Raw genomic sequence first — 116,793 nt, forward strand, 5'->3', positions numbered from 1 at the left:
CTCCTCCTCCTCCTCCTCCTCCTCCTCCTCCTCCCTTTGCTGTCCTTAAACCTTCATTCCCAATTTCCACCTCTCAGCTAGCCAGGATTACAGACTTAGTCACAATGCCCAGAATATTTCCCTTTAATCAAATGGAAAATGTTACAAATCTTCCCATTTGCCTTTCAATTTATACTTAGATAATCTTTCATTAATAATTTCCCAAAATATGGCATTCAGGTTTTTCTTACCAAAAAAATTCCTAATAACAACACTTGAAAAGCAGCTAGTCTCTACTTGAGTAATTTAAAGGTACACAATATAAAGTATAAGACTATCATAAACAACCTAGTCCTTTTGGCTTTACTACTTTAAGAATTTAATCCTATAGTAATGTGAGATATCTCATCTTCCAAATATAATTAAATCTGGGGCCTTTGAATTTCAGAAAAGCCAAAGAGGAAGCATTAAAACTGGAAGAGGAAGAGCGGAAAATAATGGAAACGATAAACAAGAAAGCAAAAGGCAAGCACACATTTATGTGACTGATAATGTGTCGTTTTGTCTTCTATTGTTAGTTTCAGCATAGGCAGTATGTCAATTGAATTCTAAATAGTGCAATATGCTTCTCATTTGGCCAATAATTCCAGAACCTGTGGTTCTGAAGTATTTCTAGTGCCCCCTTCACTCTCAAAATCTTCCAGTTTTGATAATAAAGTATATGGTCACTGGAGTAACAGATTCATAGTAACAAAAACAACTTCTATTCTAAATAAGAAGAAGGCTATACTAAATAAGAAGAGTACACAGAGATATACATGTGTACTCTCTAAGAGGGACACACAGAGGAATCAGATAGGCAGCATGTCTTCCAGTAGTTGCATTTGTCATGATGACACATTGGAATTCTTCTATTAGAAAAATCTCACAAGAGTTGACAAAATAGCTGAATTCTTGCTATACACAATTGTCTTTACACGTAAGCTTCCATCTTTGTTACAGGAGAACTTCCTTTTAAGATGGGAACCCTTACTCATGTTTGTAATTCTAGCTACTCAGGAGGTCAACATCTGAGAATAATAATTCAAAGTCAGCCCAAGCAGAAAAGTCTGTGAGACTCTTATCTACTGTTAACCAGTAAAAAGCCAGAAATGGAGATTTGGCTCAAGTGGTAGAGACCCAGCCTTGAGTGAATAAAAGCAAAGAGGTATCACTTATGGCTGAGTTCAGGCCCCAGTACAAGCATAAACAATAAAAACAATAAGCTAAAAAAAAAGATTAGAGCTATTGAAATTGGATCCATTGGTAATATTCGGAGGTCTGTGAACTTCACAGGGAAAATAATTCTCATAATATTTTCACTAAACTTTTATTGAAGTTTAGTATTTTCTTCAACTGTTAATACATGCAACAAACCAAAATAACACTAGCAATACCTTGATTTGTCGTTAATAAAAGTAGTTTCATATCACATTATAGTTTTATATCTTATGTATGCTTGTTGCTGTTGTAAAATGATAGTACTTAATAATACATTAGTACACTAATACATTAGTAAAGATGTACAGATTTCCTGTAGCACAAAATTTTTTTATATCTTTGATGGTACAGTGGCTTGAACTTAGGACCTTGAGCTTGCTTAGCTTACTTGTTCAATTGATGCTCTACCACTTGAGCAATACCTATACCTATATGGTTTTTGCTGGTTATTTGGGATATGAAATCTTGAGAACTTTTCTGGCTTCTAATCACGATCCTCCTGATATCTGCCTCCTGAGTAACTAGATTTCAGGGATGACTATCCATGTCCAGAGTATTTTCTATGTTCGTAAGCATATTTTGTGAGTTTCATGAATATATAACAGACACTTGAGGAAATGAGTTTTTTGATGCCCCTGTCATCTTTCTTCCGGGAAGGCTTCCATGTAGATTAATGGCAATCAACAACTACATAAAAATTTGAATTGTGCTTTCTAAATTTACAGTTAACATGTTGATCAGCAAACTATGTTATTTATTATTTATAATTAACTGCAATAAAATCTATAACTATATGCATTCAACCCTAGTGCCAAGAATAGTGCCATATTGCCAAATGGGTAACTTTCCATTTTCTAGTCTGGATATCTGTTTGAATAGATACCGAACCCAGGGGGTGGCTCACGCCAGAAATCCTAGCTACTTAGGAGACGGATCTGAGGATCATGGTTTGAAGCCAGCCTGGGCAGAAATCTGTGAAGCTCTTATCTCCCATTAACCAGCAATAAGCCAGATGTGTCACTTTGGGTTCAGTACCTATCACCACTCAACAAGTATTTGCTTACTTAAACTCGAGTTTTTAGGAAGTATTCTAATTGTTCCTAGAAGCTGACGAGACTGAAATTGAGAATGAAGAAGAGCTTGAAGGTAAGGATCCTGAAGACCGTGATGAGCCCGAGCCATCTGAAATATCCGATGAAACCAGAGGGTCATTGTTCCCAGAGCAGGCTGATTCTCTTGGGCGCCAGGAAAGAAAACGTCCATCAGGTTAGAGTTTACTAAAAGCCTTTAGCTTGTTTGTTTTGTTTGTACTTTTGATCTAATCAAACTTAAGCCTGAGAGAAAAATTTTCTCTGGGGCATTTAAGTCCTCTACAGAGTTATCCTCTTAAATAACAGCTATTCACATGGAAACTATTTTTTTTTCATAAACTCCCTCCTGATAGACATTTTGGAAAGAGGCACAGCCCGTCAATACTTCTGCACGACACTGGTATGATCCTTCAAAGTCAGCGAGAGAGGACCCTGTCTATATGGCGGCAGAATCATTGGTCATTCTGTTGAGATGGTGCAACAGTTTCTCCAGTTTTTGTCTATTCCAGCTTGCTTCAGAGCCCTTCCAGGATCACTTATAAGTTTTTTACTAGATAATTATTGTTTATCAACCCTATTAACCTTCCTCTCTTTGACAGCTTTCAACAATTTGTACTTTTTCTCTATATTCTTTGAAAACATATTCTCTATACCATTGTTTTATTTTCTGCTCTTATTGCCTCTTCCTCTCATTGTTGCATATTTTCATTATACAATTGCATTTCACATTTCCTTCATTTTCTTGTTTAATCTATTCCTATATTTCTCCCTTCATGTTATATCAGTCTATCTTCATGTCCCAAGAGCTCCTATGTCAGAGACTCTGTCATCCTCTCACATTTTTTGAGTACTTCAGGCATGTGCCTTGTAAATTTTTTCTCTGCTCTAGGTACGAAATCATTTTCACAAGCAAACTCTTCATCTGAATCTTTGAATCAATACTCTCCTTGCTTTTATCTTAACTGTTCATAAAATACCCTAGCAATTATCAGCAGAAAGAATGGGTAGAGTATTTATAAGAATCTCTCTGCCCTCCTTATCTTCCCTGACTCCAACCCCCATCACAGACATGTGAATTCTTTACTTAAACTCCTCTTCCTTATATCTGGCACTTTGCAGATATAAACCTGATATGTATGATATAGATTAATGTGCAATAACTTAGTTCTAATTGTAATATTTAACCAATATTCAGCTTGTATGGCTCTTCTCAACCATTACCTCATCCATTACAATTTCTGATTCAGCCAGGAAAGCTATGGCAGTTTAGAATGATCTGGATTTTCTCAGTGCTCTTCACTATTTCACAGTCACCATGCTTTAATTAGTAGAGCAATTTTAATTAAACATGCCACCCATAGGCCAGTCTTGGACTAGATGGATGGATAGATGAATGATAGATGAATGGACAGACAGACACTCTTCTTCATGCACACTGAATCAGTATGTGAAGTATGACTTAGAGCATCCAGGAAAATTATTTACAATCTGTACCTTTGGCAGTGAAACCAGTTGTGATTCTCCTTTGTTTTCTCTGTGCTGACTACCATAGCTGGGACTTGGCAGTATTATTGAGCCTCATCACTGTATGGCCTTTTGATTTATTTTCATGGTTGTTTAAATGAGAAATGAAAAAGATTATCAGATGCCACAAATCTAATGCTGTATTACCAGAAGTTTGGAAAATATTTAAGAACAGTTGTCAAGCAGAATTACATTGCTATGTGTGAATTATTATTCTTGTCAATGCCTTTTTATATATTTCAGAATATTTATTATTTTCTACCTCATACTCTCATGTACTTTATGCTATCTTTTACCTAACAAGAGAAGCATTTTCATTAAACATATCATGCACAATTTAAACTTAAACTGTTTTTAATTTTTCCTTGTGCCAAAACTTTCCTAAAGAAATAACATTTTAAAATGTAAATGCTAACTATCTGATTGTTTTCTTAAGTCACTGAGCCTAGAGTGGTTACTCCAGCTCGAACAGAAACTTCAAAAGGATCTACAGAGGGCACAGAAACAGGTAGACTATGCAATGATAGCAACTAGTTCCTAAACATGTTTTCATGTTTCTTACAAATCTCTGGTTCTCTATTTCAGGCAAAGTTTCTGCTTCCTATTTCTTTTTTTCTTTTTATGTTGCATGCTAGCTGGTATTTATATATCTTATTCCACTTAAAGTATATATCACCAGATGCTGATGGCTCACATCTATAATCTTGGCTGAGATCTGGGGCTAGTAATTCAAAGCCAGTCTAAGCAGAAAAGACTATGAAATTCTTATCTCCAGTTGACCAGCAAAATAACTGGAAGTGGAAGTTTGGTTCAAGTGGTAGAGAAACAGCATTGGGGGAAAAAAATAAACAAGAACTCAAGGCCCTCAGTTCAAGCACCAACGCTGGCACAAAAATGAATGAATGTATTAGAATGACTAGCATCTAGCTAGTCCATAGCTTTTGAGTTTCATCCAATTTTATTCATTCATTTATTCATTCATTCATGATACTGAAAATTGGACTCAGGGCCTCATGCTTATGAGGCAGGGACTCTGCCACTGGAGCCAGGTACTCAGCTTTTTTGTTTTACTTATTTTCAGATAGAATCTCTTGCTCATTGCCTTGATCCTCCTGAGATCAGCCTCCCTAGTAGCTGGGATTACAAGAGTGAATAGCTGCTCTTTGCTACAGTCTTGGGTTTTTGCCCAGCCAGACTTGGGCTGAAATCCTCTTGCTTCTACCTTCTGTGTAGCTGGGTCACCAGGCCCAGCTATATGTTTTATTTTATACATGTTATTTTATAACATGTGGGGTTTGAGGCCTGGCTCAGTTGTTAAGAGAGTCGGCCAATTACCAAAAGTGTCAGATAATCAAGTTTGAGTGTCTCAGACTAAAAACAAACAAACAAAAACAATAACTCGAATTAACTCACAATTTAAGTTTCAGTAATAGGTAATAATAATTCATCCCAAAGGAACAAAGCATAGTTAAAATGTGAACTTGTAAGCATATACTGTTACTTAAAATACTGTTTATTTCTTCCAAATGTTTCTAAAATATTATAAAGTATAAATCACTTTGGCAGTACAGCGAATGATAGGATATTTAAAGCCTCTTTGTTTGTTCTTTTATCATTTACTCCAGATGCTGTACTGCCTGAGTTTCCAGAAGATTCTTATCCTGATGTCCCAGAAATGGAGCCATTTAAAGAAAAAATAAATACTTTCGCAGCCGCCTTGAAACTGCTGGAACCAATATTAAATGAATCTTCAATTCCATCTTTAACCATGGAGATTGCCAACAAAACACCAGAAGAGGTGTTTCAAAAAGTACTTGATACCATGGAAAGTAAGGCTGTTAACATTGACAATCAAGAGAAGGTGCTAGTTTTAAAACATCTTGAAACTTTAAAACCCTTTTATTTTGATGTTATTATTGGGACCTCTAACTTTCCTTTAGTTCTGTACCACATGAGCCATACCTTCACTTGTGGCTTTTTTCTGGTTAGTTATCCATAAGACTATTTCAGATTTGTCTGCCCAGACTGGCTTCAAACTGTGGTCCTGTAACTAGAATTATAGGTAGGCCTAAACCACTGGTGCCCCACTAAAGCCTTTCTTGAGTATTCATGACATAAAGTTTCAGTATATCCAAGGAAAGTGGGTAAGATATTTTACAATTGCCATGATACGTGACATATGATACATGCCATGATAATTGCCTGATCCGTGGGATACATAAGGCCCTGGTCATCCTGGCCAGTTTGGATATTTTTGTTGTTGTTGTTGGATGTGTGTGTGTGTGTGCGCGCGCGCGCACGCACATGTGTGTGTGCACACGTGCACGCGTGCCAGTCCTGGGGCTTGAACTCAGGGCCTAGGCGCTGTCCTTGAGCTATGTTGCTCAAGTCTAGTGCTCTATCACTTGAGCCACAGCTCCACTTCCAACTTTTTGGAAGTTCACTAGAGATAAGAGTCTCATGGGCTTGCCTAGCATGCATGAAACTCTGGGTTCCATTCTTCAGTACCACATAAACAGAAAAAGCTGGAAGTGGCACTGTGGCTCAAGTGATAAAGTACTAGTCTTGAGCAAATGAAGCTTTGGGACAGTGCCCAGGCCCTGAGTTCAAGCCCTAAGACTGAGAAAGAAAGAAAGAAAGAAAGAAAGAAAGAGAGAGAGAGAGAGAGAGAGAGAGAGGGAGGGAGGGAGGGAGGGAGGGAGGGGAGGGAGGAAGGAAGGAAGGAAGGAAGGAAGGAAGGAAGGAAGGAAGGAAGGAAGGAAGGAAGGAAGGGAAATTTAATGTTTGGGCTGGGAAGGTGGCTCAATAGTAGAGTGCTTGCCTTGCATGCATGAGGCCCTCAGCACCCCATAAGCAGAAAAAGCCAGAAGTGGTGCTCTGGCTCAAGTGGTAGGGTGCTATCCTTGAGCTAAAGAGCTGAAGGACAGCACCCAAGCCCAGAGTTCAAGGCCAATGACCGACAAAAAAAAAAAAAAAGAATCTCATGGACTTTCCTGCCTGGGCTAGCTTTGAACTGTGGTTCCCAGATCTCAGCCTCCAGAATGGCTAGAATTATTGGGATAAGTCACCAGTACCTGGCACAAACTGAGCTGAGAGACTAATAATAGGGAGTAATTTCCCTAACCCTTTGGCTATATCACAATGTTTTAGTTTTAAAATGTTTTCTTCAGTGACTTCATTTTCATTCACAGAAACTTTCCGATATGCTGCATTGGAGTTAACTATGGAAGACTATGAGGAAGAAACAGAAGACTTTCAGGCAGAGGGAGAAGATGAGGAGTTAGAAGAAGAGGAGGAAGAAGAAGAAGAGGCATGGTTGTTTTATTTCCACCCATTCTCACTTGGCAAGTCATGAAAGATAAACATCCATCCCTTTGGAACCCAAGTGAACTAACAGGGACCCTCTACCTAACAAAAGCAATATTTTCACGCCTGCTCCCCAGTTCACTTTACTATCAAAATGCCAGGGCTACTAACATGAAAAAAAAAACACATGAAAGTATGAAAGGGAAACCTTTTTAAATGTTTGCCATATTGTTAGCATTACACACTACTTGTTATTGTAACCCAACGTAAGCCCAAATTTATAAGTGTGTATGTACATGTGTATGTGTGTAAAGCAACAAATGCTAGACAACATGAGTCAGATAACAGCTTTCAGTCTATTGCTAAGGAATAGACTGGCTAAATGATGTCAGTTCAGTTCTGCTTATGTTCAGATTCTCTTCACCAGCCTGCCTCTGCAGTGTCTCTCTGCCCCACTTTGGCCTGCAGTAGAATAGTTCCTTATGTGTATCTGCAGATAGTTCTCAAGCAGTCTATAATAATTAAAACATAGCTTATATATGGCCTTCACTAATAGTACAGGGAAGACTCCCATTGTTCACTGGACATTGGGTAGAATGGGGAACAAATGCTGTTTGAATTACACCTAACATAAAAACAAGAGCCAAAAAGATTAAATTGCTTACAAGTAACAAGAAGAAAGCTCAAGAATATTTATGGGAAGAAAAGATTACATGGCCTGCAGGAAAATATGATTTACAATGACTCATTGTGTTAATCAATTGAAACAAATCCATAGTTAATATATTAGAATTAACTATCAAAGTCATTAAAGAAATTATTTTAACTGTACTTTATAAATTCAAAATGCTAAACAGATACTGAAGATAAAAAATATTCAACTTGAGCTTTTGGAAAGTACAAAATATGGAATGAAATATATAATAAATGGAATGATGATAGTTTAGCTGTTGCAGAAAATTAGTGAACTTAGAACTGAAGGTGAGGCTTAAGTGGTACAGCACCAGCCATAAGCAAATAAAGCCAAACTAGAGTCTAAGGTTCAGACTTCAAAACCAGTGCCAGCATGGGAGGAGGTGAGGAAGATAAAGAAAATTAGTCAACTTAACTAGCTAAAATGAAAGAAGAAAGGAAAAAAAATCCTGAAAAATTAAAAAAAAAACCATGAGCAATACAGAGAAAATTTCCATACAGCCTAGTTGAATTCTTTTTTCTTTTTTTTTTTGGTCTGTCATGGGGCTTGAACTCTGGGCCAGGGCACTGTCCCTGAGCTCTTCAGCTCAAGGCAAGCACTCTACCACTTGAGCCACAGCACCACTTCTGGTTTTCTGGTGGTTTATTGGAGATAAGAGTCTCACGGACTTTCCTACCTGGGCTGGCTTTGAACTGTAATCCTCAGATCTCAACCTCCTGAGTGGCTAGGATTACAGGCATGAGCCACCAGCACCTGGCTTTTGAATTCTTAATAAGTGTTATGCATCAATATAAAATCCATGGGTCCACATAGAAAAACCAGTGGGATCTGCAACAAAAGCTACTAACAAGAGACTTTAGCAAAATTACGATATTTCTATCAATGCTCAGACATCCATCTTGTATCTATAAGTAAGCAATGAATAATAAAAATTTAGTTTTTAAATGCTTTCAAATAGGATCAAGAATATGTAATTCTAAGGGATAAATTGCACAAAAGATATCCAATTTTGATGTACCTTTTAAACATCAAAAGCTCAGAAAAATTGAAGAAGGCCTAAACCCATGGAAAGATATAAATACCTGAGTTCAGAGGTTCAATATTGTTAAACTATCAATTTCCCCAAGCATTATCTATAGGGTACATAGAATCAAAATGTGAAATATCATGATTAAAAACCTGTATACTTTTTATTAAAAAGTATGAATTCATTATGTGGAAATACAAAGTACTTAAAATAACAAAATCATTTTAAAAGAAAAATTAAGAGAATGAATACCATGTTATTTCAAGATTTACTAGTTATAAAACTACAGATATCAAGACAGGATTACTTGGCATAAAACAGACAAAATAGAGGAATAGAACACAAAATTGAATGATTCCTAACCAAAGTACAGAGGCAATTCAGGGAGCAAAGAACAGAAATTTTAACAAATAATGCTATAGCAGTTGGACTTCCCTTTATGAAATAGTAAAATTTGAACCAAATCCTCCCATAAGAGCTAAGTGAGGTGGCTTGAGGCTAAAATCCCAGTTACTCTAGGAGGAAGAGAGATCCTTAGTTTGAAGCCAGCCAGCTCAGGCAAAAAAAAGTTATCAAGACCTCATCTCACCCAACCAACAAGCCAGATGTGGCAATGCACACCTTGTTATCCAGCTACAAGAAGCATACAGCCCCAAGTGAAAACATGAGACCCTATCTAGAAAGTAAACTAAAGCAAAGAGGGCTAGAGGTATAGCTCAAGTGACAGAGTACCTGCCTTCAAGTAAAGGCCCTGCCCTCAAACCCCAGTACTGCCACAAAAAGAAAAAAGAAAATTGACAGAGAAAAGCTTCATGTTACAACAGAAGTTGAAAGTTAGAATCAGCAGATAAAATATACAATACCTAGTTAGGTTTGAATTACTGAAAAATTAGCAATTTTATATATACTAAAAATGTTTTATCTGAAATGCAATAACCAAAGCAGCTTGATTTTATTTTTAGTCAGTTAATCTGACAACTGTACTTTTAAGTTAAAGCTTGAAAAAAATGTGTTCAACTGAAGAACTCCAGGCAAAACACAACAAAATAAACAAACAAAAGTAGAAGGGAGAAGATGAAAGACAAAAACTAATGAAATAGGAAAACATAATAAAAAACAGTAGACCAGAAATGAAAGTTGGTTTACTGATGAGCAATAAAAGAGACAAATGTGTGGTGAGTTGAATTAGGTAAAATGAGAAAGCAATAAATAAAACAAAAATGACTTATCAGACATTTGTAAGGACCATTTTGAGATACAAGGACTTTATACTAATACGTTTGAAAGTTAAAAAAGTATTTTTATCCTCCTAAAGATCAAATTAGGAAGAAAGATAAATACTATTTTTATGCCTAAATGTATGTCTGTTTGCCACATATATTGGGAGCGTTACTTAGAAGATGGAGTATGTAAGGATATTCTCTAAACTGACTAATATTTCTAGAATGAAGAAAAAGTTAAAGAGAAGAAGAGGCACTTGGGAGACACAAGACACTTCTGTCCAGTGGCTCTCAAAGAAAACTTCATCCTACAGCCAGGCAGCACAGATGAAGCAGTCAAGTATCGCGATAAGATCTACTACTTCTCCACTGTGGAGGCTAAGGAAAAGTTTTTGGAGCATCCTTATGAGTATGTGGCTCATGGCCAACCGTTAAAGGTAAACACAGTATTCCTATCCCAGTAATTGCTCCCAAGGTCTTTTGAAAGGGCTTATTACTGCCTCCCCCCATCTCCAATCTCATAGAATAAGGTAATGAGAAGACTGAAGTTCAAAGAATGTGCAATGTAACAGACTGTTTGGATTTCTACAGTTATGCCTATGTCAAACCAGCACTTAACATCCGTCTTTTTATCTGAAGTGAAAAGACAGCTGAATGGACTGGTTACTAAATGAACAATCTAGTCACCTTAGAAAGGGAAGTGGGAATTCTGGAACCCAGGGATTGGTGGGTTTTCAAACATTAATGAGTTGCTATCATCTGTAAAATTGTGATTGCTTGGTAGAAACTCCCTTTGACTGGTTCACTCTCAGAGGCCTATCTGTAGAGTAAGCTTATTTTTGACTCGTTGAGGCCTGTTTCCAGAATAAGCCAATCTTGACTGGTTGTTTTTCTGGAGTAAGGGCTGACACTGATTGGTTGAACTGCAAAAATGTTCCCTGGTCAGTTTGTGGAATAGTTAGTGTTATCAGTTCTACCAAATAATCTGGGTTTTTTTCCTTTCATTATGAGAACACTTAATACTATTTGATCTATCACCATTGGAACAGTTTTCTATCTACTAAAAAGCATTAAAGCCAGATACAAAAGGCAAATACTTACGATTTATTCCATTTGTATGCTGCATCTGGAATAGGCAAATTCTTAGAGAAAAGGGAGAGGGAAGGGAGTAGGAGTTAGCTATTTAATGGATACAGGAAATTTCCAGGTTGGGGTCATGAAAAATTCTGAAGATGGATAATGGGATAGGTACACAACACCAGGATTTTATTTAATGCCACTGAACTGTGCACTTAAAATGCTTTAAGTAGTACCTTTTATTTTTAGTATATTTAACCCAAATTAAAAAAAAACTCATGTGGCAATTACTTTTTTCATTTGTGAAAATGAGGCACACACACAGAGCACTGACTTTAGAGAAGAGAATTAATCTTTATGTCTTTCTTTCCCATTTTCTTCTATAGGATTCCATATTCTTCTTAGTGTACATATAATGCTTTACGATTTTTCTTACTTCTATCACAGAAAAGACATACATATTCCTACATTAATCTCCTAGTGCTGAGTTGCTTTGGCATACCATTTTAGTATGTTTCACTGTTAGACATTTTTTCACAGTATGTTTAATAAAACTATTTTGCCACAGTGGATTTAAATCATAGTCAAGTAATCTTTGGAGCAATCATTTGTTGTTTTCATGAATTCTTTTCTTACTCTAACTCCCTGAAGTGGGATAGCTGGATAAAGATGTATAAATTACAGTTTGTTGAATTGTTATTTTTATAATACCTTGCTTTCTTGAACTGAGAATATAGAATACAATTTAAAGTCTTCTAGGTAATTTTTGTGAGCCTCAATTCTGTAATGTCCACAGAACCTAAGGAAGTGTGTGGCTTTCTTTAAGAATTCCCAACCTTGTGGCATTAGAAGTCATTTGAGCACTGTGGCCACTTACCTTTTGGCTGCTCTGGGTGGTTGTTTCCTCTTAGATTTGCTGCTTGCCATCTATTGCCTCATTTTACACAAATCCAGGTGGAGACAACCCTGAAATCCAGAAGTGATTCCACAGTGTCCCTCTATATGCCAGTCATTCCCATTTCCCAGAGGCCAAATGTATGACTGAGGTGTTAATTTAGCAATTTTATCATGTGGGACTTAAAACATGATCCAAAAGTGCAGTGTGAGGATACAGCTACATAATTTCATAGCATCCTGTTTTCATGATTCTGTTTTTCATTATTTTCTCAAATGATGGATGTTAAATACTGTCAGGGGCTCCATTGTTGAATGAATAATGGAATCAAGCCCAGGGGAAACATTTACACTAAGATAATGAAGGACAATGTCCCATAGAGCAATACAGAAATACTTATCATAAGGGTAAAGAAATTTGCATAGCAAAATAAATAGCTTTTTATTTTGTGTCTTGTATTTTTTAACTGCTGTTATATACTAACACACATAATAACCAACTTTATATCAGATATGTCATTATCTGGCTTTCTATGTATATTTGACAATTTGTAGGGAATAGATTTCTAGGCTGCATATCATTTTTGTCTGAGTATTAAAGACATTGTTTTCTGTGTGCAGGCATCTAGTGCTGAGCCTGGCTGCCATTCCTTTATATCTAATCCCTCTGTTTTTAAGGTCTAGAAGTTCATAAGGTCTTCTCTTCCTTCTTAGTGTTCTTAAAATTGTCCACAATGCCTGTTTAATATAAAAAAATCACTATTTTGCACACTAGGGAATCCTCAGATTTCATGGTAATAGTAAACTTTTCGCTCTCATTTTTTAAATTTTTTTTACCCTTATAGCTCTTATTATTCTTTTTTTGGGGGTCCGGTCGTGGGGCCTGAACTCTGGGCCTGGGCCCCTCAGCTCTTCAGCTCAAGGCTAGCGCTCTACCACTTGAGCCACAGCGCCACTTCCAGCTTTTTTCTTTTTGCTTATGTGGTGCTGAGGAATCGAACCCAGGGCCTCAGGCATGCAAGGCAAGCGCTCTACCACTGAGCCACCTTCCCAGTCCTTATTATTATTATTTTATTTTAAGTAGTTGTACAAAGGAGTTACCAGCTTAAATATCAGTTTATATCTTGGTCAATGGCATCCCTTTATCATCTTTCAAATAACTTTGTTTTCTTTGTGGTCTTGCTGTCTGCTTAAACATCTATTAAAAAAATGTCTTTCCTTTACTTTGTGATAACATGGATCCTCTTTGTTTTTCTGGTCTACTTATCCCTGTATTTTTTTTTAATTTTATTTATTTTTTGCCAGTCCTGGGGATACTGTCCCTGAGCCATTCTGTGCTCAAGGCTTGCGCTCTATCACTTGAGCTACAGCACCACTTCTGGCTTTTTCTGTGTATGTGATACTGAGGAATCAAACCCAGGGCTTCATGCATGCTAGGCAAGCACTCTACCACTAAGCCACATTCCCAACCCTTCCTGTATGTCTTTGACTCTTTCCTAAACATTTCCTCCACTAGGACAAATATGATAAGGCTGTGCTCCAGCTGCTGCTGCTTGAAATCTAGTAGATCCCTTACCTCTAGGGAAAACTTGCCTGTCCAGATATCTCACCTTCTCCCCACTTCCTGTTGCTGGCACGTGCTAATTTCACAATCACTTCCCACCCCCCCCCAAATTCACAGGAGTTTCACCTGCTGCTTCACACCTAGGGTTACCCCTCTCCTTGACAACTCCAGCATACAATGGTCATCCAGGAGTCACTGGGGTCTCTGGTTTCCAGAGTCCTCATCTCTGTTGTGGAGACCACAACACGAAAAAGCAAGGCCTCCAAAGTTAGTAATAATAGGCTTTTTATTTGGTAGAGAAATCTCTTTTCATCACATTAAGAAAGTGACTCCACTTACCACTAATGTTAAAACTTTTCTTTAAAAAAACAAAAAAACAAAGCTAGTTTCATTTTATGAAGTGTTTTTCAGCATATGATGGCAAGACAGTCTTAGGATTGTTGGTACTCCCTGAGGAATGTTGCTGGTGAAATGATCTCTGGTTGTAATGAATTCTGTTATTCTGATATCCTAATGCCCTTGAACTGATAAAAAAGATCATTCCTATTAGTATTAGGGAAGGTAGTTAATAAGCCTTATGTTTTCTGAATTACTCAAAAGGTTTTTTGTGGTTGTTGTTTTATTCTCCCTCTGCCCCACCTTATGTCAGGCCCCACCAATAAGAATATGCCTCCTGGGTCCCCGAGGCTCCGGCAAAACAGTGCATGCAAGATATTTGGCCAAAAAGTTTGGCATTTTTCATATTCAATTTGATGAATTTCTTCAAGAAAAAATGCTACTCAAAACTGAAAGGAAATTCGGACCTGATTATGAGGATGATTCTGAGGAGGAACAAGTTACAAAACAAGAACTTGAAGAGCTTGCAATTCAGGCCAATGTTAAATTTGAAGAAGAAACCACTAAGAAGCGGGTAACTTCTCATCTAGAATATAAAATATTGAGTTTTGCATGGCTTTAATTTTTTAAAAAATCCTTCCCTGCCTAGATTATTGGATAACATTTATTTGAGAATATATGTCTGGTCAGGAAAATAAAGTTTTTCACTATTTTGTTTCTATGAAATAATATAATACCCTAGAGCAGATGGAGATTTCAAAATATCAATTTCTAATGCTATCTATTAAGAAACTTTGTGACAAGTGTCAGTGGCCCACACTTGTAATCCTTGCTGCTTGGGAGGCTGAGATTGGGGAGTTGTGGTTAAAGCCACACTGCCCCTTCCCCCAAAAAAATTGCATGACTCCTTTCAACTAATAGCTGGGTACAATGTCATGTGCCTGTCATGCTTAGCTGCGTGGGAGGCAAAGATTAGAGGACAGTAGTTCCAGGCTAGGCCAGGCCAGAAAGTTTTTTGAGACTTGATTTCAATAGAGAAAACATAAGTGTGATTATATATGCCTGTCTTCTCAGCAGCAACAGGTAACATAAAATAGGTAGATCACCATCCTGGCATATGCCCACATAGAAAGCATAACCCTATCTCAAAAATAACTAACCAGTAACCAGTAGTGTCTCACATCTATAAATTTATCTGAGAAGCTGGCACAGTGGCACTATGATCCTAACAACTGTGAGAAGTCCAAAGTAGGTAGATCACATTATGGACACATACCTGGAGGAGAAGCAAGAACCTATCATAGAAATAACCAGGGAAAAACATGTGGTTGGAAGCAAGCCCCGGCAGGAAGGTCCAAGACACTCTTATCTCCAATTAATCACAGAAAAATCAACAAGTAGCACAGTGACTCAAGTGATAAAGCCCTAGCCTTAAGCAAAAATGATCTCAGGGACAGCACCCAAGCCCAGAGTTCCAGCCTCAGGACCAGCCAAAAAAAAAGCAAAAGAAACTCAGGGACAACACCTAGGCTCTGAGTTCAAGCCTCCAAACCAGCAAAAGAAATGGGGCTGTTGGCTGTTGAGTTGGTACAACACCAGCCTATGAGCAAAGCAGTAGGTACCAAGTTGAGTCCTGGTATTGGAACAAAAAAATAGGGCTGGAGGTGTGGCCCAGAGGTAAGACCACCAGCTTAACAACATGAGACTCAGAGTTCAAACCCCAGTTCAAACCCCACTTCTGCCAAAAATAAATAAATAACGAGTACAAAAAAGGGAAGCAGGGCACTGGTGGCTCACACCTGTAATCCTAGCTACTCAGGAGGCTGAGATCTGAGGATCATGGTTCAAAGCCAGTTGGGACAGGAAAGTCCTTGAGACTCTTATCTCCAATTAACTACCAGAAAACCAGAAGTGGAGCTGTGGCTCAAGTGGTAGAGCCGTCACCTTGAGCTGAAAAGCTCAGGGACAGTGCCCAGGCCCGGAGTTCAAGACCCATGACTGACAAAAAAAGGGGGGGTGTTGCCCAGTGTTGAAGCACCTACAAATACAAACAGCAAGACCTTGAGTTCAAAGCCCAAAATTGCCTCTGCCAAAAAAAAAATCATTCTAAGAAAACTCTTGTTGTTGTTCCAAGGATAGTCTTTCTTCAGAGAAAGCTTACTTAATTGCTGGGCGCCGGTGGCTCACACCTGTAATCCTAACTCCTCAGGAGGCTGAGATCTGAGGATTGTGGTTCAGAGGCAGCCCAGGCAGAGAAGTCTGTGAGACTCTTATCTCCAATTAACCACTAGAAAACCAGAAGTGGCGCTGTGGCTCAAGCAGTAGAGTGCTCGCCTTGAGTTGAAGAGCACAAGGACAGCACCCAAGCCCAGAGTTCAAGCCCCATGATGGGCGAAAAGAAAGAAAGAAAGTTTACTTAGGCTAATTATCAATTCTGTTATTATGATGATGATTGTATTTCAAATGACTGCCATGATTTGGCCATCTTCTAATCAGGATCTAGGATGAAGATATAAAATTATAAGATACATGATTATTTTAAAAAAATGAGTTTTGCCTTGCAGGTATGTGAGGGAAACTGAACAAAATTTTAGTAAAACATCAAGAGTTCTAAGGCCACATGAAATTAATCATGTCATCACTGACCACTCCTCTTAGCTACAATGGATTCGATTTATAATCAAATTTAATAATGATATAAAGATAAGAGCTTTTTACAATGCTCATAAGCAGAAATCTAAAATAAAATCTCAAGAGACAAATAAGTCTCATTCTAATCATTTATATAATGCAGTCTTCTTTATCTTCTGACCTTTATCTTTAGCCTCTGGACGTAAAATTTACAGAAGAAGAAGAAGCAATCAAAGCAAGTCTGGTGGAAAATGAACCACTGCCCCCTGAAATTCTTAATATGATTCTTTCTGAGTGGTGGCTTAAAGAACCAATACGGTATCTTAATGTATATAGAATTGGAGTCATTTACTTCTTTTTAAATTTTCTCTGTGTGTATGTGTGTGTGTGTGTGCGTGCGTGCGCACGCATGTATGAGAGAGGGGAGGGGAGAAGGAGGGGGGAGGAAGGAAGGAAGGGAGGGAGGGAGGAAGGGAGAGAGAGAATGTGTCCTGGAGCTTGAACTCAGAGCCTGAATGCCATTCCTGAGTTTTTGTGCTACCACTTGACTCATATTTTTGGTGGTTTATTGGAGATAAAGAGTCTCACAGACTTTCCTGCCCAGGCTGACTTCAAACCAAGATCCTCAGGTCTGAGCACCTTAGTCACTAGGATTACAGTTGTGAGCCACCAGCACCTGGATAATTTGCTTTATTCTTAAAGGTGAAAAATATAGGCTAACATATAGTAAGACTTTTCTCTTTTACATTCATATAAAACAATGATTTTTTCAGAGCTAAATAGTAAAGGCATCTGCTGAGTTTTAGAAAAATACAGATGTCAGGATTCAACACTTACATATTTCCATATTAGTCTGTTAAAGTATGAGACAGGACTAGTACTTTTGAGTACTCCCAGATATTTCTATAGTTATAACCTTCTAAGCACATATCCGTTAATGATGTGCTGAACCTTTCCCCTTGTAACCTTTGCATAATTATAGTTGCTCATAGTGTTATCCCATTATCAAATGCCAGTACCAATGCTGATCCAACCAGACAAAACTTTATATCACCAGAGTTTAGGACTCCACCTCAACTTCCTAACCAGAATCTGTTTTCATGAGAACCCCTACTAGTTTAATACTCATTTCAGAACACAGATATTTGCAACTTATAATGTACTAGGCTGGGTGTGTATGATTCAAATTAATTTACTTAATCGCAACAATAATTCAGTGGGACCAAAACTTACCTCTTTTTGGAAATAAGAAAACTGAATCATAGATAACTTAGGTAACTGGCCAGTTCTTTGCTCCCCTTAGTTCTCTAAGCATTCTCTTTTTTTAACTCATAATTTTATTTTGTTATTTTTAAAATTTTATTATCTTCAAGTAGTTGTAGGCACTCTCTTTTATCTGGTCCCTGGCTGACATGAATAAATGTCATTTTTAGTCAAAAATTTGTGTGTGTGTGTGTGTGTGTGTGTGCGCACGCGCGTGCGTGCGTGCATGCATGCGCCAGTCCTGAGGCTTGAATTTAAAGTCTGGACAGTCCGCCCCTGGGCATTTTCATTCAAGGTTGTCACTCTACCATTTACATCTCACCTCTACTTCTAGTTTTTTTTGCTAGTTAATCAAAGAGTCTCATGGATTTTCCTGCCTGGACTGGCTTCTAACTGTGTTCCTCGGATCTCAGCCTCCTGATTAGCTAGCATTCTAAACATAAGCCATCATGCTTGGCCTATTACTCAAAAAGATTTTTTTTAATCAAGCTAAATTAGATCAACATTTGCAGGAAATGGAGGGAGGTTTACACATAGCTGCATAAATAAGTTGTCCTTCATTAACTTATCTCCTGACATAATGCTACACAGTAAAATAAGTAATGTACCAAGATACATATATATGGACTGACGAATTTAAAGTAAAAAAGTAAAATGAATATAAAATAAAACTTGTAAAAGGTAGCTGGGTCCCAGTGGCTCATGCCTGTAATTTTAGCTACTCAGAAGCTAGGATCTGAGGATCATGGTTCCAAGCAGCATGTGCAGGAAAATCTGTGAGTCTCTTATTTATAATGAACTACCAAAAAAGCTGGTATTGGAGCTGTGCCCCAAATGGTAGAGCACTGGCTTTGAACATAAAATTTGAGGGACAAAGCCCAGGCCCTGAGTTCAAGCCACAGAACTGGCACACAAAAAAATGAAAGGTTAAATAAACTAGCTGAATATTATGCAACAATTAAAATTTATTATAATGAAAATTTTATAATAGCATGCGAAATATTATCACATGTTAATTTTATTTTTTATTTTTTGTTTTTTTTTGGGGTCCGGTCATGGGGCCTGAACTCTGGGCCTTGGCACTGTCCCTCAGCTCTTCAGCTCAAGGCTAGCGCTCTACCACTTGAGCCACAGCGCCACTTCCAGCTTTTTTCTTTTTGCTTATGTGGTGCTGAGGAATCGAACCCAGGGCCTCAGGCATGCAAGGCAAGCACTCTACCACTGAGCCACCTTCCCAGCCCCACATGTTAATTTTAAAAGCAGGTGCAGAAATATTAATACTATTATAGAGAAACTGACACATTAAAAGCCAAACAGAAGGAAATAAAATGAAAGTAATCTCTGAGATATTTGCCCTTTTTGTTGTTTCCCCTCCCCTCAGTTCCAACTTATTTACAGAGATTTGTTGTTTTTATGATCAGGGGAAAAAATTAGTACATTTTGGTATGTGCCAGTGGTTCATGCCTATCATTCTAACTATACAAGCCAATACAGGCAAAAAAAAGTCCTTGAGACTCTCATCTCCAATTAAGCCACAAAATGTCAGACTGGAGGGATGACTCAGCAGAACAGCTGAGGCCCTGAGTTTAAACCCTGGCACCAGCCTGTTACATCAGTCGTGGAGAAATATGCCCAGGACTACAGTGGAGTGTACTGGCAGGAATGGGCATGTGAATGCAGACTTGTCAGCACTTACGGGTAAGTTTGAGAAGTGGGAGGGTATGGCTCCTAAAAACTACTGAGTCTAAGGAAGAGAAGTTGGGAAAGGTAAACATGAGTGCCATTTTTAACAGCACAATACATCATTCCTGGAGGGTATGCAAATAAAGAAACCAAGCTGTGCTTTCAAAATGTACTGTAAGCAAGTTTGGGTGCTGAAGTGAAGACTTGGATGTCCTGGATAGTGGCAAAGAAGTGGCAGCTGGGACACTAGGAATGAAAACTTTCATTCTAGAAGAGCCGACAGACTAAAAGCATATCTGAAGAAGACAACACACACATTATAGCCGGTATATGGAACGTTGCCTAGTCAAGAAAGGGAAGTAAACATTTTAGAATTAACATCTTTGGAGGCTGAAAAACAGATGTTACAGAAGTGCTGTCACATTAAGAAGAAAACTTACTAAATGCACAGTATAAAACAAAACAAAAACCTGTAATGCTAGCTACTTAGGAGGCTGATACCTGAGGGGAAGTGTTTGAAGAAAGCCTGGACAGACAAATCCAAGTGACTCCTGTCTCCAATTAATGAGCCAAAAGCTAGAAGTGAAGCTGTGGCTCTGGTAGTAGAGTGCTAGTCTTGAGTAAAAAAGCCAAGAGTGGGAGGCCCTGAATTCAGGTCCCAGTACCTACACCCCCAAAAAACTGATTGACTACACTTTTATAAGTATAAGCACAAAGTATTTTTATTATGTTATATTTTACTCCAATTTTATGCATTTTAGAGAAGAAATATGTATGCAACTAGAAATATTAAATATTTTAATATTAAAGATACTACAGTAAATTAAAATATTCATTACAGGTTTGCTATACACTTGGGATTTATCAAGATAATATAAACATGTAACAGTATATAATAAAGATAAATATTTATGTACTTAAGATATTATTTATTTGCTTAAAATACTAAATAAATTTCTACCTAGTTCCACGGGTTTTGTACTAGATGGCTTCCCACGGTATCTTGATGAAGTCTTGTATCTAGAGGAGCGTGGATTTTTCCCAGATGTTGCTGTTTTGATACATGTTGAAGATCAAGATATTTCTGATCGACTGCTTCCCTTCCAAATTGCAAAATGGAAAGCAAAACAACAGAAGAAAATAGGCAGGAGAAAACTCATCAAAGACATGAAGACAAAAATCAGGGTAGGTATCCAGTACAAAAGAACAGGAATGAATCTGTTTAGGATTTTTTTTAAGTCACAAGAAGATAGTTTTCTTTTCTTTCTTTCTTTTTTTTTTTTTTTTTGTCAGTCAAGGGTCTTGAATTCTGGGCATGGGCACTGTCCCTCAGCTTTTCGGCTCAAGGATAGAGCTCTACCACTTGAGCCACTTGCTACTTTCTGAGTGGTTTATTGGAGATAAGAGTCGAACTTTCCCACCTGGGCTAACTTTGAACTTTGATCCTCAGTTCTCAGCCTCTTGAGTAGCTAGGATTATAGGAGTATAGGCATGAGCCACGGGCACCCGGCTAGTTTTCTGATTTTAATAACACAGTAAGCATTCTGAAAACATGTTGCATTAAGTAGTAAGCATCTTTATCAAAAGAATTAAGAATAGGCTAAGCAATGGTAGCTCATGCCTGTATCCCTAACTACTCAGGGGACTGAGATTTGATGCTTGAGGTTCCAAGTCAGCCCAGGCAGGAAAAGCCATGGGACTCTTATCCCCAGTTAACCACTAAATAGCTAACATGGTGCTGTGGCTCAAGTGATAGAGTTCCAGCCATGAGCAAAAGCGCTAAAGGACAATAGCCAGGCCCGAGTTCAATCCCCAGGACCAGATGGCATGCACTCACTCACACCTGCACATAGAGAATTATTTGAGGCTTCTTAAATCAATATGTTAATGAGTTTCCAAGTCAAAGACAATGGGGTAAGGCCAGGTTTCTAACTGAGGCAGCATCCAGGGGAAGGGGCAGCCTAGACAGCATATACTCAGAGAACTTTAGGAGCCCACAGCAGGAAAACAGATCTGTGGAGCTTTTTCCTAGCCTGCTGTATCTATCCCTTCTTTTCACCTTCCTAACTGCACTCTGGCACAGAGGCCCCTGGGTGCTGAGTAGCAATCCTATAATAGTGATCTTCTTCTTGTCCTTCTTGTTTCATCCCTGGATTCTTCAGGCCATCCTTACAGCTACTTCCAGACTAATTTTCCTCACACTTTACTTGGTAACATTCAAAACCCATACCTATTCTTGTTCCAAAGCCTCTCTCTGACTATTTCCCAGCAAGAACAAATCTTAGTTGTTCTTCAGCCACCATACCACCCGACTGTCCATTCCCTGAGCTGGTAGTAGCTCAAATCATCCCCATACATGGAATGTGGCATTGTGAATTCAACCCTCTGAATTTGTTAACTTACCTTAAGAATAGGAAATACTGTCTGACTTGCTGATGTATTTTGGTCACAAACAAGAAAGAAGATGTATTGCAGTGCTCAGGACAGGATTGACATCTGGCAGACACCATAACTGAAAATCACTGACTGCTTCATTGAGTGAAAGGAGCAGAAGAACTCAAAATATTATGTACTAAGTATGAAGTGTTCAAAGAGACTAATTTGGAGAGTCCCCAGGAACCAGCCCAAACCCTGAAGGGAACTGTGTTTTCACATAACCCTTGCAACATGTCAAAGGACCCACTGCCTTAGATCTAGAAGCTGATAGAAAAACAGGAAGACTGTGTTGTTCACGATACTTATGACTGTCTCTAAAGTACATATGGTTTATGTGCACAAATGTAAAGTTTTTCCATCTAAAACAAATTTCTTTTTTAATTATCTATAAGTAGTTATACAAAAGGGTTCTCTCAACAAGCCAACCTATGTTGATCAATATCATTTCTTCCATAATTCTCCCCCATCTGTCCCAAATATCTGTCTTCTCACAAATCTATCCCAACTCCACTCATCCACTTATTCCATGTATATATGTATATTGAGTCTTATGACTGTATTTACTCACCATTCCTTTCTCCGATTGGTGATCATATGTTAACAGTAAAAGGTTTCCAAACATTTTCAATAAATTATCTTCCCATATATAAAATTGAGTGTTAAGCTGGGCACCAGTGGCTTACACCTATAATCCTAGCTATGCAGGAAGCTGAGATCTGAGGATCACAGTTGGAAACCAGCCCCTGCAGGAAAGTCCATGAAAATCCTATCTCCAACAAACTACTCAGAAAAAGCTGGAAGTGGCACTTGGCTTAAGTGGTAGAGCACTAGCCTTGAGCAAAAGAAGCTCAGGGACAGTGCCTAGGCCCAGAGTTCAAGCCCCAGGACTGGCAAGAATAAAATAAACATTAAAAAATCTAGTTATTAGGCAAAACAAGTGTATATTAAATTTTGAGAAAGAACTCTAAAATGTGTGAGAAGAGTGAGTGTACTAAGTGCCATTTAACCCTGTGGAGAGAGATAACTAATCAGTGGCCCAGAAAGACAAAGATACAAGTAACATAATTGCTGTTATCACATACTATCCACAATTCCCCAAATATTCACACAAATGTTATCTTCACTTCGGGGATAAAGGTACATATTAATATACAAAAGGTAATTTTATCATTTTCTATTAAAAATCGTACATTTTTCTTTAACAGGATGATATGATAGCCAAAAGAAGGGCCGAGCTTATTTCAGAGAGAGAGAAAAGAAGGAAACTGGAGGTAGGAGAAGAACCCAGTTTTCCATTTCTTGGTAATCTCCACCCCCAGTCCCAAAACTGCACCTATCTGGTCCTGACCATCTTTAATGTCCAGTAGCTGCGGAGCACCTTGCCCCTAATGGCTCAAATAGTTCCAGGACCTTTGATGTTCAGCAACTGCAGAAAATTAGCTTGCTTGCTTGTGAAACTGCCACCTGGGGGTGGTTTTTGCCTTTATAAACCCTGCCCCATTGGAAATCATGGCTGTTCTTAGTTCTGAGACACCATATTCCAGGACAGGGAAGTCACTGGCCAGCTAATAAGGACTCCTTTCTCACCTTTGACCGTGCCTCTGTGGATTTCTCAACTCTGAGGTTATCTCAGAAGTAAACAAAATGCTTTTTTTTTTTTTTTTTTTGCAAACAAGGGGCCCTAAACTCTGGGCCTGGGCGCTGTCCCTCAGCTCTTCAGCTCAAGGCTAGCGCTCTACCATTTGAGCCACAGCGCCACTTCCGGCTTTTATTCTTTTTGCTTATGTGGTGCTGAGGAATCGAACCCAGGGCCTCATGCATGCAAGGCATGCGCTTTACCAATGAGCCACCTTCCCAGCCCCAAAATGCTTTTTGTTTTCCCCAGCCTAGTGCCAAGTCTGGGGCCTGAACTCAGGGCCTGGGGGCTGTCCCTGAGCGTTTTTGTTCCTGGTTAATCCTCTCCCACTTGAACCACAGCTCTACTTCTTGCGTTGTAGTGGTTAATTGGAGAGTCACATGGACTTTCCTGCCCAGGCTGGCTTTGAACAAAGACACTCAGAGCTCAGCCTCCTGAGTAGCTAAAATAACAGCTGTGAGCTACTGGAGCACAGCTAAAACTGATTTTTTCTTTTCTTTTTTCTTTTGCTGTGGCTTGAACTCAGGGTCTTGAGCGTCTTGTTTTTTTTTTTTTTTTCTGAAAGCCAGTACTCTGTCTCTCCTCCACTTCCAGCTTTTTGCTTGTTAACTGAAGAATCTTTTAGACTTTTCTGCCTGGCGGAGCTTTAAACTACAACTATCAGATCTCAACCTCTTAAGTAGTTCAGATTACAGTCAAGAACCAGGCTCCAGTATGTTTTCTGATTTTATGAGGACAAGGTCTTACTACACAATCCAACTGAAGTTGGGAACTTGCCACGTAACACAGGCTAAACTGAAACATATGATTCTCCTGCCTCAACCTCCCCAGTTCTGGAATTACAGCGGTTTGATGCTGCTTCAGCTACTCATATGACTTGAACTTAAAAGAAAAACTTGCTGGTAGCTCATGCCTGTAATTCTAGCTACTCAGGAGACTGAGATCTGGGGACTGAGGTTCAAAGCCAGCCCAGTAGAAAAAAGTCCCTGTGAGACACTAATCTCCAATTAACCACTCAAAAACTAGAAGTGGCACTGTGGCTCGAAGTGGTAGAGCATTAGCCTTGAACAAAAGAGCTCAGGGACAGTGCCCAGGCCCTGAGTTCAAGCCCCACAACCAACAAAAGAAAAAGAAATACTTATATCTATCCAGACATCTTCATTTCTGGTATTATTGTTTATTCTTCTGGTATGATGGGAAGAATAAGACCATCTGAAGAACTAGCTCCTATATTGATAATTAGGGATAGTATTTAAAATTAGAGGCACTGGATTATAAAATTGACAATTAAAATATTGGACTAAAGGCATGGCTTAAGTGGTAGAGCACCAGTCAAACAAGCATGAGGCCCCGAGTACTAGCAAAACATAAAAATAAAAAGAGGACTGAGGGCTGGGAATGTGGCTCAGTGGTAGAGTGCTTGCCTTGCATGCATGAGGCCCTTGTTCAATTCCTTAGCACCATATAAGCAGAAAAATCTGGAATTGGCACTGTGGCTCAAGTGGTAGAGCACTAGCCTTGAGCTGAAGAGCTGAAGGACAGCCCTCAGGCCCAGAGTTCAGGCCCCACGACTGGCAAAAAAATAAAAATAAGAAAATAGAGAGATGATTAAATCAACAGATATTATGAAATACTTACTATACAGTGATTAAAAATAATGAAATTATATAGTAATATGGGAAAAAATAAAATATGTTGGTTTATGGCAAATAGTAGAAAACAAAATGACCGCTTTATATTTAAAATGCAGTTGTTAATACAACTTTTTACTCTTTGAACTACATTAAATGTTCCTGAAGACCACCAGAAATGTGTAACACTATGATAATTCTAGATATAAATACCATTTATTATCATGATGATTTGTTAGCTGTGTCATTTGGCACATATTTTGTATGTAGTGTAAAAAGGAGTAAGTATCTCCTTCTTTAGGCTGGCCTGAGAGAAGAAGAGGACATTAGTGAGGAAGATCTTGAAGAAGATGATGAGGATATTGAAAACACCCTTGAAGAGGAGTTTCCAAAAGATGAGGAAGAGATGAGTGAGGAAGATGAAGAACAAGAAGCCGATGCTATTGAGCGCCTGAAAAGTGAACTGGGAGAAAAATTTGAAACAGAAATGAACAGTCTGCAAATGATCCAAGTTATGGTTTTTCCTCATTTTTTTAAATAATTCAAAACATTCACATTTGAGGCTGAGCATCAGTGGTTTCTCACACATGTAATCCTAACTTCTCAGGAATCTCAGTATCACAGTTAGAAGCAAGCCCAGGCAGACAAATTCATGAGACTGTTATTTCTGATTAACACAAAAAGAAGTTAGATGCAGCTCAAGTGGTAGAGTGCCAGCCTTGAGCCAAAAGCCAGGAGTTCAAACCCTAGAATGTGCATGTGTGCACAAACACACACACACACACACACACACACACACACACACAGAGTAACACCTAAAACACACACATACAAATTTGATTTAATGCCTTATTTCCTTGTCACATCTCAAACAAAGTGCTTATTTCAGACCTTCCTTTTCTTTGTCAGTACCACTTAACAATTATGAAAACAAGCTTGTAAACCAAGAGAAGCACGGAGGCCCCCCCACAGGGCCAAAATCAGTTGAGCTGTCAAAACACAGCCACTTGCAGACTGAAAATGAGTTGTTTTCTATGCTGAAGTAAACACCAACAGTGCCTGTGCTGTGATTGAATGACATGAGTGTTTTGCCACTAAATACATTAGGTTTTATGGTTTCTTTCCATCAGGATGAATTTGAGAAGGTCTTGGTACCAATCATTACTGTTAATGGAGCTCGGAAAATCCACATTGTACAATATATATTAAACATGAGGCTGAAGCCACTGGTGGAGAACCGTATGAGCATTTTTGAGAAGTGTTATCCGATAACAGGACAGCTTGCTGAGAAGATGCTCACCTACACCTACAAGTACATAAGTTCCTTTGGCTACTGGGATCCTGTAAAGGTAATTTCAGCAAATGCATTTGAAAGCCAGGTCCTTTCCTCATCTCTTGTTAAAATTTTTTGTTAACATCTTAAACTAGCTATGAAAATACTTGAGGATTTGAAATAGAATAATTCAATTTCATCTTTGCTGTTGCTACGATGTAACTTGATGCAGATCCCCACACATACACACACAGCATTTGAATTTCTTCATATCCATAGCATTTACCCCTAGCCATGATTTCATCCCAGCTTAAGAACCATGATATTCACGGTACTACTGACCTCTTGTCGACTGTTTTGGTGTAGTTCTTGAGGACAATAAATACCATCATATTTCATCCCTACTCTGTTAAGTCCGGATGGCTAATGCTTTTCTATCTATCTGATGTGGTAAAAAGGGAATCAGCACCAATTCAAAGACGTGAGATAACTTTGCCCATTCCATTGTACACCCCTACCTTAGGCTACTTTTGGTGGGTATTTTTCCCTTTCATGACTGCTGCCAGTGGTGTTATGAGAGGGAATTCATTTATACAAAAATGTGGAAGAGAATCTACTGAACCACTCGACTACAGGAACCCACCTGTAGTCATCTGCTCAGGATGTCATAACAAAATACCACAGCCAGTAGTATTTAACCTATGGAGATTTATTTTCTCATGGTTCTGGAGGCTGGAGATTCAGATTAAGGTTCCTCTAGGCCGCTGTCCTGGGCTTGCAGTGAGCTCCCTTCTTAAAGTGTTCTTACAGGAACAACTCTTTTTTTTTGGGGGGGGGGGTAGGAGGGAGATACCAATCCTGGTGTGAACTCAGGGCCTGGGCACTGTCTCTGAGCTTTTGTGCTCAAAGCTAATGCTCAGTCACTTTGGGACACCATTTCTGGCTTTTTGGTAGTTAATTGGAAATGAGTCTCACACACCTTCCTACCAGGGCTGGCTTTGAACCACGATCCTCAGATCTTAGCCTCCTGAGTAGCTGGGATTACAGGTGTGAGCCACCAACAGCCAGCTCGTCCTCTTCTTATGAGGACACTAGTCCTACTAGGCTAGAGCCTTATCTTTGTCCTCTTTTAGCTTTAATTATCTCCTTAAAAGCATGAATGTGAAAAGGGAGACTGGAGGTGGGGACACTAGAAAGAAGGAGAGGAAAAGGACAGTAACAGGGTGACGAAGAAGATTGAAGTATATATGAAGACAGTGTACTGAAACTCACCAAACTCTATTTGGAAAGGGGAGCTGAAGGGAGGAATGTGAATATAATAGAAGGGTGAACATGTTCAACATACACTGTATGCATGTATGAAATTATCACAATATTGTTCATATATGCTATTCTAAAATAAAATAATTTTAAAGCCTTATCTCCAAATAACAGCCAATTGGGAAATTAGGGCTCTGAGCTAAATATTGTAGGGGAAAAATAAAGTCAATCTATAACAGCACTTTAGGAATGGATCTATGTATGAGGACAGATAAGCCTATAAATATATACAAGTGTCTTACAGTCCCTGGATGCAGCATTCACTAATCAAAATCTAAAGCTATGCTAAAGGGTGCAGAACTGTATTTGTTATAGCCAGAAGCCAGTTAGGAAATGTTACCCTGATTGCATCTGTATATGAAGTAATTCATACTTTTTACACATTAATATTTATAGTTTCCTTTATTATGTAAGAAAGGGTTTGTTTCTTATTTTACAATATCTTTCAAATCTATCGGAAAGAAATGGTGTATAAATTGAAAGCAACTTACCAATTCAATTGTATTGCAGCTAAGTGAAGGAGATACACTCAAACCAGTAGGAAATGCACTGAATCCAAGTTACCCTGTAATCCATCGGCAGTATATTTATTTTTTATCTAGTAAGGCAACTAAAGAAAAATTTATGAAGAATCCAATCAAATATATCCGGCAACCTAAACCAAAGGCCACTGTGCCTGTTAGGATTATGATTGTGGGGCCACCAAAATCTGGGAAAACCACAGGTGAGCATGTTTTTGTCTCTGTCTTTCTTGAACATGATACTATCTCCTGAAACCCAGCACCGCTTCGCCAGAAAATCGACTAGCAAAACTGAGATGGAAAAGCAGTCATCGTTAGATAGGCCAACAACTTGATGAAAAGCTTGTTAGTGATCTTTCCATTACTATAATGAAGTATCTGAGATAATGAACTTGTAGAAACTAGAGATGGCTAGGCACCTGTAATCCTAGCTACCCAGGAGGCTGAGATCTGAAGACTGTAGTTTGAAGCCAGCCTGGCCAATAAAGTCCATGAGATGTTTATCTTCAATAAACTATCCAAAAAGTCAGAAGTAGAGCTGTAGCTCAAGTAATAGAATGCTAGCCTTGAGCAAAAGAAGCTCAGGGACAGAACCCAGGCCTGAGTTCAAGCTCCAGGACTGGCAAAGAGAGACAGACAGACTGACAGATTTATTTTGGCTCAGTTTCAGAGGGGTATCAGTCCATGGGTCAGCTGGTCTAATTGCCCTTGGACATGTGGCTTGGCAGCAAATCATGTCAAGGAACTCATGGTGGAAGACAGCTCTTCACTTTATGACTGAGACACACACAAAAAGATAGAGAAAGAAAGAAAAGGAAAGAGAGAGAGAGAGAGAGACCAGATTCCACAATCCCCTTCAAAAGCATGGCCTAGTGATGTGAAACCTCCCACTGGCCCCTGCTCTTAAAGGCTCTACACCTTGCAGTAGCACCAAGAACTGGGACTAGGCCCTCAACACAGGAGCTTCTGAGCATCAATCCAGACCAGAACTGTAGCATAGAAAGAAAACAGTCAGAAACAAACCCAACTCCAAAATGTCCCAGGATCAGGTAGTTTTAGAGAAAACTTACATCAAACTTTCAAAGAATTAAAGCAAAAGGTAATTCTTCTTCTTCTTCTTCTTATTATTATTATTATTAATATTAGTTTCCATAGCAGGAGAAAACACAGATTCCTAGTTCATTCTTTATTTTCTTTTTTTTTACTAAGGGATATAGTCTTTACCATCAAAAAGGAATAAAGAATACAGATCCATTTTATTGTAATTATTAACATACATTATTTGTATAAATTATGGCTTTCGCTGTGACACTTCCATACATATCTATCATGCTTGAAGCATGTCAACTCTCCCTACCCCTCTTTCTTTCATCTTGATTCCTAGGCCCTCTATTCCATTCTAGAAGTTTTGAGAGAGCCTTGCTATTGATGGCACCAACCAGAGGCTAGAAGTAACAGATGAATATGTGAAATGAAAAAGTTGTTTTATGTTTTTCAGTTGCCAAAAGACTTGTAAGTGAGTATGGCTTAAAGCGTTTGTCAATTGGAGAAGCTATGCGTGGCATATTAAACAATTTCCCCCAAACAGAGCTGGCACTTATGTTAAATTGGCATCTTCATAAAGGAATGACAGCCCCCGATGAACTGGCTATTGAAGCCTTAGACATTTCCATGATGGAAAGCGTATGTAACACTGCGGGGTAAGTGAAAGGGGTGAAGGAGGGGGAAGAGGGAGGCACACCAGTCAAGAAGTTGTTCTTCTAAAGGATTTATTCAGGTTTAGGGATTTCACTCAGTGGAAGAGCACTTGCCTGGCAAGTGCAAGGCTCTGAGTCTGGTACTTAGTTCTGGATTAAAAGAAAAAACAATTAAAAGCTTCATTCTAATTCTTAAATTCTGAGCAAATGTTTTTTTTTTTTCCTTTGTCAGTTGTGGGACTTGAACTCTGGGCCTGGGCGCTGTCCCTCAGCTCTTTAGCTTAAGGCAAGTGCCCTACCACTTGAGCCACTTCTGGTTGTTAATTGGAGATAAGAGTCTTACAGACTTTCCTGCCCAGGCAAGCTTTGAACTGAGATCCTCAGACCTCAGCCTCCTGGGTAGCTAGGATTACAGGAGTGAGCCACTGGTGCCCGATTGTTTTACTTTTCTGTCAAGGAAAAAGTTGGCTTGAAAATTCACATGTCAGATAAGCCAATGGGCAACATCACTCCTTGCAGCAACCCTGAGTGGAATGAAAATTCCTAGGCCACAGAGGAGGGCACAGCAGTTCCATTCCCAGGAGCACTCCTCACTGCCCCTTAGGAGGTTGGAAAAACAGCCCTCACTTGCCCGGCTGGCTGCTCTCACTCTGGCCCAGATTTCTACCCAGGGAGCACTGTCCTTCTCTTTTTGCTACATTTGGATAACAGAGCTAAGTGCTCAGGCTTTCTTCATTTAACCCTCCACGGCCTTTGCTCCTCCAGCAGAGCCACTCGCCAAAAGCAGTAGGGAAAGCTTTCCCCAGGGAAGCCTCACACTGAGCCCTCAAGCCTAAATAAATGGCCTAGAATCCCCTGGTTTAATTAAGATTATGATAGCCAGGCACTGGTGACTCATGCCTGGAAGCCTAGCAACTCAAGAGGCTGGGATCTGGGAAATGCAGTTTGAAGGCAGCCTGGGAAGGAAAGTCCATAAGACTCTTATCTCCAATTAATCGCCAAAAAGTGCAACTGTGGCTCAAGTGGTAGAGCACTTGTCTTGGGCAAAAAAGCTCAGGGACAGTGACCAGGCCCTGAGCTCAAGTCCCATGACTGACCTGGAAAAAAAAGATGGACTGCTCTGGAAGATGGAAGACAATGAGAGAAAAGAAATCTGGAATTTTAATTTGTATGTTTCTTTTTGTTAGTGTTGTCATTGATGGGTACCCTGTAACTGCATATCAAATGAAGCTCTTAGAAGACAGGTCAATCATTCCCATGATCATCTTTGAAATGGATGTGCCTTCCAAGGAGATTTTCAAACGATTGATCTTGGATAAAAGGAGTGAGCAAAGGTAATATGCATGATTAAAACAATGACAAAAGGCTGAGCTTCATGTGTTAACAGCCTTTCTTATTCTTCTGTTTCTCTACTAGCTTACCTTACCCATTGCACAATAGTGCACAGATTATAGCTATCAAGAATGCAAAGTACAAAAAAAATATCATTGATATTAGGAAATATTACCAAGAACAGCATCAGAACTGGTATGTGATTGATGGATTTCACAATAAGTGGTGGGTATGGAATGAAGTCCTTAAGAACATTCAGACGGTGAATACATACATGCAGACATACATGGAAAGAATAAAAGAAGGTAAGGAAATATTTGAAAAAAGTAAAATAAAATGTGACTTTATCTGGCCCATATTACCACAATTCATTAAATTTGAATGTCTTGATTATCTTTATTAATATTTTAAATAATACTAACCAATTATCCCAATTATCATGGTGCTGTGACCTAAATGTTTGTGTACCCTCTACAGCTCATATGCTGAAACCTAAACTCCATGCAATAGTGTTAAAAAGTGGGATCTTCGGCTGGGAAGGTGACTCAGCAGTAGAATGCTTGCTCTGCAAGCCTGAGGCCCTGGGTTCGATTCCTCAGTACCACATAAGCAGAAAAAGCCAGAAGTGGCACTGTGGCTCAAATGGTAGAGTGCTAGCCTTGAGCTGAAGAGCTGAGGGACAGCGTCCAGGCCCAGAGTTCAGGCCCCAAGACTGACAAAAAAAAAAAATTGGGATCTTTCCTGTAATCCTAGCTATTCAGGAGACTGAGATTTGAGGTTTAAATGGTTTAAAGCCAGCTTAGGCAGGAAAGTTTATAAGACTCTTATCTCCATAGATAGAAAACAGACAGACAGATAATTATGTTAGTAGTTATATGTTAATAATTGTTATAATAATTATATGTTAATAATAGGAATAAATAATCTCCACATATATAATAATTACATGTCAATAATAGGAAAAGCTGCTTGCATCGACAAGTTATGTATCACACCTCAAGAGCTGGTTTCTCGCCTGGGAGAATTTGGACAGTACTGCCCTGTCAGCCTGGGAGAATCCAATGAGTTAATTGACTGCTCTGGAACTGACTCCTTGGAATTTGCTGCAGAATTCAGGGGGCACTACTATAAAATGAGTTCTAAGGAAAAACTAAATGTAAGCTTTCTTCTAACTCCAAATATTTACTAAGAAAACACCTTATTTTGCTTGAAAGTCATCAGATACCAAAGGTTGTCATACCTGGGAACACCCAGCAATTCCCAGGAGCCCCATTACTGCAATCTGACTCTGGTCAGTGAAAAACTCAGAAACAGTCCTGAGACTGCATCTCAGAGCACATATTGAAACATAGCAGAAGTGCCTGGTTAGTGATGAACCTTTGGAAGAGTCTCACACAAAGAGGGTGCTGAGCCTAAAGGGCTCAGCATACAGGAGGCATCCTGCAGGGATTCCGCTCCGAATTCAGGCTACAGAAAGAAAGTGAGAGCCAATCTGTTTCCCGTGCCTTAATTTTTTTCTATTACTAAAATTTCCTAGATACTTTATATACTTGTGCCTTAATATCTGTGGAAGATTGGTTCCAGGATTCCCCATCTTATGTAAAATGAAGTCCTGTTTGTATATGACCTGTGTATATCCTACCATATATTTTAAATCTTCTCTAGATTACTTATGACTGATACAATGTAAATATATTTAAGCACTGTTATACTGTATTACTTAGGGGAAAGGAAAGGAAACATCTATATATGTTCAGTTCAAGACCAGTTTTGTTTTCTAAATATTTTTATTCTATTTGCTTAAATCCAAAGATACAAAACCCACTGATACGGAGGGACAACTGTTTATCCCACAGATATAGAAAGCTAATGGTAGTCCAGTTTAATAAACTACAAATAAAGTTTTACTCTGATGTTGTGATGTCCATAATTGGATAATATACAATAGGCAGTAGTAAAAAAATGATTACAGATGCCTCAGCATTTTACTTTCTTCCAAAGAATTAGAATTTTTTTCATTTCTTTATTAAAGGGTCTATTTATGTTTTCCTTCTTACTTATTAGTAATCACAGAAACTTAAAACTAGAAAGAAGGGCCAGGCAGTAATGACTCACAACTGTAATCTTAGCCACTCAAGAGATCTGAGGATCTGAGGATCAAGGTTTGAAGCCAGCCTGGTCAGAAAATCTATTACACACACACACACACACACACACCAACAAAAACTAGCAGTGACCTTAAAGATAATGTATCTGCTCCACTCCCTCCTCTATATAAAATGGTAACTAATGATGCTGGAGAAGTTAACTCACCTGTCATTCAGTGAGTTAATGCAACCAGTTGATGATACAGCAGTCAAGAAGATGGGCAGCAGATAACTGTGCACTTTCCAGTGCCTGTCACACAGTAGAAGCTCAGCAAATCAGTTTTGAATGAATGAATGGGTGAAACAAGAAATTGCCTATTAGAGAATGTTACTGCAATATGGAGGGCAATTCTCAGATAATTTGAAAGTCAGAACACTGCTCCTAAAAAGAACCAGGAGAACTCCTGTGAAATTCTGATTAGCTGTTTTCAATGGTCTTGTTCTTGTGGCTCTTTTTTCACAGAAATTTTTGGAGAACCCAGAATTATATGTGCCTCCTCTAGCACCTCACCCACTCCTGTCTGATGACATGATCCCCAAAAGACTGACAGTATCGGAGCTGAAGAGTCGGTTCCCAAAGTGTGCAGAACTCCAGGGCTACTGTCCAGTGACCTATAAGGATGGACAACAAAGGCAAGTCCTTGCCCCTCACCTAAGTGCAGAGTGATAACCCCGCTTGGAAGGAGTGCCTCATGCCACAAGCCTAATGTGCTCATTACCTGGGGAAATGTTTCTTCCTTGAGCTGCATAGGCAGGAAAACAAAACCTTGTTGACATTTTGCTTACCTGTTTCTAAATGTTAATTCCAATAGGGTGTTTTGTTTTTGGCCATTCAGATATGAAGCCCTAGTACCTGGTAATAATGAGTATGCCGTAGAATATCGAGAGCATATATACATTTGTGAGAGTGAAGAAAAACTTCAGAAATTTTTGAGGTGAGATTATGAGATCCCAGATGTCTATAAAGTATTCTCTATATTCCATGTACCATGCTGGGAACTTAGGAAGGGGAGGAGAGTGATATATATATATAAGGATATATAGAGAGGGAGAGCATATATACTTACATATATGGTATATATAGTATATATGCTACATATACTATATATACTACATAACATGTAGTATATATGTAGTCTGTAGCATATAGTATGCATATAATATGTATATTTATATATAGTATGTATACATAGTCTTTACAGTATACTATATATGGTATATACAGTATACTATATATGGTATATACAGTATACTATATAGTATATAGTACATATACTGTATATATAGTAGTGTGTATATTATATATACTATATGCTATATGTGCACATATATGTATATATATATACATATATACATACATAAACACACACACATACAATGGTGAAGAAGGACTAGTGCTTGTCCCAAAGCCCAGGGCTTGGGGGTGCTATAGATTTACCTGACCACAAGAGAATGTGATGAGCTTCCAGGATGGGGAACTGCCTCCAGTTCTGGAAAAGTGCAGCAGGGAGGCATGACTGAATTGTCCAAATGAGGACTAGAGGGCTTAGAAGAAGGAAAGAGGGACAGATTCCAAACAGATTCCAAACAGAGGGATCTGCAGCCCTGAGGATTAGGGAACGGCAAGAAATTCAGCCTGGCTAAATGTGATATGAAGAAGATGAACAAACAAAGGTGAGACTGAAGGGGGTGAGCAGAGCTAGAGTGTGGAAGGCCAGTAATACCACCACACTGCTCTTGGACTTAACCATACAGGCAGGACAAATACACTGTCTGGTTTTAAGTTGGGTCAGCGGTAGAATCGAGTTTGCTGAGAAGGGTGATGAGAATGGATGAAGAGCAGGAATTCCATTTACAAGCTGATAGAGTAATCCTGTTGTCCACAGGAGAGTTTAGGGAGAGACTGAAACCCTGGGGAGGTAGAAGCAGAGGGGAGACACTCTTGATAGGGACAACAGACCTACAGACTTCTGAGCCGTCAGGCCAGACAAGGACCAAGACACCTGCCAGATGAAGGTCTTAGCAGGTGGTCTTAGCAAAAGTAGTTAAGCACACTGGGGCAGGTGTGGCGCAGTAAGCCAGACAGGAAATGAAGAGCTTTCCTTTCACCAGAGATTACAGATAGGGCCAGGAGGAAGAGTAGCTGGGGGGAAATCTTGGATGTAGAACAGAAGTGGTAGGGACCCCACCAGCAGGGGTTATAAGAAGTTATCATGGTTAAATGTTTCTTTAATCTTCCTAGATTTTAAACATTCATAACTGATTCAATTTCACTACAAAAGTACCATAAGGACCAACCAAATGTCACTGGCAGAGAGACCTTGTACAGTGGCTTAGTATTGCCACTGAGGCTTTTTGAGTTTAATTGCACATAGGGGGGAGCTGTTAGTTGCTAGAAGAGATACAAGGAGGAAGAAGTACAGGTAGAATTCTTCTTGTTTAAGGGGGAAATATGGGCATGTTCAGATATAGAGGCATGAGAGGGATCCAAAGTAGGAAATGCTGAAGATCCAAGGGAGAGAGAAAGAGAAAGTGCTATGGTAGAACCACTGGAGAGAGGGTGCCATGGGGACCCAAAGTATGATCAAGCACAGTTCCATCCACTGGTCCTATAGCTAGAAAGCAATACTCAGAGAGTTTGAATTTCAAGGAGAATAAAGAAAGATTTAGGAGGCTGGGATTGTGGTTTAGTGGTGGAGTGCTTCCTAACATACATGAGGCCCTGGGTTCAATTCCTCCATATCACATAAATAAATTTTTTTTAAAAAAAGATTTAACCAGTACGGTGGAGCATACTAGTAATCCCATCATTTGCAGAGACTGAGGCAGGAGGACAGCAAGTTTGAAGCTAGCCTGCGCTAGAGTGAGATCTTGGCTTTAAAAAAGCTATCCCCTCTCCCCCCAATAAGTCCTGTATAGTTGCTATAAAAAATAAGACAACAATTAAACTGCATGCTGGTGGCTCACACCTATAATCCTATCTACTCGGGACTGAGGCCTGAAGCTAGCTGGGATGGGAAAGTCTGCAAGTCTCTTATCTCCAATTAACCAGTAAAAGTCCAGAAAAGTGGAGTTGTGGCTCAAGTAGTAAAGAGATAGTCTTGAAAAAGCTAAGGGACAGTGCTCAGACCCCCAAGTTCAAGCCCTAGTACACACATACATACACACAGAGAAAAAGAGAGAGAGGGAGAGAGAGACAGAGAGACAGAGACAGAGAAAAAAGAGAGAGAGAGAGCAATAATAGATAAGTAGGGATTGGCGGAAGGGTGGCTATGAACTTCTAGGAGCTCCAGTCTTCCTTCTCACATATATAATTTTCTCCAATGATGAGAAACAAGTAGTGAGCTTTATTGTCTGTATATTGTCTATGTATATTCCCATTCCTATGCATGCAGAATGAGTATATATGTGAGCATTCAGCTAATAAATTTTGTGTTCTTAGGTCACCAATGAACTACTGGGATCAGAAGCTTCCACAGAAACTTCCTCCATTAAAGGAACCCATATCCCTTACTAGTCTTCCTTTGCCTGGATATCTGGAACAGGTTTAATTTGCATGATTTTCTGTAACACACATTATAAGAATATGTTGTATCTTTAAAGTAGTTTTTATTTTGATAGTGGCGAAGTTCAAGGCTGAATTTTAAGCTGTATGTCCACTCTTCACCTACTTTGTTTATGGGAAGTTGTTAAAAAAATAAAATGTGAAAAGCTCCAATTTCCATAGCTAATTCCTAAATATCTGCACTAAAGCAAAGAGACAGTAGATTGCTGCAAACTTACTTATATTTGGCTTGAATATGTAATCTGGCTCCTTTTTAAAAAAAATTTAGTGTCTATAAAATTTTTCATAATTTATTTTTTATTGTGAAAATACTGTACAGAGGGGTTACAATTACATGGGCAAGATAATGAGTACATTTCTTATCAAGCATTGTAGCCTCCTTTGTTTCCCCTTCCCATCCCTTCCCATCCTCCCCCCTTCACCCCCCACCAAAGTTGTAACGTTCGTTTTCGACATAATGACTTGTACATCTCATTGTTGCAATGGGTCCACCTGTATCCCTATTTAAACGATTTGTTTTTCCCCTTCCCCTCCACAAATTATACCGACATCAAATACAGTGAAAGCAGGGGTTATACTGTGGGGGAGGGAAAATTTTTTTCATAATTTAAAGCACGGAGCTCAGTCTTGGAGAGGTTCATTTACTGCTTAAGAGTTGAACTACAGAACCAGAACAGGTGGGTCACAAAACCCTTGTCCCACATACAGATAAGCTATCTACCCAAGTCACATCCCATTTATCTGAATCTACTTCTTTTTTAAAAAAAATAGTAAGCCTTAGGTCAAATCACAGTTACTTAGGAGGCAGAAATCAGGAAGAAGGTGGTGGTTCAAAGCCAGCTCAGGCAAAAAGTTAGACTTCAACTCAGTAAACAAGCCAGGCATGGAGGTTCATGCCTATGGTCCCAGCTGTGAGAAGATTGCGGTAAGAGAATAGAGGTCCTAGGACAGTCTATACAAAAAAAGGTGAGACCAACTGGGAGCATAAACTAGAGCAAAAAAGGCTGGAGTTATGGCTCAAGTGGTAGAACATGTGTGTAGCAAGTGCAAAGCCCTGAGTTAAGACTCCAGTAATACCAAAAGGAAAATTAAAGCTTATCAGTTGTCAACTCCCATTTTTGTTTATTTTTATTTTTTTATTCCATTTTAATTTTTTTATTTTTATAAAATAAATGCCTAAAGGATAATTTTATACTTTTATCACAAATTCTAACCACCTGTCCTTTTCTGCTTTCCTAGAAAGTTAGCTGTCAGTCTGGTTTAATATCAAAATGCCAGGTGGAGTGCATCAAGAAGGGAGTGTTCTCATAAATCCACATTTTGTCAGGACAGCTCCTTACCTTCTTCCTTGCTCTGAGCACTTGTCTGTAGTAGTCTGTGGATTCCTACTCAGGTTGCCAAAGATCCTTAGAGTTAGAGGCAGGCTGGCCAGTCCTGAGAATGGAAACCAAGAAGAGCCAAAACAACTCAAAGCCCAGCATCCCCTTTTATCTTTTTTGATGTTTTGTTATGGAAATGTCAGACATAAAAAAAGAGTTACATAACGAAGCCCAAGTGTTTATCCATCATCCAGCGGACACTGAGCCAATTTGCCTTTCATTTCTCCTATGTTTATGACCTGCTGGCTACATAGCCATCTAACTATTTTTCTAAGCAACATCCCCAACTCTGTTTGAGGTGAAGAAACCAAACTCAGATATATATATATATGATTTAAATTATTCTCTATCTTCAGGGTATCGCAACTTCTCTAATTAAAGCAATGAATGCAGCAGGATGCCTGAAGCCAAAGTTCCCTTTCTTAAGTATAAGGAGATCGGCACTACTCTATATAGCATTTCACCTCAAAGGTATGTATTTTTCATGCTCTGTTGCTCAGAACTGATTTCATACTGGTTGTGGTATATGTGATAAACTGGGTTGTTAACATGGGTTGCTGATTTGGTTGGAGTGTATGTGTGTGTGTGTGTGTGTGTGTGTGTGTGTGTGTGCGCCCATGCGTGCGCACGCGCGCGCAAGCATATTCATGCTCACAAAATACAAGTGATTCAAAAATATCCAAACCAGGGGCTGGGAAGGTGGCTCAGTGGCAGAGTGCTTGCCTTGCATTCATGAGGCCCTGGGTTCGATTCCTCAGCACCACATAAGCAGAAAAAGCTGGAAGTGGTGCTGTGGCTCAAGTGGTAGAGCACTAGCCTTGAGCTGAAGAGCTGAGGGACAGCGCGCAGGCCCAGAGTTCAGGCACCATGACTGGCAAAAAAAAAAAAATATATATATATATATCCAAACCAAGTTGCTAATGTGTTGTTGTTTGGCACTAATGGGGTATGAACTTAGGGCTTTGCATATGAGCCACACTTTAACTTCAGGTCTTCTTCAGATAGGATCTCCAGCTTTTTGCTCTAGGCCAACCTCATTATAATTCTCCTACCTCTGCCTTCTAAGTAGCTGACACTATAGGTGTGAACCAACATACTCAGCTTGTTCTTTGATTAAGGTTCTCCTTAACTTTTTGCCCAGACTAACCTGCTCCTTCCTTTCTCAACCTCTCACTAGCTGGGATTATATGTATGAGCTGTGCCTTTCTAAGTTTCTGTTTTAAAAGTATAGACTAAGGACTGGGGACATGGCAGCCCCAATTCCACAAAAATGGATGGATGGATGGATGGATGGATGGATGGATCCAGGGAATATAAAAAATAAAGTCAGCTCTCAATATTCTATGCTATGGAAAAAGATGAATACGGGCAATTTATGGTCAAATCTGCTATAGCTGGGCAGTTCAATCACACAGTCATTCTTTTTCTTTGATTTAATAACTTACTAACCTAAAAGAAACCATTCATAGTTTGGTGAAATTTGCTACAGCATTTAATCCCAAAAGTTCTGAATATATAAGAAGAAAGTATAAGAAGAAGATGGAGCAGTTTATGGAGAGATGTGAACTCATAACATACCTGGGCGCCAAGATGACCAGAAAATACAAGGAACCTCAGTTTCGAGCCATTGACTTTGATCATAAGTTACAGACCTTTCTCTCTCTAAGAAATATAGACCCAGTTAATAGCTAGTTTGCTTATATTACTACAATGTGAAGCTCAAGAACATCCAAGTGATCAAAATTGAGAGGCAGATTTGAAACATGGCCTTCAATCAAGTACATCCTCCCTCCTGGCTCAGATTCCTTAGTTGCCAGACTTCAAATAGATGCAAAGGTTTGCCAACCAGGGAAGTGCAGTAAAGATAAACTTTAAAACAATACTCATGTGTATTGTTCTTTGTCTGAACTTTGATACTTTAACAAAATAGATATTGCAATTAGAATTGCATTTAGACTACTTAAATAACTTGCTTAAAAATTTACTACTTATTTTCCCTTTTAACATTTTCAGTAGAATACTCAGCCTCTGTTAAAGAAAATTACTGATTGTTAGAAGGCTTCAAGAAATAAGATCAACATTGACATAAACAAAATGGAAATACTGGTTAGTTTTTTTTATGAATTGTTTGTAATTTTAAAAACAAAATAACATTTCCCAACAAAATAAATGATTTTGCAGTAACTAACTCGCTGTGTCCTTTCCTTTTCTAAGTATTCACAGAAGCATGTTGTCTACACTATTTTATAAATAGAAACTATCTGGAGTTTTCAAACCACAATCCTCAGACCTTAGCTTCTGGAGTAGCTAGGATTGCAGGCATTAATCTGTCACAAATGCCTGGCTGACTAAGAACTTTTTGGTCCCATTAGTTCCTCTACACTCTTTGAAGTTAAATTATCAATCTATTCAATGTCAAGTTCCATTCTTTTAACATACATAAGTAAATCTGAAAATATCACTACCCTTAAAACTATTTCTGATAGCCAGCTTTCCTTGTGTCATTTCATTCAAGATGCTTGAACTAATCTGTTAGTTTACTCTCCAAAGTATACATCTCACTTGTGGATCTGTGCAGGTTTTACTGTAATCCTGTGGCAACACAAAACAAATGGGCCAGCCAAGTCCTGGAATGTGGCAGAACTCCCCCAATTCCACTTGGTCCCCTTACAAATATGAAAAAAATCTGGAAACAATTCAGGATGAAAAGTATATGTGTGGCTTGGGATAGTTTTAATAAAAATTAGTAAAACATTCAAGAGTTGGGCTGGTAATTATACCTCCAGTTTCAAAATCATGGATGGTATAGATGACATCTTGGGAATCTGGAAGTGGAGACAAAAATACATTATATGCATGAAACATATACAATGAGAGGGAGAAAATGCTGAAATAAATAGTTGGAAGTGGGAGATTAATTTGAGTAAAGCTTGTAGATCAAAATAAGCTTAAAATTTAACCAGTGGGTACATGGAGCCACATCAGATTGTAAGCAGAGGAGTGACTCTAATCTTTTCTCCTAATTTGTACTTGGAAAGTCCTCATATACTCCAGTGTCTTGGGGCAACAACATTGAAGGCCAGGCAACTTAGAAATCCTCAACTGTCTATTGTAGACTGATGCTGAAAGTCGAAGTAGTAATAATAGTGCTCATTTTAGTCTCAGCAACCATTCCAGGTGCTCCCTAAACCCATTACATAGTTGATCTTGTTTATCCCACTACAATTCCACCAAGTTGGCATCATTTTGCAGGTGAGGAAAATGAAATCTCTCAGAACCAAATCTCTCAAAACTCTGGTCTGTTGTACCAGAACCAAATCTCTCAAAACTCTGGTCTGTTGTAGCAGAGTACTCTCTTCATCCCCTTAGACTAAGGCATTGGAAGGAGGCAGGTGTAAAAAACAGGAGGTAAAATATATCCTAGAAGATGAAGAGATTTCATTGGGTAACAATGCCTTTAAGACTTTAGCATATGTATTGATATATTAAAGAGAGAAGCAAATGTAAAAAATACATAAATACAAAAATGGTAAAGGCAAAGCATGAATACCAGAAAAAGGATAACTATAAAACATGATCAATATAACAACATGATATACAAAAAAGATAAATACACAATCATGAGTGCCACAAAAGTCGTAAATACAAAAAAAATACAAAAGACATGATAAATTTTTTAAATATTTTTTAAAAAGAGGAAGGAAGGGCTAGGAATGTGGCCTAGTGGTGGAGTGCTTGCCTAGCATACATAAAACCTTGGGTTCAATTCCTCAGTATAGAAAAACCCAGAAGTGGCACTGTGGCTCAAGTGGTAGAGCACTAGCCTTGAGAGCAGAGAGGCTCAGGGACAGTGCCCAGGCCCTGCCTTCAAGCCCCAGGACATAGAGAAAGGAGAGAGAGGAGAGACAGGAGCAGGGAAGAGAAAGAGGGGAGGGGGGGAGAGTAAGTAGAGGTGACTTCATGGATTCCCAATTCATTCAAAACCATATATATATATATATATGGAGGAAGGAGTAGCTGGGGGCCAGAGGCTCACATCTATAATCCTAGCTAATCCTAGCTACTCAGAAGACTGAGATCTGAGAAGAGTGGCTCTAAACCAAGAAAGTCTATGAGATACTTATGTCCAATTAACCGCCAAATAAAAAGGACGGAGTAGAGCTGTGGCCCAGGCCCTGAATTCAAGCCCTGGAACTGGCACACACACACACACACACACACACATACCAGGGAAGGGGGGGAAGAGAATTCCTAGGCTCACCATGATCTCGAGACCTTATGACCTTATGACCAAAGTGGGCATCTGGAAGGGAACAGAAGTGACTTGTGTATCGCCGAGGAGCTACCTAACACGACATAAAACTCCCCAAAGGCCTAACTTACATACCAGCCACACACACACCCTTCCCAGCTTCCCCGCAAAGGCCACACCCACCAGGGATCACCACGCCCACTCCCGCCTCCCCAGGCCCCGCCCCTAGCGGGGGGGGAGGGAATGCCCTCTCGGGGCACGTGGTCTCGCGTCGGCGCAGGATGCTCGGTGAGGCGCGCTTCCGGCTCAGTTTTGACTGTGGTGCCGCTGGGGGCGGAAGTTGCGGGATCGTCTGGGGCAGCGGGGCGGAGCGGGATTGGGGGCGCCGCCAGCCGGCCGGGTGGGCTGGCCGCGACCCAGGCCCACCGGGAGCCCCGAGAGGTAGGTGCGCGCGTGCCCGCGCCCGTGGGCTCGGGGCCCGCGGCCTCTCCCTCCCCGCTGTTCTCGGCGGCGCTCCGGGGACCGGAGGAAGGGGCGGAGGGCGCGAGTTGTCTCGGGTCAGGAGATCACCGCTCCCGGGGCTCCACGGACGCTGTCAGGAGCAGGCCGGGCCCTCCGGCGCAGCCCTGCAGCAAGGCCCCATGCTGCTTTCCCTCACGCTCTTCACCATTTTCCTGTGTGTTCCTACGAGTGAAATAGCCAGTAATACCCACGTTCAAGGGCCCCGTAGCCCCACTGTAGTGCGGGAAGGACTTCATAAAATGGTTAATCCTGTTCCTTAAGGAATTTCCCGAGGAGGAGACAGACTCTGGTGAGAGGTTTCCACGCATATTGGAAATTCACCCAACCAGGTTAATCTTAGACAGGAATTAGAACCCAAGGCCAAGTGTCTAAGTCAACTGCAAAGTGGGTAATGGTAAAAATTCAATTAGCTACGTGAAGTGAGTTGTCAGAATTTTGTGGCTGGGATTAACTTTGTTAGACAATACTTCCTCCTTTATTAAACATTGTTTTCTTATTTCAGATTTAAGCCTCCTTGGCTCCTGAAGAAAAAAATGGCAGAAACATCAGCAGAACCTTCTGGGCAGCTTGTTGTACACTCAGACACTCACAGTGACACTGTCCTGGCCAGTTTTGAGGATCAGAGGAAGAAAGGCTTTCTTTGTGACATTACTTTAATCGTGGAGAATGTGCATTTCCGGGCCCACAAAGCCTTACTTGCTGCCAGTAGTGAATATTTCTCAATGATGTTTGCAGAAGAGGGAGAGATTGGTCAGTCCATATATATGCTGGAAGGCATGGTTGCAGACACTTTTAGTCTCCTGCTGGAATTTATCTACACTGGTTATCTCCATGCCAGTGAGAAAAGTACAGAACAAATCCTGGCTACTGCTCAGTTCTTAAAAGTCTATGACTTGGTCAAGGCTTACGCAGACTTCCAGAATAATCATAGCGCCCCAAAGCCATCAACTTTGAACAGAGCTGGTACTCCAGTAGTTGTTATTTCTAATAAGAAAAATGACCCTCCAAAGCGGAAACGGGGAAGACCAAGAAAGGTCAGTAGTTTACAGGAGGGAAAATCAGAGCCGGCCGTAGAGGAAGAAATTCAGCTGAGAGTGAATAATTCCGTTCAAAATAGACAAAACTTTGTGGCTAAAGAAGGAGGCAGTGTTGTACTGAATGAGCAAATTGCAGCAAAAGAAAAGGAAGAATCTGAGCCTGTTTGTGAGCCAGGAAGAGTGGAGGAGGTGCCTGCTGAGAAAGATGAGAATCGTGACCCCAAGAACCAGGATGGGCAGGACAGCCAGAGTCGGTACAGCAAACGGAGGACTCGGAGATCTGTCAAACTGAAAGATTATAAACTTGTTGGGGATGAAGATGACCAGGGTTCAGCCAAGAGGATGTGTGGAAAGAGAAAGCGCCCCAGTGGTCCTGAGGCGCGATGTAAAGATTGTGGTAAAGTCTTTAAGTACAATCACTTTTTAGCAATCCACCAAAGGAGTCATACAGGTAATTATACTTTTGAAGCTTAGTGCAATACGTTTGGGAATTTGGCATAGTCATAGTAACAGCGTTTAATTATCATGCAACTTCTGTATGATGGACATTGTAATTGAGCATTTGTACATGTTATTGCATTAAATCCTCACAGTAATCCTGCAGGATAGATAATATTACCACCTCCATTGTGCAGATGAAAAGAGCTTAACTTGCCCAAATTCTGCTATTTCATGACTGCTGGGATTTAAACTCAATTAACCTGATTCCAGAACCCCCTCTTATTTAGAATTGTTGGTCAGGGTTTCATCTTGTCCACTTAGTGAGCTCAAGTCCAATTTACTCTGCTTTATAATCCATGAATATTCTCTATCTTGAACATCATATTGTTTTGCCTGACTCTCTGTGGATAACATGGATAGCAATACATAATTTCATCATTTTGGTCTCTGACCCAGTGCTGGCCTATATATCCTTTTGTGGTGATGGAAATAATCTCTGCTGTGTCCTATATAGCCATTACCTCAAAGGAATTTTGAGCACTTAACTTCTGGCTGGTGTGACTAAGTTGAATATTTATTTATTTTAACTTTAAACATAACCACATGTGGCTGATGGCTCTCTAGTTGGACAGTTCACTAGTAGCCAGATATCCTCTCCTCCCTTGAGCCTTTTCTTAGACTGAGCTTAACTTGGCTCTGCTTTGGGTCAAGTTATAGTTACCACTTATAAATCCTTTAATGTAAATTTAAGTGGTTTGTAGTTATGTCTTCTGTCATTTAGCAGCTCACTGTCCTGTGGCCCATTACACAATGGAAATCTGTATGCTGTGTTTCTCGACATACATATTAGAAGCACCTATAGAGTGTCTAAAGCTATTCCAAGTTTTTGGATTTGGCTGGAATCTTGATATTTATTTTTAAACTTTTTATTATTATAAAGGTGATGTACAGAGGTGGGGTTACAATTATATAGATCACATAAACAGAACCTTTTTTTTTGGACAATGTCACCCCATCCCTTAGTCTCTCCCAGCTGATTTTGTTGTTGGTGGTGATTGTGGGGCTTGAACTCAGGGCCTTGGCACTGTCTCTGAGCCTGTTTGTGCTTTACCACCTGAGCCACAGGGCCACTTCTAGTTTTTGAGTGGTTAATTGGAAATAAGTGTCTCATGGGGACTTTTCTCCCTGGGCTGGCTTCAAACCATGGTCCTCAGCCTCCTAAGTAGCTGGGATTATAGGCATGAGCCACAGTGCCCAGCCTTTCCCCCAGTTTTTACTTCCCATCCCCACCCACAGTTGTATCGCTTTTTCAACATAGTGTCTAGTGAGTTTATTTAAACAGATCCTCGGAGTGTTCACATTCATATAGTCCAAACCAGAATTCTGGTGCCCATCAGTCATCCTAGCACTTAGAACCGAGGCAGCATTGTGAGTTTGAGGCAACCTTGGGATATATATATATGAAAAAAAACTGGATTGAACCTGGTACTTTGAACAAAGAAGATTCTCAAGAACTATTTTTTGAACTATTTTGTCCTGTTATTTTTGTAATAGATTTGATTTTGTATTTTATTTTGTACTATATTTTTTCAAAGGCATGTACATAAAGAGTTCATTTGCTCTTCAACACTTGTTAAGGGACAAACAGCACATAGAATCTTCCCTTTTTGCAACCCCTGGATTCTGAAATTTTGCATTCACATGGGTCTATTTTCATTCATTTGATAGATACCAGATAAGCCATACAGGTTGGAAACTCCTGTCTTCAGTCCAAAAAACATTTCTTGAATTATTTTGTAGGTGATTTCCTCCCTTTTATTTTCTGTTCTCTCTTACCAGCTCCTGCTGTTGAACTGTTGAACCTTCCTGAACCAGTCTCTAACTTACTTATCTTATTACCCATCTTTCCATCACTATTTGCTATACTTGCTGTGAAATTTCTATTGATTTTTTACTTCTAGGAACTCATTTTATAAATTTTTTGGAAGGGTGGGGGTTGAGACAGTCTCAGTGCGTTGCTCTGGCTGGCTCACACTCGCTGTATAATCCAGGCTGGCCTTAAACTTCTTATGTAGTTCTGTCTCAGTCTCCAAGTGCTAGAATTACAGGTGTGTGCTAACAAGTCCAGCGGTGTTCTCTAAATTTTCTAGAATTCGAGGGCTAGGAAGGTCGCTCAGTGGTAGAGTGCTTGCCTTGCATGCATGAGGCCCTGGGTTCAATTCCTCAGCACCACATAAGCAGAAAAAGCCAGAAGTGGTACTGTGGCTCATTTGGTAGAGCACTAGCCTTGAGCCTTGAGCTGAGGAACAGTGCCCAGGCCCAGAGTTCAGGCCCCACGACCGACAAAAAACAATTCTAGAATTCGAATCTTACTTTTACTTCATAAGGTATATTCTGTGAGAATAGTACTGATAAAGTTTATTACTTTTTTTTGTGGGTCATGGGGCTTGAACTCCGCTTAGGTGCTGTCCCGGAACTCTTCAGCTCAAGGCAAGTGCTCTACCACTTGAGCCACAGTGCCACTTGCAGTTTTCTGGTGTTTAATTGGAGATAAGAGTCTCCCTGACTTTCCTGCCCTGGCTGGCTTTGAACCACAATCCTGAGATCTCAGCCTCCTGAGTAGCTAGGATTACTGGCATGGGCCACTGGCACCCAGCTAAATTTATTACTTTTTAACCTTTTCTTCAACTTGCAGTCTGTTTTCTATGCACTGTTTTTCTTTTGTTTATCTTAACACTTAATATTTCTACTACTAAAAGCATTCCTTGAATATTGGTTTGTTTGTTTCTCTGTTTCTGGTACTGGGGCTTGACCTCATAACCTCCTACTCTTATGGAGGTTGTTGGCTTATAGGTGGTGCTCTACCACTTGAGCCATGCCACCAGTTCTATCTTTTTAAGAGTCTTGAGGATCTGCCTGGGCTAGCTCTGAGCCATGATTTTCAGATTTTAACCTCCTGAGTACCTAGCATTATAGGATTGAGACACGGGTGCCCAGTGAATTCTGATGATTTTTAAAAATCATATTTAGGCTGGGAAGGTGGCTCAGTGGTAGAGCGCTTGCCTTGAATGCATGAGGCCCTGGGTTTGATTCCTCAGCACCACATAAGCAAAAAAAAAAAGCCGGAAGTGGCGCTGTGGCTCAAGTAGTAGAGCACTAGCCTTGAGCTGAAGAGCTGAGGGACAGCGCCCAGGCCCAGAGTTCAGGCCCCACGACCGGTCCCAAAAAAAAATAAAAATCATATTTAATCATGTGTAAGAATGAGTTACTAAAAGCTACACATTGCCCTTATTTGTCTTGATATCTGCCTCTACTACTAAAATGTTGGTAATATTTTTACAATTATATTTATATTATATAAGAATAATTTAAAGCTACTGGTAGCAAGTATAAAGAGAGCCTGTAAAACACTGACTTATTGGAGGTGTTGTGGTTGGACCCGTGGACATCTATGGCTCTTCTCCCTTCAAAGAATGTGTATTTCTATTCCTCTACCTGGAGGTACTAGGCTTGGCTGCCAGTTTCTGAGTAGAAAATGGGGTCTCACTTCACAGGGAGAGCTTGTAGCCCTGTGGTGGTCCCACAACGCCTAATCCAGAAACCCTCTTTTTCTTTTTTACCTTCTTCTGAGAACAATTTCCATCTTCTCTTGGGAGAGAAGCATCTCCTGGCTGTGAAATGGTTTGAGTCTGTGGTCTACCTAACTTTGAAATAGGCTGCCTTTCCCCTTCCCTCACCCCGTTTTCAGAGATTGCAGGTGCTACCAATTCTTGACCTTTTTATAGACACAGTCTTAAGAATCAGCTCATTTCTCCTCACTGCTGGCTTTGGATTCATCTGTACCATCTTCCAGACTTTCATTACTGACATTATCTGTCCTGTTCATTGGACTTTGCATGTGTGCTTTTTAGGAGAAACTCAAATATTCTGATTTTAGTTAATCATTTACTATTGTATATGTTAATAGGGTGGAAACAAATATACATATTGTTGCTTATACCATGCTTCTGGGGTTCTGATTCCAGGAGAGCGACCCTTCAAATGTAATGAGTGTGGAAAAGGCTTTGCTCAGAAGCACTCCCTGCAGGTCCACACCAGGATGCATACAGGCGAGCGGCCATACACCTGCACTGTGTGCAACAAGGCTCTGACCACCAAGCATTCACTACTGGAGCACATGAGCCTGCACTCAGGTAGCGGGGTTGTACCAGAGGGCTACCTGCCACTAGATTCCTGTTCCTTGGGGTGGACGCTTTCAGTATCTAAATGGTGTTTTCTCAGCTTGATATCATTTCCCACATGGTGTCACTGGAAGACAGTACTATGCAGAGTGCAGTCAGTGCAGTTCTGACCTCTGCACAGCACTGAGCCTTCAACTAGAAGGCTGCTACTAACTGGCTGCTGGGAGTTCAGTGCGCAAACACATTTTGCTTAATAAGAAGAGCTTAGAATAGTCTTACTATGAATTCCTCTTGGGAGCACATGACTGTCCCTTTTCTACCCAGTCTCTGCCAGTCTGTATTACTGTTCACACCTTTGCCTATTTGTGTGTCTGTAGTGGATTCCTCAAAATTTGAGGTATGTCAACAAATCACTTATATCATTTGTAGACAAGAGTCTGGGCCCACTTTGTTATTTATCTTATTCGCCTTCTAGTTCCCTACTATTTTTGGTGTGGTTTAAGTGTTTTATTTCTTTATTTGGCAGGACAGAAGTCTTTTACCTGTGATCAGTGTGGAAAATATTTCAGCCAGAAGAGACAACTAAAGAGCCATTACCGAGTTCATACAGGTAGAATAACAATAAAGGGAGAGAAAATTTGGATTGGTGAGGAAGAAATGCAAATACATTGTTTCTAAATACATTAAGTTCATGTTGTTAGAAGATAAATATCTAGGGAAAAGAGTCCCAAAAGGCAATCAAAATTAGAAGTTGTCATATTACTGTACCCTAGCATGTAGTTTAAATTTAACCTTTGTGCCATAGTTTCAGTGCCCCACAGAACTGGTATCTTTCACAAGTGCCACCTGCCCAAGAAATGAGTCAGTTGATTTACTGCTAAAGGTGCCTGGCAGTGTCCATTGCTGTTTATACATTTGTTGACCTGGTTTACCCATTATTGTTTTCTCCTTCCAACTGATAAAACAAATGAAGGGGGAGGGAGCTGGGAGCATTATTCCAGATCAGCTGGTGGGTCACACTATGCTTGGAGCATAAAGATCCTATTTATGAGGATTAGGAGGTCCCCAGCTCTCAGGAAACCTAGAGAAATGTTAATTGTTACCAAATTAATTTTTTTAATATGTTGTTGTTAAAGTACCATATTTAAAGTGATTATTTTTCAGGGAAGTGCTTTAACACAAATCACTGAAGAAATGCAGGGAGAGCATATATACACTGACACTTTTTTTATTATTGCGACAAGGCCACTCATTACCGGAATGCAACCACTGCCATCGCAAATTCATGGATGTGTCTCAGCTAAAGAAACATCTACGAACACACACAGGTAACTCATCACCTTGTCATTCTCCTGAGTACACTTGATGTTTTCAGCAGAGTGAAGAATGAGGTTCCAAAGTCTCCTCAACCTGTACTATGGAATGTTTGTTAGAAAGTTAGTGAGAGTTCTGTAAGTGCAGATTTGAAAAGCCAAGGCAGAATCAGAATACTGTCAGCATTATTCTGTGAGTACCTCCCATCTTTTTGAAGAGTGACAAAACAAACTACTTAATGAAAGCTGTCTATAAGTAAAGATTTATCTCATCCCACAGACTAGTTTGAGCCACAATCTTAATTCTGTTTAACACAGCATTGAAAGTGATCGAGGTAAGTTGAGGAACCAGACACAAATGTAGCGTAGACACTTAGAATTCCTTGTTCTTTTCCCTGTAGCCAGCACTTAAATGATAAATGCTTCTAGGAAATCTAGCTGCAGGGAGGAACAGGAGGCAGGAATAATTAGGACATGGCAGATCTTTTTGCTTAAGATCAGAAAAAGTATAACTTTTATGCACCTTTTGTTAAAAACAAGCCTGTTAAGATTTTCTAAGAAAAGCTTTTCACTCTGGGATGATTATTTAATGATTCTTGTCTATTTAAATTGTCTGTCAAAGTGTTTTATGATACTTTGGACTTAATATTTTAATGCAGGTTGAATATCTCTAGTCCAAAATCCTAAATGTCCCTACCAAACTTTGAGTGCTATTAAGAGTCCACAGTGGAAAATTCCACACCCAAACCTCATATGATAAATCATATTCAAAATACAAGCACACTAGAAATTCTTTTTTTTTTTTGCCAGTCGTGGACCTGAACTCTGGGCCTAGGCGCTGTCCCTCAGCTCTTCAGCTCAAGACGAGCGCTCTACCACTTGAGCCACAGTGCCACTTCCGGCTTTTTTTTTCTGCTTATGTGGTGCTGAGGAATCGAACCCAGGGCCTCATGCATGCAAGGCAAGCACTCTACCACTGAGCCACCTTCCCAGCCCTGCACTAGAAATTCTGTATGCAGTTACTTTCAGGTTGTGTGTATGTGGTTTATTTATGTGAATTAAATGTGTGAATTACTTCTGCATGGACATGGATCACATCCCTTAAATTCTTAAAGTATATGCAAATAATCTAAATCTGAAAATCAGAGACACTTTTGGTCCCAAGTATTTCAAACAATGGACACTCAGGCTGTACTAGTTTTTCTTAAAGTTGGGAAATTATTTCATAGAACAAAGATGGTGTGTGGTCTTTGTATAGATATTATCATTAATAAGTTTTATGAAATTTAATTCACCCATTTTGTTTTTGTTTTTCTTTCTTTAAAGTATTATTGCTCAGGTCCTAGAACAAACTAATTCTTTGGGTAAGTGGGCAAGGTCTGAGGGAGACAGCTACATTAGTTCCACCTAATTGAGAGGGTTGTAAGGCAAAGACTCTAGAAAGAAGGTAGTGCTGGCTTCCATCTCTCATTCCCCATTTGCTCTGCTCTATTCTGCCTCTGTGTCCTCACCTTTAATTGCTGCTGTCTCTTTTTCCTATAACAAACTTCCTTCTAGTTCTACTACCACTTAGGCCCTGTATCTCACTTTTTGTCCTTCCCTTTTGTCTGTGTTACCTCCTGGTCCAATAATTAGCACCTTATATTTAGCCTTCTCTAGCAACTTTGCCTGCACCTCGCACCTTATATTTAGCCTTCTCTAGCAACTTTGCCTGCACCTCACCCTGTCTATCACTGACAAGCTTATTTTATTGTACTGTTAGCATGTAGTCATTCTGCTAGAAAAACAAAGCAAAACAAACAACAACAATGAAAAAAAAACCTAGAGTCTCCATGAGTCCTGTGCATGGAATTTACAGCTCTTTCTGGCTTGGCTTATTGGTGAGCTCTGCCCCAGCCCCTCACAGTGAGTCCTTGTCCCCCATAGTCCATACCATGTATCCATTTGCAATACAAATGTTTCAGTCATACTGTTTATATGAGTGCCCTCCATGCTTCTCCAGTCTGTCTTTTCACACACTTCTGCTATCCTGTGTGCACCCTCAGTTCAATGTTTAGGCAAACAGCCCTCTATTTGCTTCCTAAATGAACTGCAACCTCTTTTGAGGCAATCATCATCTCTTTTTCTTAGCTCTAGACTTTGTTAATGGAATATCACTGTTTCCAAATTGAATACATTTAGCAGAATGGATCACTTAATTGAAGGCAGCAGAGAGCTAAGACATATGGCCCCCATTCGTGTGTTGGAAACTGAATTGCTGATGCAACACTGTGTCAAGAGGTAGACCCTCCTGAATTGAGAAATGCCATTAGCACTAAAGTAGATTCCTGACAAAAAAGATGGGTCTAGCCCCTTCCCTTCTCTCTCATTTGCTCTTTCCCACCATTTGCCAGGAGATGACACAGCGAAAAAGTCTTCTCTAGATGCAGATGCCTTACCTTGAACTTCCCATCTTCCAGACTCAGAAATTTTAAAACAAATTTATCTACTCTCAGGCAATGTTATACCAAAACAAATTAAACTGTAATATCCACATTCACCTTGGCTAGGAAAAAGTCTTTCCTGCTACCTTTCTCAAAGAGTTTTAGCTACAGGATATTATTCCTGGGTAGACTCCCATTATTTTAGCAGTTGTCCTTAATCAGAACATTTGCAAACTTTCCTAAATATAAACCAGTTGAATTGAATGATAAATTAACATTGTTATATGTATTTCCAATATGTCTAGAATCTGACCATTTCTCACTACACCACCGAGCAAACCCAGAGTACTTGGTCTTTGAATTAGAAATCTTGGTTTTTTCCATAACGCTTTCACCATCTCATATATGTTATATTTATTACCTGCTGCTCCTTTCTTATGTACAATGACTTCTAGGTTTATCTCCTCTTAGTACTTCAGGGCCTAGAATCTGGCTTGGTACAGAGCTTCAGAAATCCTTGTTGAAAGGATGAGTTTCTCAGCAGTAGACTAAGGCTCTCAAGAAACAATGTTACTGCTCAGATTGTGTCTTGACAACAAGTGTCAATTCAGTGGTAAATCAGCTAAAGTGAGAGTAGTTCCCAGCTCAGACTTAGAAAGCAAAGAACTAGCTCTTAACCTTTGGGGTAAAGACTATGAACTTTTGGAATTCATGATATGAAGATTCAGATTCATTCAAGTTGTCACATACCGCTGTCATCTCTGCTTGGATGGAGCTTGGCATTGCGTACTTATCCCTTGCTGTTACCTAGCTAAGCAGGATTTTGCTGTTTTTCTCTCTCCCTCCCTCCCCCCCCTCTTTCTACCCACCCTTCTACTCTCTCTACCCTCTCTACTTCTCTCCCCTCCCTCCCTTTCTCCTTCCCTACTTCTCTCCCTTCCTCACTCCCTCATTTCTTTATTCAGACTTCCCTTACCTTCATTAGAATCACTTAATTAGAATCACTTAATTTTGTTTCTAGATAAACATAAACATGCTGACATATGTGTAGCATACAAATTTAACACTGAATCAGCACTTAATAATGTTAATGAGCCCATCTGAGTAGTCACTTTGATTCTTGTGAGCCTTAATCTGGTCCTGAGAAATACATTCTTTCAGCAAGGATTTCTGGAGCTGTACCAGACTATAGAGGTTCTAGGCACTGAGGAGTAGATAAACCCAGAGGTTACTGTGCACAAGAAAGGAGTGGAGGCTGGGAATGTGGTTTAGTGGTAGAGTGCTTGCCTAGCATACATAAAGTCCTGGGTTCAATTCCTCAGTACCACATAAAAAAGCCAGAAGTGGAGCTATGGCTCAAGCAATAGGGTGCCAGCCTTGAGCAAAAGAAGCTCAGGGGCAGTGCCCAGGCCCTGAGTTCCAGCCCCAGGACTGGGGGCTTGAAATGAAAAATAAAGGAGTGGTAGGTAATAAATTCAACATACAGTCTATGAGATGGTGACAGCATTGTGGAAAAGCTAAGTGGGAGAAAAGGACTAGGGAATGCTAGGGCTAGAGGCGAGAAAACCTTGCTGCTCCCTTTCTGCTCCCTTGCTGCTAGTGGACAGCCTGGAAGGAGTGGCTTAAGCTGAGCTGAGATGAACTCAAGAGATTCATCTTACAGCCAGGAGTGGGTATGGAGCAGTGGGACAGTACAGGTCTGTGACCCCTTACAGTTCAAGGGCTTTGTCTTAGAACGGGAGTGCTTGTAACTTTTGCAGTGAAGTGATATAACTACCTCAGCTTACTCTGGCTGCTTAAGTGACTGAATGTTAGAAAGCAAGTGGTCTTTTAGAAGAGTGCACATAGAAGGATGTAGATGAGAAATGATCACATTTTCCGTATATGTGGAAGGCATGTGAGTAATATATAAGTCACCTTGTGCACACAAGTCCTTTCTAAAGTCAAATGGGACATCTAACCAGGCTCTAAGTCAAGTGTGTATGGAAGTCATTGTAATATCCAAGGGCAGAAAATGCAGGAATAAATACAGTTAGGTCTTTTTGTTTCCTCTGTGTAAACACTTCCACCTTGTTTCAGTGGCAAGGACAGAACCACCCTGCTTCCTGTGTCTTGGTACTCGCAGCACCGTGCAGAGGAGCAGAGCAGCTGTTTGCTTGTGGTTCAGTGGTTCTCACTGATGCAGAGCTTGCCTTTGTTCTCTTTTCTTTTTGTGAAACAATATAGTCTAGGTATTTGGGGGAAGGAGGTTGTTTTATATTTTCCTAAATGTTGAATGTGTATCTTTAAAGGTTTTCTCTTTTGTTTTTCAGGTGAGAAGCCATTTACCTGTGAAATTTGTGGCAAATCTTTTACAGCAAAGAGTTCTCTTCAGACCCACATCAGAATTCATCGGTAAAGTTTTGCAAGTACTTTCTTCATGTGGAGACTTCATTCAGCTCTGGTGTTCAATGGGGGTGACTTAGGTTACTCATGTAAAATCTTTTCTCCAAATTGTGACTCTGGAAGAATATTCTATATAGTTTATTATCTTCTCAATAATGAAATTTCTTATTAGGCAAAATCAGTAGTACTGCTTCTAACCAGTAAAAATTTGCATTGTTGATTTCATTATTGATTTTTGCTTTGGTTTGAGAACAAGCCTAAAACTTAAATCCTCCATTTAAAAAAAAACAAAAAAACATTAAATTTTATATTTTTTGACCTGGGTGTGGTTGGGCATAGTGGTAATGCTGGCATTCAAGAGGCTAAAGCAAGAAGAACAAGAGTTTGAAGCCAGACTTGGCTACATAGCAATGTAGCATATCTCAATAAAAGATAATAATACTTAATAATAGTAAAAAATAATAATGTTAATATTTTCTGAAAAAAAATTCACAAAAATCCCAAGTTGGACATAGATGTATCTAATAGCTTCACAAATAATTTAGAACTGATTAAGTTTTTGATATTGATATTAAACACATATACCTAGTTGGTCATTGCAGTCTTAAAAACTGAATGTAAGAACCAACAAAAAAAAGAACTATTTATGTAGTGTGTATGTAAATATTTGCTCTTATCCAAAATGAATACTATAGAATCAAAATTTTATCACACCCAACCCTGCCCACCCCTTTTTCAGTTTTTTTTTAAATTTTTAACCCTTTTTTAAAATTGCTAATATTAGAGACAAGTGCATTGAAGTGTGACTTCCTCCTTTAGTAGGAGAATTCATGACTTGCAACTCAGCTCAGTTTTCCTTTATTCTTCCTGCAATAAACAAAGTAATAAATATTTTTGTTTTAAAATAAAATACGTTTTCTTGTAGAGGAGAAAAGCCATACTCCTGCAGCATATGTGGCAAGTCCTTCTCTGACTCCAGTGCCAAGAGGAGACACTGCATCCTTCATACAGGCAAAAAGCCTTTCTCCTGTCCTGAGTGTAGCTTACAGTTTGCTCGCCTAGACAATTTGAAGGCTCACTTGAAAATTCACAGCAAAGAGAAACAAGCATCAGATTCTAGCAGTGTTTCTGGCAGTGGTAATGCTGAAGAGGTCAGGAATCTTCTTCAGCTACAGCCATATCAGCTCTCTGCCTCAGGAGAACAGGAGATTCAGCTTCTCGTAACTGATTCTGTGCATAACATCAATTTCATGCCTGGTCCTAGCCAGGGAATCAGCATCGTGGCTGCTGAGAGTTCCCAGAATATGACCGCTGACCAGGCTGCTAATCTCACCCTGCTCACACAGCAACCAGAGCAACTGCAGAGTTTAATTCTTTCAGCTCAGCCGGAGCAAACAGAACACATTCAGAGCCTCAGTATGATTGAAAGCCAGATGGAGCCCTCACAGACAGAACCAGTACATGTGATTACACTGTCTAAAGAAACCTTGGAGCATCTTCACGCCCACCAAGAGCAAACAGAGGAGCTCCGCCTAGCAGCAAGTGCTACAGATCCTGCACAACACCTACAGCTGACACAGGAGCCTGACCCGCTCCCCACTCACCACGTGGCCCAGCCTACACCACTTGGCCAGGAGCAGAGCTGACCTGGGAACATGTCTGACTGCTGCACTGGGTCCTTCCAAACCAGCTATACATCAGGCTCTCTCTAACAAAGATGTAATATCCAGAGATATTTATAATATACTGCTTTGGGGCAGTAAAGTATGTGTATGTGTGGTATGTGTATATGCATGTGTGTGTGCGTGTATGCACACATGAATGTACATGTGTGGTACATAAGTGTGTAGAGAGAGAAACATGTCTTGCCTCTAGGTTTGGATTTAGCATTTCAATACTAATGAATGCTTTTCATTTTTGTCTTCTGTATCTCTTAAGACTGGGATAACTTTTCTTTGAGGACATTGATTTGGACTTTTAAGTATTGAATTTTCACAGCCATAAGTTATAGTCTGTTGACCTTTTCAGGTATGTCTTTAGAACAAAGGAAGACAAATATGTTGAATTAGATACCATGGTTGATTTCAGTTTTAGGCAACCCTATTGCCTGTCCAAGACAAATTAGGGCTTACTGTCACAGACAATAACATTTAATTTGTCCTTTTAGAACTTCCACTCCCCTAAAAGAATACTTCATGGCCCTTAATCTTTGTTATATACAGGGGCTAATCAGGTCATGCTTAAAGTAGATTCAAACTCATATCAACTATATTTGTAACTCAAGATTTATTCAACAGGAAAGCCAAAAATTACTTTCATAAGTTCTGAAGTCAACTTTCCTACAAAACTTGGATTTTATATATGTGTTTTAAAGGCAGATTGTGGAGATTTTTTTAAGTCTATGTAATTTGGAAGTGTAGAGGAGAGATGGGGCTTGGGAGGAACTGATGGCCACACTGAGGTCCTGTCACTAGGGAATGGATGATGAAGGTTAGCACAGATGGTTTTTGCATGGCTGATGTTGAGCCAGGAAGATGGAAGTCACCATGATGCACTTTGTAGGAAGATGTTCCGTTTGTCGCAGTTTTGTCACTATTTGAGGATAGTCCATGGGTTTGACCTGAGGTGAGTGTACAGGAGGCAGAAGGTGTTGTAGTCCTTATATAGATGACACAAACTGCACTACCACTACATGAGGCACAGAATCCTGTGGAGGTACTAGATCTTCTGCAGCTGGTGGAGCAGCTGATTTCAATACCACATCTGCTTCCATCACAGACATATCCTCTGCCTTGATCTCAAGAGCAGGTGCTGTATGCAGCCCCAGATCTAAGGATGGAAATAGATGCATTGTTAATGGAGGGGCTGTAACAGTTGAGGTGGGACTGACCCTTCTGAGAGTCTCCAACAGAGTAGATACTGGCTGATAGACTAACCATGGCAGGACATCTTCCTACACTGGGTTTACTAGTGGTTACAGGCCAATGACCAGCCTGGGATTCTCATTCCATGGGAGCTAGTTTCCAGCCCTTCTCACATGTTCTCAGGCACCACCTACCTAAGGACTCCTCCTTTCTCTTTTTGTCTGCCTCTTTGGTCTCCAGCTCAGTGAGGAGAAGGTGTACACGGACTGCCAGTTCTGAGGAGGGCATGTTGAGCAGCACATAGGCCATCAGCTTATTCAGGTTGGACAGATTGTTGATCTGGCAGAAATCTTCAGGGTACTTGTCCAGCCACATTGCAAGCAAGGAACACATGGTGCTGTGTGCAGGTGGATAGTAAGTAGAATAAGAGCCTGCTCTCTTCTTATCAAGCACCTCCACAGCCCTTATTGGGAAGTTTCCCATGCAGAGACTGCCCATCTCACGCACAGACTTGCATGTTGGGAAGAGGGAGGAGACCCGTGTGAGAAGGCTCTATGGCTCCCCCATGGTATGGACCAGATAATATACAATTGTTTTTCCATGGGTCTTTCAGCCTACAGTCTCCTCTGCTTCCTGGGGGTCCAGAACCCCACCCACAGCTATGTTTCCAAGCCTTTAGAGGAGGCCTCAGGCCCCATCACAAGTGATGTGCTTGCTGGAGTTTCCCACCTTTCAATATATTTAACTGTAATATTCAGCCACTCTTTAAGGAGAGCCCTTCCCTTCATCTCAAATTCTACTCACTTCTTCACTTGTTCATCCTCCTCACAGTCAGGTTGGAAATAGGCATACCTACCAGAAGAGAAGAGGAAGTAATCTTCTTTTATTTATTTTTTTGCCAGACCTGGGGCTTGAACTTAGGGCCTCTGCTCTGTCTCTTAGCTTTTTTGCTCAAGGCTAGCGCCCTACCACTTGAACCACAGCGCCACTTCCGGCTTTTTCCATTTATGTGGTACTGAGGAATTAACAGAGTTTCTTGCATGCTAGGCAAGCTCTACCACTAAGCCACATTCCCAGCCTGGAAGTCATCTCTTTAATGTCCTGTTTTGCTTACCAGCTGTTTCTCTATCCAGGTAGGCTGGCTAAATCCTGGTTGGGAATAAATTTTGGAAGGTTGGGAGATTTGCCTGCATAATTCTCTGAATTTTACACTAAGGGACTTGGAATGTGCCACCCAAATAAATGTTTCATATGTTTCTGCAGTGAGAGCCCATATGATCCTTCCTTACAGCTCAGTAGACATAGGGCCCTCAGGCCACCTACTCTGTTGCCCTTTCTCTGGCTGCAGTTCAGTGGCCTCCTAGATTGGTTTGGGAACTGTGCTTACTGATGGCAAATGTGGTACCATCGGACTTCACATAAATGAGACCTTAGAAAGAATTCTGTTTCAAGGGAAGTAGAATATCCCCTACAGGAGACCCACAGTCCTGGGCACCCCACTTCAGAGGAACAAATTTGGGACAGCACTTCTTGGTCTCATCCCACTTTGGGTTCAGAAGATGCCATTGAAACAAACAGTATAGTTACTTTTGTGCTTAGCAGGAGGGTGGCAACATCCCCTGGGTTTGGAGATGAGTTACTCACCTTTGAAACAGAAGCTCCAACACTTGTCCTGTTGTTGTAAACCTTCTGTAAGTAAACAGGAAGGCAGGGACGAAGAAGGGATCCTTCTGGTAGAGAGGTATCAGGAGGCTTACCATCTTCTCTAGCATGTCTGGCTCCACAGTACTCACCCTACGGAGCCCTTCCTGGGTTGGGATGGACTCAGTTTCATCCTGAAGTGGAACAAAGAGGAAGTTCAAAGATAGAAATGGTAGCACACTTCAGATTGACTCATTGTGATTAAGTCAAGTGAAAACCTCAGAATTACCATTAACATTCACAAGAAAACCTACAAACTCAGGAGGGTCTAATGTTGGCTGGGTTGGCGCAGATAAGTTACCTGGGCTGAATATACTTGCTCTGGACTCCCATTTGTTTCATTTGGATTCCTATTGAAAAATGGCCCGAGGCGCTGGAGTCCAGGGTGAGCACTGATCCAGCGACGCCAGGCTCCAATGAGGCAGTCACACCAGGGTTTCCTGGGCATACAGCAGGAGAACATCCTTCTGTCTTCAAGTTTGCTCTCTAAGTGAGCCGGCTGCTGTTGACTCTGGAATGTTGTTGCCTGGCTACCAGGATTCCATGGGGTTTGCCCCATCCTTAAAGAAAGGGAGTCACTTCCCCAGTTCCCCTTATCCGAGCCCTTTCCTCACACAAGACCTCCCCAGTGGACTCATTGGCTACCAAGACCCCCACTATCTCATCACCATGTGTACATATTATAGTTAACACTCCTTGTCCAGTCTCACCATCCTGTCAGGCCTGGCTATAGGTAGGGTTTCAGTTAAAGGCAGACAGCCCTTTCTGTGCTCCTTGACAAGTCATTTTGAGTCTCATGGTCCCCTTGTCACCCAATCTAGTTCCTGGCCTTTATTCTAATATGTGTCTCAGTATTATTAGGTGCCTGGGTCCTTAAACACCTGTTTGATGTGTTGTTAGAAATGGCTGGGGATGTTGGGATGTTAGTAGAAATAAGGACACCAACTCCAAAGGAACTCGGCAAGGCAAAGTTTACTTCTACAGAAGGGTGCGCCATCATCTAAAAATCTACAAGCAAACAGCAGGCAGGCTGCTCCCTTTTTATCCCTAATCCAGCAGGCTTTACCTCTGCCTTGAACCTGGCTGAGGTCAGGTTCTCAATCTGTAAAAGGATGTGGTTTAATTAAGAACATGAAACTAAAAGTTAAGGAGCTTATAACAGAATATGTTAATGATAGTGCAGAAAGGAAAAGAATGTAACTAAAATGTAATCAACAAGGGCCAAGACACCTGGCCAAAGCAGGAACTTTTTAGAAAAATAATTCTTAGGTGACAGAAGCAAACTACTTTGATTGGAAAGATACTTACCTAACACAAGCCCATTGGCTGGTGTCAAGCATAGCTAATTTAAAAACTTAAAGATGGGAAAAATCAAAGGAAGTGGTTGAAAACACAATATCCTTAGATCAGACTTATAAACAGATGCAGACACATACTTTGACATGTGTCCAAAATGAATCAATACAAGTTAAAGTTGACTTTTTAGCTATATCCACATGATCATGTGATTTAATTCAATATCACATAATTGAGTTCACTTGTTTTGACATACATAATGTATATCCAAAATATGAGACGAATAGCTCTTTTTCAATTCAGTTTTATGATGTAAAAATACATTGTACACTATGTGAAGAACATTGGATGAAGAAAGTGTTTTGTGCTGACAGTTGACCATTAGCTTCATTTAGTATTTTGACATACTGGCTTCTTGTGCATATCATCAAAGACACCAACACAGAGTTTTCTAGCAAGATAAACATTTCTATCTTGAGTGACATAAATGACATTTCATCACATTTTGGTTAATTTTTATTTCTAAACAAGTAAACAGTTCTTCGGTAACAGGTTGAGAACAGATTAAAGATCATAATAACTAAGAGTTGTGAGTCCACTGTGATCTATATGAGGAGATTACATTGAAATACCTATATGAGGAGATTGGTTTCTCATGAAAGAAATCCTACAAACTAATTTGGGTATGCTGATGATAATGTACCAAGCCTTGATTACCATCAACTTTTTCTTTTAATCTCTGATTATGTTTATTTTGATCAGCAGAATGAAGTACATGTGACCAGATTTCTTCATGTCAAAATTTCTGTTTTTTACCCTTCCTTTGTATTTAATAAGTAAGTCACTCTACATGTCACATACTTAAGAAACAGTGTAGCAGTGGACTGTGCGTGTATCTCAGTGGTAGAGCAAATAATATGTGCAAGGCCATATATACATAGACCTTGCACATGCTACATATTTATGTTTTTTATTATATTCATCTCTTTACCCTTTCTTTACACAAATTATTTTTTCATAGCATACCATCTTACATTCTGTGATAAAGATTTTCAGTGGTAGTGCTCACCCTGGACTCCAGCGCCTCGGGCCATTTTTCAATAGGAATCCAAATGAAACAAATGGGAGTCCAGAGCAAGTATATTCAGCCCAGGTAACTTATCTGCGCCAACCCAGCCAACATTAGACCCTCCTGAGTTTGTAGGTTTTCTTGTGAATGTTAATGGTAATTCTGAGGTTTTCACTTGACTTAATCACATTATATGCATTAAAAAAGTAATATATTAGACCTGACTAGAACAAAGGTATGTTTTATGAACACTGTTATACTTTAACTATTATTTCACGTTCTTAATTTAGTCATTTAAACTGTTTAACTTTATTCTTTTTATTTTTTCTTACTGTGTTTAACTTTTCTTTTCTTTTTGTACCAGTCCTAGGTCTTGAACTCAGGGTCTGACCACTGTCATTAAGGCTCTTTTGCTCAAGGCTATCACTCTACTGCTTGAGCCACAGCTCGATTTCTGGCTTTTGGATAGTGTATTAGAGATAAGAGTTGCATGAATTTTCCTGCTTAGGCTGTCATCAAACCTCGATCCTCAGATCTCAGACTCCTAAGTAGCTAGGATTACAAGTGCGATCCACTGGGGTCCAATTTAACTTTTTAAAAACACAAACTTTTGACCAGCTATTCAAAAGCCTCTTCACACACTTTGTCTGAAGGAGATGCATAGTATTAAATTAATTTTACTTGTTTTTTTTCCTTAGGTAATTATTTTAAAATATGGTTGCATGGCTGTTTGGTTAGGTACAAGGACTACTCCTTAGCTTATTTAATCTATCCATGAAGCTCTATCACTGAGATACACCCCTAGGTGTGGACTAGGACTAGGCATGTGAAGAAATGATGTCAGTGATAGGACAAATATTTTTGAAGCATTTGTCTCACTGTGTTGCCCAGGCTGGTCTTGAGCTTCTGGGCTTAAGTGATCCTCCTAACCTCAACCTCTGAGTAACTGGTACTACTGGCATATGCTAAGACATCCATCCTATATGGCTGTTTGTAAGTCAGGTTTTACCCCCTTTCAACAGTGCAGTAAGAGAAATAAAACATGAGATTATACAAAAATAATAAATGTTCTAATAGCTACATTTAAAAGTGTAAAAAAGAGGAAGGTGGGTCAGTGGTAGAGTGCTTGCCTCACATGCATGAGGCCCTGGGTTCAGTTCCTTAGCACCACATAAACAGAAAAAGCCAGAAGTGGCGCTGTGGCTCAAGTGGTAGAACACTAGCCTTGAGTTGAAGAGCTCAGAGACAGTGCCCAGGCCTAGAGATCATGGCCCATGACTGACAAAAAAGAGAGAGAATGAAAAGAAAAAAAGTGCAGAAAAGATGATATTAGTAGAATATTTGCTAAATATTCAACATGTAATTAACAAAAACATACTGAGATATTTTACACCTATATTAAATCCCTAAATGTTGGTATTTTTTAAAGTTTTCCCATCTCCATTTGATTGTTTAGATTGATTGGACTGTAGTTGATCTGTACATTTTGTATGATTTACAGTTGAAAACTTAGATCTACTTATCAAGTAGCACAAACATGAATTTTTTTCAAGAACTGAAACAAGTGTTTAACTTCTTACTAAAATTGGTTGAAGTTAAAATGCAGTTCCTCTGTTGCTCTGCCCACATTGCAAGTGCACATAGCCATAATTGGTTAGTGTCTCCTTCAGTAGGCAGCACAGGCCTATCTATGTAGGGTGCCATGCAGTCCCACAGAGAGCTGTAACTAGGCTATCTGGCCAGCTGTCAAAGGGGAAACAAAAGGTGATGGCATTGCCCCTCCAGCCTCCCTTTCATCCCATCTATACGTTCTGTCCTTTGAGTGAAATCTCTTTTTCAAAGCTCAGTTGTATACCCAAAGAAAATGGACATGAAAATGCTTCCCTTAGAGTCCTTGAAAAATCATGCAGCTGGTGTTATGTTTCACCATGAATTTGGGGCAGGAGGAAACAATTCAGTCCTTAGATTTGCATTTGTAGTAAGTAAGAGAGCCATGACTATTATGCACACAAAACCCATTAAATGAAGGCTTACCTAATCTTCATAACAGTCCTGTGAGGTAAGTACTATTGTTATTACACCCACTTTATAGATGAGAACATCGAGGCCCACAGAGATTTGTGTCTTTCCCAGGGCCATAATGCAAGTGGCACAGCCAGAACTGGGACATGTGCTTTGCTGATACTACTATGCTGCTTCACCAAATGGCTAGCCCTGAAAGGTGAGCATATAAACATTTTGCATAAAGCAAGCAGATATTACAATGTCTCCTACAAAAGTGAATTAATTACCATTTTAATTGTACTCATTAGTACTCACTAGTACTGACAGACTGATCAAAATTTGCCATATGATGAGAAGTTACTACAAAGCTAAAAAATGTCTTTTCACAATTATTGAGGATATTTTATTTTTATCATTTGTGGGGCTTGAATTCAAGGCCTAGATGCTGTTCCTGAGCTCTTTTGTTCAAGGCTAGCCCTCTACCACTTTGAGCCACAGCACCACTTCCGGTGAGAGTCTAATGGATTTTCCTGCCCAGGCTGGCTTCAAACTGGGATCCTCAGATCTCAGTCTCCTGAGTACCTAGAATTACAGGTGTGAACCATGGGTTCCTGGTTAGGATATTTTAATCTTAGGACAATTTTTTTCATATTAAAGCTAAGTGTTTACCCTTTTTGTTTCCAAATTTAAGACAAATCCTCACAAAGTAAAGGAAACCCCAGAGGAATGACCCTAAAAATAAAAAATCCCTCTGGTATGCCTTGGTACATAGCATGTAGGAAGGAAGGAGTAATACAGAAATAAAGCTGGGATGCCACTGTTGTAGTTCTTTTGTTGTTTGTATTCATTCTGCCAGTCCTGGGGCTTGAACTCGGGGCCTGGGCACTGTCCCTGAGCCTTTCTGTGCTCAAGACTAGAACTCTACCTCTTTAGCCACAGCTGCACTTCTGGCTTTTGCTGTTTATATAATACTGAGGAATCAAGCCCAGGGCTTCAAGCATGCCAAGCAAGCACTCTACTGCTGAGCCACCTTCCCAGCCCCTCATTGTTGTACTTTATCTTGCTTTCAAATTCTTTACAACTAATTAAGCAGCAAAGTTAACTTTGATTAACTTGGACATAGGACATATGCCATTCTCATTTGAAATGTGCCACATTAGAACTTTCAAATTAAAGCTCATCCCATCATTTCAACATGAAATGTAGGAATTTTCACATTTAGGTAACACTAGCAAGAAATAACTTTTTATGTGAGTCTGAAAAGTGATGTTATATGCAATATGAAGTGTGGAATAAGAAAATTTGAGCACAAGTAGAACAGAGTTTTCTGCATCCTAAAGTATGTTTATTATTTTGAATTCTTACTATCTGTCATGTGACACTTTATGAATTTGTAGATGATATTCCAAAAGAAGAGCGTGGCTCTTGGTTTTAGTTCAAATTTTTATCCTGTTAGGTAAAGTGTTAAGCCAAAGCTTTCTTAGAATTAAAATCAAAATAATATTTAAAAAATCTTAGATAAGTTTTGTAGGATTAAGTGCCTTCTGGAAAAGTATTCCCTATAATTGTACTCAAAGAACAACAGAGATCGCATATCAAACTATGAGAAAGTGTTTAAATATAACCTTTTCAGCCTTCCAGGATAGAGTCCCTTACTTTGGAGTCTGTAAAATCATGTTTTGACATATGGAAAAGGAATTGAGTAAAAAGCCACATACAGAGGGATCAGCTGGGAAGGGAAAGTAGCAAAGAAGTAATGGTACAAGTTTGGGACTCACCCACATTAAGCCAAGAGAGAAAAACAGAAGTATTTATTTCTTTATTGAGCTCAGCACCTGAGTGCTGCAACTGGTGTTTTTTGTTTTTTTTCTTCTAAAAATTAGCATTCTACTACTTGAGTACAGCTCCACTTCCACCTTTTTAGTGGTTAACTGGAGATAATAATCCCATGGATTTTCCTGCCTGGGCTAGCTTCAAACCAAGTTCCTCGGGATCTCAGCCCCCTGGTAACTAGAATTACAGGTATGAATGACTAGCCCTGTGTCCCCCACACCAGGAATCCATCACCAAGTTGATTTCTCAAAATCTCTTTTGACTCTAGTCCATCCACCATCCTTACTGTACACAGTCTCTTAGCCTGAGATTTAACCTTTGTCCTTTAGCATCATAGAGAATGCCTTGCTAATGATACCTTTGCACTATTTATCAAAGCAGATATGAACATGTCCTTACTTGGCTTGAAAGTTCCTGCAATTTCCTGCCATACCTACTATAAAATCCCCAACCCCAATTTCTTCTTCCCCAATCTCACTTCCAGCCACATGGCCCTCTAGGTTATTGCCCAACACACCACACTAAGTCCTTTACTGCCAGAAGGCTCAAGGGGAAGGTGGTTTTCAGTCTTAAAGTAGTCTGTCCCCACTGTCTGACTCATCACTACCATCCATCAGAATTAGGATAGGTCTTCTCTGACTCTCTAATCTTAATCAAGCCACTTTTATAATCTTTTATATAGGATTCTTTAAGAAAAATTATAATGTGAGCCACTTATTTGATCTAACATAAACTAGCCAATGTGATTCACCACCAGTATGTTTTTAGTCTCACAGAAGTATTTAATGTGGATCACGATTCAAGACTAACTCTTTTACCTTTAATAGAGGTCATTTTTCTTCTTTTGAGGTAATTGTTTTGAGTTTTCTAGCTTGAACATTTTTTAAGGCCAGCAGCCTAATGAATAATAGGCTCAAAACTGAAATGTTCGGAGGAAGTTGAATCACTGACTGCCTGCATTTAGAGATGAGAAGATTGATATGTAACTTTTGGAAGCTTCCAGGGTCACTAGTATGAGCACAGCTGGAATCCAACCAGACTTTCTGGATTCCAGACCAACCTATTCCCCCTAGCTTTAAGCTGCAGTGTATGTCTGTAATTAACATAAAAAGCTCCAAGTCAGCATGTTTTTGTTTTCTTTTATTTTTTGTTAGCATCGCTAGATTCATTATTGTCCTATGATCTTTTTAAAAATAAAAAGTTTTACTATATATTTGTTGTTCAGAAAGCCACACAATCCTGTTTTGTTGCAACTGAAAGTCAAGCCCAATTCTGCTAAGCCTTTGTAAACAAGTGCTATTTATTAAGTTGGAGAAGCTACTTGCCATCTGCTAAAGAAAGGGAATGGGAGAGTTTTGAAAGTCTGGTGACCCACATATTGTGGACTTTATAGCATTTTTACACTGTTTTTAAATATGGGGGTGTCTAAATATAGTCAGAATTCTCCAATTACATTTGGGGTAATGAAGTGGGAAACAACCTGTAATCCTAGATATTCAGGAGGCTGAGCTCTTAGGGTTGTGGTTCGGAACCAGCTTAGGCAGGAAGTTCCATGAGACCAAAATTACTCAAAAAAACTGGAAGTGGTGCCGTGATTCAAGTGGTAGAGTGCTCAGGGACAGTGCTTAGGCCCAGAGCTCAAGCCCCAGGACTGGCAAAAAAAAAAAAAAAAAGTGGGAAATGTAAGTCTGGAGGAAGAGGCAAAGGAGTGGAAGAGAATGATGGGAAGTGTGACTCTGATCAAGAAGCACTATAGACTCATAAATGGACAGGTTAAAAAATTTTTAGGCTGGGGGTTTAGCCCAGCGGAAGGGCGCCCGCCTGGTGCGCGCAAGGCCCTGGGTTCGGTTCTCAGCCCTGGAAAAAAAAAATTTTTTTAAGCTGCCTGTAATCCTAGCTACTTAGGAGGCTAAGATCTGAGGATCGTGGTTCAAAGCCAGTCCTGGCAGGAAAGTCCACCAGATTCTTATCTCCAATTAACCACCAGAAAACTGGAAGCGATGCTCAAGTGATAGAGAGCTAGTCTTGAGCTGAAAACCTCAGGGACAGCGCCGAAGCCCAGAGTTCAAGTCCCATGACCAACAACAACAACAAAAAGAAGTTATATAAAGGTGACGTACAGAGGGTTGCAATTACAAAAGGTAAAGAATAACGTCCTTTTTGGAATGTCACTACTAAGTTAACATGTTTAAAATATATTTTAAAGCCAAAAATAGAAATTGAGCAGTTCAGGTTATTTTTATCCTCATGTTTTTAGTTGTTTCCTTTAGTAGCCACATAAACTGAACCATTTTACTACATATAAAAAATATGGGTGTGTCTGATATTTGGTAAATTCCTTTCAAAGCCAAATGATTTGTCACACTCAAGAGCTAGAATGAGCTCGGTTGGGAGACTGCCCTAGTTTTCCTAGCCAGCCTGGATGAATTGCTCGGCCTCTCCTGGCATTTCCTCCCAACTTCCCTCCTAGCCTGCTTCTCAATACCAGACCGAGTTGTTCAGGTCTTCATCTCCCAGGGTCTCTGGGCAAAATGCAAAGTGAGAAGAAAACATCAAGGAGAGGCATAGGGCCCTGCCCTTTCTGGTCCAGTTCTCAAGGAGGGTGCCCCTGCCTTTATTCCTTGGTAGCCCTGTTACTTCCTCTGAGCCAGAAACCGCTCTGATGCCAGTCCTTCCCTTACTCAAGTTGAATCAGTCACGTGTGCTGTGTAACCTGTGTGGGTCATGCTGTCTCTGTGGCCTTCAGTTTCCTTGCAGTTAAACAGGACAGTTGTAAACACGGATGTTAAGATAATATTCATAGTGTGACTTTCGACAAACTAGCGCTGATGTTTCGTTAATATTAACCAGCTGCCGTGGACAGGGCTCTGGATTGCGGTTTCCTCGTGGGCAACGTGAAGAAGGGGATCTCAGAGGACCTCAGCTTGGACCGTTTCGTGGGTCCTCGTTCTAATTGGTTCTGGAACACGGGAACATTGAGGATGAAGCCTCTTTCCCACACACCACCTCCCATCCCGCCTTTCCTTGCAATAGTCTAACCCCGGCTCCACCCCACTTCTTCCCTTCCTCGGCCTGCGCAGGGGAGGGAGCTGCACACCTGGCTCTCAGCCCCAGCCTACAAGTCCGGCCCGTGGGAAGGCGGGCCCAGTAACCCTGCAGCGGGGCACCCGGGATGGGGGAGAGGTGAGGACAGTCCGGACAGTCCGGCGCCACGCTCTCGGACCCACCAGTTTCAAGAAACTCCCGTGCGCGCTCGCTGGCAGCAGAGTTGGTACGGCGGGGTGCCGGGGGTCCCCGCCTCGCCCGCGGGTGCGCGATCAGATACGGGGTGCCCCGGCTACTCAGGCCTCCTTAGGCCGGACTCACTCGGCAGGCCCCGGGACGGACCCCGGGGCTCTCAGAGCCGCGCCCTTGGGCGTCACCCTGCAGAAAGGGGCGGGCCGGGACTGTGTCGAGCTGGGGGGGGGCGGGATAATGAGATGCTAATGAGGTTCAGATAAAGCCTCCGAGGGGCTCGGGGTCCGCGTGTCGCAGCCCCACCCCGCGGCACTCCCGGGCAGGACCGCCCGGCGCTCGCCCTTCGCACCCGCGCCGCCACTCCTTCCTCCGCCCCCGGGTCCCGGGACGCCCTTCCGGCCGCACAGCCGCGCGGTAAGTGGTGCGGCGGCGCCCGCGGTGCGCTCCCCTGCCGGCCCGGCCCGGGGTGGGAATGGGGGGCACTTCCGGGGAAAGGCAGCCGCGGGTCCCCACGCCTGCCCTGCGCAAGCCCCTCTCCGGACTGCACGGTCCCGAGTGTTGGCGTCCCCCGCTCCCGCCGCCCCCGATGCGGCTCCCCATCCCTTCAGCCCGCCGCACTCGTGGCACGTCCTTTGTTCTGGCCTTCTACCCGGGGGCTCGTCTTTGTCCCCCGTCGTGAAAGGCTCCCCCCAAACCCCAACCCAAGACTCCTACTCCCAAGACAGTAGGTTTCTGTCTGAGGTTCTGTCCACCTTCGTCCTGGCCACTCGCCGTGGGCAACTTTAGCCTTCTCCTGGGAGACTGGCAACGGAGGGCCAGCTGGGGGAGAGGGCTCAGCCCGAGGGACCCGCCCCCAATGCCTCGCCCACCCTCCCTGGGCAACCCCATCCCCCAGACCCTCTCAGTCCTTCCAGCCCCAGCGTGAGAAAGTCTCTACAACCCTCTTCTCTTCCCCCCCACCCAACTTGGTCTGGGCCAGAGGGGAGGAGAGGGGACAAAGGAACGCCTTGTCTGGCGAGATTCCTGGGAGAGGGGGCGCACCAGCGCACAAGGAATGGGGCAGTGAGGATTGGGGTGTAAGGACTCTGGGGGGGGCCAGCCCAGCTGCTCTTGTCTCCTCCTCTCTCCCCCAATGGCCCATGGAAGCAGCGACAAGATCTTAGAGGAAGTGATTTTTTTTTTTAACCACACTGAGTCAGAAATAACAGTCAGGCCTCTGTCACATAGTCAGTGGCAACATCCTCTGGTGGCTTTGGAGGAGAAACCTGCACAAGGCTGTCAAAGAGGCAAGCACCAGTACCCAGGAGGAATCTTTGCCCTTGACACAAGACACATCCCATACCCAGCGTGGGGCTGAGGCCATCAAGGGGCGTGGCACACAGAAGCTGGGGTGAGATGGGGCGGTACATATGTCTAGCAGCTGCGGTTTCCGACAGGAGCTCTCTTGCTCTCTACAGGAAAGGAAACCTTCCTGGCAGCCTGCCCTCTATACCTCTGAGAACTCCCCCAAGCGCTGCAAGAAGGCAGGCCCCCTATGCTTGGCACTCCTAATCCTAGGGTCCCTCACTCCTTGGCAATCCTTGGACAGCCAGAGACTTGGACAGCTGGAGACTGCCCTGGTTTCTTGTGCCCAGGATTCCTGAATTTTTATTTCCAAATTTGGTGATTTAATTTTTTCACTTGAGAAAGTGATAGCCGCCATCTTCAGAGCTGATTCTGGAAGAGGAGTGGACTGGGAGCAGAAAAGCCAATCAGAGGTGGGCCCAGAACTCACTGGGGCAGTAGCCGCCTCTCTCTTCCCCTTCCTCCTCCCCCCCCACTCCCAGTCTCCTCCTTATCTCTTCCCTCTTTCTCTCCCAGCAGCCACTAGGCTCTCTCTGCCCAGCTGCTTCACTTCCCAGGAGCCCTAGGGGGGCCTCCAATGGCTTCACCCACCTCTACCAACCCAGCACATGCCCACTTTGAGAGTTTCCTGCAGGCCCAGCTGTGCCAGGATGTGCTGAGCAGTTTTCAGGGACTCTGTGGGGCTCTGGGGCTGGAGCCTGGTGGGGGACTACCCCAGTACTACAAGATCAAAGCTCAACTCAACTATTGGAGTGCCAAGTCACTATGGGCCAAGTTGGACAAGAGAGCCGGCCAGCCTGTCTACGAGCAGGGCCAGGCCTGTGCCAGCACCAAGGTAGTTACAGGAGATCTTGGAAGGGCATGGGCAGTGCGGGGAGTTGGAGGAGGGAGATGGGATGTCATGCCCACTCTGTCCTGTGTGTTTACAGTGCCTGGTGGTAGGTGCTGGACCTTGTGGGCTGCGGGCAGCTGTGGAGCTGGCACTGCTGGGGGCCCGCGTAGTCCTGGTAGAAAAGCGTACCAAGTTCTCTCGCCACAACGTGCTCCACCTCTGGCCCTTCACCATCCATGACCTTCGGGCACTTGGTGCCAAGAAATTCTACGGGCGCTTCTGCACTGGCACTCTGGACCACATCAGTGAGTACCACGTGGTGGCCAGTGGCAGGGGGAGGAGGGAGCTGCTGGACAAGCCAACAGGCAGGATGAACAAGATTCACTTTAGCCAGGTGAGTTGAAGACATTGGTTGGTGCATGAATCCAGATGGAGTTGGACAGAGTGAGCACTCAGATTATCTCCAGCTCTGGCTTGGCATACACCAGCAGTAGGGGAAGCTGGCCAGTCCTGAGTCCCTGTTTCTATGTCCCCCCCTTTGCAGGCATCCGACAGCTTCAGCTGCTTCTACTGAAGGTGGCATTACTGCTGGGGGTGGAGATTCACTGGGGTGTCACTTTTACTGGCCTCCAGCCTCCTCCAAGAAAGAGTAAGTACTTCTTTGCTCTTGGGAACCTCCACCCACTAAGGAGATCTTGGCCAGGAGATAAAAGGGGTGGGTGTGGGAGTCAGCTGAGTCTAATAGTGAGGCCTGGGCAACCCTCTCAGCTGCATGGAAATGGGAATAGCAAAATAGGAACATTGAAAATAGAAGTAGCCAGGCACTTGTGGCTCATGCCTGTAATCCTAGCTACTCTGGAGGCTGAGATCCGAGGATCAAGGTTCAAAGCCAGCCCAGGCAGGAAAGTCCATGAGACTCTTATCTCCAATAAACCACTAGAATACCAGAAGTGGTGCTGTGGCTCAAGCTGTAGAGCACTCACTTTGAACGCCCATGCCCAGAGTTCAAGCCCCACGACCCACCCCCCCCCCCAAAAAAAAAAGAAAGAAAGAAAAGGAAATAGGAGAATTGTGTTCCTTATCTTCCTTTTTGGCTCCTAGGAAGGTATGATTGAGTACTTTACACATTACTTGTTTTCTTTAGCTTGACTGGAGTGTAGAACCCCACTGACTGCTATACTGTGTGCTTCTCATACTCTCTGCCCCAGGGAGTGGCTGGCGTGCCCAGCTGCAGCCCAGTCCTCCAGCCCAACTGGCCAACTATGAATTTGATGTCCTCATCTCGGCTGCAGGAGGGAAATTTGTCCCTGAAGGTGAATGATCACTTCCCTCCCCCACCCCTGAAAAAAAAAAAAAGCTCCTCCTGGACCTTTCTAGAAAATTATACTCCTGGTCCTCCTGCCATACCCATCTGTTCCTACCACTAGGTTTCACAGTTCGAGAAATGCGTGGCAAACTGGCCATTGGCATCACGGCCAACTTTGTGAATGGGCGTACTGTGGAAGAGACACAGGTACCTGAGATCAGCGGTGTGGCTCGGATCTACAACCAGAAATTCTTTCAGAGCCTGCTCAAAGCCACAGGTCAGGCACCAGTCTCCCTCTGGAACCTGTCCTTAGTTCAAGAAATTCCACACTTGTCCTCTTGTCTCCTGACAGCAAAGGAGAAAGACTGTCCCCTCCAGTGATTAAGCAGTCACAGTCCCACTTGGCAGGAAAATTACTGGAATCTCATATAAAATGTCTGGGCGTTTGCTTTGTGCTCCATAAAAGATGACTTAAGTTGAAAACAGAAGTGAACTTCAAGAGCATGCTCTGTTTACTTAAGCTTCACACTGCCATGTGACCATGTAGTGCTCGTCTCCCAGCTGCTACCTCATCTGAGTTTCCCTCTTGGTTACAAGCCAGCAGGCCTTCTGGACCAGGGCAGATGGTCCTTTGTGTCACTAGGAATCAGAGGCTCTGTGCATGGAAGTCACTTCAGCCTGAGCTGTGATTCCAGCTCTCCCTGGTCAGCTTTGGCTGGAGTGTTTGAAAAGTGGATATATCATCAGGAGAGGACTCAACTCCTGTCCCCTGTCTTGTCTCCCCAGGCATTGATCTGGAGAACATTGTATACTACAAGGATGACACTCATTACTTTGTGATGACAGCCAAGAAGCAGTGTCTGCTAAGGCTAGGGGTGCTGCGCCAGGTAGGATCAGGGCCCAAGCAGAGAGAGGCTGGATTGGACCCCCCTTCCCTTCCAGATTAACAACACCTCTGCAAGCCCTGTCCCTGCAGTTTACATGGCAGAGGAGTAATATTCTGGGCTAAACAGTTCTACAGATATGAACTTGACAAGAGTAGGGATTTTTGTTGCATTGTCTCTTGCTTCATGCTAATTCCCAGTGCGTGGAATGTTTCCTAAAGTACCTAACATGTATTTGGTGAATGTGAATGAGCTACTTGTGTGCCTATAATGTGTTAAGTGCTTTACTGAAGATTAATTTGTATTTTCTGATACAATTTTTTATGAGTTAAGTATATGGTCTCCAAATGATAGACAGACTGAGGCTCTGAGCAGGCCTCAAGTGTATGACAGCAGTGAGACGGAGCTTCATGGGCAGAGAGCATGGTCTGAGGATGCGTGCTAAGGGAGGGGCTTGAACATGGGAGGCAGGCTCTGGGAATTCTACTCCCAGGTCAGCTTCCAACTGCTGCTGAGTCTGGCTAATCAACAGTTGAACGCTGGGCTGGGCCTCATGAATGTGCAGCTGAGCATTTCCCTCTTCTCTGGGCCGTTGTATGTTTGACTTCTGCAGCCAAGGGAACAGGGATCCTTGGGATCCTATTCTCAGAAGTCTCAAAGGTTCTGCTCTGTAGGACTGGCCAGAGACGGATCGACTGCTAGAAAGTGCCAATGTGGTACCCGAGGCTCTGCAGCGTTTTGCCAGGGCAGCTGCTGACTTCGCCACACACGGCAAGCTCGGGAAACTCGAGTTTGCACAAGATGCCCGTGGGCGGCCTGATGTGTCTGCTTTTGACTTCACAAGTATGATGCGGGCAGACAGTTCTGCTCGTGTGCAAGAGAAGCATGGAGCCCGCCTGCTGCTGGGACTGGTGGGGGACTGCCTGGTGGAGGTGAGAGCTCCAAGAGGCACAAGGGACTCATGGTGGGGGGAGAAACTGCTGGCTTGTTGAGGGGAGGAGCTAAGGGCTGATGGTGGAGGTGGCAGCTGCTTGGTGTGATGAAAGGATCTTCCCTTTCTTCCCCACTATAACCTTGCATCATTTGGGTGTGGTTGCTCCCACTGGATTCCTATTGTCCCTTTCCTGTCCTTTGACTCTATAGCCCTTCTGGCCCCTGGGCACTGGAGTGGCGCGAGGCTTCCTGGCAGCCTTCGATGCAGCCTGGATGGTGAAGCGGTGGGCAGAGGGCACTGAACCCCTAGAGGTGTTGGCTGAACGGTGAGGCCTGAATTGGGGAACTAGTGCAGGACTTGGCACAAGGGTCAGGAAGAGGGGGCAGGGGGAATAGGGGAAACACAAAGTACAAGAAAAGGTCTGGCAGCTCTTGAGGAATGGATGCTTACAGATACCTTCCCATTGTGCCCCTGCCCGCCACCATCACCCTCTCAGCGAGAGCCTGTACCAGCTTCTGTCACAGACATCCCCAGAAAACATGCACCGCAATGTGACCCAATATAGGCTGGACCCAGCCACTCGATACCCCAACCTGAACCTCCGGGCTGTGACCCCCAATCAGGTCAGACTCCTCTCTCCTCCTCTCCCCCCAGGATTCCACTAGGCTTCCCAAGTCAGTCCCTTTCTCCAGGCCAGGCCTTCCCTCCCCAATCACTGCCCCCGGGGGCCAGTCCTACCACAGGTGGGCCCCTCCCTCATGGTCCAGGGGGCTGTGTGATCAGCTGCTTTGAGACTGAGGTTGCTGTAGGTACGAGACCTGTATGATGTGATGGCCAAGGAGCAGGTGCAGAAGAAGAGCGACAAGACAGATGCAGAGGTGTCGGCCACAGGTGGGCAGGCTTCTCCAGGGATATACAAACTACTCAACCAGCCACACATAGGTGGAGGCCATGACAGAGTAGCACACTGGAATGTTGGTTTGGTGGGGCAACGTGGGGACCTCCAGAGAAGGAAGGTCCTGAATTGAGTGAGGAAGGAGATACTGTTGGCAGTGAGCATTAGCTGGTGCCCCAGGGTGAGTGGGTCCCTGACTCATTCCTACACAGAAGTCCACACTCCGTGCGGAAGGGGGGCTTGGGAACAGCACAGCCTTTCTTTCTAGGGTCAGCAGGCACCCAGGAAGAGCTCTTACACTGGTGCCAGGAGCAAACAGCTGGGTACCCAGGAGTCCATGTCACTGACTTGTCTTCTTCCTGGACTGATGGGCTAGCTCTCTGTGCCCTGGTCCACCGCCTCCAGCCTGGACTGCTGTGAGTTGGGGAGTAGCAAAGGGTCCCCCAGCAAATCATACACCTAGTGTGTCACTGCCCCTGCTCCTCCCTCTACCACATGGTAATGGAGATTGCTGTGCAGGAGGTAGGAATGCCCAAGACACCCAGCTCCACTTTCCACTGCCTGACTGCCTCCTGCCCAGTGCACACAGCTTGGGAAAGACATTGTGAGTGGCAGAGGGCCCCAGTGTCAGAGAAAGTGGTTCTCAATGGGGTGAAGCTGCAGCAGAGAGAACAAACCTTTATGCCCTCTTCTCTCCCTCCATGGTCCCCCAGCCCCTCCCTGCTGTCTCTGCCTCTGATGGCTTTAACTCCTCCTTCTTTCCCTGGGCCAGTTCTTGTTTCCTATTGTCTTCTCTCCTGAATACCCCACAGGGAACCCTCAGAGCTGCAGGGGATGGGAGCTGTGGAAGTGACCACCTGGGCACTGAGGGTGGCGGAGCATGAGCTGGGCATTGCACCAGTGTTGTCTGCACAGGCAGTGGTGGCCGGCAGTGACCCGCTGGGCCTCATCGCCTATCTCAGCCATTTCCACAGTGCCTTCAAAAGCATGGACCGCAGCCCAGGTGAGCAGGAGGGTAGATGAGTAGGTTAGGTTGGGTGGGTATCTGCAAGAGGGACGGGAGTAGAGGCATCTTCAGAGGGCTTGTCTGGGATGGTCCCTGAGGGCCACATATGACCCCTTCATCCACTCTATCATCTTGACTGCCTACAGGTCCTGTCAGACAAGTCTGTCCAGGGGCCTCCAATGCTGTCCTCTTCCTTGGCAAACTTCAGAGGACCTTACAGCGGACCAGGGCCAAGGTAGGAGTCAACTGAGGTTGGGGTACCCAGTAAGGGTGATGGTGAAGACATCCCACCAGGGGCAAGGGGGGGGCGGTGGGCCAGAGCCTTGGGCTCACAGCTCTGAGATTTGTTGCAGGAAAATGGGGAGGATGCTGGTGGCAAGAAGCCTCGTTTGCAGGTGAGAACAGACAAGACAGATGGTCTCCTCCCCCATGCTGTTACCCTTCCTTCTATTCCTCTACCCCAGGTCCTATGGCCTTCCCTGCCATGTCTTACTCCCTTCTCCCTTCAGCCCTTTCTGTGTATCTGCACACTCACTTCCTGGCTGACCCTGCCTGAGCACTTACCTCCTTAGGTAGAGGCAGAGTCTCCAAATACTGAAGAACCACAGGTGCCTGAGCCCAGCGTACCCCTGACTCCCCCATCCCAACACCAGGAAGTAAGAACCAGGGTCCACTCTGTAGGCTGAGGCCTGGGGCGCACAGGGAAGGAAGGTTCCAGGGGATTATCCCTGGGACTGCCCTAGGCTCCAGCTGACTCTGTGTCTTGGGGGGGTCTGTGCAGTCTGGTGCTGGAGACCTGTGTGCACTCTGTGGGAGACACCTCTACATCCTGGAACGCTTCTGTGCAGATGGCCATTTCTTCCACCGAAGCTGCTTCCGCTGCCACGTCTGTGAGGCCACCTTGTGGCCAGGTGGCTATGGGCAGCATCCAGATGGTGAGTGGGCTGGGGAGATTGCTAGTGGGACTTTGGGCCTGGCTCTGATGTGGGGAGGGAGCAAAGCATTTGGGGGTGAGGAACAAGTGGGAGCCTGAGATAGCACTTCTCTTGAGCTTGAAGACTTTCCTGTCCCCTCCAAGCTCGAAATGTGGGATCCTAAGGAACAAAGAATCTGGTAACAGTTCAGCTACAAGTCCATTGTCCTGTGGCCTCATCCCTGGTAAAAATTCTGCCTTGGCATTGGGCTACCTATACCTGATGCCTCCTGTATGCCGCTGCCCCTTCCCAGGACATTTCTACTGCCTGCAGCACCTGCCGCAGCCCGGCCACAAAGAGGATGAAATCGATGAAATCGACGGGGGACCTAAAAGCCCAGTAAAAACTCTGTGTGTGTGTGTGTGTGTGTGTGTGTGTGTGTGTGTGTGTGATCGACGGGGGACCTAAAAGCCCAGTAAAAACTCTGTGTGTGTGTGCGTGTGTGTGTGTGTGTGTGTGTGTGTGTGTGTGGCACAGAAAGGAAATTCCAGCTAAGTAGCAGTCGGGGTAGGTGAATGCTGTATCCAGCACACTGCCGGACAGTGTCCACTACATGGTGTTTAGTGAATGGATGCCAGAGCCTACATGGGCTCTAAAGAGGTGGCCTTGACTCCACACAGGGCGGGTCCCTAACCAGACCACATGGTGTCTTCTTCAGAAGCTTTCCACACCAGAGGAGGATAGCACATCGCCAGCCCTTCCTGTTTCAAGCCCCAAGCAGCCCACACGTAGGAGGATTCGCCTCTCCAGCCCAGAGCGTCTGCAGCTGGCCTCCCTTAACATTACTCCTGACCCAGAAACAGAGCCTCCACCCAAACCCCCACGCAGCTGCTTAGCCTTGGCCCAGCAGGCCCTTCAGAGCAGTTTTGTAGGCTGGGGTATGTCAGTCCAGGTACCACAAGGTAACTGTTCTTTGCACAGATGTGCAGGCTTGGTGTGGTGGTGGGATGGCAGTCTTGGGTTTCCTGTGAAGGAATAGAAAGGGAGATTTGGGACCCCCAAGCCATGTCTCCCTCTGGTTTGCTCAGATGCTGAAGCCATGGAGGAGGAGGAAGAGAGACTATCCTCCAATGATGAGGATGAACAGGAAGAGGAAGAGGAGGAGGATGTACCTTTTGACACAAACTTGGAACAGGTAAGTAGCAAGAATCTGGCCAGCTACCCTATCAAGCCAGCAGGCATCCAACAGATACTCTCCATCCCCATTTCTAGAGAACTAAAGCTCACATTCTCTTTTGAGTCTCCTTCTTGGAAGTCCCATAAGTATTACTTTGCTCTTGCCTAAGCCTTTAAGCCTTCATCTTCTTTATCAGAGCAAACCCACACTTCCAGCCCAGGTTCTTTTTTGCCCTTTCAAACAGCTTCCCCCACTCCTACCTACCAAGGTCTAGGCCCTACCCATGACTGGCCCAACCCTCCCATAGGCTCTGCTGACATTGGTCAAGAACTCTGGCACCATGAAGAAGTACCCAACATGGCGCCGGACTCTATTGCGCCGTGCTAAGGAGGAAGAGATGAAGAAGTTCTGCAAGGCTCAGGTGAGGCCCAGGGGTAGGCCTTTGAATGGGGTCACAGTGCTGAATCTGAGGTCAGAGCTCCTTCAGATTTCTGGGCTTTCTGTCTTGTACTTTTCAGGCCATTCAGCGGCGACTAAATGAGATTGAGGCTGCCCTGAGGGAATTGGAAGCTGAGGGCATAAAGCTGGAGCTGGCCTTGAGGAGCCAGGACAGTAAGTAGAGATGGGGGAGGGATAAGCAATGGGGCTCCTGACACTGTGTTCAGCCCCTTGAAATTCCACCACACTGTGGCCTAGAGTAAGCTCAATAGTTGGGCCATACAGCTCTGACACCCTCCTTTTTCTGGATCCTGTCCCTCAAGCTATGATCCCATGACCCCAGCTTTAGGTCTTATAACCACTTCTGCTCCTCTTCCTTCTTACTAGGCTCCCCAGAGCAGCAAAAGAAATTCTGGGTAGAACAGCTGCTACAGCTTGTGCAGAGGAAAAATAGCCTGGTGGCTGAGGAGGCTGAGCTCATGATCACGTAAGATACCAAGATGGTGACAGTGGTAATGAGCAGGGCCCCAGTCTTGTGGGCACCCTGCAGAGCTGCGCCTCTTCACTCACTCACCTCCACAGGGTGCAGGAGCTGGACCTGGAGGAGAAGCAACGGCACCTGGACCAGGAGCTGCGATGCTACATGAACCGAGAAGGTAGGCAAGTGGCTTCCTGACCTTGTGCAATACGGTCCTCTGATCTATTGTACCTGAGGAAATTCAGGAGGAAACCAGAAGGTGGGGCTTTGAAACCCCCACTCTCCATTCAAATTCAGTCAGACCTGTGCTATTAGGCTTTGCTACAAGATTGCCTTCAAAAATAGTGTGGTTGCCAACTAATGCTAGAAATCCTCTAGGGTCAACAGATCTTAATTTTGCAAGTTAGTAAAGCCTGGGTTAATAAAAACACCGACTGGGATTATGTTGATCTTCCAGCCTAGAACCTTGTTCTCTAAGCTTCATTTTCTCCTTTCAGAAACTATGAAGACAGATGATGATCGGCAGGCTGAGGACCAGGTTCTGAGGAAGCTGTTGGATGTGGTAAACCAGCGGGATGCTCTCATTCGCTTCCAGGAAGAGCGCCGGCTCAGTGAGCTGGTATCGGGGGCAGCGATCCAGGGCTAGAAGACTGTTTGTTGGCTGCCTGCAAGCAAAGCAATCTCTTCATAGGACAGTGTCACCGCTTCCTACTCATCTGGACTGCCTTACTGTTGACAATAAAATGCTTCTGTCACAAGTTGGGGACAGTGGCTCATGCTTATAATCCCAGCAACCTGGGAATTGGCCATTAGGGAAGATTATGCTTTGGGTCTAACCTAGATTTAAAAAAAAAAAGTTACCAAGACTCCCATCTAAACAAACAAGCCATGCACAGTGGTTGGTATATAGCTGTAATTCCAGCTATCTGGAATAGATAGAAGGATCTTCAGTCTGAAACTGGAAAAAAATGGAAAAAAAAATGCCAAGACCCTATCTGAAAAATAAAAAAGAGCTGAATAAATAAAAAAGAGCTGGAGGCATAGCTCAAGTGAGCAATTGCATGGCTCTGAGTTCAAACCCTCATGCCATTAAAAAAAAAAAAGGTTCCTACCACACATGGAATTTAGGATGCATAAAGGTGGATGGTAGGGATGTGCAGGGACAGCAGATGTGCAGAGTCCTCCATTGTGATAACCACTTGACCTGTGCTCCCCACGATGCCTGGACAGGATAAAAAAGCAAAGCCACTAAAGTGCTACACTTTATTGTTCAACTCTGTTCTCTGCTTGCTGCCCCAGTAGCTCAGCTACTTGAGGCTCTAAGCCCAATTCCTGGGTCTTCTTTGCTCTTCCCAACACATGCTGGAGTTCAGCCTGGGCCCGACATAAACCTTTGGCCTCCTGCATGTGGAAGAGGTAGACTGCGCCAGCCCCTAATATCAATCCTACACTGGGGGTCCAGAGTAGTACAGCCACGTCACTGGTCACTTCTCCTGCCACCAGGACACTCAGCAATGTCAGGACAAGCAGCCCCACACCAATCACATAGCCAGCAAATGTGGCCCACCAGCGAGCTTGAGCTATGCCAATCCCCAACTCTGTCCAGGCCTCCTTCAGCAGGTTGATCAATGGCAACCTCTCTGCTGGTCCTGGAACAAAACAGAACAGTGATGCAGAAAAGGTTCATACAGTGAAGCAGCTGCTTTGAGGTAGAGAAGGATAAAGGGAAAGGGTAGAGATGACTCACCTTGGGTAGGGGTGGGGTTTTGCTGAGGGGGACTGTGCCTCACATATAGAGTAGCCATGAGGGCCTCGTGATCAGAAAGTGGAGTGCTACTGTGCGGGTCATGGCCTGTAGTGGTTTGGAGAGTCTTACAGGAGATGCAGAACCCAGAAACCACCTAGGCAAGGGGAAAAAGGCAGAGAAAAGCTCCTATTGGAAGGCCTTCTTCCAAAGAACCAGCTCCCAGATTCCCACACTCTCAATTTATCAGTTGCCCAAGACCGGATGAGCCAAACAGTAGATATGCACAGGCTGATGCCAAGAAACACATGTTAGGGGAAAGACCTGACCTTGTAGAGCACGTAGTCAATGCGGATGCCACAGGGAAATGGGCCTAGGTCCTGCTGGCTGACATAGCAGTTCTTGGGCACCATAGTACAGCCTTCTTCAGAGCCCTAGAAGAAACAGGTGGCTAGAAAGCTCTGGGCATCCCAAGATGTGGGAGGAAGAAGAGGGAGAGAAGTGGAAGTGTTTGGAAACAGGCAGGCATGTTCTCACCTTATAGTCCTGAGTCTCAAGGTAGGCATCATGCAGCCCCGTCCACTCCTTCAGCAGGCAGCAGCCCAGGTCTTTTGGATGCATGTTGAGGTCCCCACACAATAGAACCACATCTGCCTTCTTGGAGGTGTGACTGAGGGAGCCAGGTTGGTGAGGAAGGAATTGTGCCCTCTAAGTGGAGCCTTGACCACCCCTCAGCCCCTGGGTCCCTTCCCACTTCCCATCAAGCCCAGGCTCACACACTGGATGAACTGGGCCAGTTCCCAAGCTTGAGCCACACGATGTGCTAGGTAGATGTCCTTCTCTCGACTGTACTCTGCATGGAGCTAAGTGAGACAGATGGAATTATAGCCTGCAGGGTCCTGTCTATATCAGGGTGGGTCAGTCACCTGGCATGGTGTTTGTACAGAATGGCAAAACTTGCCCACTGCTACCTTAGGACATCCTGACCCCACACCTCACCCCCAGACAGCAGCTGTGTGTCCCAGCCCTTAAGTACCACTGGCTTCACTTACATGGGTCACATAGGCATTGAGCACCAGTCCATTGATATGGAGCACCAGCAGCCCCACGGCCTTCCCACAGAACCAGTCGCCGTGATGGATCTGCAGGTAGGAGGAAGGCACCTCACTCAGCACTGCCACTCTTCTGCCCAGTCCCTGGGCTGCCTCCTGTGCTTTGTTTTAGTTGGGGTGGAGTGGGGTGGGGGAGACTTACCATGTAGGGGTAACCGTTGAGGGTGTAGACATGCTGTGTGATTTCCTGGATTGGGTGTTTGGAGAAGACGCACAGGCCGCTGCCAATGATCCCACTGAAAGCCAAACCTGGCTCAATAAACTAGGTAATCGAGGAGAAAAATACCCAGTCCTCTTTTCCCTTGTCTCTAGTTTAATCAGCAACGTTTCTCTCTATTGCTGGAACCCAGAACAAACATCAGAAGAGCTTTTGTAGGAGGATGAGGGACAAAGCAGTGAGGGAGGAATCTTCCTGCTTCAAACCCAGAGGAAGAAGAAGGAGGGTGCAGTGTGCAGGATAGGGAGGGAAGGACCAAGAGCCCTTCGGGAACAGGCTCAGGCCTGTAGGCGGCTCACCTCCGGAAGTAGTGTGCAGCTGGGTAAGTGAGGGACAACTTCTGTCTCAGGTACTGGAAGTCCTGCTCACTCCACACCTGAAGGAAGGGCGGGGATGCAGCCTAGCCTTTCCCCGCGGGGAGCTTTTCCACGGTCCTCCTCCCGCATCCTTCGCCCCCTCCGCGCCTTCCTCCCAGCCTGGGATCCACAGCAGCACCGCACCACCCCCACCTCCTCCAGCAGAGCCAGGTCAAAGCTCTCCAAGTTCAGTAAGTCTCCCAGGCGCTCCATGCGACCAGCCCGGTGCTTGCTCAAGTAGGGAATGCCCCTAAGAAACAGAAGGAAGGGGGCAAGGGGTGACCATGGGCACCGCCGGCGCTGGGGGCCGAGGTGGGCTTTGGCGTGCACCCCGAGATCGTGGGGCCGAGGGGGGAGGGCGGCCTTCTTTCTTCCCCTGGCTGTCCCTCGGACACCACTCCCGGGGCGCACTCACCAGCAGTTGAGGTTGAAGATCCTCAGTCGCAGCGAGAAGTTGGGCTTCATCGTGGGGACGCTACGGGGCGCCGACCGATGGGCCCTCCCGCCTCCGGGCGCGAGTGGGGGCGGGCGGGCGGCGCCGCGTCCCGAGGTGGCGCACACAGGTGGCCCGGGCCCCCGACTCCCGAGCTCCCCAAGCCCACGCGGTTCCCGCGGGGAGACTCCGGCGTTACCCTGACAACCCGCTTCTCTGGCCCAGATACTGCGGTCTGCCAATCCCGAAAGAAGATCTAGGGCGAAATCCCGGCGCGCTCCAGACCCCTGGGGTTCCCGAGAGGGCACTCGGGAGGGCGGATTCGAGTTTCTCCGTCCTGAAGCTGGTCCCTGGCCGTCGTGGCCCTCTCGCGCCCCTCCCGGGCCCCTAAATCCGGTTCAACAGCAACAAGAGCAAAGTTAGAGAGAGACTCCGCCCACACCGCCCGCCCTTCGCCCCCGGCCACGCCCCCTGCGGGAGATGGGGGCGGGGCCTCGCCGTTGCCGCGGCGACGCGCGGTGTTTGTGCTCCGGGCGGGGCGGTCTCGGAGCGCCACCATGGCCACCCCGCAGCCCTGTCGGCCCAAGCCTGTCGTTAGCCGCTTGCAGCCGCCGCCCCCACGGCCGCTGCAGGTGAAGATAGTGGGACTGTATAACAGCTCCAGCTTTCAGGTTGCGAAGATCGCGGCTGAGGTAACCAGGAAAAAGCCCCAAGTGCGGCGGCTCTGCGTTCCTCCAGACTCGGGCGCGAGGACTGCGCACCCAGCCCGGGTCTGCGCGAGGACTGCGCAGCCTCGCCGGCCCGGCGTGCGGCGGGCGGGGCGGGGTGGAGGGGCCCCGAGGACCGGACGAGCCCGGCGGGCTCCGCCGGGTTCCTCCTCCGAGCGTGTGGGGCACAAATGCAGGTCCAGGACGCTTGTGTGACTCAGAGAAGGATGACCTGTAAAAGGGAGATCTGAGGAAAGGAAGCGTTCCGAACCTTCTTGGGAAAATGGTGCTCCCCACCCCCTACTCGCCAGTCCACGGTAATTTCTTAAATTGTAGATGTTTGCAATTCATGAAAAATGTTGGCGACCAGTGGAGTCAGCTGCTTTAACACCCCCCTTCTCCCGTCAAAATGTGATTTTTGAAAATATTCATACGGAAAGGCTCTTTAAATGTTCTGAAATAGTCACTGCATTCTAACAAGTAGATGCTTCGTGGATTTAATGAATGGATAAGTGACTTCGAGATTCCAAATAGTTCTTTGCAAAAACAATACATGCAGAATGGTATCAAAGGAAATACCTGAAGAGAGTGCAGGATTTGGCCTAGTTAGTCATGCGGCTGCATTGCACCTACAATAGGAGAAATGCGGCAACGTGTGAATGTAACCATGTTGAAATGTAAAATGCCTTTGGAATTAGCTCCAGAAATGATATCTTCACAACCATGTCTTATGTGTGGTTGTGTTCCAGATGGATACTTGGGTAATTTTGGATTGGCAACAACTTTGATACCGGTAACAAAATTGTTCCCACAAAGAATTCCTCTGAAGAAATCTCTGCCATCTTGCCCCTTCCAGAGTCTACAGAGTAAAATATTTTAATTATATCACGTTAGAAAAATGATTTTCAAAGCAGGCTAAGTTTACATCAAGACAAAGAAAACAAGTGTCAGATATCTATGAAAAAGTGATACATGTGTCATCAAAAGATGTAGAAATTATGGACTGTTGACCAGGCAAGAGTGACTAGCAACACACATATATAATGAGTTTGAGGAACTTTTATCTCTTAAAAAAAACACAACAAGCTCCTTTAATAAAGACATATTTTCTATGGTTATTCCACCCTGTAGGGAAAGGATAGGCAGTTTTTTTCCCCTACAAAGTCCAGGTAGCAAATACATGGTCCCTGAGCCATAAGATCTAAGTCATAATTTCAGTAGAGTTGTCCTTGTGTTGTAAAAGCAGGTACATAAGTGGGGGGTGGAGGGGTGGACCTACCAAACAAAACAAGCAAAAGCAACCATAGACATGTAAATGAATGATAGTGTTCCAATAAACTTCATTATAGACACTAAATTTGGCTTGTATATAATTTTCATATGACATCAAGTTTAATTTGATTTTCTTTTCAGCCATTTAAAAGTCTAAAAGTTAGCCAAGTTCTGGTGGCTCATCCCTTTAATCCTAGCTACTCAGAAAGCTCAGAAGATTTGAGGTTCCTTGTTTAAAGCCTGTCAAGGCAGGAAAGCACATGAGACACTTATTTCCAAAAACCAGCAGAAGCAAAACACAAAAGTGGAGCTGAGAGAGAGAAAAGGAGGAGGGGAGGGAGGAAAGGAGGGAGAGAGAGAACCAGTAGAGGAGAATAATGGAGGGAGTGAGGTTTATTGGGATCCATTGTATACATGTGTGGAAATAAACACCCTTTTGCACAACCAAGGTATGCTAATTTTAAAAGAGAACAAAACCTAGGAGCCCCAGTAGCCTAATGGATAAGGCATTGGCCTCCTAAAAGAGAACAAAACCAATAGCTTTTGGCATGAATTGTTAACTGGCAAGAATTTTCTCTGAGACAGACACACGTGTAACCAAAGCATACGCAATATTAAACTTATACTATAAAACTAAACTTATTTGGTATTTATTTCTCATTTTTCTAAGAGATATAACCATAATATCCTTTGGGTCATTTTCCTTACATCAGTAAAATAAAGCAATCACAAGTCAAGCATCTGTAAAGCTCCACTGCAATTTAGCAGGAGTTTAGGAAAAAGCTAGTCCTAAAAGAACATAGCAGATTGCAAAGTGACTGGCATAAACTTATTTACTCAGTTATTACGTATGGGTGGTCTACAATAGGACTGATGTGGAAGTCTACAGATACAGGAAGCCTACATACAATATAGCCCTTGCCCTCCGGAGCTTGCTACCTAAAAGCGAGAGAGAAAAAATCAACAGAAGCCCTAGAGGGCTTGGAACGACTTGAAGCCACCTCTGGGAGCAGTAGAGAGGCTTCTCAGTCAGACTGTGTGTCCTGGGTGTGTGCTGCATGAACCTTCCCCGAGATCCTGAAAAAATGGAGGGAAATGAATGTGACTTTAAAAGAGAATTTGTTCTAAACTTAAATATTCTATTTTAAAATCTAGACTCTAAGGAACAATTATCCATCCAGATTTGAAGATCCTATATTGGTTCCTCTTCAAGAATTTGCATGGACTCAATATCTACAAGAAAAGAAAAGGGTAAAGGATATTTAGGATGTGTATGTGTAGGATACTGGCAACAGGCAGAATTTTACCGGAATGATTTACTCATTTTTTTTCTTTGAGGGAGGGGGAATGGAAGGGTCATTTTAAGGCAACTAGATTTTATTGCTCTGAAGTATGTACTTTTTCCTACATTATTTCAATCATTTTGCTGGCTGATTTTTTTAAACAGTAACTTATTTACAAGATTTTCCTTTGAAAGGTATGTGATGAAGGTAAGTTTTAACCTCTCAGTGGCATTAGTTAACCCTCTTTCCTCATGTGTTACTTACACTCCTTGTGACACCAAGATGCTCAGGTTGCTGTGGCCTGGCCTTTGCTTAGAAAGTGTGGGTGTTGTACACCACCACAGAGATAGCAGCCAGTTTCTGTGGAGCTCTTGCCCACGGGAGCTCCATTAATCGTCACCAAGCTCTCATGGGATAGTTTGTCTCATTGAAGCTTTCTTCTCCATGTTCTCCCTTCTACCCTTGGAGAGCTCCAGACCTCAGGTCCCACAGAGCTTGTCCAGTGTCAAAAATATGTTTCCTCTGGAGTGCCACCCTCATTCAACCGGCAGTACGCTCCTACCTGGAGCATGCCAAAAGAAGGATGCTAAGGGAGCATCTGGCTTACCCACATCTCCTGTTGGGGAGGATGAGATGGGATCCACCTCCTGCTTGTTCCCTATAGTTTAGTCCTGCTTTCTCTGCCTCACCCCATCTTCTCAAGGGATAATGAAATCTCCACATTCCTGATCCAAGCAAGGTGGACTGTTCAGAGCTGGGTTGCACAAGGATGTCCTGTGATCCTGTGATTAAGCAGCACATAAATAGTGTTTTATGAGACTACTTTAGTCTTTGCTTGGTCATATCTATGGTGCAAGATTGAATCAAGTACTTTTTTTTTAAAGTCTGATACTTTCAGAGCTATGATACATTTTTACTGGGGTTCAAAAGAGCCACAATAAACACCTGCATATGGTATTTATTGAATGGCAGGCACTATACTAATAGCATCCACATATAATATGTATATATGTACATATATATACTCACACAGATATTCTAATCCTGAAACAACTGTGGTGACCAATGGTTCTGGTTTATCTAGGCCTGAAAGATATCCTGGGAAGTGGAAATGTTAATGCTAAAACTAAGACAGTCCTGGCAAACTGGGCACAGATTTCCTTTATATAAAACAAGGTATCATGTCACGCACTGGTGCCTTACACTTGTAATCCTAGCTATTCAGAAGGCTGAGTTCTGAGGATCAAGGCTCAAAACCAGCTGGGCAGACAGGTGTAAGGGACTCTTATCTCCAGTTAACCAGTAAAAAAAAGATGGAAGTTTAAGCTGTGCTTCAAGTGGTAGAGCACTAGCCTTGAGCTTAAAAGCTAAGCATGAGCATAAGCATAAGGCCCTGAATTCAAACTGCCAGTACTGGTGCGTGCACGTGTGCACACATGCGCGCGTGCACTCGGGCTCACACACCACAAACACATACATCATTCCCTTAATCCCAGCACTAGCAGTGAAAACAGGAAGATTATACATTCCAAGGCCAGCTTGAAAGAATCTATTTTAAGAAATGAAAACAGAATTTTTCTTAATTTTTATCATCAGATTTATGCTGATATATCATCAAATGTATGATGACTACCTACCAGCCACACCTTCTCTGCCTACAAGACAGCCATGATCATATGATTTATGCACGCATCCATTCCCCTTGCAAATTCCCACTGTCCTCTTACAGGCTGACATAGATTCCATTCCCCTACTCTCCACCCCTTCCAACCTAGGCTAGCTGGAGAGATTTTTGCTCTCACTTCCTCTTGCCTTTCACATGGTTCCTAAATGAGACTTTCTAGTTCACAACTGCTGATTCTTGCCACCTATCCTTTATTCTTTTTCTTCCTCTCTCTTCCACCTCAACTAGATATTTGTTACCTTATTCCTTTCTTCATTTTCAGGCCAGGTGTTTTGGTCTTCTTCAGTGTAAGCCTGTGTCTTTCATTATACATACGACTTCTTAGCACATTTGGTCTCAGTGAATGAGTTCATTGGATCCAGCTGGTCATACACTTCAGCAAAGTGCAATGCTCCCCTAAGGGAGAGGCCTAGCTCTCCTCAAAAAAAAAAAAAAAAGGCAGCAGCACAGGTCTTATTGATAGAAAGCTCTAGAAAGTATTAGCCTCCAAATGTACCTTCTGCATTTTTCCTGACTGAAATTCCACAATCAGGTTCCCTACCACCACTGAACACTCCTGGGTGTATTGGCACATAGGCTTTATCAGTAATTCATAGCAAAGCATCAAACTGATTTTCTGACAGGAAGCAAGCTCTGAGAAAGGCCCAGGAAACAAATGATAGGATATCAGATCTCATCTGAGGAGCTGAAAATGGCACAAGATGGCAAACTTTCCCAAACTAGTATTTCTCAAGTGCCATCTCTACAGCATCAGTGCCAGTGTCTTCTGGGATGTTATTAGAAATGCCAAGGATTTCTGAGGCCACATCCCACAGTCAGATGGGCTCAGGTAGTCTGTGATCCTAATGGCCCACTCAAGTTTGAGAATGGCTGTACCAAGTTGTTGATGATTTGCTAGCACTGGATAATATAAGCTAGATTTGAGAGAAGACTTTCCCCAGTGGTCACACTTTACCCTGTAGTTGGATTGGCAACATTGTGTGGATGAAAATGCCAACACAGCTTTGTTTTTCTTTTTCTTTTTGTGCTTGAGCTCTGAGCCTTGCACTCTGGTTTGGCTTTTTTAATTTACCACTTGAGCCACGTGTTCACTTCTGGCTTTTTGCTGGTTAACTAGATACAAGAATCTCATGAATTTGTCTGCTTAGTTTGGCTTTGAACTGGAATCCTCAGAGCTCAGCTGCCTGAGTAGTTAGGATTATAGGTGTGAGTCATGGGCACCCAGCCATACTTCTTTATGGGTTTAGGAATTAAAATGTTGGGGAAGGTGAGGTTTTTTCTTCAATGCTTCTGACTGTTCCTGAAGTTCCTGCTGGCCCATAAGAGGCAGTTCCTATGGTGATCTTTCTGTACCCAAAAATAGCAAAAATAACATTGTCTTATACCCAAGGCCCTTTTCTCCAGCTTTTCCCAAACACACACACACACACACACACACACGTGCGCACATGCACACACACATATATACACACAGATATATATACACATATACAGATATATACATTGTTTTTTTGGGGGGGTCAGGTCGTGGGGCCTAAACTCTGGGCGTGGGCGCTGTCCCTCAGCTCTTCAGCTCAAGGCTAGCGCTCTACCACTTGAGCCACAGCGCCACTTCCGGCTTTTTTCTTTTTGCTTATGTGGTGCTAAGGAATCGAACCCAGGGCCTCATGCATGCAAGGCAAGTGCTCTACCACTGAGCCACCTTCCCAGCCCCAAACTATGGCTTTCAATAGAGTTTGAAATCTGATATTGGTATTCCTCTAGCTCTGTTCTTCCTGCTAAGGAAAAAAAAAGTTTTTCAAGAATGCACAGTAAACTTTTTCTTAGATAAAGGCAAAGATTGTGTTTTGTTTGCAAGTCAATGTAACAAGTGGCTATGCACATAATGATTTGTCCTAGCAGAGGACCACCTCAAAATTGGTATGATTATAATCTATTTTTGGTCGGTCATAGGGCTTAATATCTGGGTCTGGGCTCTGTCCATGAGCTCTTTTGCTCAAGGCTAGCATTCTATTGCTTTGATCCATAGCATCACAGTTTTCTGGTGTTAATTGAAGATAAGAGTCTCGTGGACTTTCCTGACTGGGCTGGATTTGAACCATGATCCTTAGATCTCAGTCTCCTAAGTAGCTAGATTTATAAGAGTGAGCTACCAGTGTCTGGATGATTATAATTAAGATTGCCTTTAAATCCTTTGGTACTTTCCAGCGATGTTAGATTCTCAAAAACTCTTGTTTAAAAAAATTTCTCAGCTGGGTGCCGGTGGCTCACACCTGTAATCCTACTACTCAGGAGGCTGAGATCTGAGGATCTCAGCAGGAAAGTCTGTGAGCCTCTTATGTCCAATAAACCACTAGAAGACTGGAAGTAGAGCTGTGGCTCAAGCAGTAGAGTTCTCGCCTTGAGCTGAAGAGCGCAGGGACAGCACCCAAGCCCAGAGTTCAAGCCCCATGACCGACAAAAAAAAAATTCTCTCTAACAGCAGAATTTTGAGTGATGGTAAAAACTTTTTTTGGGGGGGGGGGTCAGTCTTGTGGCTTAAATTCAGGGCCTGGGTACTGTCACTGAGCTCTTTTACTCAAGGCTGGTACTCTATCACTTTGAGCCACAGTTCCACTTCCAGTTTTTCTGGTGGTTAACTGGAGAGAAAAGTCTCAGGGCTCTAAACTGCTATCCCCAGATCTCAGCCTCCTGAGTAGCTAGAATTAAAGACATGAGCCACCTGCACCTGGTGTAAAAGCATATTTTAAAAGGACTCTATCCTAGAGATGACAAATTGAATTAGCCTAAAGATGATTCCAAGCTCTGGTTTATGTGTTTTATCAAGTTGTTTGTTGTTGTTTTAGGTTTCTCCATTCAAAATGTCATTTTGTTTTTCCTTTTCCTATAGGAACTCAAGGGTGAAACCTGGGAATATTCTTCCCTTGTGATGTGTTTTATTAATGATCGACTCCTGGGTAATGCATTTGATTTGCAGAAATGGGCCCAAAAGATGTGGGATGTAGTTGACATTAGACCTTCTGAATTGTATGAGGCTCTAACTTTGAATTATGCTATTAAATTCGTAAAAGACACTAAGGCAAGTTGCAATAAATTTTAAAGAAAAAAATATAATGAATTTTTGATTATTTATAATGAATTAGTACTAATTGTTAATATCCTCAACCTATATATAATGTTAATATATTAAAATGTTAATATCCTTGTGTGTGTGTGTGTGTGTGTGTGTTTGTGTGTGTGTGGTAGGAGATTGGTCTCAGTGATCTTAATTAAAGTGTAGTTGCAAAGATTATCTTACATCAAGATTTGGCCAGGAAGTATGTAAACCAAGTATATATCAAAAAGCAAAAACAAAATAAGTATGCCTTATAGCAGGCAGATTGCACTGGGAAAACTTCCCTGTTCAAACATTTCTATTCCCCTTTAGAGATTTATATGCACAAATTACTCATTTTGAAATATAAAGACCTCCTTGGTATAAATCTGTAACCCAGCTACTCAGGAGGCTGAAGCAGTAAGATTTCATGAACCCATGATTACAAGGCCTGGCTGGACAAAATAGTAAGACTTCACCTAAAAACATGCACACACACACACACACACACACACACACACACACACACACACACACACCTCCTTATTAGACTGACTTACTTAAGTACAAAAATACTTCACTTTCTAACACCTTAGTGACAGATACTATACTCAAAGATGGAAAGATGGACAAGGTCAGTATGTGTATATGATTTATTTTTTAAACAGGCTCTTATTTTGTCACCCAAGCTAGTTTTTAAGATCTTCCTGCCTGAGCCTTCTTCATACTGAGATTACAGGTGTGAAGTACCACTCCCCACTAAAGTGACATTTTCAAGCACAGACCTTGATAGGCTATAGCAATCTCTGTGGGAGGGGACAGTAAAAAGGCAGAGAGAATCAAACACCAAGGTAGGATGGCAGTAGAGGTAAAAAGTACTTTATACTTTCAAAGTAATTGGTAACTTTTCTAAGAAACCTTATTGCAGGAACAGCTGTTAGACCTGCTGGTAGTTAGCTCATGCCCACAGTGGCCAGTGTGCATAGAATGAGGATCTGAGCTGTGTTAAACTGGGGTTTTCATTTTGGATGCCTCTTCCTAGACCTAAGCAAGGTCTCACATGACCACCTATCAGAAAGGTTACAGATGACAACTGGAGCGGGGGCAGCTGTGCACGTGGAGAGCATGACTTCCTTCTCTTCCCTGTCCTTGGCCCTGCAACTCCTGTAGAAAGTGGCCTTATTTTCCCACTTGGAAAGGGCATGCCCCGTTTCTGGCTAGCAAATCTGTGTTGTCTCGAAAATCCAGGCCACAAAGTGACTAAATGCATACTACTCACAGTGGATGTTTTCCCCAAAACTACTAAGAAAAGGAAAAAGAAATAGAGAAGAAGACCCAGTCTGTTTCTTTCCCATAGAGACTGCCCAGTGTTCCTTTCCACATGGAGTTGGCAAGGTAGTGGGCATCCAGGCTGTACACCTGCAATCCGGAATATATTAACATTACTCAAAACTTCATTCACAATGAAATGTTTAAAGAAAACAGTGTTAGTGCTGAGGTGTGGCCAAGTGGTAGACTGCTCCTCAGCAAGCTCAAAGACCTGGGTCAGTCCCTCTACCCCAAATGTATAGTGAAATACAAAATTAAAAAATATAAGCTGTAAAGAGTTAAAAAATAAGCTGGATGCTGGTGGCTCCTGCCTGTAATCCTAACTACTCAGGGGACTGAGATGTGAGGACCATAATTCAAAGCCAGCCTGGGCAGGAAAGTTAATAAGGCTCTTATTTCCATTAACCATTTGAGCTGTGGCTCAAATGGTAAAACACTAGCCTTAAGCACAAAAGCTAAGAGACAGTGCCTAGTCCCAGAGTTGAAGCCTCAGGACTGGGCAAAAAAAACACAAAACTTGAAGCCCCTCATTAATTTTGTTGCTAAATATTATTGGTAATATCAAAATGTTATTGCTGAAAAAATTGTTTTATTTTTGATCATTTAACTTTCTTACAAGATACTGACCTGCACTGTTTTGTTTTGTGTTTCCTCCCTAATTTGAATAGCATGATTTTGTATTCTTGGATATTTGTATTGGGACTTCACCAACTGGAAGACTGGTTTTTGAGGTAAGAGGATTTTGTAAGGTTTTCTTAGTAAGTTGGAGACATCAATAACCATTGACATGTTACTATTTAATTTTGGACATTGTCATCTTTTTTTGTAGCTCTACTGTGATATATGTCCCAAAACATGTAAAAACTTTCAGATCTTATGCACAGGACAAGCAGGGTTTTCTGAAAGGGGCGTGAGGCTGCATTACAAAGATTCAATTTTTCATCGAATTGTATCAAATGGCTGGATACAAGGAGGAGGTGAGTTGCATATCTTAAATATAATTTAATTACAACATCAAATTGAAATATCCAAATTGTTGTTTTCCTTTTTTAGTATGATCTGGAACATTCTAATGAAGGGGATGCAGACTCTAAGCATTGTACATATAAAGCAACTTTATCTCCAAAATGAGGTCATATTATAAACACTATTATCTAACCTCACTGTTTTTTTAAATATGTGCTGCTTATCTTTCCATGTCAATGAACATAAACAACATGAAAACCTACGAGAAATTTTAAGTCTTCTTAGTTTTTCATATTGCTAAATCATTTTAATTTTCCATTGTTTCCCCTTCCCATCCCTTTCCATCTCCCCCCCCTACTCCTCTCTGTCTTTTATTCTTTTGTGGTGCTGAGGTTTGGACTTAAGGCTACATTGATCTCACTTCTGTTTCTGGCTGACCCGAACTGTGATCCTCCTAATAACACTTCCCAAAGTGACACACCACATCAGCTTTTTCTATTGTCTCTCTCTCTGTCTCTCCGTTTGTCTCTGTCTCTCTCTGTGTCTCTTTCTTTCTGTCTCTTTCTCTCTGTCTCTCTGTCTTTCTGCCCCAGCTTGTCTTAAACTGCAGTTCTCATCTCTACCTCCAGAGTAGCTAGGAGTACAGGTAGAAGAAACTATCACCTGGCTTATTTTCAATCTTCTGTTAATATAAAACAACCCTCAAAGGGAGCCAGTCTGCTTCTGCATTCTGTTTTGGTTTTGGTTTAAATAGGCCCAGAATAAGACTTGGGAAAATACAGTTCATATTATTTGCTGGGGTTTTGTGTGTGTGTGTGTGTGCTTATTTGTTTATTTAATTGAGGTAAAATTGTAAAACAGTAAAGTGTTCAGGTCTTGGTCAGATTTCCAGACATTGAAGCAACATGTTAAAGGTAATAGAAAACAAAGATAATGACAAAACAGTATTAAAAGATCTGAGACTGATGCTGATTATGGCTAAGTCACACCACTTTGGTTAAGGCACTTAGCTCTCTGAATCAAAAAAATTTTTTTTGTCATAGAATGATTACAGGAACATCACATTGAGTACTCAGTATTGAAAAGGCCCAGGGGAAATGTTCTTCCTGCAGAGGGGAATTTCCCCCAGGGCACTGAAGAGTTTGACAGCACAGGATCTAAATGTGCTTTTTGTTATTTTTGTTGGTCCTGGGGCTTAAACTCAGTGCTTGGACTCTGTCTCTGAGCATTCTTGCTCAAGGCTAGCCTTCTACCACTTTGGACCACAGTTCCACTTCCAATTTTCTGGTAGTTAATTGGAGATAAGAGACCCATGGACTTTCCCCACCCTGGGCTAGTTTGAAGCTAAAATCCTCAGATCTCAGCTTCCTGAGTAGCTAGGATTTTTGTATTGTTCCTCAGATTGCTTCCAAGCATTGTTGCTTGCCCTGTAGGATAGTTATGTCCTACACAGTCCAACCTCCTCCACACATGCCCACCACGCAGGTCTTCTGACATGTCCCTCTTTTCACTGTGTTCAATGCAAGGGCCTTCTTGCTGCTTCTCAGGTACATTCAACATAGGTGGGCCTTTGTTCTTTGTATTGGCTGGGATGTGCTCTAGCTATTTTTTCCAGCTATCCTTCTCCTTTAACCCCTCATCTGACTGATTTCTTTTTTCCCCAAAGTGTATCTCAGCAAAGACTTCCTAGACAACGAATGTGGGGAAAGAAACTAACATTGAGATTTAAATCAAAGCCATGTGACTTTCAATTTGCATTGCATCACTTTTCAGCATCTCAATCTGTGGTTGGAGAGGTAGACAGATAATATCAGATCTACAAGGCTGAGTTCAAGATGGTTGGTTATAACCGCAAAAATAGCAGACAACACTGATTACAATGGTGTGGATATAAAGTCCTCAGTGGAGAATCCAATGCAGAGGACAAGAGGGGAGTTGGGGGAGGGGCAGGGCAAAGAAGCCCGGACTGATAGGAGGTAAATTAGTAGGGCAGAACATCCACCTGAGCAGATTTGCCTGAGTAAAGCAAATTCTAGAATCCAACAGAATTGATGCTAGTGGAGCCTTTACCTCCACATTGCAACTTAGCCTCTGCCACTGCAGTGTTTTGTCCATCTGCAGGGCTGGGTGATGCAGAGAACAGACCTAAGGCTTACCAATTCACGTCTGAACAAGCTTTATGAATAGTACAAATTAAATGCTCCATGCCCTTTCCCAAATAGAGACTGAAGATGGGATATCGGGGACAGGACTGCTTCCTCTTTAGATGTGGAGTCTTTTTATAGTAGGAGCATGCCTAAATCAAAATATGTATGTGATATAAGCACCTAAAAAAAAGTCTCATTGTGGCAGGTGCCGTGCGTGGCTCATGCCTGTAATCCTAGCTATTCAGGAGGCTGAGATCTGAGGATCACAGTTCAAAGCCAGCCCAGACTGGAAAGTCCATGAAACTCTTATCTCCAATAAACTACCAGAAAACCAGAAGTGGCACTGTGGCTCAAGTGACGGAGTGCTTGCCTTGAGCTGAAGAGCTAAGGGATAGCATCCAGGCCCACAAGCCCCATGACCAACAATAACAACAAAACTCTCATTGTGTCAAAAGGATTCTCATTCCCAACAGATGGTGTAAATTAAAGTATCACTGTAGATGGATTTAATTTTATTTTTTTTAACCATGTTTGGGGTCAATTCCATGACTAGGCAAGTACTTTACTACTTAGCTACAGCCCAAACCCAATGTAACTATAGGAATGAAATTTGAACATGATTTTTTTTTTTTTTTTGTCTGTCATGGGGCTTGGAATCAGGACCTGGGCACTGTCCCTGAGTTCTTTTGCTCAAGGCTAGTACTCTATCACTTTGAGCCATAGAGCCACTTCCAGTTTTCTGGTGATTAATTGGGGATGAGTCTCACAGACTTTCCTGCCCCGGCTGGCTTTGAACCATGATCTTCATATCTCAGCCTCCTGAGTCACTTGGATTACAGATATGAGTCACCAGTGCCCAGCAAATGAGTTCTTTTTGCAGAACTTTTTATTCCAAAAAGAACTCTGTGTGTGTGTGTGTGTGTGTGTGTGTGTGTGTGCCTGCTCACATGTGTGCTTGAGTGCATACCAGTCCTGGGGCTTGAACTCAGGACCTAGATGTATCCCTGAGCTTTGTTTTGCTCAAGGCTAGAACTCTGTCCCTTGAGCCACAGCTTCACTTCTAGCTTTTGTGGTTGGAGGTGTTTTTTTTTTTTTTTTTTTTTTGGTCCAGTCGTGGAGCTGAACTCTGGGCCTGGGCGCTGTCCCTCAGCTCTTCGCTCAAGGCTAGTGCTCTACCACTTGAGCCACAGCGCCACTTCTGGCTTTTATTCTTTTTGCTTATGTGGTGCTGAGGAATCGAACCCAGGGCCTCGAGCATGCAAGGCAAGCGCTCTACCACTGAGCCACCTTCCCAGCCCCATGGTTGGAGGTGTTTCACACACTTTCTTGCCCCAGCTAACTTTGAACCATGAGCTTCAGATCGCAGCCTCCTGAGTAGCTAGGATTGTAGGGATGAGCCATTGACATCTGGCTCTTTCTCTTTCTTCTTTCCATTTTCTCTGAAAAGCAAGATAGACTATGGGAAAAGTTGTGGAAAAGACAAATTATGTGAACATTAAAAAATTCATAGCCATAATGATAGTTTAATATTTCATTATTTCCAAGATTTTTACCAAAATAAAAGCTACCCATATTAAAGCTACTCAAGAAGAGTTAGAAGGAAAACAAAATAGAATTCTAAAAATGCAAATGATTACAAAATACAAGTGAATTTACAATAGTAATATTTTCATGGTACAGAAATTTGTGACATTGGTATAAAAGGATCATGATTGAAAGTGTCTTTCCCCTGTCATTACTAACCATTTTGGGCCTCAGAAATCTACGTATTGTTACTCCTCTCAGATATAGTAGCTGGAAGAGGAGATGATGGAGAGTCTATTTATGGACCAACATTTGAAGGTATGTATCTTTAAAGTTTGTCAGCCATTTATTAATGGATTCAAACTTGAGATGGTTCACAATTCCAAATAAAGTGAAAGTGGTAATACATAGAAAAAGAGGGAATTAAAAATGATGAGAAAAGCCATTCTGGTCAACAGCTTTATACATTCCCCGCCCCCGCCCTTGCCTAATTATCTTCCTTCGTTCCTTCCTTCCTTCATTCCTTCATTCCTTCCTTCCCTCCCTCCCTCCCCCACTTTCTTTCTTTTTCTTTCTTTCTTTCTTTTTCTTTCTTTCTTTCTTTCTTTCTTCCTTCCTTCCTTTCATCTCTCTGTCTCTGTCTGTCTCTGTCTCTCTGTCTCTGTCTGTCTCTCCCTCTCTCTGTCTCTGTCTCTCTGTCTTTCTCTGTCTCTGTCTCTCTGTCTCTGTCTCTCTGTATGCCTCTCTCTCTGTCTGTCTGTCTCTCTCTCTTTCTGTTCTAGGGCTAGATCTCAGGGCCTAGGTGCTGTCCTTGAACTTTTTTCCTCAAGGCTAGTGCTCAACTACTAGAGCCACAACTCTACTTCCAGCTTTTTGGTGGTTAATTGGAGATAAGTCTCATGGACCTTCCTGCCCAGCCTAGGTTTGAACTGCAAACCTCAGATCTCAGGATCCTATGCAGCTGGGATTACAGGAGTAAGATACTAGTGCTTGACATTAGGATTTTTAGGATCCTTTCTTTATAAGACATTCAATGTGTTCTATCAGATAACAAAAGTGGTATGAAAGATTATGAGGGTCATGACACAGGCCCTAACAGGAAAATGTTCCCACTAGCCAAATTTGGAGTCATTTGAGCTTTCAAAAGTGTGTAATTACAATTGATTGGAACCTGACAAATATCTCAAATCCTTGAGTTCCTAATGATATTATAAAATAAAGCATAACTGGTTCCTTTGAGTGAACAATAGGAAAAGAATGCATTATTTCAAAGCCTGGCAAAATTGGGAAAGAAGCATTTTAGCTTGTCTTTCCCATGTAAATTACTCCAAACTGTAGCAAAGGGAAAACATTTCTTTACAACAGTATTCTGATTAATAAGGGAAAAGGAAATCATGGGATTAGAATAGCACCTATTTTGCTGCCCACAAGGAAGTAGGATCTCACCATTTCTATATCTCCTCACTTTCCAAAGATGGAGATGGCAGCATTCTGCACCTTCTGTTGAAAGGGGCATATGGCTGGCAAAGGAATATTCTCATTGTGCTGCATCATGCAATAAAACCCACACAGGTTTTTCAAAAAATAATTTTTAATTTTTATTTCCTTTAAGTGGTTGTACAAAAGGGTTTCAATTCAACATATCAGTTTATGAGTACAATGCATTTTGGTCAATGTCATGCCTTGCTAGAGTTTAGACCTGAAACTTCCTGGTATTCATTTAAATTAAACCATAAGTTAGTTATTCAAAAGAAGTTTTACCATTAGAATCCTCCCTTGTGTCTACCATATTTTAGTCAACTTGCATATGACTATCCTGTAAGTTTTCCTACAGTTTATCATTTAGATTTACCTTCTGTGTATGAAGTATATGCACCCTTGTCTCTCTGACCCTCACTTCCTTCAGTTAGCATATTAAAACAAACATAGTTTAATAGAAAGTATCATGTTATGTATGCTATGGGCATTAAAGAGAGACAGAGACACTGAGAGGAGCGGCAGGCCCCCATATCCCTTTCTTCTTCTTTTTTTAATATAATTTTCTTATTGTTATTAAAAAGGCAATGTACAGAGGGGTTACAGTTACTTAAGTCAGGTAATGAGTCCATTTCTTTTTGGACAGTGTCACCCCTTCCTTTGCTCTCTCCCAGCCAATATCCCTTTCAAGGACATGCCAGTGGCCTAACTTCCAACAACTAGGTCCTATTTCTTAAGAACCCCATCACCGCCCAGGGGTACCACAGTCTTGAGATCAAGCCTTCAACACATGGGTCTTTAGGGGACATTTCAGGTCTAACCTATAAAAATGTCAGGGACAATGGCAGATGCTGCAGGTTAGACTTTAAAGGCATGAAAAATCCATTTTGATTGTTTTGGGGGCTAGGAATCAACCCAGGGCTTTTCAAATGCTTGGCAAGCACTCTGCCACTGAGTTACATCTGCAGCCTAACAGTCTTTTGTTGTTGTTGTTGGTCGTGGGCCTTGAACTCTAGGCCTGGACGCTGTCCCTCAGCTCTTCAGCTCAAGGCTAGTGCGCTACCACTTGAGCCAAAGCACCACTTCTGGTTTTCTAGCGCCTTATTGGAGATGAGTCTCCAATAAAAATGAGTCTGCCCAGGCTGGCTTTGAACTGCGATCCTCAGATCTCAGCCTTCTGAGTAGCTAGGATTACAAGCATGAGCCACCGGCCAGCCTGTCTTTTTTTTTTTTCCTGACACTCTTTTATAATAGGAAAGACAAGGCTCCAATATAAGGAAACATTATGATACACAGGAAAATCTGTTGAGTGATTATTTGGGTAAGACAACAGGAACTTGACAATGTTCTGTTTTCTCGGCCAGGGTAGTAGTTAAAAGGGTGTTTTCCTAATAGAATTCTGTAAATAAATATTGATTTTCTATGCCATTTTGTGTATTTCTAAAAGTTAAAAAAATTAAAAGATTTAAAAAAATCTTAATAAACCAGTGGCCAAAAGGTGAAGGAATCGTTAGTTTTCTTCTAAATTTGTGCAAAGAAAAGGATTTATCGAATGAAAACATGCAAATGATACCCTTTATTCACTCACTGAACAGTGAGCTAGGTAGGTACCTAGGCACAGTGCTTGGGCCCAACGAATCAAAGACCATGCGACTGGAATTCCTACCTTGAAAGAGTTCAGTGTATGCATGCTAATAGATGTTTAAACAGATAGAAGCAGGTGCCTAGCCAGATCCTATTATGAAGAAGTAGCCTTGAATGCTTGAGAAAAATCACAAAAGAACAGTGTCCTGGCATTTTGGATTTAGTGGCACAGAGTGGGTAGATTATAAAAGAAGATGCTACAGGACTGGGGTGTGGCTCAAGTACTAGAGCTTTCATGCTTGGAGGGTCAGCCTCAGCAAGAATATGGCCTTCTGTCCTAGGAGGCTGATTTCTTTGGCCGTCTCCTCATGTAGCCTTTGAAACAAGCCTTGTGCCGCTGTTGAAGATCCCTGACTCCCATGTTGGGTTTGAACTGTGGTTGAAGCCTAGTGCTGTGTTCAGTGAAGCTTGTACCACCAAATTAGAAAGCAATCAGTGAGCAATCCAGTGAAGCAGCAGATTGAGCTTCCAGAGAGAAGGATGAGGGACAGAAAGAGAACAAGGCTAGGTCTCAAAAAAGCTCAAGTTCTGTTTCCCTTGGTGATGGTTCATCTCTATGTGTAACTTCATTAGATTGAGATGAACCTAGGAGATGAGTAAAGCAATTCTGGGTATATGTCTGAAAGCCTTCTTGAAAGAGGATTGACTAGGGATAAGACTTGACTTATTGCAGGCAATAAGCAGAATCCTGATATGGGATTAAGAATGAGAAAACCTGCAAGTGCAGAATTCAATGCCTATTTCATGGCCACTAGTCTGCTCTGCTATGGTTCTCCCACCATGGTGGGAATGTGAACCAAATGAATATTGCCTCCTCCTTTTAAGTTATTTCAGGAGTTCTGTCACAGTGGTGAGAAAGCTCACATATACACACATACACACACACACACACACACACCACACACATACAACACACATACACACACAGACTTTCCTGTTATCTCCAGACCTTCTCTTCAGAGCATGTGGAGAGTGTTGCGGGAGAAGTATCAGGCCCGAGAGAAAGACTCTTCAGAGCAAATGTTTCTTCTCAGATCATGTTGATAGTTTGAAAGAAATATCACTGCCAAAATTGCACAACAGCTTATTGACCTTTACCTGTATTCAAACTATATACTTTTCATTACTAAATGCAAATTAGTAGGGGAAGGGAAAAGAAAGGAAGGAAGGAAGGAGAAAACCAAATAGAGTATATATAAAATGAGCCTGTTAACAGCTTTTTGTTACATCTTACAATCAATTGATAGCTTATAGATAATTTAATGACTAATTATTGTCTTTTCTAGATGAAAACTTTTCAATTCCTCATAATAAACGAGGAGTGCTTGGAATGGTCAACAGAGGCCACCATACCAATGCATCACAATTCTATATCACACTTCAATCAGCTCCCTATCTGGATAGGAAATATGTGGCGTTTGGGTACGTACATTCTAGGTTTGTCCATTACCTGTGTGACAATATTGCTTATATGGATTTGGATGAGTATTGTACATATTCTGTAAGTAGCTAAAGATAGGGTTTTCAATCAAAACTACTACAATTATAGAAAAACACATTTAAAAAATAATTATAAGAATTCTTCTATCCATAAAGCACAGCCATGGGCCAGGCACTAGTAGTTCTTGCCTGTAATCCTAACTACTCAGGAGGCTGAGATCTGAGGATCGTGGTTCAAAGCCACCCTGGGTAGGAGACTCTTATCTCCAATAAACTACTCAGAGAAGCTGGAAGTGGTGCTGTGGCTCAAGTGGTAGAGTGCTAGACTTGAGGGAAAAGATAAAAGCTCAGAGTCAGCACTCAGGCCCAGAGTTCAAGTCCCAGCATCAGCAAAACCAAAAATAACTGGGCTGGGAAGGTGGCTCAGTGGTAGAGCTCTTGCCTTGCATGCATGAAGTCCTGGGTTCAATTCCTTAGCACCACATAAGCAGAAAAAAAAAGCCAGAAGTGGCGCTGTGGCTCAAGTGGTAGAGTGCTAGCCTTGAGGTGAAGAGCTGAGGGACGGCGCCCAGGCCCAGAGTTCAGGCCCACAACTGGACCCACCAAAAAACAAAACCCAAACCAAAAATCACCACAGCCATGGTGATGTTTTATCTGTGAATCCATCTATCCATTTATTTAGCAATCTAGGTTTCTAACTCTACCTTTCATCTTTAGCCTTATGGTTATTATTAATTCTAAATCACTGTTAGTCCTAATATAGTATATAGTGATATAGATATAATTATAGGTAGCAGTGAAGACAGAAAGCCATTTACTGATTGTCTGGGAACATTATAAGGAGATTGTTGAAAGCTCTCCATTACATGTAACTTTCCTACTAAACAACCTTAAGTATGGGAACATCTTGTATAATTATAATTATTATATTCCCAAGCTAAGTGCTAGTGGTTCATTACTATAATCACAGCTAGTCAGAAGACTGAGATTTGAGGATCTCAGACAGAAGTGGAGGTGTGACTCAAGTGGTAGAGCACCAGTCTTGATTGAAAAAACTAAGAGACAGTGCTCAGGCCCTGAGTTCTATCCACATTAACAGTGCACATGCACCTACTTGCGTGCACGCACGTGCGTGCGCACGTGCACACACACACACACATACACAGAAAGGATATTAGTGAGATGATAATGTGCAGGTAGATATACTTTCCAGCACTTTGGTGTTTTATTCCTCTGTTTAATTACTGAAGCGAATATGAATATGTTTTCCCTGATAAGGTGTAAAATATTAGATCTTTTTCTAAATATATATTAGACCATTTCAGCCACTCCATAGCGGTAATTATTGCTTTTTCAACTCAAGAAGGAGTTTCATGCCACTGTTAATTTTACCCACAATAATTTCCTTTAGTGTAATGGCTCTAGATTGAATATATATTTATGTACATGTATATGTATCTTATTTTTATCTTTAAGTAGCTCTACAAAGGGATTTCAGCTTAATATGTCAGTTTGTAAGTACAATGCACAAGACATATTTTCATTCCTTTAGAGAAGACTTAATATTTATAGTTTCAGGCCCTAAATAATAGCTTGTCTTCAATTCCTTTATACTAAATAAACCACATTCTGATTTCAGAAACATATTCTTGAATTAATTTGCAACCAAATAACTCTTTTTCTTGAATCATTTCAATCTGGCTTCTATCATCTGAATGACAATCTTGACTCCTACCACCGAATGTTTGGTGATCCTTTGCATCTTATTAAGGTCACCCTTGCAGACCAATGCAACCATGACTACCTTAAAACATTAATGTCTCCATCCCCGTCCCTCCTGCCGACATAGACAGGCTACAGTAGAATGTGGCCTTGCACATCTCTCCCACTCTGGCTCCACACCCTTGCTTTAGTTAGCTATCACTTCTGCTGTCTTACAGATTCATTTAACTAGAACTCGCTTAGGCATTTGGACTGGCTAGTTTTTGTGCTCAGTATGGGGAGCGTAAGGAAACAAAATTCTGCTCAGAGTGCATCGGGAAAAACAGCTCAAAAACAGGACAAAACAAAACACAAAAAGCCCAGCAACAGACTGGGCTAAACAAGTTCTGCAAAGGGTGTATTGGTAATGTTTGAGGTAGAGTTAACACAACATTCTCTAATTCCTTTAAGAAAAGCACACGCTGGAGGGATTAAGGGTGAACAAATGCAGTAGACACTATGTCCTCACTAGACACTACGTTGAAATGAACTGTTCAGTTTGTGAATGGAAATGGGAAGGAAAAACTGGGAGACTGCAAGGGAGGAGATGTCATTGTCCACAAGGAAATGTACTCATTACCTGACTAGAAAATATGAAACCAAGCAAATATGAGTCCTTACAGGATAATCATGGAATTGGAAGAGTGCTTGGTCTTATTTTCAGTGGGCCCTGGTCTCTCCAGAGATTAGGAATTTTTGTTGTTATTACTCTTCTGGCCTCAGGGAGGCACTGAATCCTCTTTGTTGTTCTCACCCAGCTATGGTCTCATTTAGCCCTGAAATCTCCAGATCAGTTTTGACTGGGCTGAAATACTTACGTGAAACCTTATAGAACCCAATGGGAGCTGGTGTAAAATCAAAAGAAGCAACTAAATAATCCAGTTAAACTGCACGAAACTTAACTCTTAGGGACACTTTCCTTTCCAGTGGCAGGCTGTGTCTTCCCAGCATCCTTTAGCATCCTCAGGGGTTTTTCAGCTAGGGAAGGCTGGGACAGGGGATTAGCAAGGGCCAGAGATACAGAAATTCTCTGTTCATCTGAGACAACCCCTAGCTTCTAGTCCATGACTGTCTTGACTGTCAAGAGAGACCACAGCAATCCACAGAGCATGTCCAGTGGCCTCATTAGGAAATGATACCAAAATATAAACTTGTAAGACTTCCATTCGTGCAGACACGCAGTAGAGGGGTAAGGGGTGTATGTTGGGGATAGTGGCAGGGATAGTTCATTTTATCTTCAGAGGATCTCAAGATTGGAAGAGGTCATGGAAAGCATCATGAGAAAGTAATAAAAAGTAGAGAGCTGAATAGAGAAAGTAAAATAAAAGTTAGAGAGGATAGAAATCACAATTAGTCAAATCAGTTTTGTGAAGAATTGAGGCGATCCTGCAAAGAGGTCCTAAGGAACAGGAGAGAATCTTGTATGCAAATCATTTGGTTTAGTGCCAAAGAGAGACAGGAGGGAGTAGAAGCTGGAAGAAAGTGCTAAGGCCCCAGGGCCCAGTGAGCCAAGAGTGCTGTGTGACTGGGGGTCAGCCTCCCCGAAAGGTGATAAGCCACGGAAGAATTGTAAATTATGAGCAACATGGCCAACTTCTTTTGAAAACAACTCTAGCAGAAGTGAAGGACAAACTGAATAGGAATGAAAATGGAGGTAGGTGGTGGAAGAAGTTGAGTGGAGAGGAAAATATGGTCCAAGTACTGTATATGCATGTATGAAATTAGAACAGTTAAACCTGTTGAAATGATCTTAAGAAGATGAGGAGGGGAAAATAAGAGATATGAAAGGGCAGGTGAGGTTGACCCAAGCACCAATGGCTCACAATTTACCAGCAAAAAGTCAGAAGAGGAGTTGTGGCTCTAGTGGTAGAACACTAGAGTGCAAAGCTCTGAGTTCAAGCCCTAGGAATGGCACAAAGCAAAACAAAAACACATGGCTTTTTTGTCTCTCCGGCACATTGTGAACACGTTAAGGCAAGACCTAGTCTTACTTATCTTGTCCCTGATACATCACAGTGAAGATGATCACATTTTGAGTGTTCATTCAATATCTGTGAAACCTTGGGAGACTAGGCTTCTCCCTCTTTGGACAGAGGTGAAATGGGCCCATTCATCTTCTACTCTTGAGCTTCAGAATGTACCATGTTGTCCTTTGTCTTTGTCCATTTTCTGTTACTATAGGAGCACCACAGACTGACTTATTTATAAACAGTGAAGGTTTATAGGCCAGGGATCCAAGAGTAGGGTGTCAGCAGCTGGTGTGGGCCTTGGTGCCCCGTCAGGGCATTCTATGCTCAGGGAGCACATAGTAGAAGACAGGAGAAAGAGCAAGACAAGCAAGAGGACAGGGGGGCTAGAGCTGTCTGTCTGTCTGTCTGTCTGTCTATCTGTCTGTCTGTCTCTCTCTCTCTCAGAAGTCTACTTCCAATATAACTAACCCACTCCTGTGAAAATGTCCCAATCAATTGTTGTGACCTAATCACTTCCTAATTAAATTAAATGTTGAAATGCACTTCAAACTGCAGCATACTGTGTCATATTTTCTGACTGCCAGAGGCACACAGACAAAGGGATAGAACATGGTCAGGGTGGGCACTGACCATGTCCTGAAAAGACACAAGATAGAAATTCCAGCCATTGCTAAAATGCAGGCATTGACTGAGTCTTATGTCTAGACCTATCTCTGTACCTCATGTTTCTATCTTGGAATTGAAAGAACCATCAAAAGTCTACACCACTCTCAGGGAGTTATTGCTTATGATCAGCAAGTGTCTGGCAGGGGTCCAAACTGGCATAGTTTTGAGATTTTATTCATGGACTCCATGGATGTTGGTTAAACACCGGTATGTGCCAAACATTGTAATAGATGCTCAACTCTGAGCAAAAGTAGGATCCCGTCTCATGGGAAAATTAAAAATTAGCCAAAGGGCTGGATGCCAGTGGCTTATGCCTGTAAATTCTAGCTACTCAGGAGGCTGAGATCTGAAGATTGCAGTTCAATGCAAGCCAGGGCAAGAAAGTCTGTGAGACTCTTATCTGCAATTAACCACCAAAAAACTGGAAATGGAATTGTGGCTTAAGTGGTAGAGTATTAGCCTTGAGCAAAAGAGCTAAGGGACAGTGCCCAGGTCCCGAGTTCAAGCCCAGGATTCCCCCTTCCCCAGGTACAAGTGTATACACACACACACACACACACACACACACACACACACACACACATACACACAGCCAACGAACATCCAAATAAGTGTAAGGTATCATAAGTGTAAGGTATCACCCTTTGGAATTGCTCTAAAGGCACTGGGAAACTTGACCTTTGCAGGGAGACTTGGGGAATGTCTTCAAGGAGTGGGGCTGAGATGAGAGTTGAAGGAAAGCCAGGAGATAGCCAGGCAAGGGGTAGCTGTGGCAGGAAGCACAGAACTCTTGAGGCATCAAAGTCCGCCTGGAGCAGAGAACAAGAGGGCCACCAATGGAAGGGATTTGGGTTTCTATTATAAAATGATAGGAGTGTTAACAGCAGGAAGGTAACAGCAGACTTATATTTGTAAAAGATCCCTAGGACTGCAATGAAGAGAATGGATGCCAAGAGGAAGGACCGGTGCTGGAGCAAATGTGGAAAGCCAGCTAGGAGCTACTGCAGCTGGCAGCCTCCAGGCAGGAGGGAACTGCAGCCTGGATGTTGGTGCTGGGTGTAGATGTGACAAAGTGGGTGGATGTGGAGCCATTTCAGATACTTACAACTAATGTTAATTTATAAACAGCTGGCTACAGCTGGCTCCAAATCTATTTGGGAAATAAGCTAAATGTAAGAATTTATGACTGACCACAAGTTTTTTTTTTTTCCCTCCTATTTAGGCAATTGGTTGAAGGAACAGAAGTTCTTAAAAAACTAGAAGTAGTTCCAACAGAGAACGAAAGACCAATATCTACATGTAGAATAACTGACAGCGGAAATGTTTGATTTTTTTATGTGAATATTTTCTACAATGGTTTATTACTTTGCATCTGATCAATTGTTTATACATCGAATTAAACCATGCTTGATAACCTCTAATTTAAAAGCTGTGGCAGACGCTGTAGGTTGATTCATTTGACATCCAGCCCCTCCCCCTTTTCCTTTCCTTGCTTCTATTTGTAGAGACTTGCAAAAGCAAAATACTCAGTATCCCAGGGTCCTTTGCATCAGGAAATGGCCATGAGACAAGAGTGGAATACCCAAGATCCTGACCCCTTCCCTTCATTCTGGGCAGAATGTAAGGTATATCAGAACTGCAGCTGTCACCTTTTGGCAATAGAGGAAAGATCAGAACAACTAGGAAATCAGTCCCAACCTTTTAAGATATGGGACTAATACGTCACCTTTTCCTTACTTCTGGACTTCTTATTACGTGAGACATAGCCCCTTGTGTTATGTTACTGATGGTTATTCTGTTATTTTGTTGCCCAAACTAGTGTCACCATCATCACTGTTATGGTATTTTTAAATTTTTATTTTATTGTCAAGGTGATGTACAGAGCAGTTACAGTTTCATATGGAAGGTAATGAGTACACTGCTTGTTGAACATTATTATTATTTTTAATCAAGGTCTCACAACATAGCCAGACAGGCCTCAAACTTGAAAGCCTCCTGCCTCAGTCTCTTAGGTGCTGGGATCACAAGCATTGGACACTAATTATACCCAGGTTTTTTGTTTGTTTCTTTGCATGCTGGGGCTGAACTCAGGGTTTACATATGCTAGGCAATCATTCTACCACTGAGCGCTACATCCCCAGACCCCAAAATATTCTTAATTTAACCATGTCTCTGGTGGTCTTTAAATCTAAAATACTGTAATAGAATTGTATTGTTTGTCAGCACATTTCAACCATGAGAAACTAGATAAATAACCAAAAAGATACAATGTAATAGAAAAACCAATTTGATGTCATGTTTCATTGCTTATACATGGCATTCAGCACCATATGTCCTCTGGATGTTTGAGTTCAGTCCATGGTTCTCTGAGCCATAACAGCCATATAATAATCAGGAACTCAGATTATAGTCTCCATGACAGTGAACCCATGTGACATTACTAGAGCGTTGCTTGATTGGCTGGTCCTTAATAGAAGGTTCCCACACAGACATCATCTGAGAGCTTGTCCTGGATCTCCCCAGTCAGAATCTGTAGGTGGGGATGGGACAGCTAGGAAGTAGTTGTTTGGGAATCACTGCAGACAGAAGTATCTAGTTTCAGCTTCCTTGGTGATGGCAGCCAAGTGCTGCTTTTGGTGGTCCTGCTCAGCTCCTGCTCGTACCATTACCCTTGTGCCCAGCCCTATCTAGAGCCCTCTGCTCTTCTGGCCCTACACTGAAAGCAGTTTGTTTTCCACGGATCATCTATCCTTTAAGCCAGTCTTAAAGGGCACAGGTTGTGAGTTGATTTGGGGCTTGCCGAAGATAAGGATATGGGTTTAAAAAAATAATTATAGATGCATGGGAAATTGCAAAAAACCAGCATCAAGCTGTCCTATGTACTCCTCACCTAGTTTCGCTATTGCTTGCATCTTACACAACTGTACCAAAACCAGGCAGCTTACCTGGGTACCAGTGTGTACCGGATGCCCTTTTATAATGTAAAGATTTGTGTAATCAGCACACCATGAATACAGATGTTTTCCTTCACGCTAGTAATTCTCAACCACTCTTCCTCACCATCTTTAATCCTACTCACCTGGCATGTGCTTCAGTTTTTACTTTGACCTCTTTATTGCTACATACGACACTTTATTAGCATGTATTAGTTATACAAGTGGGGATTCACTGTGACATTTCCACACATGTATACAATGTATTCTGATCAACCTCACCCTGTCACACTCCCTATCAAAGCCATTTCAACCGGTTTCATTGTTCAATTTTTATATATGCAAACAACTTCAAATATAGTTGTGTTCATTCATTTCCGCTCATCAGAGGCTCTCCCCTCTCACACTGGCACCCCACTCCCCCTAACAGCGTGGGTTTTTTTTTTGCTTTCTTGTCATTTTCTTCTTTTTAATGTGCATTAATTGCACTGAGGAGGTTTCACTATGGTATTTCATATGTGTATTTCATTTTGCTCAGAATAACTCACCCTCCGGCTATCTCTACCCTCTCAACTCCCTCCTGATCAACAGTTTCGTTGAGGCTCTTTATGCCATCTTTATACACAGTTGCAATGTATTTAGAAATCATTCACACTCCATCTTTCTTTTCCCCTCTTTCGAGTCTCACCCTTATTCCCCTAAATACTGCCATAGTTAGAATCATGTATATAAATATATGTATATACATACATATGTGTCTATGTATATATGTCAAACAGAGCAGAGCCAACTCCTCTTTTTATATTCAGAGTTCTAGGCAATAATTTAGGATTTTTTTTTGAGACAAGGATCTCACTATGTAGGCCAGGCTAGCTTTAATCTTATAGTCCTTCTGACTTAACTTCTTGTGTGCTGGACTTACCATCACACCCAGCTGAACTCTGTCTCTTCTATGCAGCTTCTAGACCCTCTTTCTAGGCCTTTGGCCACTCCTTAGGTCATATTGGGGACATCTGAAATAAGAGGGAATGGGGCTGGTCACCAAGACTCATCAACTAATGAAGCAATCAAATCAAACCGATGCTTTGCAGGGATCATGGTTAAAGCATGTTACTAGCATTGGTCACATTTAACAAGCAGAGGAACAGTTTGAGCAGTTCTTACTGTTGATGAATCTATGGGAATGGCCTTAAGCATTTTGTCTGATACTGTCAAAGAACTGAGATATTTGCATGTGTGTAAGAAACTGAGTCCATATCACTTTATCTAACTATGTAACAATCTAATAATGTAAAGGTAACATTCAGTTTCTCTTCTTAAGGATAAAAGTCCATGGTCCCTTTGTGGTAACTTTCCACTTTCAGAGGACAGAATTTCTTCCCCCACAAACCAACATTTACCATGTGTCATGCAGTTTGTTTCCTTAAAAATAAACGATGGTCATGATCCTAGACAGTTAGTAGGCTACATATATTCAAATGGGTTAAAATTAGGTGTATATCACATTTGAAAGTGCAATGCTACTTATTAGTTTTTTAAATTTAGGTTTTAAATTTAAACACATATTTGCTTATATATTTGTAGATTTTTCATAAATCTTAATGGTGTCATCAAGACATTTTTATCATATACAATGTACTTTGATCATATTCACCCTTCCATTACTGGGCTATAGATATTTTAGTGAAAAAGTCTATAGGCACCTTGGTTCTTATGCACATCATTTAGAAGGGTAAACAGCAGTACTTCTGTTAAAACTGTATGGTTAACCATGTAGTTTGAAGAAACATTGTGATAAGGCATTCAAAACCTTATCCCAAAAACAAATGTAAAAAAAATACATAAGAAGGCTGACAATATAAACAGAAAGGATTAAGATTTTTCTTAGTCTAGAAATAGGGAAAATAAATACATGTTAATAATGTATATAAAATGTTAATTATGTGAGAAACTTGCCCTGATCACTGACATGCCGAAGTTAAGTTCATGTGCTGTTGCTACAGTAGGTCATGCAAATAAGCAAGATTTGTATCAAATATGGGTACTTTGGTGCACATGTGTAATCCCAGCATTTGGGAAGCATGTTCAAGTCCAGCCTCAGCTACACAGAAAATTCTAGGAGTCTAGACTATTTGGGAGCCTCTGTTTCAAAAAGGAAATCAAAACAAGGGGCTGGGAAGGTGGCTCAGTGGTAGTGTGCTTGGCTTGCATGCATGAAGCCCTGGGTTTGATTCTTCAGCACCACATAAGCAGAAAAAGCCAGAAGTGGCGCTGTGGCTCAAGTGGTAGAACGTTAGCCTTGAGCTGAAGAGCTAAGGCACAGTGCGCAGGCCGAGTTCAGAACCCATGACTGACAAAAAAAAAAAAAAAAAAAATTAGCCTCCACTGCCAACAGTGCCAGTTGTCAGTGTTTGGATTGTCTAGCGACCTCAGGATTGTAGACTACAAGTGTTTATATTTTCTGTACATTTTAAAGCTAAACATTTATTTTAGAATCACCTTTCCTGTAGTGGTCAAATCACTTAACCTTTTTTTAAATTTTTGTTTTGATTTATAAATAGAAATAAGCTATTCTCACTCTTTCAGCAAATTTTATAAAATCAATAGCAACATAATCATTTACTATAGGGTTTCATTTGTATTTGCAAAATAATATGTCTAATCTTATAGTGGTGTGTGTGCCAGTACTGAAGCTTCAACTCAGGGACTAGCAGTCTCACTTGGCTTTATTCCTCAAGACTGGCTCCCTACCACTTGAGCCACACCTGTACTTCTGGCTTTTGGCTGGCTAATTGGAGATAAGTCTCTTTTAGATTTGTCTGCCTGGCCTGATTTTGAACAGTGCTCTTCAGATCTCAGCCTCTTGAATAGTAGGATTATAGGCATGATTCACAGTGGCTCAGTTTAACCTTGTAGTATACTGAAGAGTGAGACAGCCAATAAAGGTTTCCCTTCAAAAATGTTTCCTTCAAGGGGGAGGGGGGAGGCTGGGAAGGGATGTGAAGGGTAAACAAAGGAGGAGGCTGCAATGCTTGGTAAGAAATGTATGCATTATCCTGCCCATGTAATTGTAACTCCTCTGTACAGTATGTTCACAAATAAAATAAAATTAAATTAAAAAAAACCTCAAACCTTTATCATATGTGTACAGAAATAGGAATAACACTCAAAATAGTGTATATGAGTGCCATAGCAAATAAATGGCCTGATTTTTAAAGATTCACTGTTGTCTATAACCTAAAAATGTTCTGGGTTTTTTTTTTGTCACATATGAAATTAAAGTATTTTGTAACAAATCAAAAACAAAACAAAACAAAACAGTTTCCTTCAAAACTAGTCCACCGACAAGCAGAATGCCACCATTTCAACTCACTAACCTGTTATCCTGTTATGTAAATTTCACTAACACCATAGGAACTTCCAATCTACTAATCTAATTTGAAGGAATCTTTAATACTTTGAGTCAGTCTTAATTACATTTTTAATGCTGAAAATCTAAAATAGATTTAGTTCAGTTTTATACTTGGTTGCAATCTTTTTTTCCGTGATGAGGATTGAACCCCAAGTACGCTTTAGGCAAGCATTCTACCGCTGAGCTACACTTTCTATAGAAGGATAAATATGTATTATTGAGGTGGCATTATAAATGCAGGTCCTTCCCTCCCACCCATATCCCATTCTAAGTAATCTCCCTGTTCCAAACCCAAGAAGGGGCAGAATTGAGGGAACTATTTGTAGTTGCCTTTTGTGGTTCTTACCTACAGCTATTTTCAGTAAGAGTGGACAACTGACTTTTACTCTCTTCCCCCTTCTGTAGTGCTCCCTCCCCCTCCCCCCCCCCCCCCCGCCCAATCCAATACTGAGGATTGAACTCAGGGCTTTAAATTCTTGTGGTTTGCTTGCTTGACTGGTGCTCTTATCACTTGATTCACATCCTCAGCACAGCCTTTTTTGATTATTTGGGAGACAGAGTTTTATAAACTTTTCTGCCCAAGCAGGCCTTGAACCCAGGATCCTCTTGATCCAAACCTCTTGAGTACCTAAAGTTATATAGACTGAGTAAGTAGCATCTGGCTACTCATTTTTTTATAAAGTCAATTTAAGTAGCTATTATGAGTCAGATATCATGTCTGGTGCAAAGAATAATTTGGAGAGTGTCCCTATTTTTGCAGTGGAAAAGACAATTGCAATATAATGGGCTATGTAGTTCATTACAGGCAAGTGAAGGGTGCAGAAGAGCACATCAAGAGCACCTGGGGGCCAGGAGTGGAAATGAGGGCTGTTTGGGATTTTAAGGATGGCTTTCTAGAGGCAGTGACATCTTCACTGAGAGACCTGCAGGGAGAAGTAGGAGTTGGTCAGGTGCCAGAAAGAGTGGCTGAGGCAGGTGAAACCACATAATCAAGATCCTGATGCAAAAGAAAATCTATGCAGTTGGAATTAAAAGTTCAAAGAGCTCTTGTGCAGATTTCCTGAGATGGGCTAAGGACAGAGGTAAGTAGCGGGTAGGTCCAGGTACAGGAATCATGGGCAATGCAATAGTTAGCTGTGGGTGTTAGAGCTGGCCTGATACAATGTCGTCGCAAGCCAGGACCATATGCCAGGAATTCCTCCTAAGTTCTAGATTCCCTTTTGTGCACACACACTTAGTTTCCCATCTCTGAATGTAAAATTTACTTACATATTCTTTTTTTTTAAGTTTTTTATTTATGTTAGGTTTTTAAAAAGAGGTAGGCTGAGTAAGAACAGTAGCAGGCACGTGGTATTCAGGTAAGGGGTAGGTTTATTCAGTAGACCTGCTGGGACCAGGCAAGGTTGGCACTCTACGCGGCTGGCAAAAGGCCTGGGAAAGAGAGAGCTGGGAAAGAAAAAAAGAGAGAGAGGTGGGGAAAAGAGCTGAGAGAGAGCTAGAAAAGAGAGAAAGTAACTAGAAAAGAGAAGAGCTAGAAAAGACCAGAGACAGCAGAGAGAGAAGGGAGCTGGGAAAGAAAAGGAAAGAGCTGAGAAAGAGCTAGAAAAACAGAGAGAGCTACTTACATATTCTTAATAATGAATCCCTTTTAATATCAGCTAGGTTAAGAGGATTTCCATTCTTTGCCATCTAGTAAGAGAGCCAAAGTTTTGATTCCTAAATGTCCACTGGATACTAGTGACATTACACTGAATTGATAAGAAGGCAGTCTCCTGTTTGGAGAGCTGTTCTGTTTAGGGGAAGGGGTTTATGGAAAGCAATTGGTTTTTTTCTGTTTAAAAATTTAGAGGAAGCTTATATGACTAACAGATTCACAAGAGCCATGCACTGTGACTTGCTGCTTTCAAGAGAAGAAATAGATAAGAAAGTGGCTCCAACAATTAATCAATCAATAATGTTAATTGCAGGCAAAGTAAGAGGAAATAAGCTGAGTGAGGGCTGGCCATACAAACATAACCTTCTAGGACAAATGGTTCTTTTACCATTAAAGGACTCTTGAAATGTCAGGAATTTTTGGTTGTCCCAAGGAGGGGGCTTCTGGCTACAAATGGGTAAAGACCAGGGTTGCCACTAAACAGCCCAAAAAGCACTAAAGAGTTAGCTAGCTTAAAAATCTCAATAGTGCCAAGTCTGACAAATATGGTAATAAACAGAACACTGCTCCTTTGAAAACTGAAAATAAAGTTTCCTTGTGGACTGGTGAGAATGCTTAGGATCTCTTTCTTGATCTAGTTCTAGAGATTATGAGGTAGGATAAATAAATGAGGCAATAGGGAAAGGAATACTTATTTTTATAAGTATTTTAAAGGGCCAGACTCGTATATTGAAAACAAACCAGGAAGTAAAAACAATCAAAGTCGTTAAGCTCCTCTCCCTTCACCTTCCAGGGTTAGGTGTTAAATTACAGGGACATAAATAAAGAGTGTGCACCTACCTTCTTTGCAATGTTAAGAAGCTGCAAACAGTGGATACAGAGAGAAATTTACAGGGTCTCTCGGGCAAAAAGGAGTCCTAAAACTCACATCTATTGGCCAAGTGTTGGGTTAAGTCTAGATCACTTACCTCCATAAAGGTTTTCTCCCTTAAGCCAAAAAATAACGTCTTTCTGCTGCCCTTTTTTGGTGGTTTGTTTTGGGCCCAGCAACATAGACCTCACAAAAGCCATTAAATCCGTGTCATTTTATTAGGATAAATGTGTCATCAAATTTTCATGACAAAATAGCGGAAACAGATGGCCACAAACGACTTTAAAGTCTGATTTTTACCACTCGGCAGAAGCCGGCGAATATTTCGTGAGAGTGAGCATCAGAGGGCGCTCACTTACACCGAAAGCCAGAGCAGAAGCCTTACCAAGCACTGAAAAATCCAACTCTGAAACCAGGCAATCGGGGGGCTCGGTCAGGTTACAGTCCAGGGTCAGCTTCCTCGCGCCCGTGGTGTGTGTGTGTGTGTCTGTCTGTGTCTGTGTGGGCTTCGGGCCGCTTTTGACTGACTTCTTCCTCGCCCGTGGTGTGTGTGTGTGTGTGTGTGTGTGTGTCTGTCTGTCTGTCTGTCGGTGTCTGTGTGGGCTTCGGGCCGCTTTTGACTCTGACTTCTTCCTCGCCCGTGGTGTGTGTGTGTGTGTGTCTGTCTGTCTGTCGGTGTCTGTGTGGGCGTCGGGCCGCTTTTGACTCTGACTTCTTCCTCGCCCGTGGTGTGTGTGTGTGTGTGTGTGTCTGTCTGTCTGTCGGTGTCCGTGTGGGCGCCGGGCCGCTTTTGACTCTGACTTCTAGTAGTGGAGTTGGCACGCCGTCCGCTGCCGTTGACTGAAAACGAAATTCGGGAGGGTCAGGCTGGTAACGTGGACGGGGCGGCTCAGACTGTGCGGGCAGGAGGCTGCTTTCGGGGCCGGGCGAGCAGGAACTCCTCGTTACCCCGGGGGTGACCCACACTAGAGTTGCTTCCAACACAACCAAAGGTCTCCGACTCGATCAAGGGTCCCGCGCGGGGCCGACGGAGCACGGTGGGAAACACAGACCAAACTTTACTCATGGCCCTGGGAACAACTTCCGCCCGGCCCACTCAGGTCCCCCAGGTCACGTGAGGCCGTGGAAGGAGAGCTGGGTGTGCCGGGAGCTCGGCGGACGTCGCTTGCCACGTCATGTGGGACGTACCAGTCAAACCGGAGTGAGGGGCTTCCCTATCCCAATCGTGAGAACACCTCAGCTGCACCGCGCGTAAGTACTGTGAGATCAGTGACGACACTCTATAGCGAATGGAGTCTTTCTTGCTGTACTGTCACCGTAACGTTTCCTCTGGCCGTCACGCTTACCCCCCCCCGGAGGATTCCAATTGGTCTCTCCCTATCCCCGCCCCTTCTGCGCCGCGCCCCGCCCCCTTGCCGCGGTCGGGAACCCGTCACGTGACCTTTACGCGCTCCCGCAGGGGAGCGGAGTCTTGGCAGTGGCGCCGCGGGGGACGGTGGGGCCGACGGAAGAACCGTCGGAGCTGTTGTGCGCCGCATCTTTGTCCGGGACGCCAGTGCGGAGGACACGATGTCGGGGCTCGCTCGCCTGCTCTTCTGGGCCGCCACCTGCCTGGCTGCGTTCTGCGCGCTCTCTGTGGAGGCGAACTCCACCGTGACTTCCAACGTGACTGAACCCGCGACTCCAGCGCCCACCAAGCCTGTCACCACCCGGGTGCCGACGCCCTCGCAGCCCACCACCGCCCCAGCACCAGGTGGGCGCCGGCCCAGCGGGCTTCCTGCGCTCGCCCGCTCCGACGAGTCGCACTTTTGGGGGGGGGAGTCGTGGGGGGCCGGGGCGGGTGGGG

At 42.4% G+C, this 116,793-nt stretch overlaps 6 protein-coding genes across 8 annotated transcripts in view; 5 read left to right on the forward strand and 1 right to left on the reverse strand.

Annotated features, from left to right (window-relative positions):
• Positions 1-40,224, forward strand: part of Ak9 (adenylate kinase 9) — an 87,508-nt gene extending 47,284 nt beyond the window's left edge. Inside the window, exons 20-41 of the mRNA XM_013022366.1 lie at positions 428-504; positions 2,344-2,505; positions 4,291-4,380; positions 5,480-5,683; positions 7,046-7,164; positions 10,326-10,538; positions 14,286-14,546; positions 16,797-16,921; positions 20,515-20,734; positions 23,191-23,256; positions 25,554-25,763; positions 26,383-26,601; positions 28,356-28,569; positions 29,865-30,066; positions 31,251-31,397; positions 31,480-31,700; positions 32,355-32,551; positions 34,006-34,175; positions 34,379-34,477; positions 36,985-37,087; positions 38,843-38,957; positions 39,976-40,224. Of these exons, the coding sequence (XP_012877820.1) occupies positions 428-504; positions 2,344-2,505; positions 4,291-4,380; positions 5,480-5,683; positions 7,046-7,164; positions 10,326-10,538; positions 14,286-14,546; positions 16,797-16,921; positions 20,515-20,734; positions 23,191-23,256; positions 25,554-25,763; positions 26,383-26,601; positions 28,356-28,569; positions 29,865-30,066; positions 31,251-31,397; positions 31,480-31,700; positions 32,355-32,551; positions 34,006-34,175; positions 34,379-34,477; positions 36,985-37,087; positions 38,843-38,957; positions 39,976-40,178 (3,637 nt within the window). The 3' untranslated portion in view covers positions 40,179-40,224. The remainder of the gene's footprint in view (positions 1-427; positions 505-2,343; positions 2,506-4,290; positions 4,381-5,479; positions 5,684-7,045; positions 7,165-10,325; positions 10,539-14,285; positions 14,547-16,796; positions 16,922-20,514; positions 20,735-23,190; positions 23,257-25,553; positions 25,764-26,382; positions 26,602-28,355; positions 28,570-29,864; positions 30,067-31,250; positions 31,398-31,479; positions 31,701-32,354; positions 32,552-34,005; positions 34,176-34,378; positions 34,478-36,984; positions 37,088-38,842; positions 38,958-39,975) is intronic.
• A 2,870-nt stretch (positions 40,225-43,094) lies between these two features.
• Positions 43,095-56,954, forward strand: Zbtb24 (zinc finger and BTB domain containing 24). 2 transcript variants are annotated; one of them, XM_013022426.1, is made up of 7 exons: positions 43,095-43,179; positions 43,763-44,748; positions 48,764-48,931; positions 49,446-49,529; positions 50,164-50,247; positions 54,968-55,049; positions 55,966-56,954. In XM_013022426.1, the coding sequence occupies exons 2-7, from the start codon at positions 43,794-43,796 to the stop codon at positions 56,684-56,686; spliced, it is 2,094 nt and encodes a 697-aa protein (XP_012877880.1). In that variant the 5' UTR covers positions 43,095-43,179; positions 43,763-43,793; the 3' UTR covers positions 56,687-56,954. The 2 variants fall into 2 exon arrangements, with proteins under 2 accessions (XP_012877880.1, XP_012877881.1); XM_013022427.1 differs by having other exon boundaries at positions 43,098-43,179; positions 43,770-44,748.
• Positions 56,955-69,321: 12,367 nt separating this feature from the next.
• On the forward strand, positions 69,322-80,191 carry Mical1 (microtubule associated monooxygenase, calponin and LIM domain containing 1). 2 transcript variants are annotated; one of them, XM_013022423.1, is made up of 26 exons: positions 69,322-69,458; positions 70,502-70,801; positions 70,905-71,223; positions 71,318-71,525; positions 71,765-71,869; positions 72,429-72,533; positions 72,648-72,803; positions 73,313-73,413; positions 74,085-74,342; positions 74,554-74,669; positions 74,841-74,967; positions 75,154-75,235; positions 75,508-75,655; positions 76,052-76,242; positions 76,392-76,480; positions 76,599-76,640; positions 76,818-76,901; positions 77,027-77,180; positions 77,473-77,567; positions 77,878-78,121; positions 78,248-78,354; positions 78,644-78,757; positions 78,855-78,948; positions 79,162-79,261; positions 79,357-79,430; positions 79,750-80,191. In XM_013022423.1, exons 3-26 carry the CDS (start codon positions 70,966-70,968, stop codon positions 79,896-79,898), a joined length of 3,201 nt encoding a protein of 1,066 aa, XP_012877877.1. In that variant the 5' UTR covers positions 69,322-69,458; positions 70,502-70,801; positions 70,905-70,965; the 3' UTR covers positions 79,899-80,191. The 2 variants fall into 2 exon arrangements, with proteins under 2 accessions (XP_012877877.1, XP_012877878.1); XM_013022424.1 differs by having other exon boundaries at positions 77,473-77,558; positions 79,750-80,190.
• Positions 80,192-80,501: 310 nt separating this feature from the next.
• Positions 80,502-83,584, reverse strand: Smpd2 (sphingomyelin phosphodiesterase 2, neutral membrane (neutral sphingomyelinase)). The gene is made up of 10 exons (XM_013022350.1): positions 83,097-83,584; positions 82,835-82,931; positions 82,625-82,701; positions 82,251-82,344; positions 82,049-82,138; positions 81,777-81,859; positions 81,534-81,666; positions 81,326-81,430; positions 81,000-81,153; positions 80,502-80,901 (listed from the first exon to the last, which is right to left on the reverse strand). Exons 1-10 carry the CDS (start codon positions 83,144-83,146, stop codon positions 80,516-80,518), a joined length of 1,269 nt encoding a protein of 422 aa, XP_012877804.1. The 5' UTR covers positions 83,147-83,584; the 3' UTR covers positions 80,502-80,515.
• Positions 83,585-83,591: 7 nt separating this feature from the next.
• Ppil6 (peptidylprolyl isomerase (cyclophilin)-like 6) lies at positions 83,592-107,473 on the forward strand. The gene is made up of 8 exons (XM_013022351.1): positions 83,592-83,806; positions 86,249-86,344; positions 90,951-91,139; positions 93,152-93,214; positions 93,313-93,460; positions 97,382-97,438; positions 101,527-101,662; positions 107,300-107,473. Exons 1-8 carry the CDS (start codon positions 83,672-83,674, stop codon positions 107,403-107,405), a joined length of 930 nt encoding a protein of 309 aa, XP_012877805.1. The 5' UTR covers positions 83,592-83,671; the 3' UTR covers positions 107,406-107,473.
• An 8,915-nt stretch (positions 107,474-116,388) lies between these two features.
• Cd164 (CD164 molecule, sialomucin) overlaps positions 116,389-116,793 on the forward strand; it is a 14,938-nt gene continuing 14,533 nt past the window's right edge. Inside the window, exon 1 of the mRNA XM_013022419.1 lies at positions 116,389-116,700. Within this exon, the coding sequence (XP_012877873.1) occupies positions 116,517-116,700 (184 nt within the window). The 5' untranslated portion in view covers positions 116,389-116,516. The remainder of the gene's footprint in view (positions 116,701-116,793) is intronic.

Source organism: Dipodomys ordii, unplaced genomic scaffold (assembly GCF_000151885.1).
Source record: "Dipodomys ordii isolate 6190 unplaced genomic scaffold, Dord_2.0 Scaffold62, whole genome shotgun sequence".
Taxonomy (NCBI): domain Eukaryota; kingdom Metazoa; phylum Chordata; class Mammalia; order Rodentia; family Heteromyidae; genus Dipodomys; species Dipodomys ordii.

What these genes read in the sequence shown, in the direction of transcription:
- Zbtb24 (XM_013022426.1), top strand. Translation starts at nt 43,794, where the DNA reads ATGGCAGAAACATCAGCAGAACCTTCTGGGCAGCTTGTTGTACACTCA. An exon ending in CCACCAAAGGAGTCATACAG is followed by an intron (nt 44,749 to 48,763) that starts GTAATTATACTT and finishes TTCTGATTCCAG; the next exon opens with GAGAGCGACCCTTCAAATGT. An exon ending in ACCCACATCAGAATTCATCG is followed by an intron (nt 55,050 to 55,965) that starts GTAAAGTTTTGC and finishes GTTTTCTTGTAG; the next exon opens with AGGAGAAAAGCCATACTCCT.
- Mical1 (XM_013022423.1), top strand. Translation starts at nt 70,966, where the DNA reads ATGGCTTCACCCACCTCTACCAACCCAGCACATGCCCACTTTGAGAGT. An exon ending in AGGGAAATTTGTCCCTGAAG is followed by an intron (nt 72,534 to 72,647) that starts GTGAATGATCAC and finishes TCCTACCACTAG; the next exon opens with GTTTCACAGTTCGAGAAATG. An exon ending in GGGCTGTGACCCCCAATCAG is followed by an intron (nt 74,968 to 75,153) that starts GTCAGACTCCTC and finishes AGGTTGCTGTAG; the next exon opens with GTACGAGACCTGTATGATGT.
- Ppil6 (XM_013022351.1), top strand. Translation starts at nt 83,672, where the DNA reads ATGGCCACCCCGCAGCCCTGTCGGCCCAAGCCTGTCGTTAGCCGCTTG. An exon ending in ATCTACAAGAAAAGAAAAGG is followed by an intron (nt 86,345 to 90,950) that starts GTAAAGGATATT and finishes CTTTTCCTATAG; the next exon opens with GAACTCAAGGGTGAAACCTG. An exon ending in TTATGGACCAACATTTGAAG is followed by an intron (nt 97,439 to 101,526) that starts GTATGTATCTTT and finishes TGTCTTTTCTAG; the next exon opens with ATGAAAACTTTTCAATTCCT.
- Smpd2 (XM_013022350.1), bottom strand. Translation starts at nt 83,146, where the DNA reads ATGAAGCCCAACTTCTCGCTGCGACTGAGGATCTTCAACCTCAACTGC. An exon ending in TTGACTACGTGCTCTACAAG is followed by an intron (nt 81,154 to 81,325) that starts GTCAGGTCTTTC and finishes CCCCTTGCCTAG; the next exon opens with GTGGTTTCTGGGTTCTGCAT. An exon ending in AAACCCCACCCCTACCCAAG is followed by an intron (nt 80,902 to 80,999) that starts GTGAGTCATCTC and finishes GTTTTGTTCCAG; the next exon opens with GACCAGCAGAGAGGTTGCCA.